This window comes from Culex pipiens, chromosome 3, assembly GCF_016801865.2.
Source record: "Culex pipiens pallens isolate TS chromosome 3, TS_CPP_V2, whole genome shotgun sequence".
NCBI lineage: Eukaryota > Metazoa > Arthropoda > Insecta > Diptera > Culicidae > Culex > Culex pipiens.
Window position 1 is genome coordinate 158543691 of NC_068939.1, and position 127515 is coordinate 158671205.

General features: G+C 38.2%; 10 protein-coding genes and 3 long non-coding RNA genes across 19 annotated transcripts; 6 read left to right on the forward strand and 7 right to left on the reverse strand.

Annotated features, from left to right (window-relative positions):
* Nucleotides 1-393: 393 nt before the first annotated feature.
* On the forward strand, nucleotides 394-863 carry LOC128093478 (uncharacterized). The gene is made up of 2 exons (XR_008212518.1): nucleotides 394-548; nucleotides 609-863. It is a non-coding gene; the product is annotated as an uncharacterized LOC128093478 (long non-coding RNA).
* Nucleotides 864-5346: 4483 nt separating this feature from the next.
* Nucleotides 5347-6001, reverse strand: LOC120415176 (uncharacterized). Its single transcript, XR_005605175.2, has 2 exons — nucleotides 5695-6001; nucleotides 5347-5628 (listed from the first exon to the last, which is right to left on the reverse strand). It is a non-coding gene; the product is annotated as an uncharacterized LOC120415176 (long non-coding RNA).
* Nucleotides 6002-6019: 18 nt separating this feature from the next.
* LOC120414806 (MRN complex-interacting protein) lies at nucleotides 6020-7180 on the forward strand. Its single transcript, XM_039576129.2, has 2 exons — nucleotides 6020-6153; nucleotides 6219-7180. Exons 1-2 carry the CDS (start codon nucleotides 6025-6027, stop codon nucleotides 7122-7124), a joined length of 1035 nt encoding a protein of 344 aa, XP_039432063.2. The 5' UTR covers nucleotides 6020-6024; the 3' UTR covers nucleotides 7125-7180.
* A 915-nt stretch (nucleotides 7181-8095) lies between these two features.
* Nucleotides 8096-8790, reverse strand: LOC120414980 (uncharacterized). Its single transcript, XR_005605158.2, has 2 exons — nucleotides 8508-8790; nucleotides 8096-8451 (listed from the first exon to the last, which is right to left on the reverse strand). It is a non-coding gene; the product is annotated as an uncharacterized LOC120414980 (long non-coding RNA).
* A 192-nt stretch (nucleotides 8791-8982) lies between these two features.
* LOC120414388 (probable Golgi SNAP receptor complex member 2) lies at nucleotides 8983-10002 on the forward strand. The gene is made up of 2 exons (XM_039575565.2): nucleotides 8983-9265; nucleotides 9323-10002. The coding sequence occupies exons 1-2, from the start codon at nucleotides 9132-9134 to the stop codon at nucleotides 9822-9824; spliced, it is 636 nt and encodes a 211-aa protein (XP_039431499.1). The 5' UTR covers nucleotides 8983-9131; the 3' UTR covers nucleotides 9825-10002.
* Nucleotides 10003-12523: 2521 nt separating this feature from the next.
* LOC120414623 (uncharacterized) lies at nucleotides 12524-14618 on the reverse strand. Of its 2 annotated transcripts, XM_039575866.2 has the most exons (6): nucleotides 14502-14618; nucleotides 14134-14437; nucleotides 13375-14072; nucleotides 12991-13318; nucleotides 12726-12925; nucleotides 12524-12664 (listed from the first exon to the last, which is right to left on the reverse strand). In XM_039575866.2, exons 2-6 carry the CDS (start codon nucleotides 14299-14301, stop codon nucleotides 12598-12600), a joined length of 1461 nt encoding a protein of 486 aa, XP_039431800.1. In that variant the 5' UTR covers nucleotides 14302-14437; nucleotides 14502-14618; the 3' UTR covers nucleotides 12524-12597. The 2 variants fall into 2 exon arrangements, with proteins under 2 accessions (XP_039431800.1, XP_039431793.1); XM_039575859.2 differs by having other exon boundaries at nucleotides 14134-14605.
* Nucleotides 14619-15648: 1030 nt separating this feature from the next.
* Nucleotides 15649-52432, forward strand: LOC120413992 (uncharacterized). Of its 2 annotated transcripts, none has more exons than XM_039575005.2 (6): nucleotides 15649-16931; nucleotides 36081-36190; nucleotides 36258-36390; nucleotides 36450-36675; nucleotides 36748-36972; nucleotides 41579-52432. In XM_039575005.2, the coding sequence occupies exons 1-6, from the start codon at nucleotides 16453-16455 to the stop codon at nucleotides 43961-43963; spliced, it is 3558 nt and encodes a 1185-aa protein (XP_039430939.1). In that variant the 5' UTR covers nucleotides 15649-16452; the 3' UTR covers nucleotides 43964-52432. The 2 variants fall into 2 exon arrangements, with proteins under 2 accessions (XP_039430939.1, XP_052566328.1); XM_052710368.1 differs by having other exon boundaries at nucleotides 36751-36972.
* Nucleotides 52433-55888: 3456 nt separating this feature from the next.
* On the forward strand, nucleotides 55889-56401 carry LOC120415192 (uncharacterized). The gene has a single exon (XM_039576653.2). It carries the CDS (start codon nucleotides 55950-55952, stop codon nucleotides 56307-56309), a length of 360 nt encoding a protein of 119 aa, XP_039432587.1. The 5' UTR covers nucleotides 55889-55949; the 3' UTR covers nucleotides 56310-56401.
* Nucleotides 56402-56418: 17 nt separating this feature from the next.
* On the reverse strand, nucleotides 56419-61930 carry LOC120415182 (uncharacterized). Its single transcript, XM_039576643.2, has 3 exons — nucleotides 61115-61930; nucleotides 57048-57454; nucleotides 56419-56990 (listed from the first exon to the last, which is right to left on the reverse strand). Exons 1-3 carry the CDS (start codon nucleotides 61330-61332, stop codon nucleotides 56419-56421), a joined length of 1197 nt encoding a protein of 398 aa, XP_039432577.1. The 5' UTR covers nucleotides 61333-61930.
* Nucleotides 61931-66342: 4412 nt separating this feature from the next.
* Nucleotides 66343-74997, reverse strand: LOC120414733 (zinc transporter ZIP3). Of its 3 annotated transcripts, none has more exons than XM_039576059.2 (3): nucleotides 74853-74997; nucleotides 67255-67911; nucleotides 66343-67193 (listed from the first exon to the last, which is right to left on the reverse strand). In XM_039576059.2, exons 2-3 carry the CDS (start codon nucleotides 67752-67754, stop codon nucleotides 66581-66583), a joined length of 1113 nt encoding a protein of 370 aa, XP_039431993.1. In that variant the 5' UTR covers nucleotides 67755-67911; nucleotides 74853-74997; the 3' UTR covers nucleotides 66343-66580. The 3 variants fall into 3 exon arrangements, with proteins under 3 accessions (XP_039431993.1, XP_039431984.1, XP_039431979.1); XM_039576050.2 differs by lacking the exon at nucleotides 74853-74997 and adding an exon at nucleotides 69147-69303; XM_039576045.2 differs by lacking the exon at nucleotides 74853-74997 and adding an exon at nucleotides 68972-69162.
* Nucleotides 74998-93344: 18347 nt separating this feature from the next.
* Nucleotides 93345-101068, forward strand: LOC120414815 (tubulin polyglutamylase TTLL13-like). 2 transcript variants are annotated; one of them, XM_039576141.2, is made up of 6 exons: nucleotides 93345-93972; nucleotides 98232-98297; nucleotides 98636-98929; nucleotides 99014-99170; nucleotides 99233-100399; nucleotides 100459-101068. In XM_039576141.2, exons 1-6 carry the CDS (start codon nucleotides 93599-93601, stop codon nucleotides 100894-100896), a joined length of 2496 nt encoding a protein of 831 aa, XP_039432075.1. In that variant the 5' UTR covers nucleotides 93345-93598; the 3' UTR covers nucleotides 100897-101068. The 2 variants fall into 2 exon arrangements, with proteins under 2 accessions (XP_039432075.1, XP_039432083.1); XM_039576149.2 differs by lacking the exon at nucleotides 98232-98297.
* A 5357-nt stretch (nucleotides 101069-106425) lies between these two features.
* Nucleotides 106426-112139, reverse strand: LOC120414259 (protein pygopus). 2 transcript variants are annotated; one of them, XM_039575374.2, is made up of 3 exons: nucleotides 111354-112139; nucleotides 107672-110315; nucleotides 106426-107604 (listed from the first exon to the last, which is right to left on the reverse strand). In XM_039575374.2, exons 2-3 carry the CDS (start codon nucleotides 109885-109887, stop codon nucleotides 107484-107486), a joined length of 2337 nt encoding a protein of 778 aa, XP_039431308.1. In that variant the 5' UTR covers nucleotides 109888-110315; nucleotides 111354-112139; the 3' UTR covers nucleotides 106426-107483. The 2 variants fall into 2 exon arrangements, with proteins under 2 accessions (XP_039431308.1, XP_039431317.1); XM_039575383.2 differs by lacking the exon at nucleotides 111354-112139 and adding an exon at nucleotides 110399-110796.
* A 2490-nt stretch (nucleotides 112140-114629) lies between these two features.
* Nucleotides 114630-119138, reverse strand: LOC120415083 (sodium-coupled monocarboxylate transporter 2-like). Its single transcript, XM_039576491.2, has 6 exons — nucleotides 118478-119138; nucleotides 116472-116631; nucleotides 116062-116402; nucleotides 115638-115997; nucleotides 114913-115578; nucleotides 114630-114851 (listed from the first exon to the last, which is right to left on the reverse strand). Exons 1-6 carry the CDS (start codon nucleotides 118678-118680, stop codon nucleotides 114761-114763), a joined length of 1821 nt encoding a protein of 606 aa, XP_039432425.1. The 5' UTR covers nucleotides 118681-119138; the 3' UTR covers nucleotides 114630-114760.
* Between the last annotated feature and the right edge of the window lie 8377 nt (nucleotides 119139-127515).

Sequence of the window (127515 nt, forward strand, 5' to 3'; positions counted from 1 at the left end):
TGTGTTTTTTACCGTTGGACATAAAAATTTACATAGAGCTAAATTACTGCCCCTAAATAGCACCATTTACTCACTTCTGAGTATAGGTTCGGTTTTCACGAAAACAGTGATTTTCAGAAGGCGTGTAGAAAGCTGACAACACTGATCAAAATAAAAATATTTCGTTTCCTACCCTTCATCATAGACTAAATATATATAGATACGCCACTCCGCTGTTGGGGCTGGCGACACTACCGCCACGCCAAAATTACACCTGGTGGCAATTCACAGGTACTAATCTACCCTTTGGGAACGTTTGAAAAAAAATCCTCCTCAGTTTCAGTTCAATGCTCACTGGGTATATCCAAGCAACTTTCGACTAGCAACTGCTGTTTACAAGAAATGTCAAAACAAAGGCATCTTTATTTTTCGTTCTCTTTGCTGTTAGTTTAGCATCCTTCGTAAATGTTTTATAAATTTGCTGGTTGTGCCGTTTCTACCATGCAGATTCTAGCGGCGTGAATGTTCCAGTCAATAGATCGAAAGTGTTTTGCTCTTCAAGAAAGCAGGTGAGGAAAAAAATATAACAAAAAAATCCTCCATCAAAAAGATTGTTTCGATTTTCACAGCTTCGTGAGATTCCGGAGAACTATGATGGTGAAAGCGAACCCGGAAACGATGAAGCGGAAGTCTGTCTAGCCGTCCATGGTGGATGGCAATCAACGTTCAGTCACATATCCGGACAAACCTAAGACCTCGACTACTGAACAAGCAAGGGCACAAATGCTGCCCCGCCAAAGAAGCTTCTCCTGCCACAGAAGCCCTGTGATTGCCCAAATCATCTGGCACCTGTACAAAAAAAAAAAACAGATTCCGGTGTTCAACTACAGGTTCGACGGCGAACCTGACCGGAAATGTTCGTCTTTTGCATCTGATCTCGTAAAATAATGCATCTTGAAACTAAGCTTTGAATCGGTTCGAAACGATAGTAAATCGGCGTCATGTTCCAATACTGCTAGTAGTTGTGTGTAACACAATTGGTTTAAATGTATACTAAGCAATAGGTCTATTCCCGTACTGCAGAATTCTGCAATTCTGCACAAAAACGGCAGCAGAGCGTTTCCGTACTTTTCTGCAACAAAAGTAACTTTTCTCTCAGGTAGAACTTCTGCAGTGAGAGAGGTAGAAGTTGCAGCAAAACCGTTCCCGTACTTTTCTGCAAGCTCTCTTTTCTCTTTCTTGTTGAAAAGTTATTGCAATTTGGTGTGAAGGATGTTGAGTACACGCTTACATAAAAGTTGCAAGTTGGGTGAAATTATGCATTTTATTATTAGTTGCAATAAATTTTATGTTTTATTATTACTAAATTGAAGTAGTTTTTTTGAAGGGACGTTTGTATATTTTGAATTAATGGATTTTTGGGGTAGTTTTTTTAAATGTCTGTTTTTATTGAGAACGATTTCAGGCTTAGTTCATTATCATATAGCGATTTTTTTAGTGTTAATATTTTAACTTGACAAAAAAAAGATAACTAAAGTCAGTATTACAGCACGGCTAATACCTCAACCAAAAAAATGTATTATACAAACAAACTGTTTTAAAAAACTTTTAAAAGACACATTTCTTTTGTGTTTAATAATTTCAAATAAATATTTGTTTAGGAATAATTTTTGATCTTCAATTGTTTTTGAATAGGCTAAATATGTGTGTTTAAATAATAAGTAAATTTAATTGGCAAATAATACATTGTACCTTAAACGGTACTACCAATTTGTATTCTTATATGAACCAAAAAAATCGATGTAGTTTTGTCGAATTCTTCTATTTTAAGAAATTTAAATTCTAAAATTCGGAAATTTTTAAATGCTGCCATCTTGAATCATAAAAAGTACAATTTTTATTGGAGTCATATTTTAGGTTAGAAGCTCAGATTAGAGGTTTTAGAGGTTGGAAATTTTGACAAGTTCTTCGGAAAATAGAGTACTAATCTCGGTACTAACTGTTTCTATTTTTTGAATATTTGAATTTTAAAATTTTTGATTCACACAATTTTAAAACTTTACTTATTTTTGAAATTTTTTAGTATCTTTAATTTTCTTTCAATTGTAGCTTTTGAATTTTTGGTGTTCTGAACTCTGAAGTATTCAAACTTTTGATTTTTTTATTTAGAATTTCAAAATATAAGAATACTTAAGTTAAGGAACTTTTAAGTTGAAACCCTTTATTTTTGTTTTATTTTGAATTTTTAAAATTATGATTTTTTTGATATTTTAAACATTTTGATATATTTAATTTTTAATTATTTGTATTTTTCAAGCTTTGAACGAGGCTTTGAATTTGTGTTTTATTTATTTTTCTGATATAAATAGGAGCATTTTTAAATTTCTCAGATATCAGATTTTTTTTAAAGTTTTTCAATTTGAAAATATAAGTTTTTTTTTTGTAAATATTTTTAATCATGAATTTCTAAATGTCAATGTCCATGTGTAAAACGTACCTGCATCTCTCACTATTTTTTACCTAATGTAAAAATTTTGAATAATTTCTTATGTATAATTTCATCCTAAGCATAATTAATTTCTAGTTACCAAATAAATGGTACATGCTTGATCTTTCAAATAAAATGTTGAGTTGAATAAAAAATAATGCCCCCGTTCTGAGCATGAGCATGAGCATGAGCATGGTTGACTGCCAATGAGCTGCTACTCCGTTATTGACAGATCAGCTGAAGTTAAACAATGAATCAAAAATGATCAGTGGGAGCCAACCATCCGTTCACTGTTTAACCCCTGAAGACCCCGACTTTATTAGTCAATACCGGCGCCCTCCCAAGAAGCCTGCAGTTCAACAAAAGGGAGGAATGTTAGTCCGATAGTTGAAGTTGCAGACTCATCAAGCACACAGTTTTTCGCTATATACTTGTTGATACCGCTTGAGACCGTTGAATCCACAGCATCTCCTTCAAGCATCACGTGATTTTTTTTTGGGTTAGTAGGATAAGGTATTGGCTTTTCGATGCCTCCCGAGCTACGATGCTATGGGGAGGACTTTCATAACAAACCCGTCGGCGAGCCTTCCGAGCAACGATGCTATGGGAAGGTCTTTCTAATCAGCACACCAAAACACTCGCGCACAGGTATTTAAACACTGAATAAATGTAATTTTTCATCACGATTACCCAGACGACATTGATTATATAGGAAAGACTTTTTACAGTCATTTACAGTAATACTTAAACTTATTATAATGCAACAATTCACACGACGTCGTGCCTCCCGATCAACGATGATGTAGGAAGTACTTGAGCAAGCCAATCAGGATGAAACACGAAGCAAAATTCTCTTCTTTTCACACACAATGCCACACAATCGACCGCGCGTCACCACCCAACAAATTGAACTGATTTTCTTCTGCTTGTGGGCAAGCCAACCAGGATGAAACACGAAATAAAATTCTTTTCTTTTCACACACAATGCCACATAATTGACCGCGCGTCACCACCCAACAAATTGAACTGATTTTCTTCTGCTTGTGGGCAAGCCAACCAGGATGAAACACGAAATAAAATTCTTTTCTTTTCACACACAATGTCACATAATTGACCGCGCGTCACCACCCAACAAATTGAACTGATTTTCTTCTGCTTGTGGGCAAGCCAACCAGGATGAAACACGAAATAAAATTCTTTTCTTTTCACACACAATGCCACATAATTGACCACGCGTCACCACCCAACAAATTGAACTGATTTTCTTCTGCTTGTGGGCAAGCCAACCAGGATGAAACACGAAATAAAATTCTTTTCTTTTCACACACAATGCCACATAATTGACCGCGCGTCACCACCCAACAAATTGAACTGATTTTTTTCTGCTTGTGGACAAGCCAACCAGGATGAAACACGAAATAAAATTCTTTTCTTTTCACACACAATGCCACATAATTGACCGCGCGTCACCACCCAACAAATTGAACTGATTTTCTTCTGCTTGTGGGCAAGCCAACCAGGATGAAACACGAAATAAAATTCTTTTCTTTTCACACACAATGCCACATAATTGACCGCGCGTCACCACCCAACAAATTGAACTGATTTTCTTCTGCTTGTGGACAAGCCAACCAGGATGAAACACGAAATAAAATTCTTTTCTTTTCACACACAATGCCACATAATTGACCGCGCGTCACCACCCAACAAATTGAACTGATTTTCTTCTGCTTGTGGGCAAGCCAACCAGGATGAAACACGAAATAAAATTCTTTTCTTTTCACACACAATGCCACATAATTGACCGCGCGTCACCACCCAACAAATTGAACTGATTTTCTTCTGCTTGTGGACAAGCCAACCAGGATGAAACACGAAATAAAATTCTTTTCTTTTCACACACAATGCCACATAATTGACCGCGCGTCACCACCCAACAAATTGAACTGATTTTCTTCTGCTTGTGGGCAAGCCAACCAGGATGAAACACGAAATAAAATTCTTTTCTTTTCACACACAATGCCACATAATTGACCGCGCGTCACCACCCAACAAATTGAACTGATTTTCTTCTGCTTGTGGACAAGCCAACCAGGATGAAACACGAAATAAAATTCTTTTCTTTTCACACACAATGCCACATAATTGACCACGCGTCACCACCCAACAAATTGAACTGATTTTCTTCTGCTTGTGGGCAAGCCAACCAGGATGAAACACGAAATAAAATTCTTTTCTTTTCACACACAATGCCACATAATTGACCGCGCGTCACCACCCAACAAATTGAACTGATTTTCTTCTGCTTGTGGGCAAGCCAACCAGGATGAAACACGAAATAAAATTATTTTCTTTTCACACACAATGCCACATAATTGACCGCGCGTCACCACCCAACAAATTGAACTGATTTTCTTCTGCTTGTGGGCAAGCCAACCAGGATGAAACACGAAATAAAATTCTTTTCTTTTCACACACAATGCCACATAATTGACCGCGCGTCACCACCCAACAAATTGAACTCAAAAAAATAATGCCCCCGTTCTAGAGGTAAACTCCTTTCAATTACTATTTTTCTCAATCACTTTATTTTAATGTTTTGAAATAATTATAAAACCTTAATACCCAGTTTGAGTAAATCTACTCAACTGTGTACAATATTGCAGAAAAAGTACTGGAACGCGCTACCCAGGCAAAATTTTTGCTGCTTCTCTTCTTGCAGAACTTCTGCAAAAGAGAGAGATGAAGAGAGCGAGCTGAAAAGTACGGGAACGTGCTGCAAAAAAGTGACTTATGCTGGCTGCAGAATTCTGCAGAAGCTGCAGAAATTCTGCAATTCTGCAAGTACGGGAATAGACCTAATGTAAAATTCTTGGGAATAAAATAAAAATCTAGTTTTTTTTTATTATTCTTCTTTTTTCACATTACATAACTGAACTTTGTGCGACTTCTCTTTTATTTGGGCCTGAGGTACTCTGCCAGGAACGGAGCTGGTTTCATTCAAGTTGTTTGGGGACACGACACTTGGGGTGGGAACTGCTGTGGCGGCCTTGTCAATCGCCATTTCCGCTATCAACTCCTGGTCCTTTATATCGAACATCAACTTTTCAACGACGCGAATCCCATTAATTGGCGCAACCAGTTTGCTGCTGCAGACTTCACTGAAAAGAGAACACGATTTTATAAATTGTACAGATCAAATAGGAGAACCTTGTTGCTGTTCTTACCATTAACGGACCATCGGTTCCCGGCAGAGTCCCTGTTTACGCCTCTCGAAAATCGTTTGTTTCAGCTCACTCACCGCCACAAACCACCACCACCTCCGTTGGTATCATGGAAACCGTTTAAAACAAAGCAAGACAGTGGCACTTTTTGATGTCAGGAAAAATTAGGTCGAAAAGTGCAGAGTGCTACGATTTTGTTTAGCAATTTAGTACCTGTAACTCGACTGTGGTGGCGCTCGGAGCGCTAAAGGGGTGTCGCCAACTGGATGTATGGCATTATTCCGAAGTGAGACATCTAGGTAATTAATAATCTATGCCTTCATGTAAACAAACATGTGCAGCGCGCGTAAAAAAGTTAAAATTCAAATAATTCGAATTTTCCGCAACTTTAGTGTACTTTTCATTCTCAAAATGCCCCAAGTGCTTCGCGTCGTTTGCTGCTTCCAATGTCGTCAGTTTCAGGTATTTTGCGTAAACTTATCAAAACATTTTTTCCTAACAAAAATCTCTTAATCTCATGAACTCAGTCGGACATCGTGAAGAAATCCAACAAGTGGACCTGCAACCGGTGCAACACGAAGCAAACCCTGCGCAAAGAGTACGGCCGCGGATCGGGCCTCGAGTGCCGCCTGCTGGCCCAACAACTCAGCGCCAAGAGCTGCGAAACGGAGGGCTTGCTGGATCGAACGCTGGTCGAGCGGTTGCTGCAGGAGGACGACGACTTTGAGCTTCCCCCGGATGAGGGGTCGGAACGGGTCGTTGAACAAACAGAGAGCCGTGGAGAGACGACCAGTAAGTGGGGATCGTTTCTGGCGAAGGAGAAACCGGAGGAGGTTTTGGGACTGCCGAGTGAGAATGCTGTGCCACAGGCGAGGGCGATTCAGAGGGCACATTTGGAACCGGTTAGGGAAGATTCTCGTGAGGGTAAGTCGGTTTGGGAACCCAGGAAAAGCAGCACAAGTTGGCAACCAAAACGAAACGATCACGTTGAATCTCCTGCGCGAACGCATTCGATTCCGTTGATGAACTTTCATCAGATGGGGAAGCAAGATAAGAAAGAGTACAAATGGGAGTCGCGCAAGAATTTGACCAGCTCGGCCAAGGTCTGTCCGAAACCACCGGAAGAAGAGCGCATCGCAGAAGAGAAACCGCAAACTCAAAGATTCTTCAGCTTTAAGCCGAAGGTTCCGACGAGTTTGAAGCGATCACCGGAACGGATTGAAGAAGCACGTGTTACAGAGAGTGGATCGATAAGAACTAGCGAGGAAGAGTGTAATAAAAAGATCAAACTCGATAAAGATGAGGACATTAAAATCTCCTCCAACGAACGATACACAGGGAATGAAATAAGTCATCCAATAAGCAGTGTTGGTTCTGCTTCGAAGTGGAACAAATTCGTTGTGAAACATGAAGAAGACGATGGAATAATGTAGCTTTGTTGTGTTAATTTTTCAATCCGAAATTCTTTCAATTCCAATTGTCTGTGAAAGTGAAATAAATTCAAAATATTTCCGCAAGAGCTCTCTTTGTTTAAACATAGATTATTAATCAAGTAGATGTCCCACTTGGAAGTTGCTCCATATACCTAGTTGGCGACACCCCTTTAGCGATCTGCGCGCCGCCATCGTCAATTTACAGGTACTAAATTCGGGAACAAAATCATAGTACTCTGTGCACTTGCCTGTTGAAAAATTGTTTTGTTTTTGACAAAGTGTCACCGAATTGGGTTCAACACGTCCTTGTACAAACTATTTTTGTAATTTATCTTTTTAATTCCAAAAACACGTAAAAAAATCGGCCGCCAGCTGTGTACTCCAGCAGGGCAAGTAGCAGTGGCAGCAGCAGTAGAGAATCTGACTAGAATAATCGAACCGGAAACGGGCAGTTCCCACTCTACGGTGAAACCTCTGCGGATTTGCACCACTCCCCCGGCCAGATGAAAAAGTCTCGAGTGATGGCAACGAAGGTTAGCGAACTGAGCTACAGTCCGCTCCTCAAAGAGATGCTTATTTGTATATGGTTGTTTAGAATCCCTTACCATGTGTAGATGCTTCATTTTATTTTTTTTCCAGACATGAAGAACTTATGTAAAACTTTTGCCAAAATGCAGCGCAAGAATAGACAAACAAACCTAACGCTGATTCCTCCGTTCATGTGCATCAGATTTAAAGAGGCCACTTCTTTATGCTAAACTACCCGGCTGACATTGAACCGCAAGAAGAATCTTCAGCTTTGGGACATGTTCTGGAGCTGCTCGAAAATCTAAGAACAGTGGGCCCCGCTAGTGGGGCCTGACAAGTTCCTGGAGTGGCCGTGGGCCCCACCATTGATGCATGAAAGGTGGAGCCTAGGCGAAAATAGTTTGCGAATCAGTGATCTAGACAAATAAAATTTAATCAGCATGTAGGTGTATGATATCCGTTTTATTGGGTCGACGTTTTATTATCAACTAACAAAATAGAACAAGAAACAGTTGTAACAAAAATCGAGGCATTTCATCATGGTGCCCAGCATACGTTTAGATTAGACTTGTGTTTCCGCTCGCTCCCGCTATTCCGGCAACGGTGGATTGTCGCACACCGTGGTTCTTGTGAAACTGGGCCCCGGGAAAAGCTTTGCTTGAGTTCTGTTCACACGAGAAGGCTGTGTCCGCTAGAAGCACCGACAGTTACGGTCAGATTCTATAACGCTACGCAGTTTCCGTTTGCTGTGGTGGAATGGTTGGCAGGGTTAATCAAGTTTAGAGTGCAACCAGAGGGCCTGTAAAAATAAATTTTCACATAAGCATATTTTCTGTTAAACTTTGTTCTACTCACTTGCTAACACGTCTCCAAGATGAACGGATGGCAACCTCGGAGGAAACGGCTCCGTTCGTAGGATTTTCGGTGGTCAGAGATGCTCGCACCGGGTTCTTCTAAGAGGAAAAAAGCCAACGATTTGAAGTCCCACTTGATGGTGAAATGTTGACAGAAAATAAACAAAGTTTGAAAAGCAGCTGTTGCTACGATGCAACCGTAACACTTGAACTGAAACTGGGGAAAAATAATTTTCCCTTTGGAAACATCGAAAAGTAGTACCTATAAATTGCCACCAGGTGCAATTTTGGCGTGGCGGTAGTGTCGCCAGCCCCAACAGGGGAGTGGCGTATCTATATATATTTAGTCTATGGTTTAAATCTCTCTCGTGATCCGCCACGTGGGCTCTTCAAAAATCTCTAATCTCGTTTTTGAGTGCAACATCTGTTGACAACACAACAAGAAATCAAATTAAAGAACTGTCAAAGCAGTAGTGATGTGTCAGGATTTCGAGAACCGTCAGCCAGCAGGACTAAATTTCGTTAATTTCCCAATGATTGCACGAAAGTTCTAGCCGTAGGCTTCAGAAAAGTAAAGTTATGAGTTTCTGTTGAGCTACCAGTAAACCACTAAGGTAGAAGAACCATGGAGGCGCTCTACTTCCAGACCAACGGTCTGATCCAGGAAACGCAGCAATGTTTTCAGCAGCTCAGCCTGGTTCGGACGGATTCCGGCGCCGTCGAGACCGACATCCAGACCAAGTTGGCCACAATTAATGCGTAAGAAGATTTCAAGTCATACCATGGGATACCAAATTAACCAACCAACCCTTCCAGCAACTGCGACCGGCTGGACGTTCTGCTGTACAAGGTTCCGGCGGCGCAACGGCAAAACGCCAAAATGCGCGTCGACCAGCTCAAGTACGACTTGCGGCACCTGCAGGCCGCCCTCAAGCAGTACCAGGACAAAAAGAGTCGCCGCGAGCTGGAGCAAGCGGAGCGGGAGAACCTGCTCAACAAGCGCTTCACCGCCAACTCGGAAACCTCAATCGAGATCGATTACTCGCTGCAGCACAACAACTCGATGCAGAACGCGCACCGTGGAGTGGACGAAATGCTGTGGACCGGGTCGAGCGTGCTGGACGGGCTGCGAAGTCAGCGCGAGACGTTGAAGGGAGCGCGCAAGCGGATTTTGGATGTGGGCAATACGCTCGGGTTGTCGAACCAGACGATGAAGATGATCGAGCGGAGGCTGGTCGAGGACAAGTACGTGATGGTGGGCGGGATGGTGGTCACGTTGCTGATTATCGTGCTGGTTGTGTGGTATTTTGTGTTTTAGGCTGAAAGTGTGAGAGGGAAAGCGATTTCTGCTAGAAAAATATTTTATCTGACCGAGCTAGCAATTATTTATCCTGTACGAGTAACTTTATAGATTGTAACTAGTGTGGCTTTGATACTAAGGAATGTATTGTTAAAAAGATTATAATAAAACACTCAATCATCCAAAATAATCGTTATTTTCCAAAATGACATTTCCTTTAGTTTTCGTCGGGATTAAACACATTGACTACCTCGGAAAGGGATTTTGCGATCGATTTGGTGTCTTCAGCAATTTGTTGCCGGTCTAGGCGCATGTGACGGAGGAAAAAATAAAATAATGAAATATTAAAAAAAAATCAAAAAAATCGTGCTTTTACAAAATTCTGAAATAAAAAAAAATCGATAAATCTGAAAATTTAATAAATTCTCAAATCGAATTTTCAACAAGTTTCAAATCGTAATTCAAAACTTAACTAAAATTAACTTAATATTTATCAAGTTTGAACATTCCAAAATTCAAAAGTTCTAATTTGAAATAGAACATTAAAACATAGAAATAAAAATATAAAAAATGAAGTAAAATAAAATGTGCAAAAGCCTTATTTCAAATAAAAAAAATATAATTGGCAGAATGCCCGTAATTCATAAAAAAAATTTATTTAAAAGCTCTAAAATACTTGAATTCTTAAATTCTTAAATTCTTAAATTCTTAAATTCTTAAATTCTTAAATTCATAAATTCTTAAATTCATAAATTCTTAAATTCTTAAATTCTTAAATTCTTAAATTCTTAAATTCTAAAATTCTTAAATTCTTAAATTCTTAAATTCTTAAATTCTTAAATTCTTAAATTCTTAAATTCTTAAATTCTTAAATTCTTAAATTCTTAAATTCTTAAATTCTTAAATTCTTAAATTCTTAAATTCTTAAATTCTTAAATTCTTAAATTCTTAAAATCTTAAATTCTAAAATTCTAAAATTCTTAAATTCTTAAATTCTTAAATTCTTAAATTCTTAAATTCTTAAATTCTTAAATTCTTAAATTCTTAAATTCTTAAATTCTTAAATTCTTAAATTCTTAAATTCTTAAATTCTTAAATTCTTAAATTCTTAAATTCTTAAATTCTTAAATTCTTAAATTCTTAAATTCTTAAATTCTTAAATTCTTAAATTCTTAAATTCTTAAATTCTTAAATTCTTAAATTCTTAAATTCTTAAATTCTTAAATTCTTAAATTCTTAAATTCTTAAATTCTTAAATTCTTAAATTCTTAAATTCTTAAATTCGTAAATTCGTAAATTCTTAAATTCTTAAATTCTTAAATTCTTAAATTCTTAAATTCTTAAATTCTTAAATTCTTAAATTCTTAAATTCTTAAATTCTTAAATTCTTAAATTCTTAAATTCTTAAATTCTTAAATTCTTAAATTCTTAAATTCTTTAATTCTTTAATTCTTTAATTCTTTAATTCTTAAATTCTTAAATTCTTAAATTCTTAAATTCTTAAATTCCTAAATTCTTAAATTCTTATATTCTTAAATTCTTAAATTCTTAAATTCTTAAATTCTTAAATTCTTAAATTCTTAAATTCTTAAATTCTTAAATTCTTAAATTCTAGATTAAATTTTCAAAAGGTCCTATCTGCATAGGAAACCCATGAGGGATAGGTTGTTTTGAAAATTTAATCTAGAATTCTTAAATTCTTAAATTCTTAAATTCTTAAATTCTTAAATTCTTAAATTCTTAAATTCTTAAATTCTTAAATTCTTAAATTCTTAAATTCTTAAATTCTTAAATTCTTAAATTCTTAAATTCTTAAATTCTTAAATTCTTAAATTCTTAAATTCTTAAATTCTTAAATTCTTAAATTCTTAAATTCTTAAATTCTTAAATTCTTAAATTCTTAAATTCTTAAATTCTTAAATTCTTAAATTCTTAAATTCTTAAATTCTTAAATTCTTAAATTCTTAAATTCTTAAATTCTTAAATTCTTAAATTCTTAAATTCTTAAATTCTTAAATTCGTAAATTCGTAAATTCTTAAATTCTTAAATTCTTAAATTCTTAAATTCTTAAATTCTTAAATTCTTAAATTCTTAAATTCTTAAATTCTTAAATTCTTAAATTCTTAAATTCTTTAATTCTTTAATTCTTTAATTCTTTAATTCTTTAATTCTTTAATTCTTAAATTCTTAAATTCTTAAATTCTTAAATTCTTAAATTCTTAAATTCTTAAATTCTTAAATTCTTAAATTCCTAAATTCTTAAATTCTTATATTCTTAAATTCTTAAATTCTTAAATTCTTAAATTCTTAAATTCTTAAATTCTTAAATTCTCAAATTCTTAAATTCTAAAATTCTTAAAATTCTAGATTCTAAACTCTGGAAATATTACTTTTTCTTGATTCGATTATCCGAATTGATTTTCCAAGGTCTTCGGATAATCGAGTATGGACTGTATCTTGATAAAAATGTTGGTGAAATCAATTAAAAATTTATCTGTGACACAAATTGTGTAATTCGAGAAAAATGATGAAGATTATAGTTTGTTATGAAAATGCACTTGCACCCATTCTCTTTACAAATTATCATCCTATTCGTATAGGTAAATATTATGATTGGATTACTAGACGAATATAAAAAGTTTCCCTACTCCGCTGTTGATTCTGGTGGCATCGGCATCAAAGTAGGCTGTTTCAATGGGTGTAATATAACAGATTCAGAGAAAAATGTACGCACGCTAGGGATAATTCAATTTTAATTGTTGAGCTGAAAAGTACATTTAATTGTAACATTTAACCGTCTTTCTCCACGGCATACACAACAAAACTTCCATCGTAGGGTCCTGTGATAAGCCATTTTCTGTAAACAAACAAAAAAGTCTTTAAAACCCCACCAACACATTTTCAAATTTAAATCTTACCCATTCGCGCTAGCCCGTATCAATCCGGGTCGGCCCTTCATGCCGCCGCACTCAACCACATCCTGCGATCCGCTGTCGATGTTGTAAATCTCCAGCGCACCGTCCGTGTTCGGACTCAGAATGAACCGCATGTCGTCGGTGCAGATTATCCGGTTCTTGAACGGCAGCGGCATCTTGATGACCAGCGTGGGAGTTGTGTTCTAGAATTGTGGATTTAAGAAAATTTCAGTTATGGAAAAACTGCGTAAGTTTGCTGTAATTTTACGATCGCATCGGTGACATCGTGGAAGTACACCTCGCCGGTGAGATCGCAGCTGATCAGGAACTGCTGACGGTCGTTCTCCAGCTTGAGCAACGTGGTCACCGCGAACGAGTGCGGCTTGAGCTCCGTGAATGACGGTGCAAAGTAGCTTTTCTTAGCAGATGTTGTCGAGTTGCCGTTGTTTGCCGATCCGATGGGTATCAATTGGGTCATGGAGCAGAGCAGCATGCTGCCATCGACGGAACCGACCACGAACTCCGAGTTGGAAATGGCTAAAATCTGCGTTAGAATCAGGGCTTTGCGGGATGACGTTGAGTTTGAAATGCGAAATCTGTGAAAGAAAGTTAGCTTTGAAATTTGTAGATTGGCTTATTCTTCGTATTTTACGTTTTATCCTTTCCGACGTGCTTGCCAATCTTCCATAGAATCACGGTTGCATCGCTGTGGCAGGACAGCAGTCCAAAATCTTTGGTCATTGGGTTCGGCCTGATCCAGGTCATGTCGACGACCTTTCCAAAGTCGGTGGTCTCGGAGAAAATTTCCGTAAAGGAATTCTGCTCATGCTTGAAGTTAAGTTCGTACTGCCAGATGTAGACATCGCCGGAAACGGTTCCCCCAGCGAACATGTCCTTGTTGAAAGGGTTCGTCTCGAGCGTCTCGATGCAGGCCTTCACGGGGCAACTGCTAAGCTCGACCCAATGAACGGATCCGAACGCGTCACGTTTTGGCGTAAAAGCTGTAATTGATGCGAACGTATGCTCGCACCATGCCTCGTGATGCGATCCGCAGGACAAAACCAGCAACGGAGCATCCCTAGTACGAATCGACAGCCAAGCTGCCGCCCCCATGTTCAACTTTTGACCGTTCTCCAGTTCTGGGTTCAATTTCCTCATAGTGAGTTCCTGATGCTTCCGGATCAACAGTCTACCCGACAAATCGCTAAAGTTATCATTTGCGTCCGGTAGATCCGTAATTCCGAACGATAACTCTTCCTCAACCAGCGGACAAACCTTGCGTAACCAGTTGGCCAGCTTGGCATCGTCGCACGTGGCGTTGGAATGGCGCGGAGATCCTCCCGTTTGAGTCTGCAAACGAAAAATTAGATCAGCTAAAAGTACTTCAAACTTTGCACAGCAAAACTTTAACCCCGGCGTCCTTTCGCTCGGCGGCATCCGTCGAGGCGTCGATCTGCGGTGCAGGCTCATCCGTGCCAGTGCAACTGTCCACGAGGTCGGGCTTTTCGCCGGTTGTTCGCCAGGTGGATTTGAACTCCACGACTCCGTTGGAGACCAGCGTGAAGCGATCGAGGTTCATTTGGTATAGAACTTGAGCAAACTTCGATCGGAGAAGAATATCTTACAAAAGCCGACAGTAATGTGTGTAACTGTTTGGTGGAAACCGTTACTATGGAAATCTTACGCGCATGGCGCGTACGGAATCGAGGGGACACCTGTTGAATGCATGTGTTTAGGTACTTATTTTTAAATATTTATCTCAAACAAGCTAAACCCTACAAACTTCGTCTTGTCTTTTTTTCGTTTCTTGACGTTTTAAGCTTGTTTGCTTACTCAGCCTCCTGTGATCAAAATTTGATTACACGTAACTTTTCCCATACAATCTGCAGATTTTCCTGGAATCGGTTCCAGAGTGGCCAAAGTTGTCACTTTTTGGCGTAAGAACCTTCCTTGGACTTACACGAACCCGATGCAACAAAGAGGCCCCTACCCTCCTCCCCAAAAGACCCCGTGCGAGGGCTTCGAATAATCTTTCAAAATCGATATACACTCAAACCCCGATGGTTTGACACCAACTGTTGTGCGTGTGCGTGAGCGCCGTGTAAAAAGTGACAGTTCGTCACTTTTAGGTTTGACTTTGACCAACCAACGGGGTACAAACTAAAAAATTCACAGCTAAAAAAGTAGTAATCCAGCTGCGTGTAGAAGGCCTGGGTGTAAAATAAATATTGCATTATTTTATACAATTTTATGTGATTTTACACACTGAAATATGTAGCCCATCAGTATGGGAAACCTAATTGACCGAAATGTCAAGCTCATATATGCGTTTATCCTTACAGCTTTACATCGGTCTGATGGCCGAGCGGGCTAAGGCGCCAGTCCATAACATTTGTGCTGGGTTTGAATCCCGTCGGTTGCAACTTTTTTTTGTGTTTGCAATAATTTTACATGCAGTGTGTAATATTAAGTGTTTATTTTGACGAAGGTGATGTGCATGCTTTTGCATGCGATTTTACCATCGGATTTTTTGCTGTGTTGTCAAACGAAAAAGTGACCAACCACCGGGGGTTGAGTGTAGACTTAAATGTATTGCTGGGTTTGAATTTCCAACTTCTGTAATATTTAAGACTCTTTTGGATATAGAAATCTTAAATTTCATTAAATATCTATTTCATAAGATTTTTCGATTAAAATTTAATAATAATATTTATTTATTGAAACAAGTTTGAAGACTTTTTGCCCTTTATTAAAACTTACAGCAGAAGTTTCCCGATTCACCTCAACATTTGGTCGCCTTGCTTCTATAATTTTGGGTACATTTTACTCTAACCGTGAGTAATCAATTAACCCAAATTATTAGCAAGTTACCACAAACGTGCACGCACCCAGATGATTTTTGTGAACTGCCAAGTTTTTCAGCACTTTTGCTTCTCTCATTCATTCGTTTACTCGCTCTGCCGTCGGTCGGTCGCGAGTTTCTTTTCCTCGTCGCCGTCGTCGTCGTTCGTGCGTGCGCGTGTACGAGTGTGTGCACACCTGTGAGTGCGTGTGCGTTTGGCACAATCTCTTTTCCTGATTTTGATTTTGGATTCCTTTTTTTTTGCGTTCCGGATTATTTCGCTGTGTTCCTGATCTTCTGCACTGATGGTGAGGTGAAAATTTGTGAGTGAATAAAAGAATTTTTGTGCAGATTGCCGAATTTTGACAAATTCACGCAAAAGAAAAATATTGCGTGACGTTTCTCGTGGCGATCCAAGCAGCCGCGGCAGTGTATGTGTGTACACGCGCGAGTGTTGTCAAAATTTTTTGATAGTGAATCGTGTGGCGTGAGGGGGACGGAAGGAGGGGAGGGCCTTATTTTGCTTACCCGAGAAGAAGTTGCTCTCGGAAATCTGTGCAGGCTGGCCAAAGTGAGTTGGCCTTGGCGGATCATTACACCGTTTGTCGGGTGGATAACCGTAATGAGCGCGGACCCGTCAGTGGGTTCCGATGGATTAGTGTTTGAAGTGCATGCAGGGTAGTGCAAAACAACTCCCCGAAAAAAAGGTGATCCGAGAGAAGAAAAAGTGGACCACTCTCCCAAAGGGGGTCTGAGGAGGACAAAGCAAAGAAGAGGTTTCTTTCTGGGTGAAGCAAAATGTAGACGAAAAATTTCGTGTTGCACAAAAAGAAGTTGAACGAATCGAGAGTCGAAAAGTGAGTGCCTGCAAGGTGAAAGTGCCCCGAAATGTCCACACCGAACCCGTTCCAGCCGTGGAAGCAGCAAAACCGGCCTCCCGGAATACCCCCCAACCTGTCCACGAACAACAGCTATGGAAAATTACCCGCCGTCGCCCATCAGAATCAAATGCAATCGATTCAACAGCAGCAGCAGCAGCATCTTCTGCTAAGCCACTCAGCGCCGGTGATCCAGTCGGCCCCATCGCCATCCTCGTCGGCCATTTCGTCGAGCACGGGAGGATCGGCCATGGGGACGGCCGGGATGAGTGAATTTCTGTCTCAGCTGGGGGCCAACAAGCTGATGCTGAGCAAACTTAGTGCCAGCTACGGGTTGGCGGTGGCGCCATCCGCCGGTGATCAGCACCAGCAGAACCATCACCAGCAGCTGATGCAACAACAGCAGCAGCATCTCTCCCCGCCGGATGATTGTGCCAGCGACAAGGAGCGCGAGCAGCGAATTCAGCAGATTTTTGAAAGTGCGATTGGGTAAGTCGTTGAAGCTAAATAAGTCAATTAATTAGTCCTGTTGAACGGAAAAGGACAAAGCTGTTCCTATGTAGACTTAACTAATGTTGGTAAAAAAAATGTGTGAGCAACTTGAATATTTTAAAATTCAAATTGATTAAATTTAAACAACGCAAGCAGATCAATTTTTTAAAGCATTGTGAAATTATTAATACATAGTGTGAAATCAAAATAAATTTAGCCAGACTTCTAATCACTTTCCATGAAATAAGAATATATTTTTTATTTTGTTGGCACTGGCTGGGCTGGGTTGGGCTGGGCACTAGAAAACTCAGCAACTAATAATTTATTCAATTCTTTCCAACATTAAAAATAGAATGGATGGATTCTGAATATGAAATAGTATTGTGTGCAAAAAGATGCAAAATTAATGTTTTTCAGCGCGAGTCGTACATTTATTCACCAAGTTTGCCGAGTTGAATAAATACGACGAGTGCTTTAAAAAAGGTGCATGCGGTTATGTTAGAGACACTACCAGTATGACAAAAAACATTTTTAGATAAATTGCATTGTCCGTGAATACTGAATGTTGAACATTTCATACGGCACTAGCCCTATGGGCAGTGTTCTCCAAAAACTTCGCGAATTTCTAGTGGACTGTATTTTTCACATCAAATTTCGGCAGAGAAGAAAAAACGCGCGTCCTTTCTGTGCGAGCGACAAGTAAAAACTTAAGGTAGCTTTATTTCAAGATGATAATGTAGAGGTGGGAACAAAATAGAAAAAGATTTATACGCTAAATTGAAAACACTAATTTTACGGCAAACATCCTCCCCACGTTGAAATGCACGTCCGCATTTCAATCCTCCTCGTTCGTCTCCTGGTCCAGCGGAAGCAAGCAAATCTCCGTCACGCCTCGCTTGCACTCGCCCTTCGCCGTTCGTAGTGTCACCACCCTGGTGACGTCGTCCTTTCCGGGATGCAGCGCGATGATTCGACCAAGTTGCCACTGCATCGGCGGAGCGTTCGGGTCGCTGATCAGCACCAAAGCGCCCGGCTGGATCTTGGTGGTTTTGAACCACTTTTGGCGGTTCTGCAGCTCCGGCAAATACTCCGCAATCCACCTCTTCCAGAACTGCTGCTGCATTGCCTGCACGTGTTGCCAGCGGGACAGCGCCGACTGCTTCAGGTGGAGATAGGACGGCTCGGGAACCGCGCGCATCTCTCGCCCGATCAAAAAGTGTGCTGGGGTTACTGCGGTCAAATCGTTCGGGTCGTCCGAGCACGGCGTCAAGGGCCGCGAATTCAGCACGGCTTCAATTTGCACCAGCACGGTAGTCAGCTCTTCGAAGGTGAGTTTCTGGTTGCCTACTACTCGCTTAAGATGATGCTTGACCGATTTCACTCCAGCTTCCCAGATCCCACCGAAGTGCGGGCTGCGCGGCGGGATGAAGCTCCAGGTGATTCCGTGGCTGCTGCAGAACTCCTCCACCCTTTCGATGTGCTGCTCCTCGGCGAACAACTTGGCCAGTCGCTCGAGCTCGGTCTCCGACCCAACGAAGTTGGTTGCGTTGTCGGAGTGCATCTTGTTCACCAGGCCTCGACGTCCAGTGAAGCGCCGCAAGGCGGCGAGGAAGGCATCCGTCGTGAGACTTGAGACCAGTTCCAGGTGTATAGCTCGCGTGCTCATACACACGAAGAGGGACACGTACCCCTTCGTCATCATCGGCCTTCGTGCTGCGGTCAGCGACTTGATCAGGAACGGTCCTGCGAAATCGACACCGGTGTGGAAGAACGCAGGGGCCGGTTGTACTCGGTAGGACGGGAGGTCTCCCATCAGCTGGGCCGTCTTCATTGGATTAACTCGGAAGCACGTCACGCATCCCCGAATCACCTTCCGGATAGTCGTCTTGACGTTCATCGGCCAAAAGCGTTGGCGTATCAGCGCAAGCAGGCCCTTCTGGCCCACGTGGAGGTTCTTCACGTGCTCGTAGCGGATGAACGATTCCGTGACAGGGTGCTTGGCAGGCATCAGGATCTGGTGCCGGCTGTCGTACGGCACGAAAGCTTGTTTGATTCGACCGCCAACTCTCAGAAGGCCGTCGTCAGGATCGATGAACGGGTTCAGTCCTCGCAAACGGTGCGAGTGGTTCTCCTTCAACGCCAGCAGCTCGGTCTGGAACGCCTCTCGTTGCACCAAGCGCAAGATTAGCTTCTGCGCCGCCGCGCGCTCCTCGCTCGTCGGCAGGCCCTTTACCACAACCTTCCTTCTTGAGATGATGTAGTTCGCAAACCGCACCACAATGCTCATGCTGCGCAGCAGTCGACGGAAATCTCCGAGCTTATCGAAGATCCGCAATCGCTGAATCGGCGCCGCCAGCGCCAGACACTTCGTGGATCGCAATCCCGGGAGGTCCGCGCCGTCGAGAAGGGGCGGTTGCACAACTTCGATTGTGCGATTGTTCATCGACACCGGCCCGTCCTTCCAAATAACCCGCTGGATCAAGTTCTGGGGCATCACGCCTCTCGAAATCAGGTCGGCAGGATTGTCATCCGTCGGAATGTATCCCCACCGGTACTTGCTGGTCAGCTGCTGGATTTTCCTCACTCTGTTGGCCATAAACAATTCCAGGTCTTCGGGCTTCTTCGCGATCCAGCTCAGCACTACTTGTGAATCGCACCAAAAATTCACCGAATCAAAGCAAACATCGACGACGTTTACCAGCTTGTCAACCAGTTCGGCGAGAAGCAGCGCACCCTCAAGTTCACCCTTTGGAGTGCTGATTTCTTTCGGCACGTTCTTGACCTTCTTCGGAAGAAGCTTCGACTTGCTGCAAATCAACCGCATTGTGATCTTGCCGCCCGGGTAAATGTTGCGTGCGTACACGCTCGCGCCGTACGCATCGTCCGACGCATCGGAATAACCGTGGAGTTCCACGCGTTCTGCCCCTTCGTCGTAGACCCACCGGGAGACCCGGAAGTCGTTCAGTGCAGGCAGCTGCTCCCGGAATCGACGCCACTCGTTGGCCACACTTTCCGGGACCGGGTCCAGCCAGCCGATGTTCTTCAACGTGCCGACCTTCCGCAAGATCAGCTTCGCAGTTGTCACCACCGGACCAGCCAGGCCAAGTGGATCAAAGAATTTGGCAATTTCGCTGAGCACCTTCTGCCGCGTCAGCGGCTTCGTCTCCTCCTCGGGGGGCAGCACGGTGAAGGTGAACCAGTCCTGCGACGCGTTCCACGCCACACCCAGCGTCTTCACGACCGACTTGGCAGCCGCGTCCTTCAGGTCGAACGTTGTTCCCCAGAGGCTCTCCGGGACTTCTTCGAGAATCGCTGGATCATTTGCGCACCATTTGTGCGCATCAAAGCCGCCGGTGTTCAGCAGCTTACGCAAGTCTCGACTCAGCAATCGGGCTTCTTCTACACTCTGCGCTCCGCAGAGTCCGTCGTCCACGTAGAACGATTTCTTCAGTGCCGCCGAGGCCAACGGGAACTCCTTCTCGCCATCCTCCGCAATCTGGTTCAACGCCATCGTCGCGTGGAACGGAGATGACGCCAGGCCGTAAGTCACCGTCTTGAGCTCGAACACCTTCAACAGCTGCGATCGGTCGTCACGCCAAAGTATGCGCTGGTACGGCGTGTCTTCGGGGTGCAGCTCAATCTGGCGGAACATCTTCGGGATGTCCGTGGTGAAGACGTACCGGTAGCAGCGGAAGTTCAGCAGGATCGATAGCAGGTCGTTCTGGACCGTGGGGCCAACCTTCAGCGCGTCGTTTATGGACACTCCAGTCGACGTTTTCGCAGAGCCGTCAAACACGACTCTCAACTTCGTTGTAGTACTACTGGGCCGCAAGACGCAGTGATGCGGCAGGTAGTACGCGGATCCAGGTGGTTCGGACGGTCCGACATCGACTTCCTTCATGTGTCCAAGCTGCTCGTACTCGTGAATAAACTTGGCGTACTCTTGTTTCAGGTCGGGTTGCTGATCAAGCCGCCGCTCGAGGTTCAGGAACCGACGGATCGCCATCTCTCGTGACACGCCCAGGTCACTCTTGCGCTCGTTGAACGGGAGGCGAACAACAATCCTCCCGTCTGGCTTTCGACTGTACGTGCTCCGGAAGTGCTCGAGACACTCTTCAGCCGTCGACGTCACCGGTCGCCGCAGATCTTCAACTCCTTCGATCTCCCAAAACCGGTTCAGCAGCTTGTTCAGCTCTTCGTCTTCGTTCACGGTGCAGAACGTACGTGCGATCACTGGTGTTCCTTCAGACATCACGCCACCGACCACCCAGCCCAGTTCCGTGTCTCTGAGCGATGGGAGGTTCGCCGCCAGCGTGATTCGTTTAGCCTTCACAAGATCCCAGAATATGCCTGCTCCGAGCAGCATGTCAACTCGGCCTCGCTGGTTGAAGTTTGGATCCGCAAGTTCAACATCTGGTGGCAGGTTCCACCCAGCGATGTCGATCGTCTTCACCGGCACGTCGCCAGTGATCTTCGGGGCCACCAGGAGCTCGAGGTCGGCAGCAAAGTTGCCAACGCGGGACTTGACCTTCGCGCGCACCAGGTGACTGATTCTGGTCGTTCCCCCGTTCAATCCGCTGACTCGGTAATCAGCCCGTTCCTTTTTGCTCGCCAACAGGTTGGCGAAGCGCTCGGTCACGAAATGGTTCTGTGAACACGAGTCAATCAGCGCCCTACACAGGTAGGGCACGCTGCCGGCGCCGTAAACCAGCACTACAGCCGTCGAGAGTAGAGTCTGCTTCCTTGGAGCTTCGGATGTGGTGCAGAGTGTCAGACCTTGGCCAGCCTGGGACGATCCCGCCGTGGCCGGTGGAACGGATTGAGTGCGGCCTTCTGCGCTGACCGTTGACGCCGTGTTTGCAGCCGGTTCTTGCTTCTTTGGCCCATCGGTGTGAAGCAGGGTATGGTGCCGCTTGCTGCACTTCTGGCACGAGTTCGTCGACATGCACCCATCGGTGCGGTGCCCCTTCCTCAGACAATTAAAGCACAGGCCATGCTTCCGCAAGTGGCTGTACCTCTCGTTCACACTTTTCTGCTTGAACTGTTCACACCTTATCACTTCATGGTCCTGGTTGCACACTGAACACTTCCCCTCGCTGGCCACCACCAGGGTCTTCGTTTTTGTTACCGACCGTTGCGGTTTCACTTTTTCACTTTCACTGTTCTGCTCCAGCTTGTCCGCGATTCTGCGCTTCTCCTTCAAGAACACGATCGTGGCCTCGTAGGTCGGCAACTCTCCCGCCTTCTGGTTTGCTTCCCATGCTCTGCGCATGTCCTTGTCCATTCTCGAGACCAGCAGGTTAACTACCATCTGCTCCCCCAGTCCGTTGGCCGGAAGGTTCAACTTCTTGAGAGCTTCGATGTTCTTCACGCAGACGTCAATCACTTTCCGAAGCTCGGCGGTGTTGTCGCGGGTGATCTTTGGCATGGCGAAGATGTTCTCAATGTGCCGTTCGATGATCGCCCGTCTGTCCTCATACAACTCCTCAAGAAGAGCCCACGCCGCGTCGTAGTCATTATTATTGACCATCTCCTGGTCAATCACGCCGGCTGCCCTTCCAATCAGCGCGTCCCGGAGGTGGTACAGTTTGATCGATGGTGCCTCGTTTGTGTATCGTGCCATTATGTTCTGGAACATGGACTTAAACGAGTACCATGTCTCAAACGTGCCGTCGAACTTCGGGAGTGGTACACTCAACGGCGGAAGAACCTGCTGCACACCGACGTTGGTAGGAGCTGCCGGAACTAGAGCAGCGACCCCAGGTTTCTCGAGCCTCTCAAGGTATTCGTTGAGATCGATGCACACCTTGTCGTACAACGTCTCAAAGTTCAGCTCGATTCTTTCGTGGTGCGTTCGTTGGTCTGCGTTCAGAGGCATCGCGTGGATTTGACCCTGGTACTCACCAAACTTCGAGAAGCAGTCTCTCGCGTTGCTTAATTGCTGCTTCAAGAAGTGTCCGTTGCGCAAGTTCGGGTTCGGCGCAGCCACGCTGGTCTTGAGCGCCGTCTGCAACCGCTTCAGCTTGCTCTCCATCGCCTCCCGCTGTCGAACAAGCGCGTTGAGTTGCTCCTCCATTTCTCGAATTTTCTGCTTCCGACGCTGCTCTTCCAGTTGCTTCTTTACCGGGGTCACTTCTTTTTCCGTGTCGTCACCGCTTTCGTGTTCTTCCTCTGGCACTTCTGGTTTCTTCTTGGGCGTATTCTTCTTCTTCTTCTTTTTCCCGCTTTTAGGAGTACGCGGCAGAGTCATGCTTTTCCATGCTCTTTTTTCGCAAGAAGGGTGCTACGCCCCAAGCCGGAAGAGTCTTTCTCGCCACGTGGCTCCTACGCCCAACGAACCACTCCGGAAGAGTTTTTTTTTTTTTCGCACTTTTTTCACGCGCGGACCCCAAGGGTCGGTTTTCGCACTTTTTTCTTCCGGAACCGTCAAACGTTTCTTTTCGGACTGCTCTACAGCCGCCCGTCCGCTGACTTCCGGAATAAAGCACTTTTTCGCGCGTGGGTGCTACGCCCCGCGCCCCACGCTTTCACTCGCAAACACTTCGCTCGCGAACGTTCGATTCGGATTTCCCCGCCGGTCAATCCGTCTTTTTCACTCCCGGACACTACTTCAGTGATCCGGCCTTGAAGGACCAAATGTTCTCCAAAAACTTCGCGAATTTCTAGTGGACTGTATTTTTCACATCAAATTTCGGCAGAGAAGAAAAAACGCGCGTCCTTTCTGTGCGAGCGACAAGTAAAAACTTAAGGTAGCTTTATTTCAAGATGATAATGTAGAGGTGGGAACAAAATAGAAAAAGATTTATACGCTAAATTGAAAACACTAATTTTACGGCAAACAGGCAGTTATGTAGAAATGTAAATTTTCATGTCCAGTATGAAAAATCATATAATTTCCTACCAAATTGGTCCCAACCCAAATGTCCCAAATCATTTCGGTATTCTGGTTCCGCCGAGAACTAGCGGGATATCGGTGAGCTTTTTGACAGTTTGTTAGTTTGAATGCCGTGTTTGTTTACCTGCATTTGTTTGCAGAACCGTCTGCCTGCATACATTTTGCTTTGTTTGCGAGTTTGCCGCAAACAAGTTTGCGAGTTTGTATGTTTGTCATAGTTTAAATACCTCCTTTAATAAAAACTAATTACGATTATGATTAAGGTGCCTCAGTCATAATCCAAAATCTATCCTATTATAAATTTATCCAAAGAAAAAAATATGTTGAAGGCAAGTGCTCAAGCAAAAAAACATTTTTAAGCGTTTTAAATAATATTCTTCTCTTGTCAGTTTAATTTTTAATGTTACCATAGAATTAAAAAAAAAATGATCTTCAATATCTAAATATTTTAAAATAACAATGTTTCCTGGTATTTTATTTCCCACGAAACGGGAAATTAGAATCTCGGGAAATTCCGTTATAGGGATATTTTTGAAAAAGTCATAAAATCCATTTTTCATTATAGAGCAATTCCAGCTCAAATCAGGAATTTTTGTGATACTTTTTTCTACCCGACTCTCCCCGATTTCAATGAAACTTTTTAGAAATGTTATCCTAGGCTTATATAAGCCATTTTTGTGTATATCGAGCCAATTGTACCTTTTAATTTTATTTTTTCATTTGAGAAGGGTGTAATTTATTTAAATATTAAAGTATTTTTAAATTTTGAAATTACTGTAAATTAAAACCGTTGCATCGTATCAAAAAGTGGTCAAAGACAAACTTGTAGAAAATTGGACGGGCTTTTTGAAAAAAAAAAAAAATACACTGAAAGAAAAATAAACGCCACTTCTATGAGATTTTTCAATTTTTAAGTTAAAAAGTTAAATTTAAAGGTGATGTTACGATTTTTTTTCGTCCAACATTATTGAGGAAATAGCCTAAGATGTTACAAAAAGTCTCATGAAAAATGCAGGATGGTATGTCTCTCCCAAAAAAAAGGCTAAAACTGTTTTTTTTTAAAAGGTCTAAACGTCAATCCTTGTGAAGATACACTGCCGTTCTACGCATAATTGTCCCATGTCAGTTTTGGGTGATTTTGACTTTATGACATTTTTAAGTTCAGTCTGATGTGTACTTTAAGAAAAACACATAAAATCTGGTACTTTGTTCGGAAACTCATTAAAAACAACACCAAGTCTGTTTGTCCCATCGTTGTACTTCTACGCATAATTGTCACACCAAGTATTTTCTTTCACGCAATCATTTGTTTTACTAAACATTATAGGGCTTTTGTTAATTTGATTTGGTTAACCGCGGTGGATTTTCTTGAAATAATTCGAACTGTCAAAAATCCACCAAAGCATCTACCGGTGGATACTTTTCTACCACAGATTTTTGTGCGATCAATGTGGTAGATGCTTTGGTGGATTTTTGACAGTTCGAATTATTTCAAGAAAATTCACCGCGGTTAACCAAATCAAATTAACAAAAGCCCTTATGTCTTGTTTACCTTTTGTAAAGCAAGAGAATCACAAATAAAGGTTATAAACTGCTAACTGGGGTGATTAGGGACACATTGGGCGAATAGGAACCCACGGGACAATTATGCGTAGAAACACAGAAATCGGTCGAAAAATTTCAATCGCATTTTTCTCAGTTGCACTTTTTTGAACATGGGACAATTATGCGTAGAACGGCAGTCAAGCAAACAAAAAAAACATTTTTAAGCGTTTTAAACAATGTTCTTCAGCTCAGTTTAAGTTTTAATGTTACCATAATATTTTCAAAAAATATTTGATCTTCAATATCTAAATATTTTAAAATAGGTAACAATGTTATTATAATTAGAAAAATTAGAATCCCGGGAAATCCTGTTATAGGGATATTTTTGAAACAGTCATAAAATCCATGTTTCATTAAAGGGGAGAGTGGGAAGACTTGATCCCTGGGGACACTAGATTCCAAGCCTGTATCTCATCATATATAAATATTTTTTATACACGAATAATAAAAAAAAATATACCCGAATTGTTTAAAAAACTTATCAACTCCAAAACCCATACACATTTGACGTTAAATTTATCGTCATACTATTTTTACAATCAATTGTTTAAAAAAGTGCGTTTAGGGATACCTGATCCCTGCATTTTTACAGTCACTGGAATCAGCCTCAAGCTTAATTAATTGGGCTGGGTTTTTGTGCACCTTTAGTATATAGTTTTACATTACTTACTGCAGTTTGAACCATTTTTCAAATGTTTTGTAAACAAAAATTACCAGCTTTTGTAAACATGCCCAATTTTGGTCTAAAAAAGAAAATTTTAAGTTTTTAAATATTTTACATACTAAACTTGTTATACTTTGAACACAAACGTACAGGTTTTATGTGAAATTGCCGTAACTTATAAAAAATTAAAACTTTGGATGAATAAGAAACATTTTCCTTAAGATTTCTTCAAAATGTACAAAGGGGGATCAAGTTACCCCTAACATTTTGAAAATGCCGGTTCAAAATATTTGTTCAAAACATTTGGCACGATTCGAAGAGTTCATCTGATGAAATACCTTTATCAGTCACACATAGTTGAATGTTTAAGCTTTCAATTGGGTCCTAAAATGAAGCTTAGATTGCTGATATTATTATTATTTACAGCGATAAAGCTTATTTTTCTGAGTACAATGACCCTTCGTACGACCACAAAGAGTTTAAAATGGATTTTTAAATCAATTTGGAAAAATTAACCTCGCGGTCCTTCTTGACAGAAAAGTTCCTACTTGACAGCTCGTTCCAAGTAGATCATAGTTGATCCATCGAAAAAATGTTGTCTTGTCAATATTTTTTTGCATTAAAATGAAAAAAAAGTGATCAGAAATGGCTTTAATCGTGTTTTTTACCGTTGTGCATAAAAATTGACATAGGGTTTTAGTACCCAATTCATGCAAAAAGTTATGTGCGATACAAAAAAGGGGATCAAGATTTTGTTCTTTGTTGTGCTTTGGAATTTAAATGAACCAAAATTTATAATCCAATGTGATTCTAATTAAATGAGTCTTTAATAAATTTCTTTCTTTTAGTTTTTTTTGACGTGACAAGAAAATCGTATAAAATGTCTTTGAAAATGTTTAAAATAAAATGACATCCAGTCAATGTCACTGCCACCTACTGGCGATAATCGGGACTACAGTCTGAATAGGGACAGGAGATTTAAAAGCAAAAAAATTTACCAACCAATTGTTCTGTTCTGTTCCTGAAAATCAATCAAAAAATCAAAACATTATTCGAAAAATTGGCTTCATCAACTGTTCTTAATTTGTTACATTGTTCCTGATTGAGGATTTTTTTTTCAATTTAAAAATTTATTAATATAAATAAATATTGCACCCAGTCTGTTTAAAAATATTTCAAATTACATTGGGAATGTTTTAAGCGCAAGGCGTTTAAAGGATCTGTAAACTGGGGGAAACAATTTTCCCTAATATGTTTAAATTAACAATCTCACTTAATTGCAGTTTCCAATTTAAGGTTGTTACACGGAGAAAAAAGAGTTCCCAAAATCGTGAACAAGCGTTCATGAAAATGGGAACCACGAACAAAGTGTTCAAATTTAATGGTACGTTTTTCAAAATCGTACCATGGGATTTGAACACTTTGTTCGGGGTTCCCATTTTCATGAACGCTTGTTCACGATTTTGGGAACTCTTTTTTCTCCGTGTTACATCTGAACATTTTAAAAACTTCGATACACCGATTATAAAATCAATTGAATAGCTATCAGAAAAAAAATCATATCAAACAATATTTCAAAAATTAATACGCGCAATATGTTGAAGTCATGTTTGCTTCCAAAGTTCATCGGCTGAAAACGTCACCCTCAGTAAAAGTGCATGACTTGTTGGTTACTTGTATTTTTTTAACATCAGCTCTTTTACATTCACTTTTTTGACTCGGTGTACTAATTGATGGTTGTCTTACGCCTAGAGAGTGACGATTCTCGAGATTTTCAATTTCCCGAGAATCGAGAGTTTGATTTGACCATTTCCCGGGAATTCCCGGGACCCGGGAGTTTTTTTTTGACTATGCCAATAGTGCCAAAATTTAAAATGAAAAGTAATAAATTTGTTTCTTTTTAGTGAATTCAGTTACAATTAATTCATACTAATTCTATGAAACGTTAATTTAAGTAGCCTCATTATTTTGAGGAACTATATAAAACCTTTTGATTTTTTTCTGAATCTGCAAATATAAAATCGTTTCTTGAGCTTTTTAAGACTCAAAATTGTAGTTTAAAATATTTACGAATCTTAATTCGCACTGAATGATTTTTCAAAAGTTTCACAAAACTGTTATTAGATTTTTGTAAAAAATAACTAATATAGCTAATATATAATTTCCCAGTATCGGGAATTTTGCAATATGATAAAAAACAACTCAAAATAACAAATCAAACTGTTTTTTGTTGTAATTTTTAAGGTCAACTGTAAATATTCATTGAAGAAATATTTACAGTTATCAGGAAAATCCATATGTTCACAAAAAAACTAGATTATGAGGATTCCCTCTTCCCTCTTGGAAATAATTGAAAAAATATATATTAAAATAAAACATTTGATTTAATTTCTGGGGTGTAACTGCTAAATATTTTTTAAGGTAAATTTTGGGGTCCAATTTTTTTTGGCTGCTCTCAATTTTTGACAAGTTAAAATTTACACTTTCTGAATAAGAAGATTAGAGAAGCATTGGTATATTCGAACTTGATTGAAAATTCAAGTTCAAAACAATTTTGAATTTTTCAAATGTTTTTCTGATAAGTTTATATAATTTTGCTTCGATATTTATAAGTTCAAAATTTCCCGGGAGTCTCGACCGAATTTCCCGGGAATCGAGAGGTCCAAAAATGGTCGATTTCCCGGGAATTTTTTCCCGGGAATTCCCGCTCGTCACCCTCTACTTACGCCGAATTTTTTATTCAAATCCGTTTTAAAATTTTGTATTACTTGTACCTCAAAACATTCTGTTGTATGTAGCGGATATAAGGATTTTATGTTGCTTTTCCCGGATTGGCTTATATTAAGACCAAAAGCGAGTTCAGTGCAAACATCAAAACAATTATGAGTTTACTTTTTTCACAGTTTCACTTGGTCTACTCCTGATCGAAGATGGTAGCTGTCTCGTGACGTTGTTTGCTGTTTACGTTCTGGAGATATTCCACAGAGTATTGAGTCCATTCAATCATTCTCTCAGCATCAAGGAATCTCAACATGAAATTCAAATTTCTTAGGGTAGGCTTCTAGAACATCATCTCCAACTTACCTCACACATTTTCACGCCAGAGTGTATCCCCAAATTTAGTGGTGCTGATTACAGTCAGCGTATGCCGTAAAACCCTTCGGAGCGATCGTTGAACTCCCGCGAGCTCGAACGTTTTAAAGCTCAACACCGAGTGCAAATTCGGGCCCCGCGGACTCCTCGTACAAGGTGTTGTACACCACACGAATACCTGTTTGCGGGCAAGATTTTCGGCCGGTGGTGTCCTTCACTCCAGCTGTTTTGTTAACATTGTGTATGAGTACGTATGTATTTGTCGAATATATGCTTCTAGCTTATCTCGTGTCGGATGGAACGGGTGTTATCGTTCGATTTTGATTGTTGGAGGTTGGATGATTGCTGCTTGGTGGTGTTGTTGTTGATGGTTGTTTTAAGGTGATAATATGAGCTCATTTTTCTTTGATCCATTCAGTTGTGTCTTAATTTTATTGAAAGTATTTGCATGGTTTTTTAAATGTAATTAATAAGACCAAAATCTATCTACATGCACATTAGCATTTCGGTTTCTTTTAGGCCCTTAAACAACTTCTTAAAATTTGGGAGCAATTGGTTGCGTCCACACTTTGCGCATTGCATTTTAATTTTGTACGGGAATTAGTATGGGAAAAACCTTCTTTTTAACTTTTTAATTTTTATATTTTTTTATATTTTCCACTATTTTTTCAAGCCAACACAATATATATTGTGCTATCTTGCTACTGTCAAAAGATACAGCATCCTCAAAACGGATTAAAACGTGTTTTTTGCTCGGAAATCGGGAAAGTCGGGAATTCGCCAAAATCCGTGATAAATCGGGAATTTGCGATTTTTTGTCAAAAATTCGGAAATTCCATGCATAATTGTCTGAAAATTATTTGCTATCTCTTGAATGATTTCATAATGTTTTGTACAATTTTCAAATAAATTTCACTCAATTCTATTTTAGCAACCAACTTTAAATTTAAGCTGCCTTCCACTATTTTAACCTATAGCCTTAAATTCAAGACATTACATGCAAATTACATACACAGAAAAAAAAAATGATGGTAATATTCATCAGGAATTGGTGACAGATATTGTGGCAAAAAAATGATAAATTTTACCTTAGAAAATGATGAATTTTCATCAGAAAATGATGAAATATTGTATTATTGCATTAAAAAATGTGTAATTTGTGGCTGAGAAAGTGGAAGGATAGGTATTGAAATGTCATCCATTTCAGAGAACGTTAATAAAACATTTGATTCAAACGAATATTTTTTTCATGACTTTCAGGGTACTTTGTGGGCGGCAATCAGTTAGCGGCCAACTGCTTGATCGCTCTAAGGACCCGGGTTGGTTTTTTAGCAAATATTACTTTAAGGTTAGACGGAACGCCAGTTCTTGGACAACTTTCGTTCAACTTAAATAAATGTCTGAACTCGACAGGTTGCTCGCTATCGACCTATTTAGCGTCTGTAACAGACAGAACATGTTTAAGTTACGGTGTTTAAGTTAAAGGTGCTTCCAAAAATGCTAGTCGTGGTATCAATATGGTCCCGTTTTACCATAAGTTATATCGTTGGGATTCAATAATTATTCAATTAATTATTTGTTTTTGAACATTGCACAAGATTGAAAATAATTTCAGCAGAGCTGCTAAGTCAGAGCCTACACAGAAAAAAAAATGATGGTAATATTCATCAGGAAATGGTGACAGATTTTGTGGCAAAATAAATGATAAATTTTACCCCAGAAAATGATGAATTTTCATCAGTTTTTGATGAATATTCATCAGGTTCACATTTTTACACATTTTTTATGTAATATTACACAAATAAAGAGGTAATATTCAACCTACCAAATTTTCAACATTCCAAAATTCAACTTTTTTTTCTGTGTACGTAAGCAGAATCAAACCTTTTTCACGATTTGCAGTCGACAAATTTGGAGAAGCAGAAATCGGAAAATTATTTAAGCCAGAGTAAATTAATTTTGCATAAATTGTACGACTAAGGATTGAGCCATTTCTTTTATAATATACAAAAAGTAAAAGCACTGATATAACTAGATATTAAATTACGTGTTTGCTTAAAGCCAACTTCGCTTTAAAATTGTATGTATTCCAACTGAATTGTTTTAACAGTTAAAGCAGAGAGAAGGGAACAATGTTGGACAAAAATTTGTGCGATTGTAGGAAGTTTGATGGAAAATTCTGACAAATTTTTACGTGCATTTTAGATTCATCCGGACCGAAATATTAGCGTTTGAAATCTGAAGCACTGTTTTCTGCGAAATGGTACCCCAGCACCTTCGAGTAAGACGTTATTCATCGTCAGTACAATATTGAGTCCAAAAAGGAGGATAATTGTGTTTGAATCCCATCGGTGGCACCTTTTTTGTGTTTCCAAAAATTGTACATGCAAAGTGTAATATTAAATTAGTGTTGTGCATACGATTTTACCATCGGATTTTTTGCTGTGTACTTACCAAAAAAAAAAGTTCCAGCAGTAGCTACCTTCCCAGACGATGTTTCACCAGTTGAAATACTTGAGATATTATCCCACATGAAATATTCACCTGCAAAAAAAGCGATTTTTTTACAAAGTGTCATATTCTTAAGAAAACAAAACTTATCTAAAAGTGGAAATAGACGTCGACTAATGGTGATTAGATCCGAAAATCTAATTTTGCACAGTTATGGCGGCTGCTTTTTCCACGTTGGCTTTTGCATTTTCCAAGAGTCGTTTGTTGTGAGAAGCTGTAAAGATGAGTTGATAATTATGTTTAATGATATTTAAAATTGTCATTAGGACTCTTAACTGTTGCCAGAAACCGAAAAGTGATGCGTGTTACACGAGAGGGGCCATCAAAGAATGCTTCTCACCAAGCCAATTTGATAACACTCAAAGAAATAATTAAAAACAATATTTTAGGAATTTATTAGTCCTGTTTTTACTTACATAATGAACATGAGGTTATTTACTTCAAATTTAACGTTTGTTGAAAAATTAAGTTTTTTATTATATTTTGGATGAATAAGTCCGATAAACAAGTCATCCCGACTAACCAACTATCCTGAAATAAATGGATCGTACATCAGATTCTTCGTGAACTGTTCAAACCCCAAAACTCGACAGGCAACTTCCTTCAAACTTAACCAAAAAAGCACCACTTTTTAAGGATTCTTGGATGCGCAAGTGGCCAAAACACCCGGACTCTTCCTCCAAACCGATCCGGAAGAAGCACCAACACAAACTTACCAAAACAAACGACGACGGCGGCACGGAATCTGCGACGATTCCTGGACGTAAACACCCGGCACCTTCCTCCAAACCGATCCGGAAGAAGCGCCAACACAAACTCACCAAAACACACGTCGTCGCACAGAATCTGCAACGATTGATTGACGCACGAGCGACCAAAACTCCCGGACACGCGACGATTGAATCACGATCCGACAGGCTTCTGCCAACCACTTTTCAAAACGTTGCGTTTGACAGTTGTCAAAGTCCCTGGGTCAAAAGATGGTTGAATATTGTACCTAAATTTGATGAATATTACTCAAGTATACGAGTAGCAAAAATAATGTTGAATATTCATCAAAAATTAGGTAATATTACACAATTTTTGTGTAAAACCTGTTTGACAAAAAAAATTTCGTTATTCAACAATTATAGAGGTAAAATTCATCATTCTTTTTTTCAACATTCTGTTTTCAACCTTCCATTTTTACATTATTTTTTGCTGTGTACTAATATATAAATTGGATGATTAAGATAGCAAGATGGCTTTTGGTTCATAAAAATATTAAGAAAATCTGTGTAAAATAGATTTTCTTAATATTTCTTCATGAGCCAAACATTTTTTTTTGACTAAGTTTATCATAAAAACAACATCTAACTTTAAAAAACAACAAAGCTAATGCAAAACCAAAAAGAAAATAAATCTGAATGTCAACGATTATGGTCAGCGTTGAATTATGGTTCAGTTTCACTTTGTTACATTGCTTGATTATGTGGAAACAATTTCAATATGAGTTTGTTAAATATTTTTTTAAATATTTAATTAAAAATATTTACACAGAAAAAAAATGATGGTAATATTCATCAGGAAATGGTGACAGATTTTGTGGCTAAAAAAATGATGAATTTTACCCTAGAAAATGATGAATTTTCATCAGTTTTTGATGAATATTCATCAGGTTCACATTTTTACACATTTTTTATGTAATATTACTCAAAAAAAGAAGTAATATTCAACCTACCAAATTTTCAACATTCCAAAATTCAACTGTTTTTTTCTGTGTAGTTAAACTAAATTCATCAGGCCATTTCAAATAATTTTTCCATTTGATTAATTTCCTCAATCTTTTTTGTGGGTATTGGTAAATAACTAATAGTTATTAACTATAGATAAAGCTTTTCAGTTATCGGAAAGCTTAAATAACGAGTAAAATCCATATAATTTTCGTTCATAATAAAACAAATTAAAAACTTGTTGAAAATATGCAAGGTATTGAAAAGTAATTAAATTCTTGACATTTTGGTTTATTTTTTTACAAATATGTTTGAAGCATAATCTCGCGCGAAACATGGAGTCTTATCAATCCAGATTTTTCATTGAAAAGAATTAAAACATTTAAATGCTAACAAGGCGATAATAAATCAATATAGGGTATAACATTGTTAAAATTTACAAAATAAAAAAGAAACCTGGTAAACGAATTCCTAGATATTTTCAAAAACTATAACAACTGTAAACTGCTCTCCGATTAAAATAAATAAATTATCTAGCATTTTAAATTTAGTTATCTTTTAATTAATGCCATCTCTTTTTTTTTCTTTACAGTTCAAATATCAAAATTTTGATGTTTGGCAATTAAAAAAAAATTCTGCTTCCATTTTTGAAGGATTTTTTTTAGGAATTTATTTTCTTATTTTTACTTAAATTCGCAATAATTTGTTTTTTTTAAATTTATTTTGAAATTTTGTTCGATGGTTGAATCGACTTTTTTATATAAAGATTTCTGGTTTTGATTATTTTTAGTCTTCATTTGATTAGACCCTCTGAACAAATGCAAACATTGAGTATGTCCCTCTCACACCTCCATCGGAATAAGCGGGATACACTAAATGGCATTGTTTACATTTGATTATAGGACGTTATTAAGAAAGCTTACACGAAGTTGACTTTATAGCTGTCGGCCACCATTGCTAGTACCAACCACTAGTGTCTTCCTTTTAATCTACAAGGACTTCGCCGCCCTGGGCTCCTAAGTGTATGAAAGTATGGCACGGAGCGACGGCGCCGAATACTCATATTTACACAAAGAATTTTAGAGCGCCCGCCGCGGGATTCGAACCAGCGACCTCTGGATTGTGAGTCCAGTGCGCGGTCCGATTGATCCACACGGCCGCTCGAAGCTTACACTTTTGTTTTTAAATTTTTATTTCCTCAATTTTATAAATTTTTTAAAGCTCTTATTTTTTATGTTTTTTTTTAATTTTTCTTGTTTTTAATTTTTGTTAAGATTTTCTAGATTTTTAATTTTTTTAATTTTTTTTAAATGTTTAAAAGTTTAAAATTAAAAAAAAAATATTTTTGATTTTTTTTAAATTTTTAAAATGTTAAAAAGCTTTGAAATTAAAAAAAAAAGATTTTTTTGAAATGTTCGAAATTTTTGAAATTTTTAATTTTTTTAAATGTTTTGAAATGTTTGAAATTTTTAATTTTTTTTAATTTTGAATCTTGTTAAATTTTTTAAATTTTTCTAGTTTTTTTTTTTTTCTTGCTTGATTCACATTTGATACGGTACCAAACAGGCTGAATCCCTAAGAACTGAGAGCAAATTTGCTACCGCGACAGGTACCGCGGTGGGGTTGACGTCGAGTGCAAATTTGATTTGCTTCGATGTTTGCCACCAGCGCTGGAGATGCACTAACTTGAAAAGAGATTTTTTGATAGATTTGTTATCTTGAGCATAGTTTGGACTTCTAAAAAAAATGAGGAAACCAAATTTCTTGATTTGTATTCTACTTTATCAGTAAAACGGTGTTGTAAATCGTCGTTGACGAGCCTTGCAATTTTTTTTTACCAAATTGTGCAATTTTGCCAAATTAAGTTAGTAAGACTTTGTGACCTTCACAGATCCCCAACATTCTATTTTAATCCTGAGATATTCAAAAGAAACTGAAAAAATTCCGTGCATTATTGCCATATTTCATATGAAAGAAATTTCAATCTTGTCGTGCTATCTTGACACACTCTGAAAATTGATAAAAGTGCGACAACTGGATAGAAAAAAATATCATTTGGTGACAAATAAGATTACAACGATTAGCGACCGTCACTAGTGCTTGTGAGTTCTCTTTTTTTATCTCGTGATTTTTTCATTTACTTTCTCTATCACTCCTTCTCTTTGCTACGTTCACGAACACTCGCCGAAGATTCTTTTGTTTTCTCAGAAAAGAGAAATGAAAGAACGCGAGAGAAGGATTGGGAACCGACCACCTTCCGTTAAACTGAGCTGGCAAATTTAGTTTTGTGGCGGCTTTTATGGCTACGCTCTGTTGAGGGGGGATGATTGAGAATGCGGGAATGAGGGAGAAAAAGAAAAAAATGTCACACGGAATTGTGTAAACACGAGAAAGAGACCGGCAATTCTTTTTGCTGAGAATTTCGCGACAGATAAAAGGGCAGTGAAAGAGAGGTTGGGAGATGAGATTTCGAGCATGATAATTGTAGTCGCTGAGAACTGAAAGTTTGATATTTTTACAACACTGAGTAAATGTAAAATTCCACAAAATTGTATTTTATTATGTTTGAACTTCTGGCAAGCAAATGACTTGACTTTCTTTTCTTTTATCATGCATAGGCATATTCATGCATTAAATTGATTTACTTTTTCATCTCCGTTCAACAGGGACAACTCCAAAAAGCAAATCGTGGACATTCTGGAGAAGATTTCCTCGCTCAGGCCACCCGAGCGATTACTGTTGTACCTGCGAATGCCCGGCGGCTATCCTGAAACTGGTACTAAAATCCCGAAAATCGTTTCCAGTGAAAGTTATACCTAATTTGTTTTCCTTTTTTTGCCCAGATCCCCTGCGACAGTCCCAGAACCCGCTGGGTACCCGTTCCGAGATCAACCACACCATCAACTGGGTCCGGTCGCACCTGGAGCACGATCCGAACGTGTCCATTCCGAAGCAGGAGGTGTACGAAGATTACATGTAGGTTTTTGATTTTTAGACTGAGTTTCGCGTTGTTTGAACTTTTGCTTTTTTTCCAGTGCCTTCTGCGAACGGATCGACATCAAGCCGCTGTCGACGGCAGACTTCGGCAAGGTGATGAAGCAGGTCTTTCCGGGCATTCGACCCCGGCGGCTCGGTACGCGTGGCCACTCGCGCTACTGCTACGCGGCCATGCGCAAAGCCACCAAACTGGCAGCCCCCAAGTTGCCCGATCTCAGCACGCCCAGCGCCGCGGGCAGCAGCACCGGCCACAGTGGCGGCGAGGTGAGTGTGGTGGGACTGTTCGGGGACACGGTCAGAAACTGAGTTTGTTTTTATTTCTCTCGATTTTAACAGAAGAACTCCGATGACCCGGAGGAGCACGTGCCAACGGACGAGGAAGCGTGGAAGGTGATCAAGGTGTGGGCGGAGGCGATGCTGCCGAGTTCGTTCGGCACGATCAACGAGCTGGCCGGGTTCATCAACAAGAACAATCTCAACTCGCCGACCAGCATCGCCAGCCGGCAGCTGCTGCAGAAGAAGCTGATGCAGCGCGAGCTCAAGGAGCGGAAGAAGCTAACCGTAAGTGTGCGCTTATTTTCTCTCTCAGGTTGGCCTAATTTTGTAATTTTGTGCCGCAGTCAGCGGGGAGTCGAACGACCTAGCGAACGCAAGCAGACGTCGTCTCGCGTTACGCTTAGTCGCAACAAACAAATAAGAAGAGCAACAAAAGACGAACATCAACACAATGAAGCAGGGCAGAAGAGGCACGGTCGTGGATTTTTCGCGATTAGATCGGACAGAGTGCACTCTCTCTTATTTTTTGTCTGATAAGAGGTGCACCACAGTGAAACACGAACGAAATGTAACAAATTTCACTTTCCGTTCTGGCGCGCTTGGATAATGAATTGCATTGGTCTACGACACCTTCCTTGGAAAATGGTAGCATTTTTTTCGATGTCAATATTCAACAATAATTTCCATTAAAATTGCTACTTAACCCCCTCCTGGTAATTAGTGGAATGTGTTAAAAATTATCCAAACGGAGACGCGAGGCCCCACTCAAATTGATGAAAACAAATTTGGTTTCATGCTTTGGGCAATCAATCAACAAGACCTTCGCTCAAAAATTTCTCTTTTCCTAGAAAAGCTGTATGTTTCATAAAATGTGAAATCTGAGTCATGGGACTAATTCGAGGAAAGAGTGGAACGAGTTAAAAAATTAGCTCTTTTAATTAAAAAAATTTTTTTTCGAGAAAAATATGCTATAGCAACAGGCTCAACAAGTTCATCAGCGGTCATGCAATTTAACTAAAAGACTCATTGTTTGAAGAGTCTAAAAATTTGTTAAGTACCCAATCTCAATAAAAAAAATCAGTTGCTGTGTATGTTTTGTATTGTTTCACAACTGATATTATATTCTAGAATAAAAAATCAAAGGGATTTCATTTTGACAATGAAAAAAAAAATTATTGAAGAACTCGACGGCAACATTTCAAAAGGCATCATGTACATTTTGACACTTTCTGGTTTATTGCATATTCTGAAAGTACTCCTAATAAGCTACCTCTCCACCAAAAATGAGCAAAAGTTTTTTTCAGTAAAGTCTGTTTAATCATGTTTTTAAATAAAGTAACATAAACAAAATCTCTGTCATCAGCAGTGTCTGTTTATATAGCCCTATCAACCTGTCAAATAAAAGACTACATGAACCTCGAGCCGAAAAAAAGCATCATGAAAAAGACGCCATGTACATTTGCCGACGAAAAGCGAATCATAACAAAACTTCCCCTCCACTTGCAAAAGGCGCCATGTACATTCGGCGAAGAAAAACGAATCATAACAAAGGGTGATATAGACGTTGGTGATTTCAAAAGAAGTTATGTTTGTTTTTCTTAAATGTAATGACGGAAATAATGTTTTATTGAATATGGATGATCAAGTATCAATAAAAGCTACGTTTTCGATCGTTTGTTATCATTATAACATCTCCTTTTGCTTTTATATTTAAATGGGAATTGAAAAACGATGCATAGCATTCAAATGCGTTTTTCTCAAAACGCACGGTTTGTACATGATGCTTTTTGAAATGTTTGCGTCGAATTTCTGTTACTTCGAGGGTAACTGTTGCAAACATATGTAGCTAAGTTGTGTTTTACTAAAAATGACACCTTTGGCTACGTCTTCTTTGGTTACAGGGTGGCCATCAGAACTCGAAATTCAAATTCGCGTTTTTTCCCGGTGTTCTCTCGAGACTCAAAGAAAATTTCCAAATTTACAAGTCCGAAAATTCTATCAAACTCAAAATCAATAAAACTTCGTTTTATTTAAAAATTATGCAAATTACACAACTCGACATTTTTGACGTCGATGTCAGTAAACGCTTTAGTTTCGTCAAAGTATGATAAATGTCGACTCCCTGACCGTGCTCCAATATTCAGAATTGAATTTTAGTGGATTCCCTGCCGATAAATAAAATTGTAAATTTTATGGAATTATCTTAAGCAACCATGCGAACCCATGTTTATTCATGGGGCTAGCAAAAAATAACGGAGAGCGCATGGTTGCTCAACACGATTCCATAGCATTTATACCCAAATTTACATTTTTATTTATTGCCTGGGAAATCACTGAAATTCAATTCTGTTGATTAGAGCGTGTTCAAGGAGCCCAAACAAGCTTCCCTGCACCGTGCGATACACGCGGTACACTTCTAGAGTTCTTTTTTGAAAAGGACCTATACGCTATTGTGTTTCATAAGCACCTTTAAAAAAAAAAAAAAAAACTCTAGACTTGTACCTCGGTTTTGCTTTGTTCGGTTTACACCCGTACCCGACTCACTTGAGCCGATGGTATCGTGTCTGGCACTCACCCGTGGCACGAACCCAGCGTATGAGCCAAGGTGGTTCACTCGGTACGAGCCGTTCAATACCACGGCACGTACCTCGGCTCGTACCGAGTGAACCACCTTGGCTCACACGCTGGGTTCATGCCACGGGTGAGTGCCAGACACGAAACCGAGCCGACGAGCCGACGCGTGCCTTGGTGCGCTGGTACGATGAACCAAAATATCAACACATAAATGGGTTTGGGCTCGTACCGAAGCTAGAAAACCAAACCCGCAGTGTTCTTTGTCACTGGCGCATGGGAAGCTTGAGCCCAAATCTATCATATCTTGATAAAACTGAAACGTTTACGGCCATCAAATTCACAAATGTTGAGTTGTATTGTCACTGTAAAAGCAGGAAATATCTATTTTTTTAATAATTAATTTTCAATATTTCAACTTTGGGTGAAAGCATAAATAGGTCGTCCATAACATTTATTTAGTAAGATACAAAAATGCAATATCATTATTCATAAATCGGTATCTACAAAACCATTTTTTCTGATCGATTTTGTATCGGTCAAAAGAAGAAATGCAGGAAACAAAATTTTGCAACGGCCCATCAATTAAATTTTGCACTGCAATTTGTCCAAAATAATTTGAATATAATTTCGAAAAAGTTATGCTAAATTTTGATACGCAAATTTTATAGGAAAACTCAGTTTAACTGATATCGTTAAGAAATTTATTTTGAAACAAGCCTTACCCGACAAACTTCGTTCTGCCTTTTTTCGTTGTTGACGTTTTTAACTTTTTTGCCTATTCAGCCTCCTGTGATCAAAATTTGATTTTACGTAACTTTTCCCATACAATCTGCAGATTTTCTGGAATCGGTTCCAGAGTGGCCAAAGTTGTAACTTTTTGGCGTAAGAACCTTCCTTGGGCTTACACGAACCTAACGCAACAAAAAGCACCTCGATCCGACGCTCCGTATTGAACTGATTCGCGTTCGAACAAAACCGTCGAAATTTTTTATATTTATTTTGAAATTTCAATAACCCTTCATGATTTCCCCGTCATGGTTTCAGCCGAGTAGCCTACTACTAGTGTCCAACTAGTGCAACTATCAAATCTGGTCTACTGTGAAAAGGGCCAGTAAAAAGGGCAAGATGCATGTCAAACTTCATTATTGTTCAAAACCAGTGCATAAGAAGCAATCTCAAAATAATATAAAAAAAGTGTTTTTTTGAAGAAACTCGAGCTAGTTCCGTACTAGTTTCGCCGCCATCTTGGAACTGAAACTCTACACAGAAAAAAAAATCGTGGTAAAATTACATCTGGGAAGGGGTACATCTTTTATGTCAGAAAAAATGTGTAATTTTACCTCTGAAAATGTGTAATATTACCACTATTCTGTTGTAATGTCACTTTTTGAGTCTAAATTGAGGTAAAATTACATCATAAAAGAGGTAATATTCAACCTTCCAAAATTACACCTTCCAAATTTACACATTTTTTTGCTGTGTAGTGCCGCACTCGATATTTCTTCAGTTTCATGCAAGTTCCACGCACACTGATAAATGACGTTCGGTTGACCAACACTGGCACCGACGAGTGCGGCACTCAGTGCCGCACCGGCTCTTCAAACGAACGTACCATTATCTTGCTGGGATTCCTATCTAGAAAGAACAAGAGAGCACACGGGCATCGATTTTTCGTTGGTATTTGGCCACATGGGAATTTAATAAAATCTTTGGAATAAAAGTTCCGGTAAAAATCCGGTCATATCTCGGTTTCCCATTGTCCACTCAGGATAAAATCCCCTCCAATCGATTCCCATGACTTTTTTTTTTATTAAGATTATTATTTTTTTTACTAAGGATTTCAAGCTTTATTTTAAAATTTTGAGCCTCAAAGTACTTCAACAATATTTATACCAAAAAAATTCCAAATATCCAAGAATAAAAAAAAAATACTCAAGGTTACGTTGTTTTCGATCGCTGGCTCAATTTTGTTTTATGTTTATTTTATTAGAATTGAAAAAAAAACACACGCTTTTAAAATTTTATTGGTACATAGTTAACAATCAATTGTCCACGTTTTCTATATTTTTTGTGTGACTTTTTTGGCACCTGACTTCTATCGGAAAAAAAATAAATCGGTTGATCACGTGTTTTATCCTTATATTCAACCAATGCTCTCCCCACGAGGACTACAATCAACTTTGGATGGCCGTTTTGCAACAACACTTCGCTCTAGAACAATTTTTTTCGGAACTAAATTGTTAAAAAAAAATCAGACACAATAGAAAATCTCAAATATCAAGCCATCACTCAACCTTTCTTTCACATTCCGTTTCAGGCGGCCGCCATGAAAAAGCGACGAAAGAAGCGCCGGAAAACGCTCTCCACCAGCGTCGATTCCGAGCAGCAGCAGCAGCAGGACCCTTCCGAAGCAACCCCCGGCGGCAACTCGTCGTCGCTCACCTCAGCCTCCACCACCGAGGCCGCCGAAAATCTGCTCCAGCAAATGATCAAACACGAACCGGAGGTAGATTTCACCGACGAGGACAACAACAACACAACCGTCGCCCCAGGAGTTGGCGCCACAAGTGTCATTACACTCAAGCAGCAAAGTACAAACGTCGTCTGTGATACCGGTGGTGGTGTCGTGGGTCATCAGACTCCGGCCGGTGGCCGGGAGATGCGAAGCCCGGCGGAGGAGTACACGATATTCTGTAAGAAGGTGCGCCAGGCGCAGCAGCTGAAGGCGGCGGCTCAGTTGCAGCAGCAAATGCCACAGCCGGCGGTGCCTCCGCCGCCGCAGCAGCATCAGCAGGTTGTGCCGAGTCCGTTGAGGATTCCGAGTGCCGCGGCGAAGCGGGCCGCCTCGATAGCGCACATGACGCGCCAGAAGCGGTTGAGATTGTTGCAGCAGCAGCAGCAGCGCTCGCTGGAAGCGCAGAATAACAGTGCGCCGCGGTATGACGAGTTGGGGAATTTGATTTTGATCGAGAGTCAGGACTTGGTGACGAGTAGCAGCAAGGAGGACTTTATCATACCGAGGGAGCGGGTTATTAGCATTTGCAACATGGACAAGAACGCGTTGGACGATTACTTGAACTGTGACGAGGAGAACTCGCAGGATCAGGACCAGGAGCTGCTGCAGTACTTTCCGGAGGAGAATCAGGGTGCGGGACAGCAGCAGCAACATCAACAGCATCAACAGGGTAGTGTTGACTCGGGGAGTGCCGGGTACGGTGGGATGTTTGAGGATAGTGAGCAGAACTTGAAGTTGTCGCAGCTTCGTAGCATGTTGGAACTGAATATGGCGCAGAGCAGTGGTGCGATGGACAAACCGCAGCATCAGCAGCTTCAGATTGGAGGTCAGTTGGACGGGTTTGATGGCGCGGGGGTGAGTCAACAGCAGATGAGTTTGCAGCCGGGTTCGGCTGCGGCTTCGTTGGCGATGCTGTCCCAGCGTCATCATGGTGGGAGTTTGAGTGCTGGTGGAGCTTCTGAAGGTAAGAAAGCAAACGTTGAAGGGTTCAACAGTTTAGGAAACTGTAGCGGGCAGGCAGGTCCGTCGCAGAGTCCAAACGGAAGACGCAAAAATTGTAGCTTTGTGCCCATTTCTGCGGGTCCTCAATCTCCGCGAGTTCAACCTGCAAGCAAACCGCAAAACAACAACAGTACGCCGAACGCTAGTCCATTCGTGAGTCCACGGAACACTCCGATTCATCGGAAAAGCAAGGCCATCAACAATGGTCTCACCTTGAGCATTTTGCAGCATAACCAGTCCGGCTTTCATCAGCCCCAGCGAGCTCCATTCATGAAGAACGAGCTGTCCGCTTCGGCGCCGCCAAGCCCGTCGCTCGTACAGAGTTACAGATTCTCCATGAATTCGGGCATGCACGGCAACCAGAACGCTCCTCTGCCCTCGTTCCAGCCGATTTGTGGCCCATCCTCTCAAATGCAGAACATGCCCGGCGGCGGTTCGCTCGAGTCGCGATCCAGCAGTGTTCCGTTGATCCCCAACTACGACGGGTACAGCCATTCCAACTTTACCTCCATCTCGCAAACCCCGGTTCCGTCCGAGTGTGACGACTTCTCCGACCCGAACAACATCCTGGACATGCTGAACGAACCGCCGTCCTCGTCGTCGTCCAACGTCGTCCGCCCGGCCATCAAACTCGAAGACCAGGAGCCATCCATCGCGGACATCCTCGACCAACACGAGGAAATGTTCAACAAATCTTCCATCCCGTACAACAGCCTGTCCCGGTCGGTCCCGTCGACGCCACTTCCACACCACATGCCATCGAACCAGCACTGCGGTGGACCCGCACTCAACTCCAACGGGTTCTCCTCCAAGTCCCTGTTCGAGCTGCCCAAGTCGGTGCCCTCCACTCCCATCAGCAACGGCCGAACCGCCGAGTCCCTGTTCCAGTACAGCCCGGAGACGTCGCGCGATTACCTCATCAACGGTAACTCGGTCGAACGCGCCACAGGTAAGCTAACCTCCTTCTACCAAAACCAGTCGGTCGGAAACAACGGCACCGTTGGAATCACCAACAATCCCGTCAACCAACCCGGCACGACGAACGGAACTGCGGGTGGCCCCCAAACAACCACAATTCCCAGTGGACCCTCGTCCGCGTCCGGTCCGGAAATGTCCATGCTGAGCGATGGAATCGATAGCTTCACCGACGCCCTGATCGGTTCCGACCCGCTGCGGTTCCTGTAGACTTCTGCTGCGCGTGTTACAGTTTCACACTCACTCTCGATTCGCGTCGTACAATGTAGTTACAATGTGTGTACACTGCGCGCGAGTTTATTAGTAATTTATTCTCCACGTGCCGTTTACTAGACGATAGCTCTAAGACTGACTCTCTCGTTCGTTCTCTTTCGCTCGTTGCATTTGCTGTCACACTCTGAGACATTGCCCGTGGTAAACACGGGGTTAGAGCTGTAACTTTGGAACTGACCAATTCCAAACCTATTTCTTTTTTTCGTAAACAAATAGATATTGTGACTCTTGAATAAAATTGTCTCACCACTTGTATTCATCAGTGTGCGAAGACGGTCGTAAAATTCGAATTCAAATTTGCATTTGCTCAATTCACGCTACTCACACTATTGTGAGCAGGAAGACCGGCCTGCACTGCGATGCGCGCTCTGACATTGACCTTGAAAGTGCTTGCAACACTTGGCACCTCAGCTTCCCGTCAGCGCGCGAGCAGGGGGAACACAAATCCCGGTACGGTACACGAGTTGCAGTGTAGGAGAGGGTGGGGTGTATATTTATCGGTATCGGTTGTTTAATCACCTTAATGTTGGAGAAAAAAATGGTTTCGTACTAAAATGTTTAAGATCAAACTGCAGCGCTTTCAAACCGTTTGGATTGATGATTCGTTATAATCGATAATCAAAATAGTGTAATTCTTCAAACTAAAAAAATCCAAAAAAACTTCATTTGAGGTTTCGAAATTGCATCGTGTTTTATCTTCTTCGACGAAACTGCTCAATTTGGAATGGCCAAATGGCCAGTGTTGTAAATTAGTGATAGAAAATCAAATCATTTGATGATTCCTGCACCAAAATATCCCAAAGTATTGCGAGTTTTTCTCTCTTATCTCGTGGTAGCCAGCAAGAGCATTCTCTTTCTTTTACTCTTTCTCTTTTCGTCGTACACGCGCACTTGCCGAAGATTCTTTTGTTTTCTCAGAAAACAGCAATAAAAAAGAACGCGAGAGGACTATTGGGAACCGACCACGCATTACGTCCCGTTAGACTGCGTTGGGAAATTTGTTTTGAGGCTACGCTCTGTTTAGAGGGATGGCGAATGTGGGAGCGAGAGAGAAAAAGAGAATATCACAAGGGATTGTGTAAACACGAAATAGAGACCAATTCTTTGTGCTGAGAATATCGCGACTGAAAGTTGGGTAGTAAAAGTTGGGAGTTGAGATTGCGGACATGATGATTGTAGTCGCTGAGAACTGAGTGTTTAATATTTTCTCAACTCTGAATGAAGCCAAACGTTGTCCCTTTTACATTTGCATTATCAAAGTTCCATCACCATTTGTAGCATGTTCATCACCGGGAATTTTCTCCTTAATTGTGCGATGATTACTACTCTGCCGCTCAAATCAAGTCCGTCCCATATGTAATTTCGTCAATTTTGAGGTAATGATGCAGTTTGGTTCAAAATCATGTAAACTATCAGAAAACCCAATAAAATTTAGTACTTTGTTCTAGAAAACCGGAGAAAATCCACTTTTTCGTGAAATTCTAACACGTAGCCTTATGGGCGGGACAAACTTGACATGCGTTTTTCTCGGCTTGCTGTTTTTACATATGGGACGGACACGATTAGAGCGGCAGTACTGTACACTGCACTGGTTGATCTTGCCCGTTTTTTTTGCTACACAGTAATTTTTTTTGTAAATTTGGAAGGTGTAATAATGGAAGGTTGAATTTTGCATCTTTTAGATGTAATTTTACCTCAATTTAGACTGAAAAAGAGACATTATACCATAATAGTGGTAAAATTTCAAATTTACAAACAGATGTAATATTACCTTGATTTTTTGGGGTGAGCGAGTGAGGTTAGGGGTCTTTTTGAATGTTTTACCAAAGTTCGAAAGACGTAGGGTCGAATCAACAAATTTCACATAACATTTTGTCGCATAACAAAATGTCGAACGGATGAAAGGTCAAATGGACAAAATGTCGAAAGACTAATGGTCGAAAATGCGTTTTTTAACTGAGCATAATTTCAACTAGCTCTGCTCTATTTTAAAGAATAGTTATATTTAAGAAACAAGAATAAACAATCAACCTTTTTACCACTTTCGACCTTTTGTTCTTTCGATCTTGCGTCTTTCGACTTTTTTTTCGCATATCCGGTATTCTTGTGGAAATTGAATGGATTGCAACTATTTCAAACAATCCGAGTTGACCCCGGTTTTAGTGGGTTTGTTTGTCCATTTTTTTTCTATTTGGATGTGTAAAGTGTTAAATCAATTGAATTCTACACAGAAAAAAAAATCATGGTAATATTACATCTGGGAAGGGGTACATCTTTTATGTCAGAAAAAAGGTGTAATTTTACCTCTAGAAATGTGTAATTTTACCACTTTTCTGGTGTAATGCCACTTTTTCAGTCTAAATTGAAGTAAAATTACATCATAAAAGAGGTAATATTCAACCTTCCAAAATTAAAGCTTCCAAATTTACATTTTATTTTTGTATTGTCGTTATAATAATTTTTGTTTATTTTTGTTATTTCCTTCTTTTCATTTAAGTGTTTTAACACTTGTAGCACCAACGGGGTCAAAACTTACGCGAAGCTCCAAGGGGGTCAAAAAAGTTGGAAATGCAACTTCATTCGGCTGTATATCGGCAAGAACTCAATCGATTTGGATTATTCTTGTTGCATTCGATCCGGAAGGATGTCAGTAATCACCTACAACAAGGTAGATCCAGAACAGATGTGTCTACTCTAAGTGACAATGAAAAATGTATTTCCAACTTTTTTCCAAGGGTTCAAAGAGCCGGGTTATTTGCATTTCCAACTTTTTTGACTCCGTTGGGGCTACAAGTGTTAATTTAGGCAATTTTTGTCTATGAAAATTCCAATAAACCTTTGTAAAAAAACTTTTAATGTTCAAAACACAAAATATTATTTTTTATAAACTTCACCATTTGTTTCATTAATTCCCCTAACATTATGGAGCAAAACATGTATCAAATTAAACGAAAAATGAAGTTCAACTAATTTTGTCAGAATATCTACTCCCATTTTTGATTGCCAAAGCGACATTCTCATAAAAGTGGGTTTCTGCCTCTCGTTTTCTCCGTTGCAAATTGTTGCATCTTTTTCACTCATCATCGCCCTTTACACTAAACTTTGATAGTTTTAGGTAAATAGAGCACATGTGAAATGGGGCACATTCGTCTGTGATTGCACAGGTCGGAAAACACAAAAAAGGGAACAAACCACATGCCGTGTCTTCTTCGGTGGAACTAGCGAGATAGAGAGGGAAATGGGCTACAACTTTGTAGTAAATTTGCGTCATCCCTCTGGTGCTCAACTCGACTGCATCGATTAGTGTTTATTTAGCGATAGTGTTCGAGAATGGAATTTAAACAACTGATCCACTTGAATGACCACGAAACATGGGTTTTTGATATAAAAATAGTGGCAATTTTCATGAAGCATACTTATGGTAGAGATAATCTTGTTTGCAGTTTAAATTTACAACGTGCGGTGTCCATCTTACTTAGAAGCTGAATGTTAGCACCTTGGTGTCAATGAATGCAGTCGTGTGTGCACAAGCTTGCAGCTACTAGTGTCCATTTTTAAATAGAGTTATGGCAGTCATTTGCCGACATCATTTAAATAGGGCAGATGGTGCAATAGAGGAGAAAAGCAACTCGCGACAAAATTTTGAGGCTAGGAATTTTGACAGGTATGATTTTCATAAAGTATTCGCCTCCTTTTCTCTCCCACAGAAAACCTGGGAACGAGGTAGCTGTCAAACTAGGCCAAAATGTGAAAGTCACTCACAAAATGAACTTTGAGTGATTTGAGTTCATTTCTGACATCACGATTTTCTCCCCTATATTATTTTTTTAAATTTTTAAATTATTAAATTAATAACTAACATTTTCCGGAATGCAGTGTCATCCTCGAGTGTTCAATTATCGAGCTGTCAAATCGCAACATGGAGTTAAACTTTCTGTGCAGTTGCTGTGAAGCTTACCAAGGCTTTTCAAAAAGTTTAACTCCATGTTGCACGCACACACTCTCACTTTTAATTTCTCGATAGCACAAATCAAGTGCCCCAGACGGCGGCGTGCGGAAATCCGCTCCGCGGTCAAGTGCATTCACGTGTTTGGCATAGTTTTTTTTTCCGTTCTGCATCATCCTCTCTAGATTAGGCGGTTTTACCAAACTTAGACTAATCACTTCAATCCCCTAAGTTTTGCCCTGGTGACGCTTGCCGCAACGACGAGATTGTGTGCGTTCGTTTATTATTAATAGTTTGCAGCAAACATAGTTGCAACTTGCACTAGTGTAATTTTATGGCTTGCGCGTGCAGTGAACACATTAGTGTGGTCCAAATTTTTATTTTATTTTGTTTTTTGCAAACTTAATTACAAAAGGGATGGTGGAAATGAGGCTGCTTTTCACAAAAATGCTTTACCTCAAAATTAGGTCAATGGCATATAGATCATTCCGCCGTAAAACGGCAGTTTAGGGCATGACCTTTTGTTGAATTTTAAGTATGACCTTGATAAGTCACGATAGAAATTGACGCTCTGGCTTTGAACTTTAACCCTTTTCAGATGGTTACGACCATAAGAAAATAATAGGCCAGTTTTGAAATAGTAGTTTATGCAACAAGTTGCAAAAAGAGGATTTTTTCAGCACGAGTCGTACATTTATCCAACGAGGTTCACCGAGTTGGATAAATACGACAAGTGCTGAAAAAATCAAGTTTTGCAACGAGTTCCATACAACATTTTTTGCAATTCCGAAAAACACCTTTTGAATGTAATTGTAAGTCAAATGCCCATGTATGAAGTCAATTCACCGTTTAAATCAAAACAATGTTGAAAAGTATTACTTTTCAAAAGAAGTGCTGAAAAGTTCAACTTTTCAGAACCCATTACAGTGCTGAAAAGTAGAACTTTTCAGCATTTGTTTTGAAATGTGTTTCTATTCGATGCTGTTATTTTTAGTAGAGAGAAGTAGACTGTTTCGTCATTGGAGAATGGCAGGAAAAGTAGGAAGTTTCAAGACGGAATTGCAAAAAATTTGATTTTTGGGCCATATCTGACCCTTCAGGCCTGAATGGGTTAAATGTCCTTTACCCAGAAAATCGGTGCTGTTAGCTTTTGCCATTTTTGAGCCCCTTAACAATTTTTGGATATTTCTCGAGCTAAAGTTCGTGTTTGAAAGAACAACTTTGCCAAAGAGTGCCAAGCGATTCATCCACTATGAACAAAGTTACAGCATTTATAACATCTTCCCAAACTACACCTTTGTTCTTCAAGTTCATCTGGCAAAACTACCAGCTTGTTTGATTGCAAAGGCGTCGTGACGCAGGGAAAAATAAAATAAACTTCTTCAGAGTGGACGGATTGCTTCTCACTCTTCGGCAAAATTGGTTTTGCTCACGAAATTTTGAAAAGATTAAAAAAAAAAACGTTTAGGGACTAAACAAAATACACAAAATCGAACAATTATTATCTGATGTCGATAGGTAATTATCGATAAAAACTGACGCAAATTTAAAATAAAGAATAAATTAAGTTAGCAAAGGGCCGTCCGACAGTCATAGGGATGATACTGCAGGAATGGTTTTCTTTGTACAATTACTGGATATTTTACTCAGAACTTGTACAGAGCTGAATAAGAAGGTTAAAATACTTGAACACAAACACATATTTCCTCATAAGGCTCTTCGAATTCACCTAGAAATTCATAACTTTTTTTTGTTAAGGTTGCCTTAGTATTCACCGATTGTTAAAAATTCAAAATAATTTAGAAATTCAAAAATTTAAAAATTTAAAAGTTTTATTAAAAATATATAAATTAGGTAATATAGAAATTTTAAAAAATTGGTTCTTATTGACAAAAAAAAAACATCCAGAAATAAAAAATTTTTTAAAATTTTAGAAGTCCTACATTTTTAAGTTTTTTTTTTTCAATTTTGGATATTTTAATTTTATAACTTTTAACTTTAACAATACGCAAAAAATAAAAAAGTTTAAAAATTTAATTTGCGAGTAATGGTTTCAACATTTGAATGAAAAAAGTTTCGGACAAATTTTGAAGGGAGGGTGGGGGGGGGGGGAAGACATAAACTTTGAAAAATATTTGCAACGGCCTAAATTAGAAAATGTATTTTTTTATATTTCATAACCGCCATTTTGGCAGCCATCTTGGATTTTAACATTTTAAATCACTTTAGAGTAGTTTAGGGGCCATACATAAGCTCAACAATCAAAAATAAGACAACGAAAAAATATATTTTTTTCGTGATTAGATTATCTGAAGTTTCGATTATTTGAAGTTTTAAATTTTGTGAGTTTTTTGATCTAAATACAAGTAAAAAAAATCCTTTTTTTTTGTTGTCTGAATGTGATAAAAAGTTTTAATTTTTCAATTTCTATGTTTTTTTTATGTTTTTTCATTATTTTTAAATATCTTCATTTTTTTTTTAAATTTTGTTGGAGATAAAAAAAAATTAAGACTTTTTATTTCGTTACCGTCTGAAATTTGTGTAACCCAATCTCACCCCCAGACCCAATTTCACCCCTGATGACGGAACTAAAAATTATTTTTTCAAGTATTTAGATATTTTTTTAATTTTTTAAATTGAAGCTTCGATAACATGGCAAGAACTGGCGGTAGGACATTGCTTATATGGCCTTTTACTACAAATGGGAAGCAAGACCGTGAGAACAATGGCATACCCCCCTTTCAAATGTTGCTTCAGATTTGTCGATCGAGAAATTACGATTGTATGATCTTAACCTACTTCTGGCCATTGTGATAAATATATCAACTTTTATCTTTCCCATATAACCGTGGACCACCCTACTAGTAGTGCACATCTCCGCCGATTGTAGTGTGTGGCCTGTCCCTCTAGAACGTGGCCTTGAATGGTGCCAGTGGGTCATCGACTTGCGCACACGCCGCTCCAGCCGGCTTAGGGGATGGCAGGCCAAACTGGGTTATCGCGAAAAAGTGCAGTGCATTGCAAATTTTTCATTAACCGTTTAAAATCGAAAAACACTTTCGAGAGTAGATCTTTCCATTGCGATAATGGCTTCCGATTATTTTTTCCTGATAAGAGCTGGCGTCGCACATTTATTACCGGGGAGACTATCATCATGAGTTGCGCGACTAAACAAATGAGTTGCGCGCGTTCAAAGAGGAAGTGCGCTGATGCTGATGGGTGGAAGGGAGATTCTTTTATTTGTGATGCAATCGACGGTGCACAAACGAGAGTAAAAGTAATAAAAGTCAAATAAAAAGGCTTCGTCGCAGTAACGAAACTGTGGAGAAACAAAAAAAAACAGTTGAATGAGTAGCGTTCTCCTGATATCGTACTGAAAATATAGAAGAGTTTCAAAGTTAAAACAATATTCTTAGCCGCGGCTATAAAACGAATTAAAAACCAAAACAAACATTGGACCAAAATTTTATATTTAGACAACTAGGAGCGCTGACAGAAACGACAGCATCAAAATTAAACCCTTTTGGACGTGAAATTGAATAGTTGAAAAAACGCTAAAAATGCGCACAAAACACGGTACGCACTTCACAAACTCACATTCACAGTGCGTGAGTATGTGTGAACAAAACAAAAAGTAACATTAAACAAATTTTACACCCGCAAGATGAACTCAGCCTCATCGAGTACTTTATACAACCTTATAGCATTATCAATTAACCACAACAAATAAAATAAAACAAGCTTAGAACTAGGATCCAGAACAAATTATTCTAGACATTTAAAAAATTATGACTGTGCATGTGGAGATACGCGATATGAATCGAAATGTCTAAAACAAAATGTTAGTGGCGAAAACGAGATGTTGAGTTAACCCCTACTTTTTTCTAATAAGTTAGTTGTTGTTTTCAATTAAAAAAAATTGGAAGGAAAAAATAAACATTTATTGTGTGTGGTCACGAACTCTACGAAAGTTATAAAGGAGAAGAAGAAGAAAAAAAAAACTAAAAGTGCAAATTAATTCATAAGTGTTGATTTTATATAACCCCGATAGGCGTTGAAATAGTAGAGTTTAAAGATGTACCTTTTTGTTTGTTTTGAACAAATAATGTTTTAAAAATCGTTTTCGTTTATCCCCTATTGCTAACCCCCTCCTTTTCCGTGGAAGGTTTAAACATTCGGCCGTACTAAACAGTTGAAATTTGTTTATATTCTACATCATACTTTATGTTTTTACTTCCTGTGTTTGTTTTTTAGACTAAGACATATTATTTTCTGGATATCATACTAACTAACGTAACAACAGCGAAAAAAAAGAACATAAAAAGTACGAAGATGATTGTTGTAAATTCGCTGAAAAAAGAACATAGAAACAAAACTCTTGAAAATTACACAAAAAATATATATAACGAATATTCATATAATGGATGTGCCTAATATCAAATAATACAAACAATTGGAAATCTGGTGTTTCCATTCGTCTAAACGTATTCGAAATTTGTCCATTGATTTTTATTTTTTACAGGAAACCCCAAACTAAGTAAGTTACTAAAATTTTGGTAAACAATGCATTTATGTATTTTTGATTGGGATAAATCTTTGCATACTCGTTTGGAATGTCTGATTTGGCCTTTTTTTTAAATACATTTATCCATAGAAATCTGCAGACAAATTCAAGGGGTTGGTATAAATGAATTTTCTATAAAAATGTTGTTATGTTCAACACTAGCGTACCCAGCTCTTTGAGGAAGGTGGGGCAATAATATGGACGTTTTGAAAAATACGTAATTTGTGGACACCCCCTGACCAAATTTAGAACAAATTTCTGAGGATGGTGGGGCAGTTGCCCCATGTTGCACCACCCTGTGCACGCTAGTGATGTTCAATAAAAAATAAAAATGCATATAATTTAAATTACTAGGCATGGTTTAAGATTTTGAATGAAAAGAGTGATTTATATTGCATTTTAACCAGTGCACCGTGTTCGGAATGGCAAAATTAAGTGGAATAAATTGATAACTCCTTTATTTGACGTCCTAGCCAAATGGTGTCTTCGGAAGAGTTGTTGTACTTGATAAGGGCTATCTTTTGAAGTTATTGACATACAGGGTGACGACCTTCCAGGGTGTCAACCAAAAACTAACTTTGTTGGATGACGTTGTAGGGCTTTGGTGTCTTCGGCAAAGTTGTAGAGGAGAAAATTTCATGAAAGTTTGTCGAAGGCGTCAAATTTGTAGCTCTTAATCTACTCGAGATATACGCCATTTTTGCAAAAATGGTCCAAAAAAGCACTTTTTTGGTGATAACTCAAAATGTTAGCATTTTAGCGGCCTACTATGTTCTGAAGAGTTGTTTATGACATAAAATTACACATCTTTGCCGAAGACAGCAAAATATTTTGAGCCTTTATTGAGGAGTTATAACCATTTTTAAGTGATTTTGAGCCTATTTTCAAGTTGCTATGTTTTCAAAATGGCGCATTTTGGCGCAAAACCGAACAATGCACCTGAAAGTACACACTTTCAACTACATTTCCTGAAAATATCTCCGTGTCTATCCTTTTTATTTTTAGATATCTCGATTTGAATTTGACGGTTTTTAATCAATTTATCTATAAATGTTAATCGAAATCATGTTGAATACTAGTTGAAAATCGGTGAATTGAAGGGTAAATTGATCGATTTTTATGGAAAATACTTTGTCTATGAAAAAATACGACAACCTTTCTAAAGTGACCAAATATAAAAGGAAATACTTAATTTTAAATACGAACAATTATTTAAAATTTTAATTTACATTATTTTTGAGCTAAACATGTTTTTATTCATAATTTTAGAATGTATGTCATAAATTTAAGCATAAACAATGTTTTTTTTCCATAAAATCGATCAATTTACCGATTATTTCCACGTTTTCAATAAGATTCCGCTTAAAAATATAAAAAAATTGCTTAAAAACCGTCAAATTCAAATCGAGATATCTAAAAATAGACAAGGATAGACACGGAGATATTTTCAGGAAATGTAGTTGAAAGTGTGTACTTTCAGGTGCATTGCTTGGTTTTGCGCCAAAATGCGCCATTTTGAAAACATAGCAACTTGAAAATAGGCTCAAAATCACTTAAAAATGGTTATAGCTCCTTAATAAAGGCTCAAAACATTTTGCTGTCTTGGGCAAAGATGTGTAACTTTATGTCATAAACAACTCTTCAGAACATAGTAGGCCGCTAAAATGCTAACATCTTGAGTTATCACCAAAAAAGTGCTTTTTTGGACCATTTTTGCAAAAATGGCGTATATCTCGAGTAGATTAAGAGCTACAATTTTGACGCCTTCGACAAACTTTCATGAAATTTTCTCCTCTACAACTTTGCCGAAGACACCAAAGCCCTACAACGTCATCCAACAAAGTTAGTTTTTGGTTGACACCCTGGAAGGTCGTCACCCTGTATGTCAATAACTTCAAAAGATAGCCCTTATCAAGTACAACAACTCTTCCGAAGACACCATTTGGCTAGGACGTCAAATAAAGGAGTTATCAATTTATTCCACTTAATTTTGCCATTCCGAACACTGTGCAGTGGAGTTGATTTGCAATTATTAGTTTTCAAAAAAAGTAAGCAAATACGTTCTCGTTATAAAATTAAAATATGTTTAAAAAAGCCAAACATTATGTTTTTTTTTGCAACGGCTTACAAATATAAAAATTAAAATCTCATGAAATCGTCGAATTTCATACTGAATTGCTCACTTACCAAGTGAAATAATAGTGGGTAAATTTATTAAAAGACTCTTTTGCCTTTCTCAATGAAGAATGCCTCTGATCGATTTGGTGTCTTCGGAAAATTTGTGGATTATGATTAGGAATTTTTCCTGGAGAAAATTGGTATAGGGCATGTTTAATTTTTAATGACTAAAAGTTTAATTTCCGAAATTCATATTTTAATTTTTTTTAATGTTTTAGAAGACCAGCGATGGAAGAATCTTCTTCAAAAGAAAATCTTTTTACACTCATCAGAAGAACATCATTTGACACTCATCAAATGAAAAAAATCTCCTCTCTCGCGCACGAAGAATCGGTAAGAAACTAAATCAATCAATTTAGGCGGTGCCAACAATGATAATCACAAAAAATCTTCTACTGATTGATATTTTTTAAATTCGGGAAGAAAGTTCGCATGCAAACAGGATTTTTTGGCGATTGTTCCATTCTTGTAGGAGACTAAAAAAACATCTTTTAACCCATAGAATCTATGACTTTTTTTTTTTTGAAAAATTGTGTTTTTGGAAAATATTGAATATCTGAACAATACAATTATTAAAAATATTTTTTTATTGCAAATTCGAAAAGTACATTTTTTGATGAAATGTACCCGTTTTAAGTTATAGCTAGGTTTAGATTTGTCAGGTATTTTTTTTAAGTTTAACAAAATAAATCTTGAAAGAAAAGCACCCGATAATTTTCTCTCTAGAACTTTGAAAATCGGACAATTAATTTCTGAGATACAGCCTCCTATTTATTTTTTAATACCAAATTATGAAATTGTTGATGCCTTTCGCTCACTAACTTGCCCACATTTTTTGTAACAACTTTAATTGATATCAATTTCTAAGAAGATTTAACCACATCAAACTATGTGAATTCAATCTGTTTATTTGAATCAAATTTGGTAACAAATACTAGCAAAACAATGTAATTGGGAGAATGTGGAAGTGTAAACAAAGTGTCTATCCTGCTCGTTTTTAATGTAAACATCACTTGACGTGAGCAGGATAGACTCTTTGTTTACACTTCGACATTGGCCCATTTACATTGTTTTGCTTAAACAACTTTAAGCTAATAAATCACGTTTGCGATAAGAATAAATTTATAGAAACCAAAAAATATTTGCAAGAATCAAATTTTTCAATCTAGTTACCATTGCGTTTCGAACAAACCCCTAAAAAACGTCACTCCAAGTTCATCCGCCAACCCAACACGATGTCACTTCCGGCAAAGATGGCTCTGGCCCGCACCCTCGCCAACCCAAAGGCTCCCTGTCTGCTGGCCATTCAGCGTAGAAGCTTTTTCGCCAAAAAGTGCCCCCAAAAGGTGGACCCCTGCCAAGGAGGGGGAGGAGGAGTGGAAGGTGGAGCAGCGGCGGGCTCGGCAAACGAAATTCCCGTCGGATACAAGCTGCTGAAGGAAACGCAGGCCAAGTTCCAGCTTAAGGACGGGCTTCCGATTTGGCTCAAGGGTGGCCCGAACGATCGGATGATGTACCTGTCGACGGTGGGCTTGGCGCTGGTGGGACTCGGCGGATCGGTGCTGTTCATCGCAAACATGATTCTCACGACTTGAAGAAAACATTTTTTTTCCTGCTTTTATTTGGGGCGAATTTTCGTGTGTCGCTTATAAATAAATAAACTCTCAATAAATAATTCTTATCACAATCTGGAAATTCGTTTGTCTAATCTAGTTCGAGTTGTTTCGCGATGCGAGATATTTCGTTGTCCAGGCCTTTGTTCTTCAGCTCGCAGATGTAGTTGAAACGCGCGGAGCAGTCCTGTCCGGAGTATCCGTACGTGTACAGAGCTCCGTTGTAGGACAATTTCAAGCATCGACCCGTTCCCGTTATCTCCAGGGTAGGTTCCGTTTGCTTTTGGGGCTTGCCGCTTTGCGGTTTGTTCACAATCTTGGTCGCATCCGGTTTGGACGTGGTCGTAGTCGTTGAGGAAGAGTTGCTTCCCGTCTTTGTGATCGAAGTTAGGTTCGTATTCGGATTGACTGGTTTGGCCGACTGAGTCCAGATCCAAAGGAGACCCGGGTTGAGTCCTCCCAGCCAGAACTCCTTTCCTCGATTGAGTTGATTGTTCAAAATGTACGCCACCACGTCCTGAAACTCGGTGCTGCTCTCGAACTCTGCCAGATGACCTCCGTAGGATTTGCACAGCGTGCTTGCGGACTTCCAATTCAAGCCTCGGTCCACCCCAAAGTGGTAACAAATGTCGTGAACGCGGGTGAAGTTATCGGGACACGTGTCTAAAATATCAAACTAAATCAGTATTCATATTGCTGAATTTAACCTCGCATCCTTACCAATCTTCTGGTTATTCCCCGCCATCAAATAGTAAATTATCTGTTCAGCCCTCCGCAGCCGGTTCTCCATGTAGTCCACTCGATACACCAGCTTTTCAATCGCCCCCAGCAGATACAAATCCGTCTCGGAAACTTCCCGCGGAGATGCCAGCAACTCGGTCGGACTGGCCCCGCCAAAGGTTTGCCGCATCGGCGTGAAGGTGCCCTGGCCGGTGGGGCTGTTCAGCTGGTTTTCGCCGTACCCGGACGGGCCGATGACCTTCCCGGTGGGAGTGCCTATCTCGACGGCTTCGCCGATGCGTTTGTTGATGTAGAAGCTGGACGTCGGGATGTACTGGTGCGTTTGGCCAACGGCAACGGCGGCGGCCGCCTGCATGACGCGCGATTGGCGCGAGGAGGAGTTGAGGCTGGACGAGATGGAATAAAAATTGCGTTACAAAAACCTTGTCCATTTTAGTTTTGTTTGAGATTTAACATAGAATTATTCGATTTTTTCCCAATTTACTGTTAACAAGACTGAAGGGAAAACATTGAAAATTAAAACTTGTCAACGAACACAAATCCGAATCTACATATTAAAAATTATCGAAAAAATGATACGTCTTTTGTGGATAAATGTGGACAAAAGGTCATGACCTAAATTCTAAAAATAATCACGAAAATTAAAAATAGCTCTGGAAACATTATTTAACAAAAATGTTTTTGAGGTCAGACTATTTCTCTCCAAACTAAGTTAAGAACTAAATATTAAAAAAAAAAAAATCAAAAATGTTACAAATTATTTAAATTAACGTGAGATTCTCTGAGATTTCGGTCATTCGTTTTTTATAATTTTTCAATCCGGCTAAAACTTTTTTGGTGCCTTCGGTATGCCCAAAGAAGCCATGTTGCATCATAAGTTTGTCCATATATTTTTCCATACAAATTTGGCAGCTGTCCGTACAAAAATGATTAATGAAAATTCAAAAATCTGTATCTTTTGAAGGATTTTTTTGATCGATTTGGTGTCTCTGGCAAAGTTGTAGGGATGGATAAGGACTACAATGAAAAAAAGTAGATTCACGGTAAACAAAATTGGTGGTTTTTTATTTCACTTTTTGTCCTAAAGCTTAATTTGCAAAACTAACATTCAATATTACGCCCTTTTGAAATGTTAGTGTTGATTTAAAAAAAAAAAATTCAGTGTAGTCCTTATCCATACTTACAACTTTGCTGAAGACACTAAATTGATCAAAAACTTCCTTCAAAAGATACAGATTTTTAAATATTCATATACAGTCCAGACTCGATTATCCGAAGCCTCGATTATCCGAAGTTTTGATTATCCGAAGTTCGGATATCCGAAGGTTTGTATGGGACTTCGAATAATCGAATCACGAACAAAAACTTTTTTTTCGTTTTTTTCTTTTTCTTGTTTTAAACATTAAATTAGAGTTCTGCGACCCCATTTTAGTCAAATTTGAATAGTTGATTGCTTATTAAATAATAAAATGCATTTTTTCAATATTTCGTCACCGCCATATTGGCCGCCATCTTGGATTAAAAAAATGTAAATCACTTTAGCGTAGTTTAGGGGTCATACTTAAGCTCGACAATCAAAAATAAGACAGCGAAAAAAAAATATTTTTTCGTGATTCGATTATCCGAAGTGAAATTTTTCCGAGGCCTTCGGATAATCGAGTCTGGACTGTATATCATTTTTGTATGGGGAGCATCCATAAACCACGTGGAAAGCTTTGGGGGGGGGGGGGGGGGGTAAGCGAATGTCCACGCTCCATACATAAAAGTTTTCTTTTTGTACGGACAATTGTCCACGTTGGGAGGGAGGGGGGGGGGGGGTTGAGATTTCCAAAAAAGTGTCCACGTGGTTTATGGATGGTCCCATTGTCAGCTGCCAAATTTCAAATTTGCTTAGAGAAACTAGTGATGCAAAATGGATTCTTTGGGCATACCATAAAAGATTCAGCCGGATTAAAAAATACAAAAAATAAAATTAAGAAAAAAGACCGATTTTGTACAGAATTGCTCAGCTATTTGAAGACAGCAGTTTCAAAAAACAGATACCACGATATCTCAACACTGCTTTGCCCAAACCGGCTCAAAATTTGGCTGAAGACTCGTTAATCCGGTTCCGCGTTTATAACGAAAGCCAATTAAAAAAAAATATTAAAAAAAGATATTTTTTTTTTGCTTTTTATGCAAAAAATCGTCAGTTTTTGATTTTTGCATTTTTTTTTAAAAACTTTATTGAAAAACCGGACTTTGTCAGACTTCGGTTTTCAGCTTATTTGGTCTATCACATTTCGAGATATCGAGGCACCCGTAAATCGACTCGGTGTTTAGAGAAAAACGCTCACAAAGTTTGACAATTTGGAGCTTAAATCGTCTCTTACTCAGTTAAATCATGAAATATCTTCAATCATCTTTTTAGTGGATTCTGTTATATGAAATTTTGAGATTTCTCACATGTATGTAACCCCCTAAAACTCCAGCATTTTTTATATGTTATGTAAAATTTTCCGAATCCGATAAAAATATGTTCAAACATAGGCTCTTTGGTCCCGTCCTTTTCGAATGTTAGGATAGATTTTTGCAACTTCAGACTATAGCGGTATACGCACTTCGGAAGGAACTGGTCAAGAAATAACTCAAATGGGCAGCAGCGGCAGCAAAACAATCCAGAGAGGGTGAAGAAAAAACCCCAAGAAATCGTTCCATCTCCTTTGTTCTGCTTTTGTAAAGCCATTTCTTGACCCCTTTTCTTAGGAGGTGCGTATTGGCCCTATTCCTTAAAAGCCTAATTAATCACCTTTCATTTGTGGCAAAGAGAGCTAAAATCGGTTGAAATGGAGTTATGATGTTTTGAAAAATGTGGGTTTTCACGATAATTGACGAAAATTGCCCTTTTCTATACCACCCTAACAAGGCGTAGGTCACCCTTATGGCCGAACAAAAAACAGAACAAACCGAGCAAAATCTACAAAAACTGTCTCTTAATCTTTCTCGTAAAGTTTTTCATTTTTCTACTTGATTAAAATTTATATTTAAAAAAACTGAAAGCAAAATATTTTCCTCAAAAACATGTGTTTATCAAACATTAAACATTTTAATTGTGTTTCAAAAAGAAAAGTTAGGAAGCATCCACAAAGAAAAAAACAAACAAAAGATCACTCGATTTCAGAAATAGCAAATTTTAAACCAAAGCGCTATTGAGATTTGCAGCGCGACTGTGTTTCAAATGTAGGTGGCGCCAAAATGAGGTTACTTGCCAAAAATCGTATTCCTTTCTGCTGGATTGAAGAACAAAATCGCTTATTTCTCATGATTCCCTGCATTAATCTTAATGAAAATGGTAGCAAAAGACGAGAAAAATTTTTTGCTTCAAAATAATGAACATCAATTTTTGGGCGCGCAAAAATTGGTGACCTTTTTCTTTAAAAAACATGTTTTGGAACACGAAAAAATTAGTTTCCCCGTATATATCAATGAAATATACAGTTATATAGTTGATAACAGATGTGTTTACGTATATTCAACAATTTTTATTGATTTTTGACAGACTTTCTTGCCAAATAGTCCAAATTACTATCTTTTTATAAATTTACAGTTTTCTCATAGAAAAATCAAAAAAATTTTGGAAAGTTGTACACCAAATTGTTGGAAATAACTTTTCTCATCCGAATCCGGCATAAATTTTGTAAAAATGTTGATCATGGAGAAAAAAACACATTTTTTCAAAAAATCATAGGTTTAAGCTATTTGTTCATAGGTTGCGACATGTGTCTTTTAGCTTTGCTGCAAATCCTTTATTCTTTGCGATGATTCTTCAAGATCGAATATTGATTTGTTGTTAAGATAGTAAAAGGTATCATTCCCGGTCGACATGTTTACTTTAAACATCAAAAAAAACATCAAAATCTTGATTCAGAATGCATCAATCACATCACTTGATTCATTTTTCATTTCAATTTATTATTTCTGGACTCTATATCCAGAAGTGAGCACTTACGTCCTTCATAGTCCATGTTACCGATTTTTCCAAGAATCATCACATCCCTTTCACTTACCCCAATGTATACTCCTCAAGCAGCGACGACCACAGTCCGTCCTCTTCCGGTTCGGTCCACTGGGCGGGACTCATCTTGACAAAGGACTTTCGACCGCCCTTCTCAACCACGTAGATCCCGTCGACGGTCAACAGCTGCAGCACGGCGAACACCACCACCACCACCAGCCGTCCGTTTAACCCCATTTTTCGCACCACTCCGCCACTTCCACTACTCATATTTCCGCGTGCAGCGGAGTTCACGCCACTTTAAAATTTCTCCTCGATCACGACACGATTGGCTCTTCGTCACCTCTGCCGTCTGCTGCAGCACCATTCGATTTCAACACACAACACACTCACTTTCTGCGAAAGCTTGGTTGGCGCAGGTAAAACAAGCTCTATGACGTCGCGCCCGTCCAGGTCTTCAAACCAGGTTCCAGTGATTTGATGGCGACGCGGGTTATCTCATCGACATGTGTTCACTTTCGTTTTAACCGCGATTTATGCTGAACTGAAGTAGACTTGGCGCCACGGTCAGGTCTTCTGCTCTCCTACGCGTACGATACGCACGCACGTGGTACGCACCAAGGCGGTTATTACACACCACAGCGTATTACCTCACTCGACTGACTTAACCGGAACTTCTGGGATGGGCAACCCGTTCGAGGACCTTGCGGGGACCGCTTTTTGCACAACTCCCTGACGAACGAGCGCTGATTCAGACCAGTGATGACAGTTGGAATTAGCACTTGGTGAATGCCAACTGTTGGTCCGGTAAGAGGGAAACACGTGCACGCGGTCGGCCAGATGATGGTGAACTGAACAGAGTCCAAGCCCGATCAACCCGTAGTTTTTTTACGGTAGACCTGCTCTTTTGTTGGGTCGCTCTTTCTCTCGGTGGAGGTCCAACTCCACACATCTGCAAGAGTCTATAGAGCTTCAGTGCGAAAGGTAAAAAGGTAAAATTTGCATCGTGGTTGTTTTGGTGGAATAAATAACACTTTCTTTTGGGCGACGGCAGATATTCATATTATGATCCGTACTTGGGACGGGTTTTAAACGCGTTGCGTTGTTTTCGCGGTTGATATGACTTTTCTACGGGTTTGGGAATTTCCATCAAATTGTCCATGGAATATTGATGTCATGCAAGCAGATAAATGATCGTGAAGGTTTTTTTGCATATATTGCTGAAATCTTTCGCGTTGGGAACTTGTAAAACATAAGAAATATTTGGAAATAAAAAAAAACCTACGAGATCCATTATTGTTCAGTATTTCAAAGCTTGTTCGTCTCCATTGCGAAGTGATTTTCTGATCGATTTTTTATCTTCAGCAAAGTGGAAGGTAATGATGAGGGCTCAAAAATCTCTGTTTTTAGGAACTTTTTGATTTAAAAATATCACGGATGTTTCATATTTTTCACATAGAAGAAAGGACCGACATTTGCTGAAATAATCAGTAAAAAATCAGGTTCGGCTAATTGGAAAACACTCAGAAAAACGTTACTTAATCCACCTTTAGGTGGTTGGTGCTTTAAAGTGCCATAAAGTCAATACATTTAGTAAAAATAGCAACATTCCTCCTTAACATGTTTAACAAATCAACTTTATTACTCATTTTTTTTTTGATAGGGTTCGCAGAACTTCAATATTTCTGGCTCATCGGCAAGGTCTGATAAAAAACCTATTCAACGATAGTTCGCATGGAAGATTCAGACAATATTTCTATCACAATATCTGAAATCCGGCCTCCAAAAAGTGTATAAATAACACTTAAGTGCTAATAACTTTTGATAGGGTTGTCAGATCTTCAATGTTTTGGGTTCATTGGAAAGGTCTTTTCAATATCCTTTCTAAAAATGTATAACATGATAGGTTTTTTTCCGAAAAAACCACCCTTTTACAATCTTCCGGACATACGCCAAAATCGTTGTTTAGCATAACTTTTGAAGTACTCAACTAATTTTTTAGAGACTTTAAATAGAGAGATTATAAATACAGACCTATGGGAACCCAAGACGGATCGAATGAGACTAATACGGTCAAAATCCGTTCATCCAGTCCGGAGATAATCGATTGACAATTTTTTTGTCCACCCACCTACACACATCCACACAGACATTTGCTCAGAACAAGATTCTGAGTCGATATGTATACGAGAAGGTGGGTCTACGAGGTCAAAATAATAAGTTCATTTTTCGAGTGATTTTATAGCCTTTCCTCAGTAAGGTGAGGAAGGCAAAACTCATATTTTTCAATTGCAACTTGCTGAAGACTGTTAATCGATCAGGAAATGTTTTTCCTACTTGAGGATACTGTGGAGAATTTCCCTTATTATCTTTAAAAAGTGTAGCAACAACACTTGCCGTTTTCCTAATCCCCACTTCTTACCCACATGTTCGCGGTGGGAGCGACCGGCAATGGCAATAGAATCTGGTTCAGGTGAAATTAGTTCTACTCCCAATGATCAATTCCAGGGCAACTTTGTCATGGATAATTCCGTATTAACTTTTCAAAAAGGGTGTGTTGCTTATTTTATTATATTATGAACATTAACGTTAAGATTGATTCATTTAAATTCATTTTCGCAATATTCATATCACCATATCCAGACCACTAATTTCTAATTTCCAGACCACTTTAGAGCATTTTTAAGTTCATATTTGAGTAAAATGACCCAAACTGGTTCAATAACCAATAAAATAGTACGATTCGATTATACGAAATTTTATTCGAGTACTTCGACAAATCGAGTCTTGATTGGATTGGCAAATTATAATTTCGTCCACAACAATGATAAAATATATGCAAAGCAATGATCAAATATATGAGGCATCAAAAAATCTGATCGATTTGTGTCTTCGGCAAAAATGTAGGATAGGACATTAAAACATTTACCCGAGCAGGTGGAAATAACTGAAAAAGTTTAAATTCTGTTATTGTCAGGAGGTCAGAACTTGTTATTAAAACACCCAGATTAGCTGGTATAATAACCAAGAGTCCTGATTTTCGGTTCAATGAACAGAAACCACTCACTCATCCCCTATCCATTCGTCGCCTATTCTAACCCGCTAGCATTCATGAGCGAATGATACTCAAAGGAGCCAGCGAGTGGCCCGAACTGTTCACTCAGCGAACAAATACATCGTGAAATTTTTTGCCTACTCCGTCGCTCGACGACACTCGCACACTACCATGCTCAGCTAAGAGTCATTCTCACAAAATGCTAGCGCGAAAGTCTTTTTGTCTTCACGCACTCAGTTTGCCATCAATTTGATTTTTTCTTGGTGGAAGTTTCTTTGAATGGTGTCTATAATTTTATGAAATCAAAATAAATGCACAATTTAATTGATAACATTGATTTTAGGCAACCCAAATCAATGAGTATAACGCAGCGCATCAGAGAAAAAATGTTTTCAGTTCAGAGTGAGCGGTGACGTTCGGCCTGCCTGAGCCGTTCGGAGTCTGAGCCGATCAGAGAGAGAAGGAGAGTAGAAGAGAGAGTGTTCGGGAGCGAATGGTCTGAAAGTGACAAACAGTAGGAATTCATCAGGGCAGTATCGCGTCGCCTGCTATTTGTGCTCGCGAATGGAGTTGTTAATTTTGAGCAATCAGGACCCTTGAATAACAGACATTTGTTTGGAAAAATAACTCATTCCGTTATCAAAAATTATAAAAAAGGTATCCCAATAACTCAATTTGGTGCTGATGAAATATGTTTTTTTTTGCGCGTTATTTACGCTTTTTATATTGTTTTTTTTTTATTATTATTAGCTGATTAAATAATTTTAATATTATTGCTAGATTCCAATTAAATATTACATATTTTCAAAAGTTGAATAAAATCAGTAAAGATTGGCTGACGGCTTACAAACTGTGTTCAACATTTAAAAAAATGTAAAATTTAGCAGAGACCCGGCAAAATATCCAAGTGAACCAAATATCCAAAATGTTTGAAAGTTCCAGCATTAAAAAAATAATAAAATATTTCGTTATGCACTAGATTTTCGATCAAACTGTTGGATTTTGTTGATTATTGATATGCCAATAATTAAAAAAATATTCCAATATCAATAATTAAAAGAATAAAATTTCAAATTATTCAATTTAAAATAAGTTTTGATACAAAGACCACGTTTCATGACCAAAATAATGTCCTTAATAAAATTCGACAAAATTTTCCCATAGTTCTGTGCCATATTTAGCAAAATAGATAATAATAACAAATTTGGTTTTGGACACTTTCAAATTTTTTGAACAAATTATTTATTTCCTTAAGGGGGTATATCAATAATTTAAAAAAATAACTTTCAAATTCATCACTTTAAAAAAAATGTGTTGGTTTTATACCAAAATAATTTCATTGGCAAAATTGGTTAAAATTTTCCCATAGTTAGTGTTTAATTCGTCAAAAAAATAATTATAAAAAATTAGGTTTTGACTGATGATTGTTTTTTAAGGTTGGAATACAGTCCAAACTCGATTATCCGAAGTTTCGATTATCTAAAGTTTCAATTATCCGATGTTTCGATTATCCGAAGATTTGAATGGGGCTTCGGATAACCGAATCACGATAAAAAAACGTTTTTTTCTTGTTTTAAACATCAACTTCGCGAGTTCTGCGACACCATTTTAGTCGAATTTGAGTTGATTGTTGATTGAATAGTTCTTGACTTTTTTTTGATAAGGTCCTATAAACAAATGTAAACATTGAGTGTATCCCGCTTACTCCGATGGACTTTGACATAAGGTGTGAAAGGGATACACTCAATGTTTACATTTGTTTATACGACCTTATCAAAAAAAAGTCAAGAGTTGAAAATGCATTTTCCAGATTCTGTCACCGCCATATTGGTCGCCATCCTGGATTTAAAATTTTTAAATCACTTTAGTGTAGTTTAGGGGTGACGTTCTGATGATAAAATTAGATGTTTTGACAGGACTTGTTATTAAAATGACTTCTGTTTTGTTACTACCACCTGCCCGGGGAATAACGTTAAGAAAAAAAATTAGCTCATTTTTTCAGCATTTTTTAACAAAGACTATACCAAAATGGTATATTTATAATAATGTTGCTGTGAAAAATTTGCATTTTTTTGCCAAGAAAGTTATAACTCAAACGGGCAGTTCATAAAGAAAGTCACTACTCCTTTCCTAACTGATCTGCATACTGCTTCTCCCTTTCGTACTGCCTCTTTAGTCAAGGTCAATGGGTGGTTATTTTCGGCACGAAGAGAAAGTCCGCAGAGTTTTGATTTGATTGTTTCGCATCTAAGCTTCGCGTTTTTTTATTATTATTGATCAACACACGCGTTCACAGATTGGCACACTTTTCCAGATCTGCAGTTTATTTTTTATCCGTACTCTACATATATTGTATATCTTCTGTATATAAACATTTTTGTATACGTTATCTCCAATGTAAAAAAGGTGTTCCCTACTAAGTGGGCCACCCCTAGCTGAGTTTATATTTCTCTCTTTTTCGATTTAGTTCTCACTAATAATAAGACTTAAAATAGACATCACCGTAAAACCTAATATCACCGCAAACAACTGCAGAAGGCCAATTTGTTTGAATCGCATCGTGGCGCGTTTTCCGCGCTCTCGGGGCAAAACTTCGCTGACGGTCACGTACAGCAGTGTGCCCCCGGCGACACCCTGAAGGATCGGTATCACGAGCTGGTTGAAGGTTTCACCCAAATCATCCAGCGCCATACCGACGCCGATGCCGGCCACCGAGCCGATCGCAAACGTGAGAATCTGCAGGACGTGCGAGCACTTGTGACGACTGCCGTGGCTGCAGATCTCGACGCCCAGACAGAATCCGACCACGTACTTGTGGGCACTGACCGCTCCCAGGAGGAGCAGGACGGCTGGAGCGGTGCTTTGGACGCCGATGGCAAGACCTTCGAGCAGAGAGTGGACAACGAGGGCGAGCAGCAAGCTGAACACTCCGGTGACCTGCTCCGGGGATTCTGCGCCGCCACGGGCCACCATCACTCGTGGGATGCTCTCGCTTGATCCCATGCCCAGGGTTTGGCTGCTTCCGGCTCCGATCTCGCACTCTGACGCCCGTCGGTGGATCTGGATGCCACTTTCGCTGCAGGAGGGGGAAGGTTGTTAGTTTTTAAACTTACAAGAGAAGTGTTGATCTTGAATACCTCTTGGTGAGCAGCTTGGTTTCCTCGCTCGTTCCATAGCTACGACTGTCGGCGTCTCCACCGGTGGAATCCCGGCTGGTCCTCCTACCAACCACATAGATCCGATCGGAACCATGCCCGTGGCCGCCGCCACCGTGGCTGTGTCCTACGCCGCAAAGGTGGCTCAGCTCGTCCACGGTGTAGATCAGGAAGAACCCAACGCAAAACACAATCTCCGCGTACTGCTTCAGAGCATCGCGAACCTCCGGAAGCATGTGAACCAGCGCCGTGGCCAGCAGCACTCCGGCTCCGAAGCACAGCAGGAACGAGATCAGCGACGGGAAGCGCTCCCGATTGCGCTGGGCACAAAACAGTGGCAGGATACCGGCGAAAAAGCTTCCCAACCCGAGCGCCAGAATGGCCAACAGTTTGGCTTCGTTCTTGCTCATGCTGGTGTCGGGTTCGAGCAGAATGCTCGTAACGTTGGCCAAGGGGCCATGCTGCTGGTCGGTCAGATCCATCGTTCGGTTCGAGATCGCGATATTCGAGATGGTTGCTGGACGACTGATTTCTTGCTGCGACGAGCCGGACACAGTCAGGGCCTTATCATTTGTTTGTGCTGCTTTTGCGGGTTGGTTTTCTGTTACGTGGCCACTGATTAGAACTGCCAACTGGAAGCTGCAAAAGATATGAGGGAAATGATAACGGGGGTTTTTTAAGCTGCCTGGATAAATCTTTTTATTGTAGGTCAATGCCGCGTACGCTTGATCTAATTGTTGAGACTGTACTAAAATCTACACGAGTTCGGGGCGTCGACGCGTGAATTCAATAGATTGTCTGGGTAGATTTTTCTCATGTGCGAAGTGCATGTGGAGTCTGTGTAGTCGATCGATCGGAGAGTACCGGCTCAGATAAGGAGAGTTAGTGTAGCGACTTTAGTGCAGGACAATGTACCCTAACTAACGCCGCTGAACTGTTTACAGACACGTGGCAAGTCATGTTTAAACAAATATTCGCGATTTGATTCAGTGTGGAATGACTAAATTTTGCTCGATAACCAGCTGCGTTATTCGTCTTGAGGTTGTACTGATATCACGTTGCTATCTTAAGTCTGCCTAATGCCATGACTAACTCCTTTCTGTGAATCACATTCTTTCGAAACATTAAGAATAATGCGTCTCTACTTGATCATTCGATTGAGATGTAAGGTGCTTTATCTCTATCGGATTTTTGAGAAGAACTCGATTCAGTCCATTTGTTTACAACAATTTTATTTGTCCATTGAAGTTCAGCCTGTATCATCGGTGTACTTGTACACAACCCAATCAAATAAAGAGATAAGTTTTTATTTTGAGAAATTGTTGATATTTCTCCTTATCGCCACCCTAGACCCAGTCGTACACGCCGGTAAACACAAACAACTTTGCTCGCGATGAACACGAAATGAACCGTTTTACCAACCGTTGCCACTAATACCTCTTCGAGGTATTTTCTTTGTAGGTTTCGTTCACTACTCCATGGTCACGTTTGTCAGAACGATTTTCGCATCGACACATACGTCAAACCTTAAAAATATAGAGGAATACACGATATTCTTTGGGATTATGTCAATGTTAGACCTATGCTGCTAATCGAAACCAGTTTCTACCACTTTCTAGAAGATTCTGCCACTTGCAGAGAGGTCACAACAGTTGTTGAGTAACACTTTGTTATGGCAAAACATTACCCCACCACCAACCTTTCACATCGCGGGCTGATTAATATTCCAAAAATACTCCAACTGGACACGTCTCACACGCTCAAAACTGCATCTCACTGTTACACCAAAATTACACCACGTTACACAACAATGCTACACCACAAACGCGTTGAACAGTTGATTTTCGAGAGTTTCTCGTTTTCTCGTGACTCACCAGCCAAAAGTGAGAAGAGGGCTATAGAATGCGACGCGGGTCGGACGAACATGCACTGAAAGCAGCGCTAGCAGACCGTCATGACTGACTGACTGGCTGACTTTGTGGGGGTACAAGCACGGGTTCGCTGTAGTGCGATGTGCGATGCTAATAACAAAACTAAACTGAAGCTCTTCAAGTGGTTGTTGTTGCGACGAGAGCTCCGCCAAAATGAACCCGTATGATGTTGGGCTGTGTGTGTATGTGTTCGGGAAGAAATGCGGTGTTTTGTATGGGGGATTTTGGTATAAAATTTGTCATATTACGTGAAATCATTCATTTATAGTGTATCGGTGTTAAAAAAACCATATTATAAAATTTGATTGAGTAAAAAATAAATAAATAAAAGAACATATTCCAATTTTCATGCGTAATATTTTTTTTTAAACTCCTTTCTCCACTTTTTTTGGATAAGGGAAAATCTCCACGGTACCCCAAATAAATTTTGCTTGCAGTTGAACGGTTTTTGGGAATGTATTAGTTCTAGGATACGCTCTAAGCAAGCGTTGCAACCAATGGCATAACATGCTTTAGGGCAATAGTTTATTCTCAGGGCAAGTAATCTGATTTTGTTGGCGAGACAATTCCCGTTTGGTTTTAAATTTCTAACTTAAGCGAACGTAGAAAGCATCATCATCCATCATCCGTCCATCATTCTTGATTGTTTTTTACTAAAATGTATAATTAACTTGTTTGTTTGTTTTCTGTATTTTACTTGAAAAGACAGACAATTTAAACTAAAAATCAACGTTTTTTTATTTAGTAAGTCAAATTTCTTTCAGAAGACCATCTATCTAAGTAAAAGGGCAAACACTTAATTTTTGTCTTGTTTAAATTATTTAAATTTTTGGCATAACCTCCTTATTAATATTTTTCAAGATTTTGGAATCGAATTACACAAAAAAAAAGATATTTTCTTAGAATACACTTTTACTGCAAGCTGATGAAAAATCATTTTTCTAAAATTCAATTCCGCCTTTAAATTCGCTAACAATTGAATTTTTATCCAATTTTGAATCTTTAAAAAGCATTTTAAAACAGAACTCGTAATTTATAGAACAGTTGATGATTTTTTTTGGACCGGGACCGTGGTGTAGGGGTAAGCGTGATTGCCTCTCACCCAGTCGGCCTGGGTTCGATCCCAGACGGTCCCGGTGGCATTTTTCGAGACGAGATTTGTCTGATCACGCCTTCCGTCGGACGGGAAGTAAATGTTGGCCCGGACTAACCTAAAGGTTAGGTCGTTAGCTCAGTCCAGGTGTAGGAGTCGTCTCCCTGGGTCCTGTCTCGGTGGAGTCGCTGGTAGGCAGTTGGACTCACAATCCAAAGGTCGTCAGTTCGAATCCCGGGGTGGATGGAAGCTAAGGTGTAAAAAGAGGTTTGCAATTGCCTCAGCAATCAAGCCTTCGAACACCTAGTTTCGAGTTGGAATCTCGCAATCGAGAACGCCAAGGCAATGCTGTAGAGCGAATAATTTGATTTTTTTTTGATGATTTTACTTGTTTTATATGACTTTGCCAATGCACTGTTGTCCAGATCGCAAAATTAATTAGAAAATTGAATTTCCGAAAAATTGTGACGATTTATCAGAAGAGTTGTTCCAAATGGAAAAGGGCAACTTTTGGTTTGGTTCAAAACTAGAGTGTTTAACGATTAGGATGATTTTGAAAATCTAACTTGTCAGGAATATTTTTGGGATTTTTTTGTCTTTTAGAAAGTTGTTGGGCTTGTTAATCTAAGCAACTTTGTCCAAAACACCAAAATTTTATCTCTCAATCTACGCCTTCTGCGACCGAATTTAGAGAAAGCATCTGATCAAACCTTTGGAAATATTTTTTTTGAACGTAGCAATTCAGGGTTTAGTGAAAAGCGATATTCGAGGCACTTTTAGAGCTCTGATAATTTTACATAGAAACCCAAAATATGACCAAAAATCGATTTTTGACACTTTGGCTCAATTCTGAGGGATTATGATTACGAAAAATATGTAAAAACATATAGTTCGACAATTTTCGAATTTCGTTAGGGTGGTCCCATACACTTTTCCCTTAAAAAAAAATATATCGAGTTTAACGAAAAATACTCTCGAAATTTTTCAGCGTTTATAGTGCTAGATCTCCCCATTAGAATGCAACCTGGCGCTTAAAATTTGGCCTGCGCTTTTTCAAGACATTTGAGTTTTGAATTTGCATCTTTTTCACCTTAAAATGACCATAACTTTTGAACTTTAAGTCCAAATCGACTTGTCATAAAATAAAAATGTTCGTTTTTCAGAGCTGTAAAAGTGCCTCTAACATCACTTTTCTCTAAAATAAAACTTACCCATAATTACTACGTTCAAAAAACGGATTTTCGAAGGTTTGCTCAGATTCTTTCTCTTAATTTGGTCGTAAAAGGCGTAGATTTCAAGATAAATTTTGATGTTTTTGACAAAGTTGCTTGGTTTGGCAAGTCCAACAACTTTCTAGAAGAAAAAAACCAAAAATATTCCTGAAAAGTTGGATTTTCAAAATCACCTTAATCGTGAACCACCCTTATTTTGAACCAAACCAAAAGTTTCCCTTTTTTATTTGCAATAACTCTTCTGAAGACACCAAAGCTCCAAAACTTCACAATTATTCGGAAAATCCATTATCCACTTAATTTTGCGATCTGGATCACTGTGCAATACCTTGAAAAAATATTTTTTTCAGGGGTTCAACTTGGGTTGTGTTTTGAAATCATATGCAGCAAAAGTTGAAAAAAAAGTTATTTCTCAGATTATGTTTTTACACTCTTTGTTACGACAACAGATAGTTCTTGAAGTTAGGATTGGACTAAAACTAGTAGAATAGGACTAAAACTATTGAGATAAAACAAAAAAGAAAACAAGTTAAATGCATATAAAAATAGTAAAAAATTAATAAAAACATAAAACCATAAAACAAGAGCAGTAAAGTTTTTCGTAGAGCATAAAGTTCTCAAATGATCTCCCGAATAAGGGAAAAATAAAAAAATCGAGCAAAATTGGGCAATGATCCCTCAATTTAAAATTTAAAATAAAAAGTTATACATTATTTTCAAAAAATAATTGATTTCTGACGGTAGCTTAATTTGAACTGACGACCTTTGGATTGTGAGTCCAACTGCCAACCAGCGAATCTACCGAGGCAGGTAGCTTAACTGTAATCTTAAATTAAGCATTTTGCGATTTGACTTAACTTAGTCTTGAAAAAAAAAGTAGAATGTTGTTTATGTTTGTTGTTTGAAAACGATTCTGAAAAAAAGTTGCTTTCAATATTGAAACAAAAATATGGATTTAAAAATCTGGGGGATTTACTTTATGAGCAATTCCAGCTCAAATCAGGAATTTTTCTGGAACTTTTGTACCCGACCCTCTCCGATTTCAATGAAACTTTTTAGACATGTTATCCTAGGCCTATATAAGCCATTTTTGTGTATATGGAGCCAATAGTACTCGAAAATAACATTTGAGAAGGGCGTATGGTATTTAAATATTTTTGTATTTTGCAATTTAAAAATTACTGTATATCGAAGCCGTTGCGTCGTATCAAAAAGTGGTCAAAGACAAACTTGTAGGAAATTGGACGGGCTTTCTGAAAAAAATACACTGAAACAAAAATACACGCCACTTCTATGAGTTTTTTTGATTTTTAAGTCTAAAACATAAATTTAAAGGTGTTGTCACGATTTTTTTTCGTTCAAAATTTTTGAGGAAATAGCCTAAGATGTTACCAAAAGACTGACGAAAAATGCAGGATGGTATGTCTCTTCTAAAAAAAGACAAAAATCATTTACTAAAACTGTTTTTTTGAAAAGTGGTCTAAACGTCAAAATTTTCAAAAACCCATAGTGGGAATCGATTCCCCAGACAATTTTACATAAAAGTCTCCATATTGACCATTGTCCTATGTCCAATCCTTGGGAAGATATAGCGGTTTTAAAAATAAAAATGATGAAAAAATAGGTTTTTTGGTGGTTTTTGGCAATTTCTATATGACAGACTTGGTTTTTCAGTCTCGTAAATATTTTTGCCGGAAAGCTCGTCCAATTTCCCATAAGTTTGCTATTGACAGCTTTTTGATTTGACTCGTTTTGATATTTACGTAAGCTAATTTACTATCCAGGTTTCTACCACACTGAAAAAAATATTCCCTTTTCAGTTATTAATAATGTAATTAAGCTTATATCTGTAAGCCCTTACATCCAAATGAAATGCTGTCAAAGGCAAACTTATGGGAAATTGGACGAGCTTTCCGGTAAAAATATTTACGAGACTGAAAAACCAAGTCTGTCATATAGAAATTGCCAAAAACCACCAAAAAACCTATTTTTTCATCATTTTTATTTTTAAAACCGCTGTATCTTCCCAAGGATTGGACATAGGACAATGGTCAATATGGAGACTTTTATGTAAAATTGTCTGGGGAATCGATTCCCACTATGGGTTTTTGAAAATTTTGAAGTTTAGACCACTTTTCAAAAAAACAGTTTTAGTAAATGATTTTTGTATTTTTTTAGAAGAGACATACCATCCTGCATTTTTCGTCAGTCTTTTGGTAACATCTTAGGGTATTCCCTCAAAAATTTTGAACGAAAAAAAATCGTGACAACACCTTTAAATTTATGTTTTAGACTTAAAAATCAAAAAAACTCCTAGAAGTGGCGTGTATTTTTGTTTCAGTGTATTTTTTTCAGAAAGCCCGTCCAATTTCCTACAAGTTTGTCTTTGACCACTTTTTGATACGACGCAATGGCTTCGATATACAGTAATTTTTAAATTGCAAAATACAAAAATATTTAAATACCATACGCCCTTCTCAAATGTTATTTTCGAGTACTATTGGCTCCATATACACAAAAATGGCTTATATAGGCCTAGGATAACATGTCTAAAAAGTTTCATTGAAATCGGAGAGGGTCGGGTACAAAAGTTCCAGAAAAATTCCTGATTTGAGCTGGAATTGCTCTTATGCCTTTTCTTCAAAGTAGATTAAATTTGAATACAGTGGACATTATCCACGTCCTTGAATTTCTTGTAATACTTTTTATGATCAGCCAAATAATTTTTTTTACTAAAGATCAAAGCCCGAACCAACGCTTCCGCTTATCGTGTTGTTTTGGTTGCACCAAACTGTTGTTTTCTTCCCTGAACAGTTTGTGTGCTTTGCATTCCGTGCCTGGAAAGCAATAACAAAATGCTCTACATAGCTACAAACCAGGCAACAGAGAGAGGCACTTCTTGGGGAGGTGAGGCGAGGAAAGAGTCCAAATTCAACCGATAAATTCAAGTCACAGCGTCTTTCGCTGGGGAATCCCGTAATCTTCGACCCGTTTATGTGTTGGTATTGTGTCGCAAAAAGCCGGCTTTAACAAAATGCTGGTTCTTGGTTTGTACTGCTGTGGGGATTTTCGACCAAACCCATAAAGATTCATTAGGTTGTTTTAAACTTGTTTTTTCCAGTTTGCGACACACGCTCTGCTTAAAAGATGATGCTAATGGTGTTTGCGAAAAAAGTTTTCTCAAAATGTTATCAAGTCAAGGTCAAATTGCGTGTTTGATTTAAAATTATGTTTTTTTTCAGGTTGTAACAATTAAATCATATTTTCAAGACCAAGTTTTGTTTAAATAAATTGCCTAATTATGTCCAGAAACCCATCACTTACCTGGATCTAACCGGTCTGCACCAAATATCACACCTCAGACTGTACGAAATTTCACGTTCTATTCGATAGAAAACTGACCTATCGGTTGGGCACGACCCTCAGCCGAGCCCGTATCGCTAGCAACTGGCAACAGCAGCCGCTATAGTTGGTTGCTTCCACATGTGTTCAGTTCAGCTAGCATGAACCACCATCAGCAGCTGAAGCGAGTTCTGAATGAATTCCTACCTGCTGGTGGTGGTTTACTGAGTCTAGTTTGGGAAAACACTCGCTCAGAAGCTTTCACCTACCTGTTTGTAGTCGTTCTAGTGTGAAAATCGGGGATTTTGGTGCATATTGCCCTGTCATTCATTCACTACCTGGTGTTTCGAACTTTGTTTAGTTTGTAACGGAGATGGAGAACAACGAAAAGATCTGTAGGCGAAACATTTGATTTTTCGGAATAGCTCGTTAACGAAAATAAGTGTTTAGTCCAAAATATGGGTTTCAATATTTTCACACCATTTAACACAAGCTATGGAAATGTTCCTCTGTTATTTTTTATGGACGACGCAGTGATTTTAAAAATACTTTTCAAGTCAACTGCCAACTGCATTGGAACTATGTTTTGTTTTTTGCTTCTGTAGCCAACACTAATATCCCTTTCTGCAGAAATACAAGTTTTGAGGCAACCATGGGTTGTCTCTCATGCTCATGATCATGCTCAAATACAAGTTTCTGAAGATGAATTCTAGAGTTTTTTTTTTGAATATGTCCTATAAGCTAATATGTTTCATATGTTTATAGGACCTTTCAAATAAAACTCTTGAATTGCTGGGACCCGTGGTGTAGGGGTAAGCGTGATTGCCTCTCACCCAGTCGGTCTGGGTTCGATCCCAGACGGTCCCGGTGGCATTTTTCGAGACGAGATTTGTCTGATCACGCCTTCCGTCGGACGGGGAAGTAAATGTTGGCCCCGGTCTAACCTAGATGCTAGGTCGTTAGCTCAGTCCAGTTGTAGGAGTCGTCTCCCTGGGTCCTGTCTCGGTGGAGTCGCTGATAGGCAGTTGGACTCACAATCCAAAGGTCGTCAGTTCGAATCCCGGGGTGGATGGAAGCTAAGGTGTAAAAAGAGGTTTGCAATTGCCTCAACAATCAAGCCTTAAGACGCCTAGTTTCGAGTAAGAATTTCGCAATCGAGAACGCCAAGGCAATGCTGTAGAGCGAATAATTTGAATTGTAAAATCCGCATGTAAACACTCTTGGAAACATTTTATGTAACTATAAACCTCTCAACTACAAAATTAAATATCTCACGAATATTGAGAAAGATCCTAAACAAAATGAAAAATACATGTACATTTTTGAAAGACAAACGATGGAGAATCATTTATTTGAATATGAAAAAGTGTGTGGTCCAATACAATACTCGCTGGCTGGCAGCGGAATTATGGGAAAATATTATTTTTATCAGACTTGACTCGATTATTCGAAGGACTTGGAAAAATTCTAGAGTTTTTTTTAAAGGTCCTATAAACATTTTTGTTGCTTTTTGAGTGTTTTTGAATTTCCTGACTCAAGGTGGTTTCAAAAACATCCAAAAATCAAAAGTTTTGTTTATTGGACATTAAAAAAAAAGTTTTTTTTTCGCTTTATTATTTTTAGTTGTCGAGCTCCAATATGACCCCGACCCTACTCTAAAGTTATTTAGATTTTTTGTTAATTCAAGTTGGCGGCCAAAATGACGGTGATGAAATCCCGCCAAACATTTCATTAGGAAACAAAACCAAAACGTAAACATTCGGGATTATTCCAACATTCCATTCATTAGTACATTCTCTACATGCCCTCCAAGAATCAGATTGATACCAAACAGTTTTCTATTGAAAAAATGAAAAACACAAAAGGGCATATAGCAATGTTCACTCCAAAAAAAAAAAAAAAAAGCAAAGGTTCAATAGGGTCCTAAAGCCCTATGTCAATTTCAATATACAACGATTAAAAACACGATTAAAAACCATTTCTGATCACTTTTTTTTATGCAAAAAACAGAAATTGGCAAGACAACATTTTTTCGATGGTTCAACTATGGTTCCCTTGAAACGAGCTGTCAAGTAGGACCTTTTCTGTCAAGAAGGGCAGCGAAGTTAATTTTTTAAAATTGATTTGAAAATCAATTTTGAATTCTTTGCAGTCGTACAAAGGTTAATATTGTACTCAGAAAAATAAGCTTTATCGTTGTGAACAATAATATCTCAAATTTAGGCTTAATTTTAGGACCCAATTGTGCGATTTTCTTTATCGTTAGTTTTTCGTAGTTGAGGAACTTTTGTTTAAGGTGAACTTTTCATACACTCTTAACACTAATTCACTTCAAAACAAAGTTCGGTTTACTTTTCATCAAGAATTTCTGCAAAAAGGGCCCATAAACATAATTCAAAACAACAATCCGGTGGCAGCGCTTTAGTGCCCTTTCAGTTCTCTTCGAAATTGCATTGAGAAAGGGTCCATTATGAACAACAGTTGGAAAGTTAAAATGGCCTAATAACGAGATTTTTTAAAATTATGAGTTTTATTGCGAAAATCAACATGAATTAAGAAGCGTTAATACAGAGTGGAGGATAATGATGTGTTTTATCGTATCATCAGTAAAAAATCCATCAGTCAAGTTTCTTTTTGAAATAGGATTTGAAACAAGTTGTCCACTTTTTGCAAGCGATTTTCTCGAATCGCGGTTTTGGGTTTTGTGCTCTAGTGAAATGTTTAGCTCGAATTAATAATTTTGGTTTTGTGCCTTTAATGAAATGTTTGGCTCGAAATATTGAGAAAATGCATTTGGTTTGCTAACAGCCTGTTAGTAACAGGCAATACACCACTAAAATTTTACCTAAAATAAAATTTAAAAAATATTGATGATTCGATTATCCGAATCGGATAATCGAGTCTGGACTGTAAAAAAGGTATATTGGGCATTCTACTGAAACTAGGAGTTGAAAGATGAAATTTTGCACGAAAACTGTAAAAATATCGCGATTTCAGGGGGACCACACTGCTTTCATGATTAGTAAAATTTTTTTTAGATGATAGTCCAAATTAACTGCACTAGAACCATAAAAATAAACAAAACTCTCAACACAAACTGCCACAGCCGTTTTCAAAGTTGGTACATTATAAAAACAAACATTACCAACTCGAATCCAACCACCGACAAAAGTTCGAAGTTAGTTTTATTCAGTAAATCCGAGCCTCACGTGTCACGGAACCATCCCGCACAGTCTAATTATGGAATGTCGTAAATCAAACTTTTCTTTCCCTACGAAATATCGCAGGATAGTTTTTTTTTTTCATAGGAAAACCTAAATATAGCGTTTCCTGGCAAATATTTGTTGATTTGCATTTTTGGGGGAACATAAATGTGTCAACCTAAAATTAAATTTGCCAACTTTGGAAAACTAGAACATTACTCCACTTCCTTGTAGTTTGGACGCCATGATGAATCATAAAGAAAGCTCCGAAGGGGTTGAGTTGAGGGTGGCAAACGACCATCATTTGCTGTGTGATTGTGCTATTGAACCATCACGTCACGACCAGTTGTGTGATATGTTGAGGGTGTTTATGTGGCAAAGGTCGTGTTTCAAGTTGTTAACAACCGCGAATCGCCAAGGCCCACACGGCGGAGAACAACGCCCGCCAACAATAACCTTTCGTTCAGTTTTTTTTCCTGTGAGCTAGCGCGAGTGCATGCAACGTTCCGAAGGCACCATGAACTCCATGATGCTCCAGAAAATGGGGGGATGCAACTTGTGCAGAGTTTGTGTTTTATTTAATGTTTGATAAAATTGCGCGAACGACCTTTCCAAAGCACGAAAGCCGTGGCCAATCTCGTACAAAAATAAAGGATGTTTTAAAATATATAATTTAACGAAAAGGGTGAGGTTATCAGTACATAATATAAATTTTTGGGGAGTCAGGAGTCTAGACAAAGGGGAAGTGTTTTATGTACTCGACCCGAAGAAAATACCTTTAAAAACGGTGCACGTTGTCAATTAAAAGCTTTTATGCTGCACGCGAAATAACTTTATCGATTATTAAAGTTCTGCATACTCCACATGTAGTATAAAAGGGGAAGCAATCGTAAAATTCGCGTACTGTGCCATGCAAATTCTGGCAGTTTAATTACTGAGAAAAATGCGCGCAAAGTTGTTATAGTAACACGGTTTCGTTAAATTTTATCGATGTTCTGTTCGTTTTTTTTGCAACGGAATTGGAGTTTTAGGAAACATGCCGTTTTTGGGTGCTTTGTCATGCTTTAAACTTGGAATTAGTTTGCTCGCTTGGTATTTGATCAACTACAGCGATTTCAAATCGCAAGAAAATTCAAATTTATACACTTTTATCTTAGGTTCACTTATTGTATTAGATGGATTAAATACAAGGTTTTGAGTTTTGTGATGAACCTTCATCGATTGCATCTTTTTATTTTCGGAATTCATTTTGAATGCAATCATTAAATGATCTCTTGGAATACATATGTTTTGTGTTCGCTATTTAAATAAATCAACTGAGTACCGTAAAACGGGGTGACTTTGATAGGTTCGATATTTTTTCCGCAAAATGAAGAGTACACATTAGATACGTACGGAATGGTTTGAAATCATACTGACCGTGGTAGAGAAGTGTTCAAAGTACCTCAAGAAGAACTTTTCAAAAAAAATTTGGAAAGTTTAAAAAGTTAGTTAACTATAATTATGAAAATGTTGATGAAACGCATTATTTCGAACTTCTCGAAGTGTCATCATTTTCTCAATGAACATGATTATGAATCGGAAAACGGAATGCATTTTCGGATTCTTAAGACAATTTTCCACTTGGAGAATGAAAAATAAGTTCGTAAGTAATAAATAATATGTGTTTTTGAAATACAATTCCAAAAAATCTTCAAATTTATAGGCTGAACAAATTTCATGTAAAATGCGAAAACTTGTGATTCATGCTTCGAATTCAGTTTAAAATGCAATATATATCGATAATTTAGGTAGTTTTAACGAATTTAGGGGGAAAAACTGACTTTTTAACATTGTTACCTAAAATGTATGTGTATTTTGTTAAAAAGCTCATAAACTAAGTTAACTAAATATAAACTTTTTTTTCTTTTAAACTTTATCAGCAAACGTAGTGAAGGTTCATTTGACGTAAAAATAAAGTTTGAACACCTTAAATCTGATTTTAACAACAAAAACTATGACTATCAAAGTCACCCGGAATTTAATTTTTAACATAACTATTATTTTAAACACTATTGAAACTTTTTTATTTTTCAAAAATAGTGCATGGACTTTGTGTGGCCTACCCCAGTACATGTTTTAAAAATAATAATGTTGAGGAAAACCTTACCAGTTGGAAAATATTCAAAAAATAAAATGAAATCCTATCAAGGTCACCTCGGTTTACGGTAGTTTCCTTGATCTTTGTGAATTTAAATTAGGCAGTATTGTTGGCATAAGCTTATTGACATTGTTTAGCTCAATGAGTCGAATTGTCTGTTGGGAGTGATTTTTTATTAGCAACGTTGGACAGAAAATATCGATAGCAATATTAAAAAAAAAAAAACAAGGCTGCGGAGTCGGGTCACATTTCAAATGACTCCGACTCTGACTCCAGCTTTCTGAGTTTAGCCGACTCCGGTTCCAACTTTCAGTCCGGTCTACCAACTTTAGCCGACACCAACTCCGACACCTACTCAGTATTAGTATTTTTTAAATTTCTATTAACATTACTCACATGTTCAGTTCACATTTGCGTGAATAATTTGTTTTCTTGATCTTGAGATTTGCTTGAACGATATTGTGCAACGATATCGAAATAATTTGCCTAAAGCAGGTATTAGACTTTGACAAACAAACAAACACACTTGCACTTTTTCGTGTTTGACAGTTTGCCAAACTCACAAACTTGTTTGCAAACAACAACAACAAACAATGTAAACAAACTGTCAAAAAGTGCGAGTTTGTTTGTTTGTTTGCCGTAGTCTAATACCTCCTTAAGGATCAACACTTTCAGATATTTTTTAGAGAAATAGTTTACACTAAGGCAGCGATTCTCAACGGGGGTACCGGGTCTACTTGATTTACATGGCAGGGGGCCTAGAAGAAGGTTGAGAATGAAAAATTCAAAATTAGTTGCAACTTGTTTTTGATAATTTTTGTCAGGTTCAAATATTTTCAACAAAACACTTTTGATTTTGTTGTATTTACATTAGAGTTATAAGGACACCCCATGACTCGATGCCTAAGGCAAAAGCAAAAAATTGTGCAAATTTTGAGCCAATTTGGTTGAGGTTTAGGGGTCACTAGTTGAAGTTTTTATAGAAATTAAAAAAAATTTATGCAGAAAGGCATTTCGCTCTGTAGCTTAACCCTCTACAACCTAACCCCGCCTTTAAACGGGCTTCGATCTAAAAAATCGCAAAAAATCCATTTTTCAACCAATTTTTGATCTTTAAAAAGCATTGGAAAGAAGAACTCTTAAAATTTTAGAAAATTTATGGGTTGGAAGTTTTACTTGTTTTATGTGACTTTGCCAATGTTTTTAAAAATGTCATTTTTCTAGGGGTCAACTTTGGCTGTGTTTTTAACCAACATTTCCTATAATTTAAGCAAAAAGAAGTATGCAGTAATTTTTGTAGTGTCCCAGACTATGCCTCTACGCATTTTATTACAATTTAAATGATGATGGTGCCATTCTATAGCAGAAAATGTGAAAAACAAGCAAAAAATTGAAAAAGTGACTGTAAAAACGTGGAAAAATTAGATAGGCAAAATGTAATTATATTAGGTGGTAGAATAGGCCAAATACTACCAAAAACAAACATAAACTAAACAATATAAATGCAAATTAAAATACTAAAAATAAAACAAGAAAAACATAAAACAAGAGAAGTCAAGTTTTTCGTAGAACAAAAGTTGCTCAAAATGACCTCTTGAACACGGGAAAAATAAAAATTTTCGAAAAAAAAATTTGGGCAGTAGAGGGTTAACAAAATTACTCTTTTTTCACAAGAAGTAAAACTTGCAAACCCCGTTTTATTTATTTTTTCTTTTCTGATTGAGAAAAGACTTTAAAATCGTTCTTAAAATGAACTTCTTCATTAAGCCTCCAAGAGCCACCTTAACGTGACCAAAGGGATAATATAAAAAAAATGTATTAAAAAGATTAACGTATTTGACATTAAATATTGGAACAATCGTTTTGTCAGTCGAAAAATCGAGAGCAATTAAGTCCTATGAAATAAGAAATCCTTTAATTTATTTTTGTAATTTTAATTGAAATTTGATCGTTTATTTGTGACGAGAGCCTGTTATTTTACAGCTTTTTGATATTTATTCTTTTCGAGGAATGAATAATAACTTATCGAAAAAACCCCAGGGGTGCTTTTGCTTGAAAAAGTATGCCTCAAGTGTGAAAAGTTAAACATATTCCGATTTAAATATAATAAATAAATGCTTATACTAACAATCGGTATACTTTATCAAAAAGTGTGTAGATTAGAGTGACAATAAAAAAACGACATCAGGGATACCCCCTGATTCGATTCCTTAGGCAAAAATAAGCAACTGTGAAAAACTGGTTAAAGGGGGTCGCTTTTTATCGTTGAAGCTGGCGAAAAAAAAAATCTTTTAATGCAAAAACGTCTTCTTTAAATCGTTAATAACTCGTCAGGGTTACCTCGGATCGTTTTGCGGTCTTCGACAAAGTTGACAATAATCCGACACATTTAACGCCACTTTTTGGCAGAAATTTGTTTTTTTTTTGCTTTTCCCCATACATTTTTTCGAGTTGTCCCATACAAACTGGCACAGTTACTTATTTTTACCTAATGAATTGAGCCAGGATGTATCTCTTACGATTTTCCAAAATTTTAATTTTTTCTTGACCCTAGTGTAGACACAAAAAAATATTTTTCATCAAAAATCACATCAAAAATAAATTGTAAAATAACTAAAAATTACCACAGTTGTGATGTTTAGCAAAATAGTAGTTTATGCAACAAGTTGCAAAATAATGTTTTTTAGCACGAGCCACACTTTTATCCAACAAGGCTCTGCTGAACATTTTTTGCAATTTCTTTTTAAAAATACTTACATTTCCTGACAACTTATTGTGTCGCAACGATCTTCTTGTCAACACCAAAAATAACAGTTATGTATTCTTTATAGCATTCATTTAAGTGCTGAAAAGATCAACGTTTCACCGAAAAATTCTTTTCAAAAGTGTTTTTCGAAATTGCAAAAAAAATGGTATGCAACTCATTGTAAAATTTGACTTTTTTAGCACTCGTCGTAAAATCCGTGCGGAAAAATTATCATCATTAAACATGTTGTGTACAGTGTATGATTTGTTTTGTTTAAAAAAAATCCTCTTTATTCAGACCACTTCGTGTGATAGAAAATTGCACGAATTAAATTTAGCTCACCTGTAAGCGAACATGCCCGTTCGTCCGTGCCAGAAAACCATTAATAAGCTCTAATTTGCAAGCGCCGTTGTTGCGAAAGTTTGACTACTTTTTGATGCTAACTTCCGACAGAAACAATTTTACCTTCCATTGAACAACACCGGAGGTGCTGGGCGGCGGCGAGAGCAGTGAGCAAAGTTGACAAACAATTACCGCATACAATTTCTCCTCCGCCCATCAATTCGAGACGCGAGACGCGACAGCAGCAGCAGCAGCGATTCTATTCTTAGGCCTCTTAGGTTGTTGCTATTTTGGCGCTTGTGACCCGCAATCGGCTTTGCCGGCACGAACTGCGAAACCAAATTTATAACATAAAAGTACATTATCGTCCCGCCCGTGTGGATCAATCGGACCGCGCACTGGACTCACAATCCAGAGGTCGCCGGTTCGAATCCCGCGGCGGGCGCTCTAAAATTCTTTGTGTAAATATGGGTATTCGGCGCCGTCGCTCCGTGCCATACTTTCATACACTTAGGAGCCCAGGGCGGCGAAGTCCTTGTAGATAAAAAGGAAGACACTAGTGGTTGGTACTAGCAATGGTGGCCGACAGCTATAAAGTCAACTTCGTTTCGTTATTTCATAATTCGCCATCGTTGCTGCCGCCGTCCCCTTTTTTTCGGCGATACCCTTCGATAGAAGCGGTCGTTGCTAAAACAAGTTTTTTTTGTGTTGTCCCTGATTGGCTTCATGAGCCCAAATTGCGATATGCTGGTATGCTTAGGGAAAGCCCGGAAAATATTTGGAGGGAAATTGCTGAAAATAGCATGACTGTTGTAGACAGAATGTTTCTGGGCAATTTCACTGGGTGGGCATTACTTTGCTTCTGGGACAGTGAAAAATCATTCTTTAATTAACTAAAAAAAAAACTTCAATAATTTGCAGCCTGAAATGGCGATAACTTGGAAATTTGGTGTTCAAGGGATTTTTATTTAAAATTGGACTCCCAATTTGAAGGCGTACTCAAATTCCGGAAAAAAAAAATTATTTCACCGAAAGAAATACAAAAGTAGTGTTAAACCATTGCTATTTCACGTTACTCAATGCAAAAAATTATGGGACATGCCATGAGAAGGGATATCATATATTTAACCCTCAATCGACGCGATTTCACGTCAAACTAACAGGATTCAGATCAAAAGTGCTCCGATTTGGCATGGGAGTTCCTTGGCAATTATAATTAGAATCATTTTTTTTTGCGATTAGGGTGTTAGTATCCGAAATAGGGTATTCCAAAAACTGGCATGTTTTAACGATATTCGCGAAAACCACATTGAGCTCCGATGCCCCGTAGGACTTAACTATGTCAAATGTTTTTGCAGGATGATATATTAAGATGATGCCTTAAAGTTTTTTTTTATCATTTCCGGCATTTTGCTGCGGAAAAGTTTTTGTTATATTTAGCACAAACCCATATAGAAGGGCCGAGGTACCCCAAAGGAACCCGGAATTTCTCCGGTAAAATTGGATCATATTTCTCCCCTTGTGATGGTTGAAAGTATAGACAAATCAAGGCTTACCAGATTTTTAAGAAAAAAATAGGGGTGAAATGACAACTGGAGCGTTTCCGTGTTAACCCCTGAAGATCCTTATTTTATTCGTCAATACCAATACTGCAGCCGTCCCATGAAGCCTGCAGTTCCTACATAAAAGGTAGGAATGTTAGTCAAATACTTAAATTTTCAGACCTTTCAATGTTTGGTTTTACGATGCCTCCCGAGCTACGATGCTATGGGGAGGACTTTATTAATACAGCAATTCCCCACGAAAACAGCACGATTAACCCTCTACAACCCAACCCCGCCTTTAGACGGGCATCGATTTGAAAAATCGCCAAACATCCATTTTTCAACCAATTTTTGATCTTTAAAATGCATTGTAAAGAAGAACTCTTAAAATTTCAGAAAATTTATGGGTTGGAAGTTTTACTTGTTTTATGTGACTTTGCCGATGTTTTTAAAAATTTAATTTTTTTAGGGGTCAACTTTGGCTGTGTTTTTTACTAACATGTCCTATGTTTTAAGTAAAAAGAAGTATGCAGTTATTTTTCTAGTGCCCCAGACTATGCCTCTACGCATTTATTTACAATTTAAATGATAATGGCGCCATTCTATAGCAGAAAATGTGAAAAACAAGCAAAAATTTGGAAAAGTGACTGTAAAAACATGAAAAAATTAGATAGGCAAAATGTAATGATAGTAGGGAGGAAGAATAGGCCAAATACTACCAAAAACAAACATAAACTAAACAAGATAAATGCAAATTAAAATACTAAAAATAAAACAAGAAAAACATAAAACAAGAGAAGTAAAGTTTTTCGTAAAACAAAAGTTGCTCCAAATGACCTCCTGAATACGGGAAAAATAAAAATGTTCGAAAAAAAAATTTGGGCAGTAGAGGGTTAAAAAAAAGTTCTCAAAATTTTTCTAGGCGTTCTTTGGCCAACATAAATAGACCCGTATTTTTTTTTGTTTGGCCAAAAGGGTGACCTACGCCGTGTTATACATGTTTGGGTACCAAAAGTAGCGTCTTTCAATTACGAAAATTTTAGTAACAATTTTAAAGTTATCGCAGTTTTAGTGAAAAAAGTAGTTTTTCCCTTGTTGTTAGTTTCCAGTTTTAGCGTGCAGCGCGTCGAAAACCCCAGTTTTTATTTATTAAAATCAGGGCTGCGGAGTCGGGTCATATTTCAAACGACTCCGACTCCGACTCCGACTCCGGCTTTCTCAGATTAGCCGACTCCGACTCCGACTCCGGCTCCGGCTTTCAACAAATGGTTGGCTCCGACTCCGACTCCGACTCCGGCCTACCAACTCTAGCCGACTCCGACTCCGACTCCGACTCCAGCTTTCAACAAATGGTTGGCTCCGACTCCGACTCCGACTCCACATATTTTTAAATGTTTCAAAAGTTAGTTAACTATTATTAGTTAATTATTTTTAAAACATTGATAAATAGGATTATTTGAATACTCTCTAAGCGTCATGTTTTTCTCAAGAAAAATAAGTTAAGTAAAAGTAAAGTAAAGTAAATAAACGGAAAAAAAGTTTCTAGGTTACAAGTTTTATACGTTATGGAAACAGAAATCAAAAAATATCTTCAGTTTTAGAGGCATTTTGAGAAGAACAGTTATGTAAGTTAATTTGGATTTATTTGCTTAACCTCAAATTTGAAAATATTTTTTTCAAGGTAATAAATTTAAATATTAAATTATTATTTTTGAAAGAATAACTAAAAGAAACCTGGCCTTAATGATCTATTGAACATTAAAATTCAATTTGCTCACTTTCAGGCTGACATTTGTAAGAAGCACAGTGACAGGCACCTTGTTTTTAAAATGACAATTTTAAACGAAACATTTTTTTTGTTTTTTTAAGACGTACATGGACATCACGGCTGAAGGAGATTATTATTGCAAATCAATGTATCTAAACAATTTCTTCGTGAAAAGTACGCTTAAGATGTCCTTTTCAAATATCTGTGACATGGAAAATATTTTACCCTGGAAATTTTTAATTTATTTAAATTTTAAAATTTTATATACTTTAAAAAGGAGGCGCACGATACTTCGTGAATCTTCACCTAAAACGAAGTTTTATGAATGATCTTGCGCCTCCATCGAAATATATGAAAAAACTTAAAATATAATAAAAAACAAATATCCACAAGTAAAATATTTTCTAGGTCACAAATATTTAATTTTTTAAGGTACATTGTTATGCAATGATTATCACCTTTCGTCATATTGGCGTGGGACATACAGTATGAGAAAATTCGTACCAGTTGATAATATTTTGATTTTGTTTTTTGTATAATATTTGAAAAATAAATTAAAATCCTACATTTTGTTCTATAAATTTTTTTATTAGTTCATTTTTCTCTGAATTCTTGAGATTTGGTTTTTTTTTGCAACGATATCAAAATAGATTAACTAAAATCAACATCAACAATCAATGATTAATTCAAAATTTGTTGCAACTTCTTTTGATATTTTTTGTTAGTTTCAATTATTCAAATGCAACATATTGATTTTCTTTTACTTAGTGATAAACAAAATGCGCATGTTGAGTTCCAAGTAAGAGATTGTTATTATCGTTGATTATTTGTTACAAAAGTTAAACTGTCAGTGACTCTTTTTCGATTTGCAAAAACAGTGATTACTATTTTTAATCTTTTTATGTACCTCGTACCAAGACATATGCTATCGGGGTAAAAGATGATTGTGTGTGTACTTTTTTTTTTTAGAAATATCTGGATGAAATTTGGTCAAATTTGAATTGAAAGGGCACATAAATATAGGCAAAAGGAAGCATTCAAGAATCAATTAGATATGTCTGACTACATAACCAATATTTTTTTAAATTATTTTTTAAATTATGATACTACATACTTGGGTAAGAGGTTATCATTTAGTGATTATAGTGTAATAACACAATTATACCTTTTCAATCACAATAAAAAGCTTCAAAAACACAATGGCATCTGATAAATCAATAAAAATATAAGATGTTTTGAAAATTAGCCTGTTCTATAGGAAATACTGAACAATAAAAAAAACATATTTTTTGTTGAATTTAAGATAACTCCGGCTCCGACTCCGACTCCGGGTTATCAGAAATCCTCGGCTCCGACTCCGACTCCGACTCCAGCTCTAAAAATTTAGCCGACTCCGGCTCCGACTCCGACTCCAGCTGTTAGAGTTTTGACGACTCCGACTCCGACTCCGACTCCAGGTCCCCAAAAAGACCCGACTCCACCGACTCCGGCTCCGACTCCGACTCCGACTCCACAGCCCTGATTAAAATCACATCTCGGAATAATGGAAACATAACTTCACCATTTTTTTATATGTTATATAAAACAAGCTTTACCCGACAAACTTCGTTCTGCCTTTTTTTCGTTTGTTGACGTTTTTTGATTTTTGCTTATTCAGCCTCCTGTGATCAAAATATGATTTTAACGTAACTTTCTCTATACAATCTGCAGTAGAGGGTGACGAGCGGGAATTCCCGGGAAAAATTTCCCGGGAAATCGATCATTTTCGGACCTCTCGATTCCCGGGAAATTTGGTCGAGACTCCCGGGAAATTTTATTCTTATAAATATGAATGTCAAATTATATAAACTAATCAGAAAATCATTTGAAAAAATCGAAATTGTTCAGAACATTGAGTGTTAAATGATCGATATTCAAGTTCGAATAAACCAATGCTTCTTTAATCTTCTTATTCAGAAAGTCTAATTTTTAACTTGTCAAAAACTCCAAAAACTATAATTGAGTGTAGCCAAAAGTTACTTTAAAGCATACTTAGCAGGTACACCCCAGAAATGAAAAACCCATTTTTATTTTATTTTTAATTTAATTACTATTTATTATTTCTAAGAGGGATAAGCCTTTTCAAGATAAGTTCAATTTCCATAACATCTCTCGAGCATAACAATCCTTACAATTTTGTTTTTTTTTTAATTCTAAGTAAGTTAATTTCGCTGTATCGAGGTAATTTCCTTTTTGAATTCAATAGTAGTTTTGGGTTTTGCATCAACCTTTGTAAAAATCAGATCCGCCAATTGTTAACATTATGGTTTTCCGGATAACTGTTAATATTTCTTCATTTAATATTTTCCAGGTTAATATTTTTTGTTTAATATTTACAGTTGACCCAAGAAGGAAAAACAATTTTAAATTGTTGTTTTGAGTCGTTATTTATCATATTGCAAACATAAAGATACTGGAAAATTATAGGGGAGAGTGGGGAGACTTGATTCCCGGGGACACTTGATCCCAAGCCTGTATCTCGTCAGCATGTGGGTAAAACAATTAGCTTTGTTCTAGAAAGTTGTGCGAAATTGGCTAAAACTCATTGTAGAAAACAAAGAAAAAAAAATTAAAAATGTTCAGATTGAGTTACACACATTTTTCTAAAAAGTGCTGCAAAAAACTTCCAAGAGATCTTTTTTCTTTGTTTTGATAAGTATAGAAAACACTCAAAAATTATTCAAAAAAATATTTTTTATACATGAATTGTTTGATAAACTTATAAACTACGAAACCCTTACGTATTTGACGTTAAATTTATCGTCATACTATTATTACAATCAATTGTTTAAAAAAGTGCATTAAAGACTTGAGACTTGATCCCTGCATTTTTACAGTCACTGAAATCAGCCTCAAGATTAAATAATTAGGCTGGGTTTTCGTACATAGTTTTTTTTTAGTATAGTTGTACATAACTAACTGCAGTTTGAACCATTTTTCAAAAGTTTTGTAAACAAAAATAACCAGCTTTTATAAACATGCTCAATTTTGGTCTAAAAAAGAAAATTTTAGGTTTTTAAATATTTTGCATGCTAAACTTGTTATATTTTGAACACAAACGTACAGGTTTAATGTGAAATTGCTGTAACTTACAGAAAATTAAAAGTTTGGATGAATAAGAAACATTTTGCTTAAGATTTCTTCAAAATGTTGAAAGGGGGATCAAATTACCCCCAACATTTTGAAAATTCCGGTTTAAAATATTTTTTTTAAACTCTTGGCATGATTCGAAGAGTTTATCTGATGAAATACCCTTATCAGCCAAACATAGTTGAATGTTTAAGCTTTCAATTCATGCAAAAAGTTCATAGTTTTGTGAGAAAATGACAGAGTTATGTGCGATTCAAAAAAAAGGGATCAAGTCCCCCCACTCTCCCCTATATTAGCCAATTTTAAATTTTTAAAAATCTAATAACAAGTCCATGCAAAAAGCTTCAGAATTCAGAAAAAATATTAAAATGTAGAATTGTGAACTATAAAACGAGGCTAATTAAATTAACGTTTCAATGAATAAGCTTGAATTAATTGTACCTGAATTGGTTAAAAAGCAACAAATTTATTACATTTCTGTTAAATTATTGGCACTGTTGCATAGTTGAAAAAAACTCCCGGGTCCCGGGAATTCCCGGGAAATAGCAAAATACAACTCTCGATTCCCGGGAAAATGAAAATCTCGAGAATCGTCACCCTCTAATCTGCAGATTTCCGGAATCAGTTCCAGAGTGGCCAAAGTTGTAACTTTTTGGCGTGAGTGTTCGCTCAAAATTTCATCAATTTTGGCAGCACAAAGCAGACCCAAACGAGCGTTGGAAGAAAAAAAGAACTATGCTGAAAATAGAAAAATAGGCGTGGCCCAATGCACACGACGTTTTTGAAATATTTTTTTAAAATGCTTGTAAAAGGAATAGCATAACTTTTAATAAAAGTGAAACAGAAATGTTCACAAGAAGTTGCTCTACTCGTTGGTGTACTTGGCTTTACTGAATTTTAAGGAACACTCCAGATTATCCAGCATCATTCAAACAAGACCGCTTATTAGGCTTAAAATGGGTTTATTTCCCCTATATGAAGATTTTCCGAGGAATCCGATAAACATATTTTCAGAAATAGGCTCTTTGGTCCCGAGACCTTCAAAACAGCATTTTAAGTTTTCATTCGACCTTTTCAAATGTTAGAAACTAGAAAATGTTGAAACTTCTAACTATTTTTCTATAAAATCCTATCTAATACCTTTTCGTTTGCGTGCAAGACAGCTGAAATCGATAGAAGTGGTGCGGAGTTATGATTTTTTGAAAAATGTGTTTTTTGCGAAATCGATGAAATTTTTTGGACCACTTTAACACGGCGTAGGTCACCCTAATGGCCTTTCAAAAAAAAAAAGATTTTTTTTCAACCCGGTTGGAGAACTTTTTTTTAATCATGCTGTTTTTGTGGAGTACTGCTGAATATAGACCCTTCTCCGAACCCTCCGAGCTACGATGCTATGAGAATGTCTTTCTGGTCAGTAAAAAAATACTCACCATTTCGATGTCTAATAATTAGAATTTTGCACAACGATTAACTCGACGACTCAGACGTCAGCGTGCTTTTCGATCAACAATGATATGGAAAGGGCTTATTTATAATACAGAAGGAATTTGGAAATTTTACGCATACATTAAATACATCACGACGCCGTGCCTTCCGATCAAGGATGATAAAGGAAGGACTTCTTGAGCACACTTTTAACAATTAGGATTGCAAACGAACTAAACAAAAGATGAACTATCCTCTAAAAAAGGAATCACTATTCACTATACATAATGGTTTTACAACCACGTGGTCTCACTACTCATTAAGAACTCGACGAAAAAAAAATCAATGCTGGTGAAATCAACAAAAAGAACATATATTTTTAAAACTAGCTATTTCGAAGGATACTCTCAGCTTAGGATAGTAACTTTAGACAAGTAATACTTAACCCCTTTCCGCCCAGAGCGAAATAGAGATTTTTAACGTTTTTCTTTATTACTAGTCACTGATTTGACCAAAATGGCTGAAATGTTATTGGCTGTCAGATAACATTCTACATAAATCAGTGTAGGTTGATTCAGGTTGAAAAAGTGCATTGCCGATTTTGCATTATGAAGAGGTAATATTAAAAGGCATTAAAAGAGGTAATATTCAACCTTCCAAATTTACACCTTCTAAATTAACACAATTTTTTACTGTGTAGCGTAAGGATGTTTTACGTAACATTTCTGCGTAAAAAATGGTAAATATCCGATATCCATAATTAGGATTCAGATGTATGATTTTCAGAAAAAAAACAATCGAATTTCGGTATATCAAGCGAACTCAAAGTACCATGCTTTTCCTTTGAAATGAGTTCTCAGTACATTTTGCTGGAGACGCGTGGTTTTTTATGTTCAATTAATGTACAGCAGAATACAGTTATTTTAGGTTTCCATATGTATTTTCGGATCATTTGCAACCAGAAACGACGAATTTGGACAATTCTATCAAAAGTTAGATTCTGCTCATGTTTTTTTTTGGAACCGACGTAAATCGAAATTTCAAACAATTACGATCCTAAACCGACTCGAATGCAACCGCAGCCACTGCAGAGAAAATCTGAGTACTAATATGCTCACATATTCACACACAGACATTTGTTCAATTTTCGATTCTGAGTCGAGAACTTTTAAATTTTTACACAAATTTCTGATTTTTGATAAACATTTCGTAAAAGCAGCGACTATCAATGTGTCCAGGTGTTCAAAAGCATACTTCTGCACTTTTTGAAAAGTGGGTGTGTGTGCCATGAGTTCGTCAGGTTGTGTATACCTACCAATAAACTATCAATGGAACCGTTGATGGCACGCGGTTGTTATATACATCATTCCACCAGCCCTTCACCGTTACCAAGCCAGAATTGTGTGGGGAAAATGTTCTTGACGATATCCTGCCCTGCCGCCGTGGCATAGGGACATGAACAAATTACGGAACTTGGTAAGACGGTGAAAGGCGGGCTTGAAGACGATATGGGGGAGAAACTATCACTATTTTAAATGTTCATTAATTGCAGTGCACGGTTGGACTTTTTGATCGCTGAAATGTAGCAAAATTATTTATGCAACTGAAATTATTTTATTTTCATCACGTTGAACTTCATGAAGTCTGTGGTTCAATGCAGACCAAAACTAGCTTTCAATCAGCACTGAACTGTATTATCCTTCCTTCGAACCTGGTATTTATAACTTTAAATCGCTAATTTTGGCTAGAAAAAAAAAATACCTGAAACACCGTACAACGAGCGTAAGAACAAAAAAAAAATCCGTGTATGCACCGCGAATGCCACGTGACTTGCTGATATCGTCCTCGTCGGTGGCGGGGTACACGATCCGAACGTTGTTTTATAATAAATAAATAACCCATCCCCTCGGAACTTGCACGGGGTGGAAGTTTTCCGCGAAACCGTGAGGCGCGCTTTATGTCCTGTTCCGGCTGCGAGCGCCGAAGTTCAGTCACTTTCAGGCGGCCGTTCGGAACGGTTCATAGTCCTAGCTCGGTAACAGTTCGTAGATCCAGGCGTATACCCAGTACATACCTGAGGCATGGAGTTGTAGTTCCTCAGGGCTTCCGTTCCCTTACCAACCACATCCGGAGTCCGTTGCCTGCTGCTTCGTCGGCTTAGCTCGTCCATGCCACCAGGCACAATCGATCTAGTACGCGAGGTAGTTGTGGGGTGGGCGGGTGCGGTTGGCAGTGCAAATTCAATGTCAAACGTAACGATCCATCATCATCGCGGCAACCCCCGTTGTCAACGTCTTTCACTTGGAAATATCTAGGTCATTCCGCGTTCGGAGGTTCAGTGGCCTCAGGGTTCGTTTCCAGCACGGAACTGTTGGTGGCAAATTTTTGGTGCAGTGTGTTAAATTTGTGGAACAACGAGTTCAGTTCAGGAATGATGCCTCGGCGTGAAAATGCGGCCAAATCTGGCCGGGTGGTTGCCAAACGGAAAACGTCCAGCGAGGAGGAATCCAGCGAGCAGGGTTCGGCCACCACTTCGAACTCCGGGTCCGAATCCGGCACGACCGATGGCTCGTCCGGGTCGAGTTCCGGGTCCGACTCGGAGATGGACACCACCGAAACGTCCTTCTCGTCCAAGAGTGCCGTCGAGTGTGTTGGAACCAGTAGCAAGCAGCAGGGATTACTTAAGGTGAACCACCGGTCGTACGCGGTGTTCTGTGAATCGGGCCGGAACTGTAAAAGTTTCTGCAACAGCAACGGTCCCAACGGCGTGGAACCACTGCTCGAAGAGGCCCGGAAGGAGCCCAAGTGAGTGTTTCCGAGAGGGTGGAATATATTTTTTTTCCGTGTGCTTTGCAGTGTATGTGTGTGTGTATCGTACTCCGGTTTAAGCATTGGGATGAATAGAAACGTCGTTAAAAGTGTGAAGTGATAAATTTAGTTACGTTGCAATTTACTGAAACTCCAAAGTTAATACTTCAGTATCAATCAAATAAAGAATTGAGAATTATCTTTAAAAATCGGTTGATTTCATGACATTTTTATTTCTAATTTAATTGAAGAAATCACTATCAATAAAACTACTGTTAAAAATGTTTTGGCAGCTATGGTGTTTGAATATTTGAAGAACAAAAAAACAAATGTGGATAAGGTCAAAACGCAGATGAGAAATTCTCTACGTTTTTGAAAAGCAACTATTTATTGTACTTATGCCAACATTGTCCTTTTGCCAAACTAGTTTTTATTTTCATACAAACTAAACAATTTTACGGGCTGGTCGTAGTAAAATAGATATGTCATGAATCGGAAAACTGTATCTTGTGCCAGGATTTTCTAATCGATTCGGCAAAGCCTTGGTCGTTGATTTAAGAGCGAGTTTTTCACCAATGTGTAACAGGTCGTATCAAGGTGCTCCGATTTGGATGAAACTTTCAGCGTTTGTTTGTCTATACATGAGATGAACTCATGCCAAATATGAGCCCTCTACGACAAAGGGAAGTGGGGTAAAACGGGCTTTGAAGTTTGAGGTCGAAAAAACATTAAAAAATCTTAAAATTGCTCGCTTTGTCGTAAAACTTCATCAATTCCAACTCTCTTAATTGCATTCGAAAGGTCTTTTGAAGCACTTCAAAATGCGCCATAGACATCCAGGATTGGTTTGACTTTTTCTCATAGCTTTTGCAAGTTACTGTTAGAAATGGATTTTTTTAATACCTTAATATCTTTTTGCAACAGCCTCCAACACCCATACTCCCATAGGTCAAAAGATAGGTAATTTCATGGACTATAAGCCTATGGAAATATCTTTTTGGCCAATCGCAGTTTTTCTCATAGTTTTTTGATTTTTCTATAACAAACATTTTACAACGTTAGTTTTTGCACTGTAGGCCGTCATAGCGGCACTTTGTGGTCTCAATTTTGTCATATTTGGAATCCTCGGACAATTTCACGTGAGTTAGAAGTATTGGAGTTGTAAATTTGATAGGAAAAAATGCCATTTAGAATGAATTAAAATATTTTTTAACATTTTGTCGAATTAAGGATAAAACAGATATTCGCCTACTTGACACAGCATTTGACGTATTGATCGCAGGGTAAATAAGATCTATTTTTTTTTAAATTCAAATTTACAACTCCAATACTTTAAACTTACGTGAAATTGTCCGAGGATTCCGAATATGACAAAATTGAGACCAAAAAGTGAAGGCTCATATTTGGCATGAGTTCATCTCATGTATAGACAAACAAACGCTGAAAGTTTCATCCAAATCGGAGCACCTCGATACGACCTCTAGAACAAACCGAGCAATATAAACAAATACTGCCTCTTAAACTTTTCAGAAAATAATAGGTACGGAACCTCCACAAACCACGTGAACACTTTTTTGGAAATCTCAACCCCCCCCCCCCCCCCCTCGAGGAGAATTGTCCATACAAAAAAACTTCTTTATATGGAGCGTGGACAGTCGCCTTAACCCCCCCTCCTCCCCAAAGTGTTCACGTGGTTTATGGATGGTCCCTACGCGGAAAAACAACTTATCCGATTTATTATCTAAAAGTGAATGAAAAATATATATTTCTTAATTCCAATTTTTATATGCACTCAAAAAATGAGTTCGCGTAAACGTGAACAGAGTTCATGCCAACGGGAACCAGGAAGAAACTGTTCAACTTTTATGGTTCACAATTCAAAATTGCACCATGAAAGTTGAACAGTTTCTTCCTGGTTTTTGTTAGCATGAACTCTGTTCACGTTTACGCGAACTCATTTTTTGCGTGCTTTTTATTGCAAAATGTAGTACCAACGATATGAAATTTTGAAAAAAAAATTGGATTTTTGGAAAAAAAAACTGTAAATATTGTGAAATTAAGGTTCAAAAATCATTTTCAGATGGAAATTTAAAATTTGCAATCGAAAATAACTCTACAACTTATTTGAAAAAGTGCACCATTTTCGAGCGCTTCGGAATTTATTTTTATTTTTTTTTTGTTATTTAAAATGCTTTATGAAAAGAAAGCATCCCTGCAAAAAAAAGCTGAGGAAATTTCCTGTCTTGTGTCATCTAGTTTGCTCTAATTTTTTCAACTCGCGATATGTCGAAAAATATTGGTTCGATTTTTGATGTTAATAAATGAAACTCATGTGAAATATTTGAAATTTAAGAATCAAGAGTAACCTTCTGAAGGTCCAGAAATAAAATAATCAAAATTTTAAAATTGAAATTATAGGCCACGGTTTTAACACTTAACCGAAATAAGTGTTAAACATGAATTTTTCACTGGCCCAGTTGTTTTGCAATCACCAGTCTTCAAATACAGCGAAATCTCTTTTTTCGCGATGCGTTACGTTTTCTAAGTTGAAAGTTTCTTTGGAATGGTGCAACAGTTTTGCAATCTTTTAAAAAATTCAAGATTTGTTCGTTTTGTTCAGATCCACAATACGCTTTTTGAAGCATGCAAAAATATTGTATGGTTTAAGAGAAATCGACGAAATAAAAAGCCTCCGCGTAAAAAGAAGTTTCTCTGTATCTGAGTATTTAATTAATTTAACATATTTTTAGTCGATCACAAACATTTTAGATAAAGTACAGTAATTGTTGTTTTCAGTTGATTAGACTTTTTTTTCCATTGAAAAGACCTCAACTTTTAAACATATTTTTTTGGCCCATGTCATGGCAGAAGGTGATTATTATTGCAAATCAATGTACCTAAAAAAATCTACGCGAATAGACGCTTATCGGTTCCTTTTCAAATATCCGTGACTTAGATAATTTTTTACCTAAGGTTTTTCTATTTTTTTTTCCAATATTAAGCTTTTGCATATATATTTTTGGAGGCGCACGATCATTCACAATGCTTTGTTTTAAGTGAAGATTTAAGAAATATCGGACCCCTCCTTTGAAATATTTGGAATATTTATAAAAGAGGTAATTCAAAAATCCTAAGGTAAAATATTTTCTAGGACGCGTATATTTGAAAAGGACCCACTAAGTGTCTTTTCCACGAAGATTTTTTTGGGTACATTGATTTGCAATGCTAATATTCTTCAGTCATAACGTGCCTGATTTTTCGGTCCGATTTTGAAGAGAAGGGTGGCATAAAGTTTGAAGAATTATCTCAATTGAAAACTTAAGCATAACATTTGAAACAATCGAGTTAGAAAAGAAGCCATTTCCCTTAATCAGGTTTTTTAAACAAGCCTGAAATATTAAAATCAAGCGACATTTTTTACAATCTAATTATGATTTTATTTTTTTAAGAGGATCAAATCAGTTGCTAAGATATCGGCAGTTTAAAATGAGGTTAATTATGACTCTAATTTGATGAGAGAAATCGAGAAATCAAAATTAATTCTTTAGGAGATTGTAGCGCAGCAACAGACCAACTACACTGTAAAAAAAATCATGGTAATATTACATCTGGGAAAAATGTGTTATTTTACCTCTTGAAATGTGTAATTTCACCACTTTTCTGGTGTAATGTTACTTTGTCAGTGAAACTTGGTTCTCTTCGCAAATTTTTGTTTTTTTCTTGAAACCATGTGAAATTTCATATTTTTCTCTTTCTAATAAATTATCTACATGTTTTAAATATAACAAGATGTACAAAAAGGATAATAAACATTAAAAAACACATTTAAATCAGTTATCAAGCATTGTTTGAGTTTTACCTCAAACTTTGTTACAGTTCTGTTTGCTTCTTGATTCTTGATTGAAAGTTTGCTAAAATTACTGCTACTAATTTATTAATTTATAATTAATTTATTATTTAATTTACATCGTTTTACGCTCCGTAAAATTTCTGTAAAGTGCGGTGTTTTGAAATTATTGCCTCCGTGATATTTGTGTTTTTTAGGCGTGAAAAATCACTAACCTATCAATAAAAATTGCAACGAACGTTACTCTAATTTAAAAAAAAAAGTTTCTTATTCATCCCAAATGCTTCTGGCTCACAAATTCTCACACAGTATGTCGTTAGAAGTAGTGTACATTTGTTGAATATTAATAACCTTTTTTACCTTTAAGAGTTGTTCCACCAGTATATTGTAAGTTTATTTTCTTTCGCAGTCAAAATAGAAAAACTCGCGCCAGAAACGAGAAAGTTGCACATAAAATCAAGAAATCCAAAAGAATGTAAGATTTATTAAATTTTAGCCACAGTCGGTATCATAAGCTTGAATATTGCCACCTAAGGAAATTGAAAAAAATGTTGTGACTAGCTTACGATAACGGCTGTTTGCACACTGAACTATTCATAAACTCATTTCGCACTGTTTTTAACAAGCTCTATCAACTGCAGATCAATCAGTTGCAAACTAGACGGCAATGACTCACTCTAAGACTGAGTTGATTTTTCGAGAACCGATCGACCGAAGTTGACGCATTGTTCATCTCACCACAGTTATTTTTCGCCGTGGAAAGCCCACCGTGTCCTTGTTTGGTATTTACTCCCACGCTTTTGCTCGTTCCAGACCGCCAATCAGTATTTGCATCCTCAATAGCCGTTATGACATTATACCTCGCATCTGCCGAAGACTCGGGTACAAGCTGGTCAGTGAGCACGAGCACTGGAACGTGTGCTGGACGGATTCGCTAGTTGGTGTAGACTTTTGCCGGGACATGCGGCGCTTCCAAAAGATCAATCATTTCCCGGGCATGTTCGAGATTTGTCGGAAGGATCTGCTGGCGCGCAACCTGAACCGAATGCTGAAGATGTTCCCGGCGGAGTACCACATTTTCCCGAAGACCTGGGTCTTTCCGGCTGAGTTTGTTGCTAAGATCTTACTTGGACGCAGGGGGATGGTTTGAATTAACTGTTGGATTTTTTGTTTGGTTTGTCCCCCTTTTAGTCTTGGTGAAGCGATCGCTTACAGCAGGACGCATCGGAGCAAAACGTTTATCCTAAAACCAGACCAGGGATCCCAGGGGAGAGGTATATTTCTAACAAAAAATCTGAAGGAAATCAATCCGAGGGATCGCATGATCTGTCAGGTGTATGTTCACAGGGTAACTAAATTTTTCATTGTAATATGATGAGATTGTTGTATTGAAAACGGCTTTTATTACAGCCTCTGCTGATCGATGGGTACAAGTTCGACCTTCGAGTTTATACTCTCGTGACTTCGACAGATCCGCTCAGGATATTCGTGTATAAGGAAGGACTTGCGAGGTTTGCTACCAACAAGTACCGAGAACCATGCATCACAAATACCTCCAACAACTTTATGCACCTCACCAACTACTCGGTGAACAAGTACAGTCGGTTGTTTTCAAACGACGACGAAGCCGGTAGCAAGAGGCGTTTTGCGACGTTGAACCGGATACTAACTTCCGAGGGGTACGACATTGCCGAGCTGTGGTCCAACATCGATGACGTGATTGTCAAGACGATACTTAGCGCTTGGCAAGTGCTGCGACACACGTACGCTGCCAGCTTCCCAACTCACGACATAATTCAGGCGTGTTTCGAAATTTTAGGCTTTGATATCCTTATTGATCACAAACTGAAACCGTACATCCTCGAGGTCAACCACTCGCCTTCGTTCCACACGGATGAGGCCATCGATAAGGAGATCAAAGAAGCGCTGATACATGACACGTTTGTGATGCTGAATCTTAACGCGGAAGTGAAAAAGCGTGTGCTCGAGGAAGACAAACGGCGCATTCAGAACAGGTTACTGCAGCGGTTACGTGAATACTCTAAAAATAAGGAAGGTAGCAAAGAAAGCAGTAGCGATAGCAAAACCGGCGACGATGACGATCCAAACTCGGAGGAACGACCTGGTCCTTGGGCGGAACAGATCAACTGGGAAGAAACGCATCTAGGAAACTTTCGTCGAATACTGCCAGCTCCAGGCGATCCTGACCGGTACGCCCAATTCTTTCTGGCGCAAAATCAGGCCTCGGTTTACAACGAAACGGCCGCTAGCAAAAAGAGGGAAGAGTGTGCCAAACAGCAAAGGATCGAGCTGGAGGAACGTTACAAACACAATCAAGCAATGCTGCACAAGACCAATCCCAAGGGACAGCTGGGTGGTGCCGGGAAGGCACTCTGTACCGGCGAGGACGGAACCTTGACATCGATGAAGAAGAAAATGAAAAAGCGCAAACCAAAGGTGATCAAGGAAAAGGACTTCTACAGTCCGGACGTGATCTTGGACTACGAGGAACGCGAACGGATCGCGCTTTTGGCTCAGCGAGACTTTCTCATCCGGACGTGTGGGCTGGTTCAAAATGTACGGTTTGTATTGACAAAGGTTACATTTCTTCTAATTAATCTTATTTTTCTTTTTAGATTTATTTAAACTTCAACCGCCAAAAGCTGCTCACCATGTCCGACCAGCGGAAGTACCGGGAGGCATTCGCGAAGCTGGTGGCCAACGATCTCCTGCAGCAGGAATCAAACAGCCTGCAGTCTAACCATTCCAGTTCCAGCACATGTCTTCCGGTGCTGTCGAATCACCACCTCGGAGCCAGCGGCGGACCCAACTCGACTGCCTTTGGCCAAAAGTTACACCTCAAGAGTCTTGTCACAATCAACGATACCGCCACCTGGATGCAGTGTACCGAGGTGCAAACGCCCAGCCGGCCTCCACTGCCGTATCTGTTGGCCTCGCAGCCCACCAACTATCGGAGCACCAAGTCGACGATGGCCCGCCAGGTGTCGAACGTGGTCAAACGGCACAGCATCGACACCAGGCAGCTGTACTCGGCCTCCGACAAGGTCATATAGTATTGAGCCGCGGCGGAACATCCGGCAATGGTGACGGTCTTCCGCCAAGTGGCGGCAACTTCCGAAGAATGGCATGCTGTGGCTGTGTGTATGTGAAACCCCGATCAACTTAATCAAATTTTCTGCCCATGTTTTAAACTAGGTGTAATAAAATTTTATTGTGAGCTTTTGAGTTAAATGTTTTAATTCTACGGTTTGTCCAAATATTACGTCCAGAGATTCCCCCTTCCCCCTAATTATGGACGTAATTTTTCAACAAACCCCTACGACGAAACATTTTCTGACTTTTCAGTACAGTCAGTAGGGTTTACATTAAGTCTGGGGTGAGATTGGGTCAAAGTGTTTTTTACGGAATTTTGCAATTTCTCAAGGGTATTTTCAATAAAACTTAATTCTATTGAAAAAATGTGTAGAGGATATCTTAAGAAAGCTTTGCTGAAAAAATCACGTTCCTAGAACAAATCCTGACAACAGCTGCCAAGTTGAGGTAGGTTTTGGCCAAAAATTATCTCACAAAAACAATTAGGGACCATCCATAAACCACGTGGACACTTTTTTGGAAATGTCGAACCCCCCCCTCCCCCTTCGTGGACAATTGTCCATACAAAAAAAATCTTTTTTATATGGAGCGTGGACAATCGCCATAACCCCCCCCCCCCCTAAAGTTTCCACGTGGTTTACGGATGGTCCCTTAGCGGAAAACTGCAAAAGTGACGAGAATAGGTCTAAAAGTGTGACCAAATGTGTATATTTCCCCTATTTGGACAATTTTCGAATATGGGTGGTTCCATACACTTTTCCCTTCAAAATTGGACATTTTGAAATAAAGATATTTCGAGATTATGGAAAAATATCCCTGAGATCCCTGAGAAACTACTTACTTTTACTGCCATTCTTGGACGACAAAATAGCCTACTTTTCTGTACCAAAAATAACAGAATCTAATAGCACTTTTCAGCACTTGTTTTGAAAAGTTATACTTTTCAACATTTTTTTTATTTAAACGATTTATTGACAAAATACATGAACATTTGACTTATAATTTCACTCAAAGGGTGTTTTTCAGAAACGCAAAAAAATGTATTGAACCTGCTGAAAAATCTTCTTTTTGCAACATTGCACAGTGTTCGGAATGGCAAAATTAAGTGGAATAAATTTATAACTCCTTTATTTGACGTCCTAGCCAAATGGTGTCTTCGGAAGAGTTGTTGTACTTGATAAGGGCTATCTTTTGAAGTTATTGACTTACAGGGTGACGACCTTCCAGGGTGTCAACCAAAAACTAACTTTGTTGGATGACGTTGTAGGGCTTTGGTGTCTTGTGCAAAGTTGTAGAAGAGAAAATTTCATGAAAGTTTGTCGAAGGCGTTAAATTTGTAGCTCTCAATCTACTCGAGATATACGCCATTTTTGCAAAAATGGTCCAAAAAAGCACTTTTTTGGTGATAACTCAAAACGTTTGCATTTTAGCGGCCTACTACATCTTTGCCCAAGACAGCAAAATATTTTGAGCCTTTATTGAGGAGTTATAACCATTTTTAAGTGATTTTGAGCCTATTTTCAAGTTGCTATGTTTTCAAAATGGCGCATTTTGGCGCAAATCCGAACAATGCACCTGAAACAACACACTTTCAACTACATTTCCTGAAAATATCTCCGTGTCTATCCGTGTCTATTTTTAGATATCTCGATTTGAATTTGACGGTTTTTAATCAATTTATTCATAAATGTTATTCGAAATCATGTTGAATACTAGTTGAAAATCGGCGAATTGAAGGGTAAATTGATCGAGTTTTATGGAAAATACTTTGTCTATGAAATAATACGACAACCTTTCTAAAGTGACCAAATATAAAAGGAAATACTTAATTTAAAATACGAACAATTATTTAAAATTTTAATTTACATAATTTTTGGGCTAAACATGTTTTTATTCATAATTTTAGAATGTGTGTCATAATTTTAAGCATAAACAATGTTTTTTTTTCCATAAAATCGATCAATTTACCGATTATTACCACGTTTTCAATAAGATTCCGCTTAAAAATATAAATAAATTGATTAAAAACCGTCAAATTCAAATCGAGATATCTAAAAATAGACACGGATAGACACGGAGATATTTTCAGGAAATGTAGTTGAAAGTGTGTACTTTTAGGTGCATTGTTCGGATTTGCGCCAAAATGCGCCATTTTGAAAACATAGCAACTTGAAAATAGGCTCAAAATCACTTAAAAATGGTTATAACTCCTCAATAAAGGCTCAAAATATTTTGCTGTCTTCGGCAAAGATGTGTAATTTAATGTCATAAACAACTCTTCCGAACATAGTAGGCCGCTAAAATGCTAACGTTTTGAGTTATCACCAAAAAAGTGCTTTTTTGGACCATTTTTGCAAAAATGGCGTATATCTCGAAGTAGATTAAGAGCTACAAATTTGACGCCTTCGACAAACTTTCATGAAATTTTCTCCTCTACAACTTTGCCCAAGACACCAAAGCCCTACAACGTCGTCCAACAAAGTTAGTTTTTGGTTGACACCTTGGAAGGTCGTCACCCTGTATGTCAATAACTTCAAAAGATAGCCCTTATCAAGTACAACAACTCTTCCGAAGACACCATTTGGCTAGGACGTCAAATAAAGGAGTTATCAATTTATTCCACTTAATTTTGCCATTCCGACCACTGTGTATTGTTGCATAAACTACTATTTTGAAGGACTGCTCAGATGTTAGCTCTAAATTTGGTCGTTGAAAGCGTAGATTGCGAGACAAGTGCTCTTGTTTGCTCACTAGGGTGATAAAAAAAATAAAATTTCGGTGAATCTGGCTCGATTCTTTAAGTTAAAAAAGAAACTGTGCCAATTTTGAGTGAAATCGGTTTAAGGGTCGCTATTTGTCGTTGGAGTTTGCTGCCGTTTTACGCATAATTGTCTCATGTTCAAAAAAGTGCAACTGAGAAAAAGGCGATTGAAAATTTTCGACCGTTTTTTGTGTTTTTACGCATAATTGTCCCGTGGGTCCCTATTCAACCCATATGTCCCTGATCGTTCCAGTTAGCAGTTTAGCACTCTAATTTATTATTCTCTTGCTAACGTCATGATTCGAAATCCGGACACTTAGTAGGATATAATTTTTGTTTAAGCTTGCAAAAAATCATGCAATAAGTTGGAATTGTAAAAATATCATCAGGATGTAGTATAAACAGTCAATTTTAAGAGAGTGCATGCAAAATATGCCTTTTCTAACCATTTTTCGTCAGAATTTTAAAATTAAAATGACTTGTTGTGTTTCGAATCCCAGACACTGATAAAAGCTGATTCGAATTCCGGACACTTTTGATTCGAATTCCGGACACTCGATTTTGCTTATGTATCGCACAAATTTGGACTGAAATTTTAGTGAATGGCATTCTTTAGGTCTCAAATATGCAGTTAACATCAAAACAATTGATATTTTGTACAAAAAATTGCTAGAATTTGAGGAAATCAGTACCATACATTTCTGCTTTGCCTTCCCGGTGCTTCGGACGCCTATGAAATATTTCACGTGAAATGTTTCGAATTTTTGATAATCTTATAATTTTACTATATTTAATTGTTTTGACATTAACTACAGCGTTCAAACAAACCTTAAATGAAAGTTGATGTTAGAATTCATCAAATAACCCATTTTTAACATTTATAATGCGAACTTATATCCAAATAATTGATAAAACAAGATGAGATGTCCGGGTTTCGAAGCGTCCTGGAATTCGAATCATGACGTTATACAAAAGGTAAACAAGACACAATGCTTTGTAAAACTAATGATTCTGCGGAGGAAAATACTTGGTGGGATAATTATGCGTAGAACGATGGGACAAACAGACTTGATGTTGTTTTTGATGAGTTTCCTAACAAAGTACTAAATTTTATGTGTTTTTCGAAGAGTAAACGTCAAACTAAACCTAAAAATGACAAAAAGTCAGAATCGACCAAAAATGGCATGGGACAATTATGCGTAGAAAGGCAGATTTGTATGGGAAAAATTGCAAGAATGTATGGGGAAAAGCAAACAATACAAAATTCCACCAAAAGGTGGCGTTAAATGTGTCGGATAATTGTCAAGTGAAAGATTCCTAAAAGTCAAATTTTATGACAAGCAACTCTGTCTAAGACCGCAAAGCGACCCAAGTTAATCCTGTTAAGTTATTAACGAATCCAAGAAGGTGTTCTCTCTAAAAAAAGACCCTTAAATCTTAACCTATTTCGCAAATAATTTTCACTACAAAACGTCCATGTTTTCTAATTTTTGAAACATTACTTGCCCTAGTTTGGTATTTTCGTACCAATTTTCTCATACTAGCACAGGGTTTGCCATGTTGGCGACTAGTTTTGTAGCATTTGGCTCAGTTTTTGGTTTTGGTTTTGGTGAAAAACATGACATTTGCTGATGATTTTGATTAACATCAGACGAAATAATCTGCTTTCCAGTTGGATGTACATCAGTTAAATTTAGTGATACGCAAATTAAAAAAAGTAAAACTTCGATTGTAGATTGATTAAAATTTATTGGTTATAGTAAAAATAACAGATAATGCTCACTAAAAATCTATATTTACAGGTAAATCAAACACATTACGTTCATATAATTAACTAAAAAAAGGAGGTCTTCTTACAACGCATAATTCGTTAATTTTTATTTGAATCTTCCATTCTCCTCATTCGTTTCGATTTCATACGACAACACACAAGATGTGGTTCGTCCTACTGCTTGTGATAGCAAAACATTAAACGGTTCAGTCATCATGTTTTGCCTGCTATCCTGATTGACTGATTAAAGATTTTTTTCTTTCGAGATGCTTTGAATGCTGCAGTAGCTGCTGGCAAAGAAAAAAACAAAATAAACAAAATCTAACTAAATAAAGGAGACGTACCGTGTATATCAGTGTAAAAAAATAAATGAGCGCTGGAGGCCATAAGCGTGTCGCTTGTTATTAGTGAATAATCTCTCTTGTTTGCTTCATTGTTGGTTGTTAGGTTGTTTTATTTTTCATCTTCAAACAACTTCGGGTTTGTTACACTATTCGACTCTGCTCTCTCATGAACCTTAAGGGGGAAACCGAACATTGATGCTCACTAAAACTAAGTTCAATCTGGCTGGTTAAAGAACGTAATTTTACTTAACTAAATTTCGCATAAAGGCATCGAAACGAAAGATGACGTTTGGAATCGACCTGCAGGCGGGATGAACAGCGAAACAGCAGAGGAGAAATGTTTCAGTGGGCGTCGTGAGAAACTAAACATGGTAAACGTTATTTGTCCGTGCTGTTTTACTGAACCAAAAGAAAATGTCTGAAGCTGTACAGTCTATATTGCATTCGTTTATGGATTTTTCAGTGTGTTTTTGTTCTTTTCACGGGGGTTTCCTTACTTCCGGACAACAACAATTTGCAGGCTCCAAATTCCTGCCAATAACTGTCATATATTTAGTGAACAAAAACACACTTCAAAAGAGTTGTGTTTTCTCTTCCTAACTTATTTCTTTCACGCTCATCGGGAGAAGCGTTTAAATAATTTAAATATTTTACTTACTTATCAGTTATTTTTCTGCATTTTTTTTAATATAATGATTAAACCATACGTTATTATGTATATATTTGAGAAGGCCATTTTTGATTTCATTTTCTTATCGCGCTAAAACCTTAAACTATTTTTCTCTTGCAGACACTCAATCTTTTCACCAATCACACAGTTCACATTCACATTTAACATTTTTCGCACGCAACATCATACCAACTTTTTACAGGGATTCTCTCAACCTCGGGCTGCGTTGCTTCCATTTTCGCAACGTTAGAAGAAACAACTCAACTATGGCGCTGTGCTTCCATTTGTGATCTAACGATTCGCGTTTTGTTTTGCTTTTGTATTGTTTTATCTAACTACGGCATTTGCTTTCTTTTCCTTCAGTATCCTTTAAGAACACTAGAATGTCGCTGTTTGTTCTTCATTTCAGTAGTCACCTCTCTCTAATCAAGACTTTTGCTATTTTCCAAACGTTTCCGTAGTAATCACTTTTGCTAAACTCCATCCAACAGAAAAGTAAACTCAGTCGCACTCGTGCACTTGTTTCACCTTTCACAACCTCCAACGTTCACACACTATGTACAGGACTCGGTGCAGGAACTTTTTGACAGGTAGACGTTTGTTCAAATCTTCGATGAGAAAAAACTACATAAGCGTTGATTCAAAGATTAAAGTCGTAGTAAGTAGGGGAAGATAGTTTGACTTTAGGTGTGGCGTTTCTTAGAAAAACTTTTACGTTAAGCTTGAGTCATTGAACCGTAAGAGTATGATGCTTTGAACTATGTCAAGGTTTTATGCACCGAACAAAATGAGCTTTGACCAAACGCCTGCCTGCAAATCCTTCCGGCACCTCATAACAACATCATTCAAACCTATTTCGACCAACGTTTGTCTTCAGCGCTGGTTTCGCACACAGCGACAAGCCGAGAGGAACTAGCATCGTTCGAGTGGCGACGAGGACATCAACCGGCCTTGCGTCTTTTTCCGCCGGTGGCCGTGGCTAAGACTGCGAACCGGTTGGACTACGGCTTAAACTTGACCAGTGGTATGTTCTTGGAAGACAGACACTTGTCGCAACACCACTCGGCGTACACCTCCGTGTGGATAAAGTTGAACGCCGCGTCCGACAGTCCACTGCACGTCCTGCAATTGAAAAGAGTAATATTTAGTTAGTAGAACATCTTTCAAACACTCACGGGGTCATTCTTACCTGTGAAACCAAAAGTTGCAGCCAGATTCGCACAGAATTCCTTGATCGTTGTCGTGCACCTCTTTGTGGCATCCGCCGCAGGGATAGATGGGAGGTGCGTTGGGGTTCTGCGGGTTGAATACTTTCGACTGGTCTGGTGGGTACAGCTTGCCGGACGTTACAGGCATCGGTTTAGGTCCGAACATACCCACGTGGTGGTGATGATTTGGTAGCGGTGGTCCATTGCCTGGGGGTCCTCCGAGCGAACCCATTGGGCCCATACCGGAGTTCATATGCATGGGATGTCCCATCGGGTTGCCCATTCCCATCGGCGGGCCGCCCATTCCCATTCCACCGGGGCCACCAGGTCCCATTGGTCCTCCGGGTCCCATTCCGGGCCTCAATCCGGCATGGCCAGGTGGCATATTGCCGTGCGGGGGCATTCCCATGTGATGGTGCATACTGTTTGGTCCTCCCGGACCACCACCCATCGATGGAGGCATGTGAGGATTTTGCTGGTGATTTCCGGGGTGGTTTCCGGGATGATTTCCAGGGTGGTTACCGGGATGGTGCGGCGGATGGTGATTCATACCACCCATCGAGTTTGGAGGCATGCCGGTCATTCCTCCGGGACCCATACCAGCTGGGTTCATGCCACCTAAGCTATTGTTACCAGGACCCATTCCGGCAGGATTCATCTGCTGCTGGGGCATTCCAGGACCGCCGAGAGGGCCACCTGGGCCTCCTCCACCGGAACCTGGACCGCTACCTACAGGCCCACTGTTAGCACCAGGACCTTGAGGGTGTTGAGCGTGCGGCGATTGCTGGGGCAGGGGAGATGCGTGCGGTTGCTGCTGCTGCTGCTGCTGCGGATGTGGTGGATGAGGCGGAAGTGGCTGGGACTGGGTGTTAGGAGACTGATTCGGGGGCTGCTGTTGATTCGATACCATCGATGGCGACGGGTTAGGCTGACTCACTTGAAGTTGCTGCTGGGGATTTGACTGTTGCTGCTGCTGCTGCTGTTGCTGACCCTGCTGACTATTACTTTGTCCCATCTGATGAGGTAATTGATTGAGGTTCCCTGATTGCTGATTTGTCATTGCACCATTGGGTAGGTTCATTCTATTATTACTATTAACACCAGCCACGTTTGGAGACGTCTGGCCACCGACGGTCGCGCCCGCCGAGGATACCGGTTGACTATGGCCTGCCGAATTGGGACCAAGCGGCACATGGTTTGGAGGACCATTTCCAAGGGGACTATTCATTGGAGGGCCCATTGGACCGTTGTTTATGTGGCCACCACTCGTGTTCATTGGGCTGCCCAACATGCCGCCTTGGCCACCATGGGGAGAGCCCATTCCGGGCATTGAGTTCATCGGACTGCCAATGTTTCCTCCACTCATGGGACTTCCAACTGGTTTGTTGTTCATCTGCTGCTGGCTCATTGGTGACATGCCGCCCATAGGACCCATCGGAGACAGGTTCTGGTTCATGCCACCCATGGGACTCAGACCACCCATTTGCGCTCCCGGCATCGTTCCCATAGGACTCATTCCACCTCGTTGTATCGGGTGAGGACCCATTCCACCCATCTGACCCATTCCGGAGTTCATATGCATGGGATGACCCATCGGACTTCCCATCCCCATTGGACTCATTCCTCGCATCGGTGGTCCTTGAGGTCCTCCTGGGCCAATCGGTCCATGAGGGCCCATACCGTGGTGTGGAGAACCATGACCGGGACCATGTCCCATTCCGTGCGGTGGCATTCCATGCATCGGTCCACCGTGGGGAGGTCCATGCGGAGGTCCGTGGTGACCCATAGGGCCCATATGGTGAGGATGCATTCCCATGTGGTTCATACCCATCGGACCTCCATGTCCCATTCCGCCACCACCCATGTGACCCATCATTCCGGGTCCACCGTGATGCATATGACCCATATGCGGCGACGGGGTGTGGGTCGGCGTATCATCAAACGGGTTTGACGCCACGATCGTATCGCCGTACCCGGTTGGTGGAGGAGGTAGCAGGTCCTGCGGTGTCGGTGTCGGCACCGCTTGTTGAGCCGCCGAGTTCGCATTGTTTGCGTTCGAAGTTTTCCTTCGCTTCTTCGGTTGACTTGGAGCCGATATTGGCAGCTGGGGCGACTCCGAGGGAGATTTAAAATCCGGCGGACATCCGAGTCCCGGACCTGGTAAACGGTATGATGCCATTCCAAGGTTATGGGTCATACCGTACGATCTTCGTGTGCTCTACGAAGAAAGCCTTTCAAGTTGTGTTTTTGCTCACTGTTTAGGGAACAATCTCGCTTAAGTACTAGTAGAACATTCACTTATTTACATTCAGAAAACACTTTACGCGGCAGCACACTGTCACTACTTTTTTTTTTCTATATTCTACGTGCGTTGTTGGTTTACAAAGTGTTATTGCTCTTCTAATTATTACTTTCACTGTCGTTTTCGGTTTCACACATTCGCTCTGCGTAGGTTTTGATAGTTTGTTTTGGCCAGAGGAGTCGTCGAATCGCCAGCTAGATACCACATAATATTAGCATATCACTGGACCAATAGGAACGTCCTTTGCTGGAAATTTCTTCACTGGAATCACTGGACTGTTATCAGGTGCGTGTCGATCGCAGCCATACTGAACCGATGTTGAACTGTTGGAAGAAAACGCAGTTATTAGTACTCTATTGATTCAGACCTAACATAAATTCCAAGATTGCTTTTCCCGTTTGTTTACCTGCGACAAAACCTGCTCAAATTCCTCGCGACAACAAACATTTTCCCGTGGCTCTATTGCCATTTTTGCACTTTTCCCAAAAATCATTTTGAACTGCGATGCGATGAGTGTTCGACCGTAAAAATGTCCGGAAGAAGAACACGGACATGGTACGGCATTTGAAAAAAATACAGGAAAAAAAAATCACCAGCCAGTTCTGTGTGTACGTACGTCCAACACCTAGTGATATGTGTTGTGTGTAGCGAAGAAACCAGAAGAGAGATGTGAGTGAATGATTGACCTCAGCCAACCAGACAGGCCCGAAAGGCAGCAACATCAGAAACGCTTACACTGACTGGCCCCGATGCATGGGATTCAATGAAAACGTGCGAATAAAAATATTTTATTTTCGAACACGAGAGGGTGATGAGAGCGAGGAAAAATAAAAATGGATGCTGCCTCCCGAATAACAAAAAGCAAAAAAGTTTCGAATATGAAACAAAACGTTGAAGAAAAAGAGGACGAGGAGAAGATTTCTCGATTAAATTTTCAAAAGGTCCTATCTGCATAGGAAACCCATGAGGGATAGGTTGTTTTGAAAATTTAATCTAGATTTGTCAAATGCAGTGCTGCCGGAAACTTTGCGGTACATGGTTCTGTTTTAACGTGACGTTTTGTGGTATTGTGACGTATCACCCGCTATATATTGAAGATTATTGAAACAAATTGCACAAAAAATATTCTGATTTTTCAAGAATAATGATTGCAACTGATTTCACTTGATGGATAGAAGATATTTACATATTGGATGCATAAGAGTTCTCTTTTGAAGTTCGACCAAACCCAACATACCTGGCAACCAGGCCACAAAGCTAACCTCACAATTTTGAGGCAATGTTCGAAATGTTCGAGGAAAGCATAATTTTGTCGCAAGAACAATCTTACTGAAATCCTACAATCTCTTTCCAATACTCACCACTGCATGTTTACTGATTCCAGTTAATCCAAAGATATTTCATGTCGACATCCACATCCTGGTTACATTCCCGGAAGCAATCCGTACTTGTCGGGAGTCCTTTTGCTTGTTGGGTGTCGTGCCGTCTCTTTTTTACTACCACACTTTCGAACGTACGATCAATCTTCGAAAAAGCATATTCCAAATGGACAGCCAAAGCTTGCGGTCCGTCGAAAGGGCAACCTGGCTTCCCTAATCGTGACCGATGGCGGCGGTTCCGTGATCAAAACATCTCCGATGATTTGCCGCTGTACAGATTTGCAACAGCTCGGGTTTGGAACAATCGCCGCCAACTCTCTTCCTAGTTTAGAGTTCAGGTTGTGGGGACACTTTTTTTCGGATGTTAGTTTGGGTTTGGATATTTATATTTGTATTGATGTTCCCCCTCGCAACGCACACACTGACGGATCCTGCAGGAGGGAACCGACTCCTGTCTGTCACACAAGAACACACACACACACCCAAACACACCGCGCAAGAACGTCGCGAGAAAATGAAGAAGGAGCGAGGTGTTTTTGGCCGCACGAATATCTGGCCCGGTTTCGGTCGATTCCGGCCAGAACCACCGGTAAATCCTGCTTCCGGGCTTCGGGCAGCTGTTGACGCACACTTTGGCCCCCGGGGCGCACTATTTCGGCCAGGAAAACAACTTCTTTTCGCGGAACACTCGCTGTGGACAGGCAACAGCACAAAATAATCGTAAACTCTCGAGAGTTTTTCCTTCTTCTTTCCTTCAGTTTTTTTTCGAACTACCTATCCGCATAGCGTTTTTCGCCGGCCGCGGCGGACCCGGGACACGATTTTTTTCTAACTATAGCAGCTTCCGAGCGTGCGGCAGGTAAGCTGCCATAATTATAGCATTTACTTGGTATAAACCATGTACCCACTATCTTGCTGGTAAGCGTCATTTTCGGACAAATACCATCTGGTTATTCAATTTTGATCATTATCAAAAATGTGTATAATATCTCAAACGGCAACGGTCGTACCGCTTGCTATGGGCGAATCCTGAATTCCTTTTCTGCACGGAATGTTCCATTAAAACAGAACCTGTGCAAAATTTTACCCAGATTTAAAACAAGGCTTAACCGTTCACCCTCTTTGCATTATACAATAGTCCAAAGAACTTTTTAAACAATCTTTCATTTAAAAAAATAAAATTAAGATTTTTCCATTTCTTTTTAAAAGAATAGAATTTGTAAAATTTGAAATTAAATTATGTTTTTAAACATCCACATACAAATTTTATATCCCACCGGCAGTCGCGTACTTGTGCTTTGTGCACACTTTGTAACGACACTTGTAAGAAAGGCCAAAACACGCGACTTCCCGAAAGATATCAACAGTTTATCTTAGGATTTTAGGTTTGTTGTTTTTTTAGAATCAATTTATGGTTTGAATAACACAAAAAAAAATCTTAACTATCCTCTTCATTTTTTTACCAGAAAATCGGGATGTAGGTATGGAGGAGGAGGACACTGAAAAAAAATGTACGTTGTACTATATACATTTGATTTTTTTTTTGTAAATTATTTTTAATTTTCTGATATGTTTTAGGGGACATCAAATGCCCACTTTTGAGAAATTACCAGAACAGGCAAAACATCTTTGACTGAGTTATGAATTTGACTGATTAAAAAAAATCTAAATACTGATCGCAAAAAAAATTCAAATCAATTTTCGATCGAATTTGCAATCAAACAAAAAAAGTGCACCGTTTTCAAGTTATAGCCATTTTTAAGGTAACTTTTTTGAAAATAGTCGCAGTTATTCATTTTTTAAAATTAGTGCCCATGTTTGTCCACCTTTGAAAAAAATATTTTTGAAAAGCTGAGAAAATTCTCTATATTTTGATTTTTTTTACTTTGTTGATACGACCCTTCGTTGTTTAGATATTGCATTTTTTTTAAATCAAGTCTAACATTTCAAAAGGGCGTAATATTGATTATACGAAAATATTGGTTTTTTGAATTTGTCAATTCGGTTTTTACATCGAAAAATTAAATTGAAAATTTTTTTCGACCAATATTTAAATTTTTTGGAAAAATCTGTATTGATTCAAAAATTTATAACTCAGTCCAACATTTTTGCCTATTCTGGAAATTTTCTGAAAAGTTGGCATTTGATGTCCCCAACTTTTAGGGACAAAAAGTGAAATTAAAAATCTAGATTAAATTTTCAAAACAACCTATCCCTCATGGGTTTCCTATGCAGATAGGGCCTTTTGAAAATTTAATCGAGAAATCATAATTTTCTGCAGTGTATCATTTTTTATTCAGTGCAGTCCTTATCCATACCTACAACTTTGCCGAAGACACCAAATCGATCAAAAAATTCCTTCAAGAAATACAGATTTTAGAAATTTTATATATGATTTTTATATGGACAGCTGCCAAATTTGAATTTCAAATTATATGGACAAAAAAATGATGCAAAATGGCCTCTTTGGGCATACCAAAGGCACGAAAAAAGTTTCAGCCGGATAAAAAAAATACAAAAATTAAAATTAAAAAAAGACCGATTTCGTAGAGAATCGTTCAGAAATGAAAATACGGATTTTGATAGATAGTTCGTTTAAGATTCAGAAAATTCCTTCCCAAGAGATTTTTGAAAATTTACATACCATTGATAGCTGGCAGAATTTAAGAAAACTTTTATAAGTTAACCGATGATACAAAATGCTTTCTTTGGTCATAGGAAAGCCCATGAAAAGTTCTAGTCAAATAAAATAAAATAGCAATGAAATCTATTTCCTGTTTTCGTGGAGCGTTGCTCACGATGGATTTGATGGTTTCATATTTTCGTGTATGACAATATTACATGTTTCAACGCAAATTGTTGCAAATTAAATAGCAAACAAAAATTAGCTCAAAATTACCTTCTAAATAATGGAAAAATGAAATGTTCGATAAACAAATTGGGAAGAAGAGGGTACACTTTTGCATGAAAATGAATTTATATTTCTCATCCTATATCTAAAGAAACAAAATTAAATATTTAAATTAAAAAGTGATTTGGCCTCTAATTTTATTTTTAAGAACAAAATCAATTCAATTCAATTCAATTAGTTTTTATTAGTAAATAATCAATTTACAATTTTGTAATTCTTATAACCTAATAGAGTTTTGGAGTACCTTTCAACTATGATTTGTATGATAGTTCATTTTGATGTAATAAGATATTCTAACAATGGATTTGCCAAGAGAAGGACAAATTATAAAAAAAAAACCTTCGAAATCAAGAACAAAAACAAATCTTCCAAACTTCGTATATTTGAAATTTATGTTTCATTACGAAAATTACATGATAACTTAATACTAGAAGCTTACAAACTACTGTTTGACGATTCACGAGCCAATTTGAACCAATCACAAAGTATGCTCGTTGACGGTTTGTAGTTCCTGCAGTTTGCAATCCTCAACTGGCGTGTAAATCCATTCCTTTATTTGGTCAGGTTTTCTAAAAATAAAAAAACAATTGATAAGTTTCTAACTCGATTTAAGGACTCGTACAAACTTACTCTTCTTGCGGCTTGACACTCAGCTCGCCTCTTCTGACGGTCTCTGGCAGCAGCCAGTGAACGACTGGGGAGAACAACTTTGCTTGCACCTTGTTCAGGTCTTGCGACCCCGTCAAGTAGCTCACGGGTATTCCAACGAGGAATACGAGGAAAGTACCCACCGTCGAGTACCAAACGAACGAGATGTTGTAAATGGAGAATCCGTCGGAATCTTCTTCTTGGGTGAAGAACGACGAGTGCTGCGGCTGCGTCACATTGAATCCGTACTCGGAGCATCCTTCCACACTGGTGGGTTTCGGTGGGTAGCTCAGCTGACCACTTTTGATGGCAAATTGGGCGCCGGCGATGATCCAGGACATTCCAATCACACTGACGGCCGACCCCCACAGGGCGCCGTGCTTGTTTGCCCATGGCCACAGCATTCCGAGACAGAAGATGCCCATTACGGCTCCCTGCGTTACGCTCGCGATCGTAACGACCATTTGGAGGATGTGTCCAAACTGTTCCACTACGAGACCCATCACGATGCAGTACATACCGGAAACTAGAATCAGTCCCTTCATGGTTCGGTTAGCCGTTGCGTCTGAATGCTTGAACAGATTGAACGGCCGGATGTAGTCCTCGTAGATAATGCCGGCCAGTGAGTTCAGGTTTGCTGACATTGTGCTGAAAGTAAGAATCAGTTTAGTGAAAATAATCTTTTTTTAAATACTTGGTTGAGCCACCTTAATCCTGCGCTGAACACACACGAGATGAACACTCCGGGCATGCCCTTCAAGTTGCCGACCACGTCTTGCACGAAAAACGGTAGCAGCTTGTCGGCTTTCCCTACTAATCCCACTTTGATGGGGTCACAATCAAAGTACTTGGCGTAGATGACGATCCCCGTGAAGCAGTTCAAACTGGTGATTACAATGAATCCGACGCAGAAAATCCAAAGTGCCGAACGGGCATGACGTACGCTGGGCACGGCCACCATGCGTTGCACGCAGCTTTGATTAAGTCCCAAGTAGCCGGTCCACAAAAATACGTTGCCAATGCTGGCGGTCCAGAATGTCTGTCTAGTGCTGGCATCGAAGGTCATGCTGATAACGAAAGAGACAAATTATGAATGAGTTCTAATCAAACAAATTATTGTGCGCGACCTACTCAAAAATCTCCAACCGATTTCCGGCGGCGGCACGAGCAAAGACTTCCGCGAAACCACCGATCTTGTAGACGCCGACGGCCACCACCAGAAAACAGGACGCGAACATAATCAGCCCCTGGACGACGTCGGTCCACACGACCGCCTTGATTCCGCCGAGCATCGTGTAGAACACGCACACGCAGCACACGATCCCGTTGATCACGTGCACGTTCGTCCCCGTTACCTGGGCGAAGGCCAGCGAAGGGATAAAGATGAAGATCGGCAGGATCAGGTAGATGTTGAGCACGTACGTAAACGTGACGAACTTCTTCACCGCCGGGCTGAAGCGGTCCTCCAGGTACTGTTGAAAATAGTGAATCCTTTTAGAACTTTTGAACTTAAAATTATTTAAAAATTCCTTCTAAATTACCTGATAGCAGTTCGTTATCTGGTTGTTGTAAAATACTGGTACGAAAATGTAATTGATGATTAAAACTATGGCGAACATGGTGGGCGCGATTATCCAGTACTGGGCGCCGTACGAGTACATTTCGGCCGGCACGGACATTATGGACACGCCGGACAGCTGACTGTAATGCAAATGTAAATTTTATATTTAATTTTTAATAATTCAGACCCGTGTTTAGTAATGTCACTTTGATTTCATTTTCATATATTTGTTATATTTTTAAAGATTGAAATAAAACAAAATATGTCTTTTTCCTTTTCTTTTCCTTTCACGAAGTCACGCTCAAAATGTTCTAAATATGATTACAAGAATCAATTCGCTAGGCAATTTGGCATAAGAAACAGCAATATTCAAATTACGAGATAAAACAATATAAAAAAATAATAACGCCCTTCTCAAATGTCATTCTCGAGTCTGGCTTTTTTGTCATGGAATTCCTAGTAGGTTTTGGTTAGAGGTATACAAAAATAGTAACATTCTTTTAAAACACACATTTTTTAAATAAATTTAATTACAAAAAGTTGATTCTTGAAATCCTTATTTTAATGTTTTGAATTTTGTTTATATGTTTCAAAAGAGGAGTAGTTTAAGCAAAAGCTGCAAAAAAATATTGCAATTCCGAAGACACTTTGTTTCCCCACTTTAGTTAGGCGCTTGTGTCCGTTTGGTCAACTCAAAAACCGAAACGATGTCGACAAGTATTACTTTGCAATACAAGTGCTGAAAAATTGAACTTTTCAGCAATCAAATTAGTGATATTATAAACTCAAATTTCGAATGCCGATTTCTCAGAAACTATAATTTTCACATCGTTTCGAAACATCCAAAATAATATTTTTAAAACAAAACTAACTTTTTGAAAAGGCTAAATATAATGTCAAATGGCCAATTTGACGACATACGGAATAAAAATGGAGAAAATTAGATTTGTGGAAAAATTGTGAAATTTTCTGATCTCCTCGAAAAAAATATTTTGGAAATTTTGAAATCAAGACTAACAGTTCAAAAGGACCAAATATTAAATACAACACCTTTTTGAAATGTTAGTCGTGATTTCAAAATTTTCTATTTTTTTTTCGAAGAGACCGGAAAATTTCCCAAATGTTTAATTCGTTAACATTGTAAATTGAACTATTAGCTGAGATATTGGCATTAGAAAATAAGGGTTTGTTTGTGTGAGACTTAGAAAACATTAATTTTGCTGTATCTCAGCAGGTCTTATCTTCATTGTTTCTCAGACAATTTTTTTGAGGCAATTTTCTAAACTCTCCGTTTTTCAGATATGATTTACTCACTTATAGACACTATTTTTTCAAAATCGGAAAACTTAATTTTTTAGTGAAAATCAAACTTTACGTGGCTGATCCTCGAAAACGGCGCACTTTATCAAAAATGTTGTGGAGTACTTTTCAATTGCAAATTTTATTTAACTTTAAAAAAATATTTAATGCGAAAACTAGGAAAAATCTTTTTATCCACAAAAAAAACACAATTAAAAAAACTCGGCGGCAGAATTTTTGACTTTAATTCTTTATGCTTCAAAAGTTGCGGATTCTTGACTTTTAAAAAATCAATAATTCAAAAATACGGATTTTGGGAACTTGTTCTTTTTTTGTCAAAATAGTAGTTTATGCAACAAGTTGCAAAAGGAGGATTTTTTCAGCGAGGTTCACCGAGTTGGATAAATACGACGAGTGCTGGAAAAATCAAGTTTTGCAATGAGTTCCCTTCAACATTTTTTGCAATTCCGAATTGAGTGAAATTTTAGGTCAAATTTTCATATATTTTGTCAATAAATCATTTAAATCAAAAAAATGTTGAAAAGTGTTACTTTTCAAAACAAGTGCTGAAAAGTTCAACCTTTCTGCACCCAATTCAGTGCTGAAAAGTAGAACTTTATTTTGAAAAGTGTGGCTATTTTTTTTTTTCCATGCAAAGACTTTTTTTGTATTCAGGTTCACTCTCACCTGGCGATCAGCGACACCGCGATCGGGAAGATCTTCATCTTCCTGCCCCCGAGCAGATAGTCCTCGGTGGTTTGATTTGTATTCCCCTGGAAGAACCCGAAGTATATTCCAATCCCAGCCGAGATGCTCAGCATCACCACAAACACCGAATAGTCCTCGGTGGAGAACGCCCCGTACGGATTCTCCGTGATTGATTTAACCATTGTTTTTGGTAGTTGTTTTGGTTGACTTTACAAATTCACTGCACTTTGCACAATTTAAAACCTTCCACCGTTGATCATGTCGTGTCAGCAGTTATGAATCAATTTGCTTTAAAACATCAAACGAGCAAATTTCATGTTCTTGGACGAATGCTTCACTCCGCAGTATCAAACTCAGACTGAAGGATGGTCTGCCGTGTCCTGCTGAATGGCTTCGAGAGCACTCCAAATTCTCCGCTGATATGACTAGGCTTGGAGATAAGCCGGAGAAGGTTCTTCTTTTTTTTGGCTGGATGAGTTCATCTACTGCTACTTTTTATTGTCTTCCGGACCACACTGCCTGGAAGATGCGACAAACACAACGTATAGGGATTGTAACCGGCTCGTTTTGTTCACGTTTTTTGTGCAGATATTGGGACAAACTCTGTTATCAGCACTTGCCGTTGGAAATTTTCTAAATTTCTGATCGTCAAAAGTGTAGTTGCTTGACGCATCAGTCGATAACTGAGCTCAATAACGACTTGAACATTTTATTGCCCTCCTTGGAAGAAGCACTATACACGCATTTGTCGGGAAGGAACGTTGAATTGTCACTAGTATGGATTCCTTCTAGGAACCCCCAAAGTACTGTAACCGATTAATGCAATGAGGGTCGTCTTGTGGTCTACCGACAGCTGTGGACGGCATTTTTGAATTATAATATTTAGCAGCTACATTGTAGCTACGATCGGACTGTGCAATGTAGGCACAATTTTGTTTGTGTTCAATTTATTTAATTTTAAATAACTGCAAACTGCTGGTGCATGCAAGTTCATTCGCGGAGTCGATCGTCATAACCGGTTTTGCCAGTCTTTTATTTGATTAAAAATCTAAAAGCTTCATCGAAAAAAAGCAATTCAAAAACTGCTAAAACTAACAAGATATTCACCATGGAGTTGACCCCAGGTCATTTAAGGTCCTAACGCTTGATCTCTCGTTAACCACCACCCCAAACAGGTGCGTTCGCCACCGATGAGACTAAGCTCTTTGCTCAGCTATAGCTTACAGCTCACCGGTAGCCGCAAGCTGGACCCGTCAAAAAATCAATATAAAAATCCACCTTAAATTTACAACCAGCGATATTCACTCACTGTTGCAAACCCCTTTGGCGTTTATGAACTCCGCGATGTGCCATTTGACGAACTTTGGGCGAAAGGCCGCGCGGCGTGCTAGCGATTCCACGGGATATTGATCCGTAGGTCGTACCGGCTGCGGACAGCGACTCCACAGAGAAGCCACCAAAGATAATCGCTCCTGGGAGCAGGGTTGCCAGGTTGCCAGATAAATCTGGGAATGCCAGATTTTTCAAGTGTCTGCCAGAATAAAGATTTACCCTTCTCTGTGCCAGATATTGACAGATTTTGCCAGATTTTTCACTTTATGCCCATTATGAACAATTTTTCGATTAAAATGAACGAATATAATTGAAAATAGAATGTGTATTTCTTAAATAAAATGCAAATTCAGCATTTTTGAGGCCTTAAAATCAGTTAAACCATCAGAACTCTACAAACTTTTGAATTAATTTATATCCTCCCTCCCCTTCACCATTCAAATTTGTTAGATTTTCGTCTGCCAGATTTTTCCAGATTTTTAATAAATACTTTGCCAGATTTTTCAAATTTTGACCTGGTAACCCTGCCTGGGAGGGAACTCAGTGAGAGGAGTTCAGTTATATCATCGCAATGCGCCACCGTCATCATCGCCGTAAAACTAATCAGATTCGGTTAGCAGTGTAATGGGGTTTGGTGTTCTTTGTGGGGGGAGAGCACGGGGAAGAGACGGTGAGACAAGAAATTTGATAGTCTCAAAAGAAAATCATTGATTGACATTTGATTTAAAGGTTATGAATTAGTCAACGATATAGAGTTCTTCAAAAAAATCATTAATATTTTTTACATTCTTTATTAATTATATCAAAAATGTATTAGTTTTCAATTATGTTTCAAATTCATACTTTATAGGTATTTTTTATTTTCTTCTTCTTATTTTAAGGCCGTTGCAAATAGTTTTTAATTATTAACATCAACACCAAATTTCCCCCTTTTTCGCGAAAATTGAGAAAAATCTCCATTTTTAAACTGCGATATCTCTGGAGAGCTATTCTCCACCAAAACCTGTAATTGATTTTATTTTTTTTTTTTAAATTGGCTCAAACTTGTTGGGGGACATTCCTATGTCCAAAGAAGCCACACAAGACTATGTACAATTTTGGCAGCAGTCCATATAAAATGGTACATAAATATTAAAAAATCTGTATCTTTTAAATGAATATCTGATCGGATTGGTGTCTTGGGCAAGGTTGTAGGTATTGATGAGAAATCTTCAGGAAAAAAAATGCTGATTTTGTTATTAATTTTTTTTCACAGAAAATCAATTTCCCAAAATCAACATTGTACACTTTGCATTTAATTTCTGATCTCAAGAATTCCCGGGATTTCCCTAAAAAAATCCCGTTTTTTTACAAATTTCCCGGGAATTCCCGAAACTCAAGCGGAAGTATTTATACATTTTCGTAACTTTTTAGCACCAATACTTTGGAATTATACAAGTAAAAAAATTTAATGAGAGAACCTTATTTGATCGACTGTTCATATTGAACTAATCGGCTCGTCTATAAATTGCATGTCAAGGTTTAATTCAGATAATATTTGTTTCTGAAACATTCAAAACTGGGAAAAGATTTTGCTTATTTGTTGAGCAACAAAAATAACGCTATAATGGAATGAAATTTTTTATTTTTTATTTTTGGTAACCTTTTTAAACATTTATTTTTGTTGTATCCTTCTGGTCAAGATCAAAATTAAAATATTTTTAAACGTTTTTGTTCACCGTGACCAAATTGGATGAAAATTTAGTTGATATTTTTTTCAAATTAATAGTATTCGAAAAATTACAGTTTGAAGCACTGGAGCTACCAGGGTCGTAAGAGAGTTAATCATGCAAAACATGTATTGTTTAATTTAAACTACTTTTTGCACTTTGCACTTTGCATTTTTTTTTTTTATTCAAAAGCATATTCTCTCGAATTGGTCACTGAGACAAATTTAAAGTATTTTTTCAGTAATCTTACTCAAAATATAATACTTCACTTTTTTTTTACTTGGTACAATTTCATAGACAGCATATAAAATTAGAATTTGTATATTTTCTTAAAGTTGTATGATTTTTTACAAGCAGTTAAACCATTAACTGAAACTCACACTCATTTGGACCATTAAAGTTGCTCTTCTATACAATTTTGTTGCAAAATATTAATCAGAAGCGGGATCAGAATAATTTTCGATTAATTGTAAATTTCCCGGGAATTCCCGGGAAATTGATTGAAAATTTCCCGTTTCCCGGAAATTTTTTACCCCCGGGAAATTGGACGCTCTAGTTTTTTTTAACCGCAACTTTTGAGCTTTAGAAAAGTACGGACAAAAAATTTGCTGACGAGTTATGATGTTTTTTTGAAAAAATATTCTTTGAAAAAAAAAGGAATTTTACTCGAAAATTTTTGTTGACTTGTTGAGAGCAATCGGGAAGTACAATATAGTTTTTTTTTTTTTTTTTTGATAAATTGCACAGTTTTCAAGATAAAAGTTTTATTTCAACTGAAAAATTCCGGTTTTCGACTTTTTAAAAAGTGTCCATGATTGCCATTTCTGACATTTTTTTTTTCGAAAAGTTGAAAAAATTTACAATAAAATTGCATTGTAGACATTGAAATTGGATCTCTGGATGCTGAAATACAGCAATTCAAAGAAAGAGAAACAAGAAAATTTAAGTTTTTGAAGTCTCATCCAAACAGTATTTTATTTTCTAGTAATAATATCTCAGAAACTAATGGCTATTTTCAATGTTAAAAAAATGAAACATTTTGGAAAATTTTCTGATCTCTTTAAAAAAAGAAACATATTTTTTTAATTTTTGCGGTCAATATTTAATATTCAATAATATTCAAATTTGTGTTCATAGTTTTGATGTCAAGAACTTGTCACTTAGAAAATTGTATACAGGTGTTTTATTGAATATTGAGATATATTGAATTTTGAAGCTGCTACGAACCAACACTCGTGCTCCCTTTGACATTATTTGGGTACCATAAACCGGGGTGACTTTGATAGGATTTCAATTTGTTTTTAGCATATTTTCCAACAGGTAAGATTTTTCTTAAGATTATTATTTTTAAAACATGTACTGGGGTAGGCCACACAAAGTCCATGCACTATTTCGAAAAAAAAGTTTTTTCTATAGTGTTTAGAAAAATAGTTACGTTAAAAAATCTTAGTTTGAATTCCGGGGTGACTTTGATAGTCATAGTTTTTCTTGTTTAAATCATATTTAAGATGTTCAAACTTTATTTGTACGTTAAATGTACCATCACTAAAGTAGCTGATATAGTATTTAAGAAAAAAAATCAATGTTTATATTTAGTTTACTAAGTGCATAAGCTTTTTGCAAAATACATATAAATTTTAGGTAAAATTGTTAAAAAGTCAGAATTTTGCCTGAAATTTGTTAAAACTAGTTTTGTTTCTAAAATTATCAATTTATATTGCATTTTATACTAAATTCGAAGCACGAATCACAAGTTTTCACATTTTACATGAAATTTGGTCAACTGAAATTGCCTATAAATTTAAAGTTTCAAAAAAAAAAACATATTATTTATTTTGAACAAACTTTTTTAACCTTCTCCTAATGGAAAATTGTCCAAAGAATCCGAAAATTCAATCTGTTTTCCGATTAAAAATCATGTTCATTGAGAAAATCATGACACATTGAGAAGTTTAAAATAATGACATTCATCAACATTTTCTTAACTATAGTTAACTAACTTTTTAAACTTGTCAAAATTTTATGAAAAGTTCTTCTTGAGGTACTTTGAACACTTCTCTACCACGGTCAGTATGTTTCTAAACCATTCCTTACGTATTTTAATTGTACTCTTCATTTTGCGGAAAAATCGCAAACCTATCAAAGTCACCCCGGCTATCAAAGTCACCCCGTTTTACGGTAATTGTTTTACTTTCACGTTAGAAATTCAAAAATAGACAAATCAGAAAATGTTGATTCCAAATTTTGCACTTTTTTGTGCTATATGTAATAAAAGTTTTAAAATCGTAAAAAAGACTATCAAGAAATCGTCGCTTGTGTGCTATCTTGTGACACGTCTGCTGTTAACAGATAGGACGTGTCACAAGATAGCACACAAGCAACGAAATATCGATGTAATTGTTTAAAGCTGAATAGTCTGATATCGATGCAATGACTATTTTATGGTGATCTTTCGATCCAAATGAGACAAAAAGTTCCAATTGACCACGACAAACCCGTCCCACCCACATTCGCGAGCACCGACTTTCTTCTCACGTGATTACAGCTGTTAGTGCATCGTGATGTCCATAAATTGTAGCTACTAAGCCAGCACCGTACTGCTCTACCTCTCTTCCACAGCAAAAAAAAATATTCAAGTGGCCGCTACACAGGGCAGCCACTCGAAAGAGTTCGTTTTTGTAGACCGTGGGACAAAATTGCATTGTAGCAGCAGCAGCGCATCACGAGGGCTGGTAACTCCTCTCTTTAGTGCTTCTGAAATGGGGGAGCTCCGTCCGTAAGTACCCAGTTTAGTCACCCCCAAGACGCCGCGGTGAAGACCAAGTTTCCAACCTTGATGTGTGCGGTATGCGGCGCGCGGTCGTCGTTCGTGAAATGTAGGGCGGAAAGGTACTTGGATTCGTGGTGGTGCCGACGAAAAACGAAACAAATGTAATTACAGGTTGCAAGTGGTTATGCAAGCGATCCATCCGCAACCTGCGGCGACTTAATGTGGGCGAAATATGGTGACAACCCTTTTTTGTCATGCCTTTTAGGCTTAAGTAGTATTACAAGAGTGTGAAAACGACGTTTTCTTTATTAAATGATATTATAAAGAGTGATAATTGTAGATAATTAAAAATCTGGGATTAGTTAAATATCATGCTTGAATTTGAAATCCCAATCAGCACTCATTTTTTAATCGACAATATCTTGGTGTTACTATTTTTTCAATTGTCAAAAAGTGAAATTAATGTTTTTTTTTTAATCTATTTTATTACGAAAACCACGACTTGCATTTCATAAAAGCTCAAATGGTTGAAATTAGCATTTTTGTGATGAAGAAAACTTTAAATGATTGGTTTGATCAAGAAAATATCGAGAGCCATTGATGTCCTAATGTATTGACGACAGAAGATTCTCAGCTGCAACAATCCCAACGGACGCAGAGACAAATTGCATTACCATTCACTAACGGCGGTTGCATTATGCGCGGAAAATGTGAAATAATGAAATGATAAATATTGAAGTAACGATGCCTAACCAGATAGTGTATAGCGAAGATGCAACCCCACCACCACCAAACAGTACAATCTCTGAAGAAACGATGGGGTGCCTCTTGGTAACTAACTTGCCAGGTGGGGGGGGGGGAGGTTGCTCGTGAGAATCATCAAATCATCCACAGCCCACCGCGGTTCAAAATTATGATGCACACTAAGCTGCGGCAGCCCCGTGGGAGGATTGGCCAAAGCAGTCGGCAAAAAAAACAAGAAGTGAAAAGTTGAATCATTCCACCGATGCAGCTCGGCATCTCTTGAGACCGTTGGTAATAACTGTTTTAGCAGAACTGCACATATTTTTCATTTCGGATAGGTCGCATAATTTGGTGAATGTGCATCTGCTGCAGCAGTCGCCGCGTTGACCGCGCGGGAAAGTGAGGGACGCGAACAAAAAAAGATGCGCCAACGAAATTTTGCCGTGCTGAAATGGTTTTTGGTGAAAGTTGAAAGATGTCTTGAGTGACGAGGAAAATTAGTTTACCAGCTGTATAGATGCAACTTTTTAATTTCTGATAAAAATCATAACTGAATTTTTAAATTGAAAAATTGACCCTGATTTCCTTTTTTATACATAAAAAAAACAAATAAGAAAAACAAAACATTGAAAACCACCCTATCCCTGCTTACGTGACATTCAATAGTACTCACGTGAAAATCTCCAAACTGAACTCCAACTTTCAAGTCTCTCGTTAAAACGGAAGAGGAATATATCGGTTCGTACAGATAAGCACAACAACAGCAGCAAAAGAGCAGTTCTCTAGCATTTCGCAGCAGATTTATTATTTAATTATTTTTTAAGATTTTTTTCATTTATTGTTGTTTTTGGCCGTTCATTTCTTATTTATTTATTTTTTTGGCAGTGCCATCTCAAAATCCGTTTCCACAAAAGTAATATAAAAAACGAATCGCATATCTGTCTTGGGCAAGGTTTTAGATTTTCATCAGAACTTTGCAAAAAAAAAGTTAAATTATCTTTCTTCCGTTTTTTCATTACCTTGTCTCTTTAAAATTGAACAAAATACTAGAAAATAAATCTATTGTATGCTTTTCCATAAGTTGAGCATGCGCAAAAAAAATTGTACACGAAAAAAATACTGGTTTTTAATATGCTTTATTGAAAAAAAAAAGTTTTACGGTGTATGTCAGACAAATTGCTTGAATTGATTTTTTCAATTTTGGTTTTAAAAAGTATCACCAGTTAACATATATTAAATTTTCAATCAAAAAAATTACATAGTTATTTTAGTGAATTCTACAAAATGCACAGTTTTCGAGATATTGTCAGCTTTAAGACATTTTAAATAAAAAAATATTGTCTTTTTTAGAAATGTCGAACATTGTTGATCCTTAGTTTTGATTGCTGAAATATAACATGAAATATATAATTTTGAAAACTGCGTTACACATTGAGCACCCAATTGTGTTCTCAATTATTTAAAAAACAAGAAAAAAGAAGTTTTAATCATTCCGTACTTCACGTTAAATCAAAGCTAATGGTCCCACCAACAATCTTCTGTATACATTCAGGAAGCCGTCATCTCTAATTACCTCAACGTTTGTTTTGTTTTGAATTTTTATTTTTTCCTAAAAATCAGTTAAAACAGTTTCCGCAAAAAAAAAACAGTATAGTCAAGGCTTCAAGCCGAAAAATAGCCGATGCGAAAAGCAAATCGCGCCAAAGGGATTTCAAGTCAGAACGCGTTTGACACAAGTACGAGCTCGACTACCGTAAAAAATTTTAGTTATAACTCGGGACTTCAGCAACCAAATTAAACCAAACTTTATTACAATGCACAGAATGGTCAATCAAACAAAACGTGTTTGTTATTGATTACATTGCGTGCTCTTGTTTTTTTTTGTTTTTGTTTATTCAAGGTCAAACATTAAAACGCGTTTTTCTCGGAACGTCAAAAAGCAACGTGCGACAAGTCAGCACGACAGGGTCGATATGACCTCTAGAATACTCCAAATGAATTTGGGAATGTGCAATCAAAGATGGCGTGGCGGCCAAAGTGGCGATGGTAGAAAATGGTAAATATTTATGAAGACTTGTAACAGGCAAGCAATTGTACAGATTCAACTAACTTGGAGACACTGAACTCGATTATAACCCCTAAGACTAGTTGAAAGTATTTTGAGAATGTGAATTGCACGAGCTCAAAACAATCTGCATTTTCTGGGTTCTTTTAATCTAACTCCGCTACTCAGACATTTTGATAGGGTTGTCTGATCTTCCGAATTCAAGGCTCATCTGAAAGGTCTTCCGAATATGCATTCAACGAGGGGTCCCATAATGAATCCGGACATAATTTTTATCAATATATCTCAGATCACTGCAAAAACTTTTAACAATCTTCCTGAATGTTGCCAAAAACTTTTTTCAAGTATAATTTGTAAAGTAATTTACTACACTATTGATATTCAAAAAAGACTTATG

Excerpts from the sequence above, each read along its gene's own strand:
- LOC120414733 (XM_039576059.2), bottom strand. The coding sequence starts at position 67,754 with ATGGATCTGACCGACCAGCAGCATGGCCCCTTGGCCAACGTTACGAGC. Across the intron at positions 67,194-67,254 it reads ACCAAGCTGCTCACCAAGAG|CGAAAGTGGCATCCAGATCC; the intron begins GTATTCAAGATC and ends CCCCTCCTGCAG.
- LOC120414388 (XM_039575565.2), top strand. The coding sequence starts at position 9,132 with ATGGAGGCGCTCTACTTCCAGACCAACGGTCTGATCCAGGAAACGCAG. Across the intron at positions 9,266-9,322 it reads AAGTTGGCCACAATTAATGC|CAACTGCGACCGGCTGGACG; the intron begins GTAAGAAGATTT and ends CAACCCTTCCAG.
- LOC120415083 (XM_039576491.2), bottom strand. The coding sequence starts at position 118,680 with ATGGTTAAATCAATCACGGAGAATCCGTACGGGGCGTTCTCCACCGAG. Across the intron at positions 116,632-118,477 it reads GCGGTGTCGCTGATCGCCAG|TCAGCTGTCCGGCGTGTCCA; the intron begins GTGAGAGTGAAC and ends TTTGCATTACAG. Across the intron at positions 116,403-116,471 it reads AGATAACGAACTGCTATCAG|TACCTGGAGGACCGCTTCAG; the intron begins GTAATTTAGAAG and ends TATTTTCAACAG.
- LOC120413992 (XM_039575005.2), top strand. The coding sequence starts at position 16,453 with ATGTCCACACCGAACCCGTTCCAGCCGTGGAAGCAGCAAAACCGGCCT. Across the intron at positions 16,932-36,080 it reads ATTTTTGAAAGTGCGATTGG|GGACAACTCCAAAAAGCAAA; the intron begins GTAAGTCGTTGA and ends TCCGTTCAACAG. Across the intron at positions 36,973-41,578 it reads AGGAGCGGAAGAAGCTAACC|GCGGCCGCCATGAAAAAGCG; the intron begins GTAAGTGTGCGC and ends ATTCCGTTTCAG.
- LOC120414806 (XM_039576129.2), top strand. The coding sequence starts at position 6,025 with ATGTGCAGCGCGCGTAAAAAAGTTAAAATTCAAATAATTCGAATTTTC. Across the intron at positions 6,154-6,218 it reads TCCAATGTCGTCAGTTTCAG|TCGGACATCGTGAAGAAATC; the intron begins GTATTTTGCGTA and ends TCATGAACTCAG.
- LOC120414623 (XM_039575866.2), bottom strand. The coding sequence starts at position 14,301 with ATGAACCTCGATCGCTTCACGCTGGTCTCCAACGGAGTCGTGGAGTTC. Across the intron at positions 12,926-12,990 it reads ACGATGTCACCGATGCGATC|AACACAACTCCCACGCTGGT; the intron begins GTAAAATTACAG and ends CCACAATTCTAG. Across the intron at positions 12,665-12,725 it reads ATACGGGCTAGCGCGAATGG|AAAATGGCTTATCACAGGAC; the intron begins GTAAGATTTAAA and ends GTTTGTTTACAG.
- LOC120415182 (XM_039576643.2), bottom strand. The coding sequence starts at position 61,332 with ATGAGTAGTGGAAGTGGCGGAGTGGTGCGAAAAATGGGGTTAAACGGA. Across the intron at positions 57,455-61,114 it reads CTTGAGGAGTATACATTGGG|CCTCAACTCCTCCTCGCGCC; the intron begins GTAAGTGAAAGG and ends CATCTCGTCCAG. Across the intron at positions 56,991-57,047 it reads GGGGAATAACCAGAAGATTG|ACACGTGTCCCGATAACTTC; the intron begins GTAAGGATGCGA and ends TTGATATTTTAG.
- LOC120415192 (XM_039576653.2), top strand. The coding sequence starts at position 55,950 with ATGTCACTTCCGGCAAAGATGGCTCTGGCCCGCACCCTCGCCAACCCA.
- LOC120414259 (XM_039575374.2), bottom strand. The coding sequence starts at position 109,887 with ATGACCCATAACCTTGGAATGGCATCATACCGTTTACCAGGTCCGGGA. Across the intron at positions 107,605-107,671 it reads TGCAACTTTTGGTTTCACAG|GACGTGCAGTGGACTGTCGG; the intron begins GTAAGAATGACC and ends TTTCAATTGCAG.
- LOC120414815 (XM_039576141.2), top strand. The coding sequence starts at position 93,599 with ATGATGCCTCGGCGTGAAAATGCGGCCAAATCTGGCCGGGTGGTTGCC. Across the intron at positions 98,298-98,635 it reads ATCAAGAAATCCAAAAGAAT|ACCGCCAATCAGTATTTGCA; the intron begins GTAAGATTTATT and ends TGCTCGTTCCAG. Across the intron at positions 100,400-100,458 it reads CGTGTGGGCTGGTTCAAAAT|ATTTATTTAAACTTCAACCG; the intron begins GTACGGTTTGTA and ends TTTTCTTTTTAG.